Here is a 144,179-nt window from a genome sequence, read left to right on the forward strand (position 1 = left end):
CAGAATCTAAATCTCAGCCTGGTAATATGGCCCTGGGGAAATTTACAGCTGACCATGACAGCAAGCAGAGATCTTAAAAGCATCAAGGAATCTAATCCAAATGGTATAACCTTACATCATCCATAGCATAAACTGAAATAAAAAAATAGTATAATACATCTCCCAAGTTTAATGGTTTATAATGAGTTTTAAAAATTTTAAACAATCCACTAGACCTTTGCATGATAATAGAATTTGTAACAGTTCAATGTTAATAGTAATACATTGTTTTATGCATATAACATACAGCTGATCATGTTCACATCTCGGTTAGGTCTTCAGTTATTTCAAGCCAAAACTAGCAGCGGTCAGACAGGTACAAGTCTTTCCCTTCTACCTCATCACTGTTAGTAGTTGCACCTGCTCTGTGGCTTCTGCCTCACCTGGTTTTGGCTTACAATAACTGAAGACCAGTGTGAACTGCTATTATGTCATTTTTATAGGTATACAAAAAAAATGAATAGCATTTTTGAGTTATAAAGCAGATTTTAGGATGTACAGCCTGTGACTTTACATAGGACTGCAGGTTAGTCTACTGAATCATCTTAATGCACAAATAACACAAGAGTAAGAGAAGGCATTGAGGACAGGGTGATGTTACCTGAGTTGTGCGCTGCCCCTCTGCTCCTCTGTCCCTCATCATCACTGGCAGAGCACACACTGACCAGCAGCACAAGGAGGAGGTTACTCTTCAGCTTCATTCTCCACTCTGACAGCTCAGACCCTTCTAGCTGGAGGGTCAGATGTGCCACATTTTATACACATCACATATCTGCCCCATACATCAGCAGCCAATCCGCACTCTCACTCCAGCCACCAATCCCAGCACAAACCCATTCATTAAAAAATATTTGAAACCCCCACCCCAAATTTTCCAGGAAATCACAACCACCTGATTGAGCAAGGTACCTTCCTGGCATACTGGGAGCAGGGGTCTATGTTATATTTCCCTACTAGTCAGTGATACTACTTTAAGGGCACCTGGTTTATACGAAATCTAACATCATAATCCAGGGTGATGCCACACATGGCGTTTATGGTCCGTTTTTAAACATACATTTTCATTCCGTTTAAAAATGCATCCGTTTATGTCAGTTTTTGTCATTTTTTCCCAATAATCCTAATAGATACACAGGTTGTAAGTATCCAAACGCATGGTAAACGGTCAAAAAAGGATGCGTTTATAAAACTCATGCATTTTTAAACGGACTGAAAACGCACGCTTAAAAACTGACCAAAAACGCCATGCGTGACATCACCCTTACTCATAGATCCAGGCACCGTGACTGTGGTAATCTTCTTATATTTGTTATCCATAGCTCTCTTCCTTCTAATATCAACTTTTAAAATTATTCTTATGAACCAGATGGGCTCTAGGGGGCATTACCTGAGCCCCACTATCCATGGTGGATAAAGATCACCATGTGCCCTGGACTACATGAAAATCTGTCTAATGGATTAACTTTTGCTTTTGCAAAAGCAAGCTTCTTGGAAACATAGGGGATCCCTTCTGTCCGCTTTCAGATCCACAGTTAAAGGACCTTTATATTGTTGTTTTATAGTTGCTAGTTTGGAAATTGTTGAGAAGCTTCTGTAATGTAAAGCTCTGCCTGGTTTGGATGATATAGGCCGCGGTCGCACATACCGCTAGGCCTCCATTCATAATGCTACGCTAGCGCGCAGGGGGTGGTCCTCGGCCCGAACGCACATGTGTTTCCACGCATGTGATTGGCTTATCAATCGCATGTGTTTCCCTGGAAACGCATGTGCGTTTGGGCCGAGGACCTCCCCCTGTGCGCTAGCGTCGCGTTATGAATGGAGGCCTAGCGATACGTGTGACCGCGGCCATATGCAGTCCTATACCATAAGGGGTAGATAGCAAATTTCCATATCACAAACTACTACTGTCCAATGACCCAATCTTTATTCATTCCAACCCAGGATAACAACCCAATCTTGCAGCTGACACCTGACTTTGTGGTTGTTTCTGGACACTTCTTCATCCTGCCCTGAGGACAATTTCCTACAAATAGTCCATGTAGTATTTTACACTTCCTTTTTAATGGAGCGGAACCTGTGGGAATTTAACACACATGAACTCTGTGGCTCCTTCCCCTTCGTCAGTGATGTTGATAAGTGACACTTTTAATCCAACGTTCTTATTACGTTCTTATTACGAGGAGGTAATATCAACATTCCACTACTGGCTTGTTTCCTTCCCTCCATGCTGGTATCTCACATACTTTATCATTTCTAATGACTCTCTGGACATATCTGCATCAATTCCCTGTAACACATTCAACTGTAGGACCCTAGAAACTTATATTCCCTTATATCCAGGAGAAGACCATTGGAGTCATTGTGGTCCCCATAACATTCTGACTTTTGGTACATTAAGAAATGCCACTGGGCTTATGTAATAAAGTCATCAACCAATGGTCCAAAGATCTATTAGATATTCAGTGGTCTGTATCGTTGAACTAGGGTAGCTTTTGTCACAGCTGATAATCTTGAGAGTCCACCCTCCATCCGTAATAGTCTTGGGCATCCTCAGTTAGAACATGTATCCATCACCAAGATCTAGCTATCCATAATATTTGTTAATGATCCTGAAGTAGACCCTAGTATAAGGAAGACGTTTCTCCAATGACATCCATATGGATTTGGCTTCTGGATCATGTTGGTTTATTACAATGTGTAAGACAATTGGCTACCCAGGGAATCCTCTGGTTGGCCAGTTCAACCCTGATTGTCTGGTTCCCTTCTAATGGTATCTCAGTGCCCACTGTGCTAGATATGCCCCTGCTCCACAAATAAGGGTTTAGACATCAAGGCTTTAGATGTAGACAATCAGATATTTATTATTTTGAGTTATTTTTTACATGAAAAAGTCCCTCAAGACATAGCACTACTAAAGTTTTCCATTTAAAGGTCATATTTATTTCCCTGAAACCCAGGCTGATCCTCTGATGTGACAACTACAAATATTTTGTCAGGACTCGGGGTCAATGGACCCTCTGGACCACCGCGGGAGATGCCGCAACAATGTGCAATGTCCCTGCCAATGCGCATGGCAGAGGAGTAGTTGCGAATAAGCTCTTTTACTACCCAATACATATAGAGGTAATTGAGCAGCGGTAGATTCTGCCTGGATAGTCAAGGGTTAAAGGAATGTTAATGTTATCATCCAATAATGTTCCACTATTATAACTGGAGTGTGATTGGAGGAGGAGACCACCGACTAGGGAGGAACTAAACCCTTAGTCAGGGGAGGAGTTGGGGAGAGTTTCCAAAAACTTCAGAGAGAGCAGATCTCTCAGGCCCAGCTCTCACCACAGGAGAAGCTACTAGGCCTCAGCTCTCACTACAGAGCTACAGGGTGTCAGTCCACCTTCAGGGCTGATACTGAATATGCTCAGGATTAAAGCTGCAGCTTCCAGGATTGGACACAGCTACATCCCAGCCTGCCCCTGCAACCAGGCTGGTGACACAACTCCTGAGGTTCCTCTCCAAGATCACTCCAGTACTGCACTTGTACAGAATTGTTTGGCGTGTTGTTACCGTTGGTTCGAATAAAGAAGTGTAAGTTACTTTTATGCACAACATTGCCTCCGTCTGGTCCCTGCTACGGCTGTATCACCATGAAGGGCGCCCCATCTATCTACCAGGGACACACACTACAGACTCTAAGGGCTGCCCCAGGGAGAACTAGTACTACAGCCTCTCCCTCTACATCATTTCTTGCCAACACCACCTTCTGGAGACCTGCCAGGCTGTAGGACAGACCTCCCTTCCCCATACCAAGCACTGTGACACTAGCGTGCCTAGGCCGCAACCGCCAGCCACTCCGGTATTCTGGGCCCCGGCTGCCTCCAGGCCGCAAAAAGTGTCTAGGCCCCGGTGGGGGATGTTGCAGATGTCACAGGTCAGGTCCGAGATCACAACAGGAGATCAACGCAAAACAGGAACGGGAACACAGCAAGGAACACCGGGAAGCTTTCTCAATGGCAATAAGAGCAAAGTTCCAGGAAAACTCGGAAGTGGCCAGCGCCAATCAGCGGTGCCCTGGCCCTTTAAATCTCCAAGTGCCGGTGAGTGCGTGGCCTAGCTGAGACGGGAGTGGGATCGTGGAGAGGTAAGCGAGGGCTGTGGGGCACCCGTGACATATTTCAGCAGAATATTGGATGGATACATATGATATGGATTATTTATTCCCAAAGAGCAGGAGGAGCAAAGGATCATGAAATCTCTAATTAACATATTTCATAACATATTTCATAACATATTGCATAATCACCACAATCACATAGATTGTAATAATATAGAATAAATAATAATAAAGAATATAATAAGTCACAGACATTAGTGGTTTTGGTGCTTTACCTCTCTTGTAAGATCTATAAGTGATGAATCTGCTATATTTTACTTCTCATACAAGAACATGAATCAAGCCAAAGTTGTCAGCAGATTATTCGAGCGGAACCTAGTACTAAGCGAGGACGATTAATAACATCCAGGTAGATCACATACTTACAGCAGGTATTGGAAGTGTTTGCTCCTTCTGTAAGCAGTGACTCACCCAGATGACAAACTGGATTTACAGGGTGCTATAGGGGTTCAATTTCCTGAAACACTTTGTCAAATATCTGCCTCATGCCCTCAGGAGAAAGGAGGGGGGTGCCTGTGCCAGGAATCCCCCACCCCTTAATGCACTGGGTCTATTGGTTTTCCTGGCAGCTCCTTGGATGAAAATATACAGCCTAGCCATGATCTTTCAATGGATGAACATGTTGGATACATTAACCTGGTCCACTCAGTTCTACTGCTCATTTATGGTGGTCTAGTGGAGGATTGCCACTTTGGGTTTTCCGCTTTTACTATGCTCTTTTAGAAGTGGAACACCTAGACATATTACAGTATTCCAGCTTTATAAGCATTACAACCTGTCCCACCACATTATATTTTATTCCTATTTCACCTGTGCACTTAGAGGACAGACAATCTGAACAAGCAGAGCTGCTGTTTACAGCATGGCCAGTGGTGACAGGGAGGTGGATTTCAGACTAGCTTTATCTATGCTTCAATTAGAAAACATATTCATTGGCTGCGGTTACCCAATCCATTTAAAGGACATCTACCACCAGGATGAAGGATTGTAAACCAAGCACACTGACATACTGGAGTGTGCCCCATTTGTCAGGTTCTGCTCTTTTTTTTAGCTTCTTGGGACATTGTTTTACGAAAAAAAGGTTTTACAACTATGCAAATGAACCTGAGGGGCTACAGGCTCCATAGATGTCAACGGAGCCTGGAGCCCCTCAGGCTCATTTGCACAATTTTTAAAACCTTTATTTCTTAAAAACCAGGGCATAAGAAGCTAAAAGAAGAACAGATCCTGCCAGAGGGGGCCCACACCGGTATGTCAGTGTGCTTGATTTACAATCCTTCATCCTGGTGGCAGATGTCCTTTAACTTTGGGCCAGGAAAAGTATATGATTAAAGGGGTTTTCCAGGTGGAAGATGTTAATGATAGGCCATTAATATCAGATTGGGGTGGGGACCTAACATCCAGCACCCCCACGATTGTTACTGGCACTAGAATTAATACAAGGTATAGAGCTAGAAGTACATTGAGCTGCAGTTACCCAGCTCAACCATTTCACAGATAATGGAGCTATACTTCTGTCTCAGTTCTATATTTTACTTCCGGCACCAGAAGCAGCTTCTATCGGACACCAACCAATTTGATATCTTAAAGGGGTGTTCCCATTTCAGCAAGTAATTGATATTGTTTGAATAATGAAAAGTTATACAAATTTCTAATTTAAATTCTGTATCAATTCCCCACGGTTTTCTAGATCTCTGCTTGCTGTCCTGCTATAGGAAGCTTCATTGTTTACTACCAGAGGACAGAAATCTGACAATGGTCACACAGGTGCACGGCTCGTTATATCACACAGCTCTGATTCCCCTCTATTATACTAACGAGCCGCGCACCTGTGTGACCAGGGTCAGATTTCTATCCACTGGAAGTAAGCAATAAAGCTTCATTTAGAATGACAGCAAGCAGAGATCTAGAAAACCACAAGGCATTGATACAGAAAGTATATGGGTAAATTGTTTTTATCATATAACCAGTAACCCTAATTTGTCGAAGTGGTAATACCCCTTTAAGTTAGAAAATAGGTCTAGTTCCAGGCTCTTACAACTCAGGCCAAGCTGCTGTATCTTCATATAAAGCTTTGGTATCACACATTTCTCCTGTAGCAGTCATCTCTGTATACCAAGAGACCGCAAAGAATATCCTCCTCATAAACCTTTTAGGGTAAGTCATATTTCCTCTCTACATAGTGACCCGAGTGACCTGGACTTAGTGGTTTTAATATCCAAGTGTCCTTAATGAATACATGTGAATCCTTCCCAGGCCTGGACCGCACATACACAGGGATGACATGACACGGACACTTAGAGGACCCCATGTAGACGGAGGGCTTAGGTAGACTGTAGGACACTTGTTAGGAGGCACGGTGATGTTATTATGTGGGGGGTGGTAATTACATGTTTTTAATGAAATGAAATATAGCCCCCCATTAGTGGCTACGCTACACCCCATGACTCACATCTGGAGAATCCCTGCTCACACTGACCCATGTTATGCCCTTCCTGCAGCCCCCTGGCTACACCTGGTTTGTCCTACAGCCAGAATGTGTGTGTGCCACACACAGGGGAGGCCGTCTGTCTCGCGTCATGGCTGCGGGCCCTCCGTTATAAAGGATGTGGTGTGAGCCTCCGGGCGCAGCTAGTAGTGAATCAGAGGCCTTTCCCGTCACTGGAAGCTCACTAATCTTTATGACATGATGGTGACATACGTACAGATCCAGCAAAACCTCATTCACAGTGGCTTGAAAACATTTTTCTTAGGAGGGGATGATAAAAAAATAAAACCAAAGAACTTACCATATATACTTGAGTGTAAGCCGACCCGATTATAAACCAAGGCTCCTAATTACACCACAAAAAACCTAAGAAAACCTATTGACTTGAGTATAAGCTTACGGTGGGAAATGCATTTGCACAGCCTACCCCAGTATATATCTAGCCCCCCCCTGCCCCCCCCCCCCTTGGTATATAAATTGCCAGTCCCCTGCCTCTCAGTATATAGCCTGCCAGCCCCTGCCCCCTAGTATATAGCCTGCCAGCCCATGCCTCCTAGTATATAGCTAGCCAGCCCCTGCCCCCCATAGTATATAGATTGCTAGTCCCCTGCCCCTCAGTATATAGCCTGCCAGCCCCTGCCCCCAAGTATATAGCTAGTATATAGCCTGGCATCTCCCTACAGTATATATCCAGTCCCCTGCCCCCAGTATGTGACCAGCGGCCCCTGCCCCCCAGTAAATAGCCTGCCATCTCCTGACCCCAGTATATATCCTGCCATCTCCCTACAGTATATAGCCATCTTCCTTCCCAGAGTATATAGCCTGCCATCTCCCTACAGTATATAGCCAGCCACCTGCCCCGAGTATATAGCCTGCCATCTCCCTACAGTATATAGCCAGCCCCTTTCCCCAAGTATATAGCCTGCCATCTCCCTACAGTATTTAGCCAGCCCCCTTCCCCGAGTACATAGCCTTCCATCTCCCTACAGTACATAGCCAGCCCCCTGCCCCTCAGTATATAGCCTGCCAGCCCCTGCCCCCTAGTATATAGCATGCCCTCTCTCTACAGTATATAGTCAGTACCCTGCCCCGAGTATATATAGCCTGGCATCTCCCTACAGTATATATCCAGTCCCCTGCCCCTAGTATGTGGCCAGTGGCCCCTGCCCCCAGTAAATAGCCTGCCATCTCCTGACCCCAGTATATATCCTGCCATCTTCCTACAGTATATAGCCATCCCCCTTCCCCGAGTATATAGCCTGCCATCTCCCTACAGTATATAGCCAGCCCCCTGGCCCGAGTATATAGCCTTTCATCTCCCTACAGTATATAGCCAGCCCCCTGCCCCGAGTATATAGCCTTTCATCTTCCTACAGTATATAGCCAGCCCCCTGCCCCGAGTATATAGCCTGTCATCTCCCTACAGTATATAGCCAGCCCCCTGCCCCGAGTATATAGCCTGCCATCTCCCTACAGTATATAGCCAGTCCCCTTCCCTGAGTATATAGCCTGCCATCTCCCTACAGTATACAGCCAGCCCCCTGCCCAGTATGTAGCCAACATTCCTTGCCCCCAGTATATAGCCACTCCCTGCCCCTAATATATAGCTTTCCTGTCTCCAGTATGGTCAGCACATAAAAAAATAAACTAATTACTTACCTTACCAATGCCCCCCCCCCCCCCCACAGGTCCTCTCATGATACTGCATTGATACCGTATACCTGCTACAACCTAATACTCAGCCAAATGCCACCAACTGTATGTGACATCAATATAAGGCGCAGCAGGTTTTGCAGCCTCTGTATACCACTACATAGTGATAAGAGGTGCCACAATGGAGGCACTGACGGAACTACCGCCATAACAGAAGTGGAAAGGGGAGCATCGGGGGGTTGGATACAGCAAAGTTAAACGTTAGTGGGGTAGCAACTCAAATGAAGGGGAGAGAACTATAGAAAAAGAGGTTTCACAAAAGGAGGCATTAGTTTTGTGTGCTATAAAGATAGATATAATGTGGGGTCTATAGACATTTGGGCTTTATGTGTTTGGGGGCTACATAAAGGCATTTTAAGTGGTAGCCAAAGCAAATGGGGCATTATACTATGTGGATTGCTTGTTTTTTATTTAACATTTACAAAAGTGGAGGGTCTCTTTGCATGTTTCGATGTCATTTGTGACATTTTTGCACCTTGTGAGGATATCTAGATATTATTATGGGATATTCCTGCAGCATTATCACCTCTCTGTGTCAATTCTGATCAGAGATCCGGAGTGAGCAGCAATGCAGAGCTGACAATATTCAGTCTTCCTTATCGGTGTACTCACCAGCATGAGGTCTCATGGCTTGTATCACCGAGAAAATGACAAGAAATTGGCGACTGATTGGATTAAGTGACAACAAGATGTCCCCAGTACAGAGTCACTTACGAGTGCACCTTATATATTAGTGAACGTGAGTTGTGAGCATGGAGAGTGGAGGCGGAAAGAGAAATACAAGGTAAGTGGCCCCACTGGCATATTAGAGGTGGTGAGGCTTCTGTGTGCTAGGCCTCATTAAAGAGGTTTTCTAGGTAGCTAATGCGTAGAATAGGTCATCAATATTGGATTGGCGGGGGGTCCGAAACGTGGGTCTGATTCCACCTGCCTTAGGGCGGGGTCGTCATCTAATATGGCATATGGATACTGTATAGAGCATTGCATATTAGAGATGCCCCTCACTGAGCCACAATGATAAACCAATCTTTAAAATGTCCCGTTCTAGAGGACTTGAGCTGGATTTGAGTGACTGATGCATAAAACATAGACCGAACCTCAATATTAGTTATGTTAGACTATCATGCGTTCAACCAATAGATGGGCCAATTACAAAGGGACGCAACAATTTTCAGTGATTCACTAAAATCTGTATGGAAACTTGGCAGCCATTGTTTAGTTTCCCTTCAGCGCCAAAAAAAAGAACAACATAGGGGCACATTTACTTACCCGGTTCTGTCACGATCCCCGAGGTGCGCTGTCCGACGAGAATGAAGTCTGGTGCGATTCACCAAGATCATGTGCCCGATATCCTGCATGTGTCGCTTCCCCGCTCAGGTCCGCCGGAGTTCACCTTCTTCTTCCCGGTGTATGTTTAGAGCATTGTCTTGCCACACAATTTGAATATTAATTCCCGCGCTTAGTCCGAATCAGTCGAGTTGCCTGACGGCCACGCCCATGATTTGTTTTGCATGAAAGTCGGCGCGATTGCGACAAAATAAGATCATGAGCGCCAATGGTTTTTGGTCACTTGCGTCAATGGTGTTTCTGAAGGACATGGATAACTTTAAAAGGGATTTTCACATTGGTTAAGCGATCTCTCTCGAATTGGGTCTATCAACTCAAATTTGCTGGGGTCATGGATAGAAAGAAAGAACATAGAGGGGCTTATTTACTAAGGGTCCGCGGATCTCACTTTTGTCGTATTTTCCGACGTTTTCGGGATTTGCGCTGCTGGGACAAGTATTTAACTGGGGATTGTATCGCATGCGATTGAATTTTGGTGCAGTGGCGCTGGCTTTCATGTGACAGAAATCGGGGGGTCGGCCTGTTGGACGCTCCGACTGATTCGGACTGAGGGCAGGATTTAAGATTCAAATTGTGTCGCAAGCCCAAGCACTTACATGCACTGGGAAGAAGAAGATGAACTCTGTCGGTCCTGAGTGGGGAAGCGACACATGCAGGATATCGAGCGCACGATCTTAGTGAATCGCGGCATTATCGTCAGAACAATGCACTTTGGATGAACTCCTTGTACAGGTAAGTACTCCTCTGGCTCCTGAACTGATTCTGTAATACCATTTTGAGGGCCTTGGATTTTGAGTCATCCAATGACTCGGCTCCTCAGACCATGAGTCGTCACTTAAGTTTTCCACGAGCCTTCACTTCCTGTGTTGTACCCTGGTTTGAGGAAGCCATTAATTGGATAAAGCAGGTCCCATGACCCCTTGGAACTTCAGGTTGGATGCAGGGCTGGAAATCGGATGTAACAGAGTAACGTGGGAGAAGTAGGTGTTCTTTTTGTTATTTACCTTGGCACCCTGGGGGCTTTCTATATTCATATAAAATTGTTTAAGGGTCACACATGCAACCAAATACAGGTGGTCCCCAATTTAAGAAACCCGACTTACAGACAACCCCTAGTTATAAACAGACCTCTGGATGTTGGTAATTTACTGTACTTTAGCCTTAGGCTACAATGAACAGCTGTAACAGTTATCACAGGTGTCTGTAATTAAGCTTTATTGTTAATCCTGGTTCTCATGACAACCCAACATTTTTAAACTCCAATTGACCCAAAAAAATGTTTTGCTGGGGTTACAATAATAAAAATATACAGTTCTGACTTGCATACAAATTCATGTAGCACAAGAGTCCCCCTTTTCCCTGATCGATATGACCCTAGCAATTAGACCCCCACAATCAGAGAGCTTTCTCTTATCCTATGGATACCTTTAAATAACAAGAATACCCCTTGAAGCAATGGAGAAACATAGGATGTGTAGTAAATAATAAGATTTGTTGTGAATGATATAACAGGGGGTCTGGTGTCCTGCCCTCGCTTCACCCTCATAAATCTCATGATGAAGCATGGACCGCTAATCGACCATTTACTACAGATCCATCACACATGCCCCGGGGCCGAGATGTGTCATATAATTATGGGACATGTGTGAATCACACCCGCGCATGTCACCAGCGGGCTCTGACAATCCTCATGCATTAGCTGATAGGATAGTTATCTACTCAGCTCTGGCTTTTATAATCAAGGGGACATTTTTAAACAGGTACAAATTGTCCATAGTATATTATATTACTGCACAGCCAAAAGCAACTTAAGGCGACCTCTATACACTACGTCCAGGGGTGAACCTAAACTCTCTGCCGCCTGAGGCCAGCAATAGAATAGCGCCCCTTTGCCTCATCCAGGTGTAATATATAAAATTATGACTCCTCCTCAGGAGATTATTCACTTTCAATGTCACAAGTAGCAGAAGGTTGGTAAATAGTCAAATAACTGTGGCTATAGAGAAATTTGCAGCTTAAAGGGTATCAGTATTCTCCTTATACTTCATTTGAACTACATTCAGAGAAGGATGTAAGCGGCGTAATCACTTCTTACTGTTTCGGCAATCAATATTAAAATCCTGGACAATCTATTTTAAAATATCAACATCTTGGAGCAACCATAGACATGAACTGGAAGAGCAGTGAACGTGCAATCACTTATTCACACACTGCAGTCATGAGTTGGCGGATCTCTAGGATGTGGCAGACATTTATATCCATAAGGAATCAATGCCTAAAATGCAATAAGCCCTTAAAATTAATTAACATGGATTTGGGTTTATAGCAGTGAATACCCAAGGTTACCTGGAGCAATCTAAGTCACTAAATATTTTTTTTATTACACGTACATTACAGCAATTAAAAAAGTTGTAAAAGTGCACATAGTCATTAACTCCATCCAAAACGATCAGTCCTGTGGAGTTGTATTCATTGCATTACTCTATCATACACATCTTTCATATACCAGGTTTCAGTACCTTGGGGACAGTAAATCTTTTATTATCTCATTCATTCAGAGCTGATAAAATAGATTGAGTTATAATGTGAAGTGCTGCCCTTGGGCTTCATCAGCAGAATGGAGCTGTTCTGTCAGGGTCGTAATCGACAATTAACCGGTCCAGTCAGTCACCTCCAAATTAGATAGAGCAAGTGTGCACATTTTCAAGATAAAATCTGAGATAAGATTATTCAGGTTTTAATCTTAAGCAAGCTCTTCACTCTAGCTTTCATGACAGCAAGATTGACTTTATTTCCGTGTTTGTAGCTTTTATACAGAAGAGAGAAAGGTGTGGTTATGTGTCATGCAGCATCATAGTGGGCAAGGGTTAAGCAAATGTGTCTAGCATCCGATGTGCCCTGGTTGGTCAGTTCCAGTATCTGGGCAGATAATGTCCTGGGCGTTGAGTTTCGATATGAGGGATGAAGCCTTCTTGGAATCGGGAATGTTGTTCTTTTCCTGGATATAAGGTGTTGGCTGTGTGGATGCCGGCGCCATCTTAAGTAACATATCTGAGCATATTGCTGAGGAGGAAAAACTTTAGTATTTGCCAGCTATATAAAAGTATAAAAATATAAAACTATAAAGCTCTTGTACAGATATTCCCCTTCACAATCCCCCCTAAATACTAAATTTTTCCTCTAACGTACCTTCGAGGTTGTCCATGAGTGGGGATAGGTCGGGGTGGGGTTGCTTCACAAACTTCGGGCAAGGCCTGCCCTTTCAGCAAAACCTCACCTCCTGTTTGCACTACGCTAACTTACACTCATGGAGCCCTCCCATCTTTCCCTAAATTAGCTCCATGGATGGGGGATTGGGCGATCGTGGTTTATTTTGGGGCATATTAACCCATAATGTGGTTAATCCTGAACCAATGTGGCACGAGCTAAAGAACATCATGTATACAGAAAGGATATGTTTCCTCATGGTGAAGCCGGGTCTCTTCTGCAGTGGAAGGCGTGTGTCCAGGTGGTTTCCCCTTCAAGTTTAACTGCAGTGGGGGTGACAAGAATCACAGTGTATGGACCGTCAAACCTCGGGCTAGACAGTTCTTCCGGATGTACTTCTTTACATACACCTTGTCACCCGGTTGGAAGTCGTGGACCGTGTCACCTGTGGATTCAGGGATAGAAGCAGAGACTGCAGAGTGTGTGTTAGACAGTTCTTTTAGACAGACGGACAACAAACTTAACAACTTTATCCATCCCCTCAGCTAACTGTTGCTTCCTAACTTCTTACAACTCAGGGGGTGACCCAAACAGAATCTCATAGGGAGTAAGACCGTGTTTGGCTTGAGGGGTATGTCTGACATGGTACATGGGCAAGAGTTCTGGCTATTACTTAGGGTTTTCTTGTGTCATCTTGAGCAGTTTGTTCTTCAAAGTCCCATTCATCCTTTCAACTTTCCCGAAGCTTTGAGGATGATACGGCGTGTGGAGTCCTATATTGGCTCCTAGCATCTGCCATAGTTCTGTGTAGATTTGTCCGGTGAAGGCTGGTCCTTGGTCACTTTCTATTACCTGAGGTACTCCAAATCTACAGGCAATTTCAGTAATCAGTTTCTTGGCTGTGAGCTCAGCAGTAATGTTGACAACTGGGTAAGCTTCTGGCCATCCTGAGAACATGTCCACAGCTACTAAGGCATAATCATATCTTCCTGACTTGGGAAGCTGAATGTGGTCAACTTGGATCCTTTGGAAAGGGTAGTCTGGCTTGGCCAGGTGCTGGTAGGGCACTTTGGTCGTGGGAGCTGGGTTGCAGGTAGCACAAATGGAACAGGCCTTCATGTAGGCATTCACAGCTGTAGATAATCCTGGAGCAAAATACATCTTCTTGGCATAGCCTAGTGCTTGGTTCTTTCCTCTGTGCGTTACCCCATGAGCCCAGGCAGCAATGGCGGGGTACAGCTTTCTAGGGAGACAGACAAGTCCTTGCATTGTCCAGAGTCCATTCTTATAAGCAGCACCCCATGTTTTCCATGCTTTATGCTCTTCTTCTGGGGCCATCTTTTGTTCCTCTTGTAGCTGAGCAAGGGTATGAGAAATAATCTCCTCTTCTTCTTCTTTCTTCTTCTTCTGGGCTCTAGTGGCCACCATACAGGGGTAGGTCATCTCTTGTTTGTCCTTCGGGATCCTTTCCAGCCACTCGAATGACACATTCCCCATGGCAGCTTCTTTGGCTATGCAGTCAGCCAGGTAGTTTCCTCTGGCTGCTTTAGAGTTCACTTTTCCGTGAGCTTTTACCTTGATCACTGCCACCTTGGTAGGCAGTTGTAGAGCTTCCATCAGGCTCTTGATGAGGTCTGCATGCTTCACTGGGGTACCTGCGGCTGTGATGAAGCCTCTGTTCTTCCAGATTATTCCAAAATCATGGGCAATGCCATGGGCATACCTTGAGTCAGTCCTGATGTTCAGTCTTCCCTTTGGCCAAAGTACAGGCTTCCTTGAGGGCTATCAGTTCGGCTTCTTGAGCTGACATGGAGGCTGGTATGGCTTCCGCTTTCACCACCTGTGTTTCAGTGGTTACCGCATAATCTGTATGGTACCTTCCAGACTGGTCTGCAAACCTGGAGCCGTCTGTCCAAAGTTCAAGGTCAGGATGGGGTAATTCCTGGGTAGTTACCCCTGGAAGCATTGAACTTGTAAGCAGTCATGAGGATCTTCAACTTCTGGAGCAACTCCTGGGTCAGCTTCTTCCCCCCTGGAATGTGGAAGGAGAGTGGCTGGATTGATCACTGAACAACGTTTGAAGGTGATATGGGAAGGCAGAAGTAAAGAACCCTGAAGTCTGAGGTGTCTCTGGTGGGCCAGATGTCTGGGTTGGGTCTGAGAAAGGACTGCCGCCAGATCATGAGAAGCTTGAATGATGAGGTCATGTCCCAGGACGATGTCAGCAGTCTTCGGCATGAACTGCTTTCAAACAAGTAGGAGATGTTCTGGCCACAGGGTCCAGACGGCAAGAGTATTAACCAATAGGACGTTGTCTCCCAGCATGCTGTTGCGCCAGGACACTAGTTGCATGTCCTTCACTTTCAGAAACAAACAGGTTGAAGGGCTGGGTATAGTCTGTAAGTCCCAGAGCAGGCGCTCTGGAAATGGCCATCTTCAGTTGGTGGTGACAGTCTTGTAGATGTGGGAGGACCAGAGGTGAAGCACCTTGTGGTCCTCCTGACTTTAAACACTCATACAAGGGTTGCATAAGCCTGGATGCATCCGGAATCCATTGTCTGCAGTAGGTGTGAGTCCCAAGAAAGACTGGAGTTGGTTAATGGTGGAAGGAAATGGTAACTTGGCAATGGCCGATTTCCTGTCTTCTGTTAGGTGTCTGGCCCCTTGAGAGACACAATGTCCAAGGAAAATGACCTTTGCATGACACCATTGAACTTTATCCTTGGAAACTTTGCAGTTGGCTGTAGAGGTACAGTAGGAGAGACAATGACTCTTGTTCCAGCAGTTGTTTGGAGTCAGCACAAAGGAGAAGATCATCCACATACTGTAGGAGAGTAACTTGAGAATGCTCAGCAATCCAGGGAGACAAGACAGTCTTCATAGCCTGAGTAAATTGGTTAGAGCTGTTCTGGGCACCCCGTGGGCACCTTGTCCAAGTGAGTTGGCTTCCACAGGAGGTAAAGGCAAACAGATAGCGGCACTTCAGGTGTAAGGGTACACTGAAGAAGGCATTAGCAAGATCGATGACCGTGAAAACCTTCGCAGAGGGTGGAATGCTGGCCAGCAAAGTGTTGGGGTTGGGTACCACCGGAGTTTCCAATACGGTAGCTGCATTGATTGCTCTGAGGTCCTGGACTAACCTGTACTTGGGTGGTGACCCCTTGGGGGTCTTCTTCTGGACAGGAAATAATGGGGTGTTGCAGGAAGAGGTACAGTAGACCAAAACACCTTGCTTGACAAGGGCCTGAATCTGGGTGGAGAGGCCTTGTTCTTGAGCCATTTTCAGAGGATACTGAGGTATTCTCGGGGGCTGAGCCCCCTCTTTTAGATATACCATCACCGGAGGGACCGGTAGAAGTCCTACGTCATCAGGCCCAGTTGACCAGAGTGAGGAGGGGAGTTGGGCTGGGACCCGGTCCGGGACTCCATAGAGGGGATCAGGTTGATGAATTTGCTGAAGCATCAGAGGGAGAGCTCTAAGTACACATCTGTCCATAGTTCCCTCTTCTGACCTGGGGTCATGTAATTCAAGCTGAAGACCTTGGAGAGTATAATTGATAGAAGCTCTAAGACGTTGAAGAAGGTCTGCCCCTAGAAGGTTGATGGGGCAGGTATCTGACACCAGGAAGCGAGCCATGACATCAGGGAAAGGTCCAACGGGGACAGGAATAGTGAGGGGAGACTCAGCAGTGGTGCCGGTAATGCCAATACAATCCTGTGGTCTTGGTTCTTGATATCTTTGGTCCTGGTACCTGGGTTCATCATGTGATCCTTTATAGTCATCAGGTCTGGGTCTATTCTGGGACCCTCTATAGTCATCAGATCTAGGTCCACTTTGGCGCGGTCTGTAGTCATCTCGGGGGCGTTGACTGGGTCTGGACCTGCAGTCTCTTTTGGCATGGCCTTGTCTTCCATAAATCCAGCAGGTAGGGCGAGGTCTCTGGTTGTTGAATCCAAAGGGTCCTTGCAGTTGTGGTGTCTGCCACGGATGAGATGCATGGGGTACTGGTGGCTGAGGGTAGTAGTTGACAGGCATAGGTGGTCCTGTAGGGGCTTGCTGTACCATGACAGGAGCAGGCACCGGTTCTTCATCTGAATCACTGTCCATTGAAGTGGTGGTCATCAGCATCACTTCCTTTTTTCTTCTTGTCTCTCTCCTTATGTTGAGCTTTCTGGAATCCTTTGATTATGGTTACAGCATCCTTGAATCCTGCGGATAGGATTTCTGGACTAGTGGCAAGAACTTTGTCTTTAAGTTCATCTTGGAGGCCCTCCACTAGGGCCTTTACAAGCATGTGGGCTTGGATCTTATTATGGAGGGTGAATCCGAGATCCTCAAATTGTTGAGACAGTCTGGAGGAGTACCTGTCCACAGGTTCATCCTTTTCCTGCTGGACGTCCTGGATAGAACCTGCCTGGTCGGTGAGGCATTCCTGTGCCCAAGTCTTCATCTGGGAACAGAAGTCCAACCCCGACTGGTAACTGTCCTGGTCCGGTACTGCCAAGGCATCCAGGTACTTCAGGATGACCTAGTAGGTTCACTGGTGAGGGTCTTGCTCTTCAGGGGAGCTTCTGCTGTGACAGTAGTCATGTTTAGGTCAGGGAGTGTAGGAACACTGGGTGTGACTGTGGTTTTCTTCATCTGGGACTGCAGGGTCTCCACTGTTCGGTAGTTTGCTGTCCACACTGTTCCTCTTTCCCCCTCTGGGGTGCCTGTGGGGTAAGCAGTGGAGGCTGCGGTCCCTTGGTGTGTGAAAGTCTGGTAGAGAGCCGGGCCCTGGACTTGGGAGGGTCAGTTTTCCACTCATCTCCGCTGTCTGCTATAGCGGCATGTCTATCTTGCAAGCGACTGTAGAGTGGGGACCCTTGCAAAATTTCAGGGGTTATTTGGACTTGAGGGGCCGGCTGATCCTGATCACGCTTTTTGTGAGCACGGGTGTCATACTGGATTGGTAACAGGCCTAGCGCCTGTGAGGGGTGAGATGAACTTTCTTCCGAAACGCTTGGGCCTTGGTAGTAGGCCCCGGAAGAAGTGAGGATACAGTGGCTGCACCCGGGTCTCTGCAGGAGTACCAAGATGGCCACTGCCGGAAGAGGGGCATATTCTGGATTGCCAGCTTTCTTTCCTCTGCCAGATATTTGCCTGTGGCTGAGAAGCAGTGGCCTAGGAAGACCACCTTCTCCTGGCAGTACCGGAGTTTGTCTCAGGAAACTTTGCAACCCTTCTGGAACAGAAAACACATAAGGTCAATACATGCATCCTGGCAAACAACAACAGTAGGTCCTCCGCATACTGAAAAGGAGAACATCCAGTAAGGGGCTAGTCTGCCAGTCTACTCCCTGTAGGGCCGTGGGGTATTGGCTGGGTGAGTTTTACCCCCCTTGTGGGAGTCTACATCAGGTATACTGGAATACTGAACTGGTAAAGGCAAATAGGTACTGGCAATCCTCATGTAGGGGCACAGAGAGGAAAACATTTGCCAAATCAATAACAGTGAATAATATGTCACTCTCAGGGACTGCTGCCAGTTTGGGCTAGGGACCACTGGGCTTCAGTACACTCATTGGCAGCTTGGAGGTCATGGACCATGCTACATGTATCCAGCTGTTCTTTCCGGGCCTTTTCCTTGACCGGGAATGGGTTAAAATCATCATCGGGCTAGCAGGGGAGAGTTTTACAATGAAAAGCACTAACTCTATTTGGAAGAGGGGGACTGTTCTCGCTGACATCCTTGCCCGTAATCACCCCCTTGTCCTGCCCTGTTGGGGCCGTCTCCGCCACTCACTATAGTAATGTCTCCTCCCCACAGTCGAAACACGCCCACTTGGGTCGGTCGGTTGAGACTTCCGGAAACGTTGTCAATCTGACTTTGCCGTGGTCTGTGAAACTGGTCTCTGTTTCCCTCTGGCTTTCAGTCCCTGTATACATAAGTCTGGTAGAAATGTCTCCAGTCGTTAACACCTTTGGTAACAATCCATTACAAAACAGATGTACACTACACTGTCAGGTCATCAAATCTTCCATTACCGTGTGCGTCTTGCTTTATCTCATCCAGACATATAGGATTCTCTTAACTATCTATAAACTTCTGGCCAGACTCCAACATCTCAACAAAATCCAGGTACACTTAAGTTGGTTTTTAATCAAAAAGGAACAAAAGTCAGTCATAGGCTCTGTAATACAGTCAGTCATAGGCTCTGTAATACAGTCAGTCCTAGGCTCTGTAATACAGTCAGTCATAGGCTCTGTAATACAGTCAGTCCTAGGCTCTGTAATACAGTCAGTCATAGGCTCTGTAATACAGTCAGTCCTAGGCTCTGTAATACAGTCAGTCCTAGGCTCTGTAATACAGTCGGGGGGCTCGTTCTTGCTTAGTCTGTTATGCTGTAAGCGTCAAGGTCAGAACAGAACACACATTGATAACACAGCTCAGGCAGAACCGTAGATTTTTGGAGAACTTCAGCATCAAGGTCATTTACATGTCTTCAGAAAACAAAACGCAGCTACACAGCCCCCGAGATCTCCCTCTCGTTAACCTCTTAAACGCCAGAAAGCAGGTACCAGACACATTGCAACACTTTTTTATAGTAATTTTTCTGCAGTTGTCGGGAACAAATAAATTTTTAACTATCAGAGATGACCATACCCAAACAGACAGCGTTGCACATCCAAGAATAATCTGAACAGAGAACTGAAATAAGATGAAATCATCTCAGCCGGCGTTCTGAGCCCTGTTCAGGCCCTTCAATGGTGCTTCACTGCTACCCACAACCAGCGTTTATGGCTGCCAATAGTAGGGTCATAGGTAATTATCTTTCAGGGACTTGAAGGGAATATAACTTAAAATGGCCGCCACCGAAAAAATAAACTGTCTTAAAATGGCCGCTACCATGCCCCACTTCCGGTGGATTTGGGGCTGTGCCTAAATGGGGCGTGGAGCACCACACTGACGACAAGTCTCCACCCCATCCGGGTTCTGAATTCCACATACGTCACATGTCCACCCCTCCGGACTTGAACCTGCGCCATTATAGGGCGGTGGTGCACCAGAAGAAACGGCGGCCATTTTAGATACATCTTTTTCATTACAATTTTTAACACTTTGTGATTCACATTTTACATATCCGTAAGTCATTTCTGCCCCTTCACTGCCACCTTCTCCTTTCTTGTGCTGACTCTAACAGCCCCTTGTTCTCCAAGGACCCTTTACTACCATCTAAGATGGTCTTCCACAGTGTGGGCTGTAATCTCCCTGACCTTGGCTGTTCTACAAACTTGTACAAGTCTTTTGCATATTTCACATATTTCTTTCCTTCTCTCCGCTCCACTATCTGGGTTGCCGTCTGTGCTCCCGGGGGGAGGCTGTGTTCCTTTCTCATGAGACGTAACATTCGGTCTAACTAAATAGAGTACTATGTTGGCGTGGCCACTCGCTCAACACAGCGATCCCCGTTAAATCAAAATCCTTTCCACACGTGCGCCACGGTGTTACTCTGTCCTAACCAATATACAGGCTAACACGGTGGTCTGGTCCCCAACCAGAATAACGGTATCCACTACGGTACTCTATGCAGGTAACTCTCCTAGTGAGAAGTTCCTACTGGGTTATACTCCCCAGCTCGCCTTATTTTAGGCCTAGACACCCGTCATGGCGTATTTCTCTACTCTGACGGCCGATGTCACTAGACATTACTTAGTTACGTCTCTAAATATTCTTTTCCTGATCACAATACAACTTTAAATAACCAGACGGCAACACACAAATTTACTTCCACTGTCCAGGCAGAAATTATCAGTGACTGATGGAGCGGGGGTGGTGTTTGAAAACGAAACTAAATCGTCTTCCTTGCTGTGTCGCGGTTCTGAGCGTAGCGCTGAGACAAAGAGGAGCCCACCACTCAGACAGTCACCCCGCAGACCCGTAGAGTCCGGAGACTACTACCTCACGCCCTCGGATACACAGATAAGTACTATATATATATTATATACATAGACATACCGTGTTCCTGTGAGATTGATCAGATCTCCTCCGGGAGCGTCAGGGGTCATCCACCGGGTGTTAGTGCGGGTCCCCGGGGGCTCAGAGGCTCAGGCCACGCCCCCACAGTTGAGCGCCAAATTGTCAGGGTCGTAATCGACAATTAACCGGTCCAGTCAGTCACCTCCAAATTAGATAGAGCAAGTGTGCACATTTTCAAGATAAAATCTGAGATAAGATTATTCAGGTTTTAATCTTAAGCAAGCTCTTCACTCTAGCTTTCATGACAGCAAGATTGACTTTATTTCCGTGTTTGTAGCTTTTATACAGAAGAGAGAAAGGTGTGGTTATGTGTCATGCAGCATCATAGTGGGCAAGGGTTAAGCAAATGTGTCTAGCATCCGATGTGCCCTGGTTGGTCAGTTCCAGTATCTGGGCAGATAATGTCCTGGGCGTTGAGTTTCGATATGAGGGATGAAGCCTTCTTGGAATCGGGAATGTTGTTCTTTTCCTGGATATAAGGTGTTGGCTGTGTGGATGCCGGCGCCATCTTAAGTAACATATCTGAGCATATTGCTGAGGAGGAAAAACTTTAGTATTTGCCAGCTATATAAAAGTATAAAAATATAAAACTATAAAGCTCTTGTACAGATATTCCCCTTCACAGTTCCATGTTTATCAGTATGAGCGTACACGTACACCTAACCCCAAGCAGCCAGGACATGTTCCATCAAAGCCATATCAAAGGGACATTGTTTGTAGGATAGATAACTACAGTATGTAAGGGTCCAAAAGGAGTTGCATACAGTCTGATGTAAGACTAAGGCCTTGTGCACACAAATGCATCCGGCCGTAGCCGGGTAGGCATACATTGGCTCGCGGGAGAGGAGGAGGTGGGTGAGCGTGCCAATGTGCTCACCGTACAAAGCACAGGCACCATAGCCGTCTATGGGGGGCGTATATACGGCCCAAGACAGTCGTGTGCATGAGGCCTAAGGTGTAATAGCTGCTCATACTTCTTGGATATATAGTATAGGGACTGTGAAGGGTTACGGCTCAGGGATTGGGACGCACCATGTGTTTATAATAAGATGTCTGTATGGGTAGAATTTTCAGAAAATGTCTGTGTAAAATAAAAACCAGGGAGACCTAATTTTATACATTCTGGTCACGTTCTGGCTGCAGATTCTGTATTTGAGGTAACTGTACTGAATGATTGTGGATTAGAGATGGCTGGTGCACTCCCCCATAGTCACCTCCAGATGTAATTCATTACAATAAAGGTCAGTTATGGGGTGCAGTGCTTTTTAGTATGTATCCACATTCTTCATATCAGCCTTTAGACAGCGCTGCTTGACCTTTTACGTTTCCGGTTTCCATAGGAAATGTGGCAAATGCACCTCTAACATGGTTCAGTCTCAAAGTGAATAATATTATCACATTTCCGCTATTGCCCCACTTTTGCTATACATAAGAGAAGAGTTGATATAGACCATTATGGATAAGGGGAAGCCTAATCTTGTAATTTTTCATCTTGGACATATTGGGGCCCATTTACTAAGGGTCCGTCGGACGCATTTCCGTCGGGTTTCCAGAATTTTTCCATTTTGTGCTGAATCGCACATGGGTTTTTGCCCCAAGCAATTGGATTGTGGCGTATCGTCCCCCCGAGGGTTGTGTGAATGAGCCCTTAGGCCTCATGCACACGGCCGTATGGTCTTTTCTGTTCTGTATAGACAGTCATATTGCAACCGTATTGCACTGTATCCATACAATATCCAAGGAACCTAGGTTCCTCCCACAGGCCCAGGTCTCCATGAAAACTGAACTCATATACGGCAGCATATGGTGCGCAACCGTATGAAGTACGTATATAGGCTACATTCACACACATGTATGGGGGACGTATATACGGCCGATATACGTCCCCCATACACTTCTATGGGCTCACAGCATCGTACGGGAGTGGTACGGTGCCGCACACGTGCGGCACCGTACCGCTCCGTAGCCCGGGAAAAGATAGGACATGTCCTATCTTTTCCTGTATTACGGCGCAGTGGCCCATAGGTTCCTATGGAGAGGGGCGGGGGTGAGCGGCGCTCACCTCCTCCTCCTCTCCCGCGCTGCCATGTGCCCGCCGTGCTACAGCGTGCAACGGCAGTGTGCATGTAGCCTTAGTCTGTATTTTATACGTTCCCAATGACTTCTATGGGCCATACGGAACAGAAATACGGTGGAAAATAGGACATGCTCTATTTTTTTTTATGTCCCGCTCAATGTACAGTATGGTGGACAATATAGCCATGTACATGGTTGGCTGTGTTGCCCATTGGAATGCATGGGGCCGTAAGCCGGCCGTATACACGGATGTTGTAATACATTCTCTACCAGTTTGTGTGCATCATTGATCTGCAATACGGATTTCTATGTAATACAGGATTATCAGTGTCCATGACTGACTATAGCGGGGACTGACCGGTTTAGTGAGTTCTGATGCTCCTCCCATAGACTTCTAATAAGAGTGAATGGACACAGGAGTAGCTGAGCGCTCATCATCCAACCTGCAGTCACTCCAGTATCTAGTATTACCTGGTAAATTCCTTCCACTGGCGGGGCAGGGGAAGGGTACGGTTTCTGTGTCCTACCAGCAGGGAATCATGTGGGTTTGAGGAGAGTTTCTCTTGATCATACACAAACACATATAAATATCAATAGTATTTCTCTATTCATTGAACTTTGTAGACATCTTTCTAGAATGCAAACTCAGCACGTCTTACTTTATTTTACATCAAGGGTTAACTTGCATTAACCCATAGGGGCAGATTTATCATGTGTCTGAAAGTCAGAATATTTCCAATTGCCCATGGCAACCAATCACAGCTCCCCTTTAAAATATTCATGAGCACAGGTGAAATGAAAGCTGAGCTGTGATTGGTTGCCATGGGCAATTGGAAATATTCTGACTTTCAGACTGCTTGATAAATCTGCCCCATAGTGTTTTGTTATATACATTCTGGGGGTCATTTACTAAGGGCCCGATTCGCGTTTTCCCGACGTGTTACCCGAATATTTCCGATTTGCGCCGATTGTACCTGAATTGCCCCGGGATTGTGGCGCACGCGATCGGATTGTGGCGCATCGGCGCCGGCATGCGCGCGACGGAAATCGGGGGGCGTGGCCGAACGAAAACCCGACGTATTCGGAAAAACCGCCGCATTTAAAAAAAAAATTGTGTCGCGAAAATTACACTCACCTTCATCCTGGATAGGCCGGTGTATTTCGAGGCATTCCAGCGGACTTCAGCGCAGCAGCGCCACCTGGTGGACGTCGGAGGAACTGCTTTGATGAATCCCGGCCGGACCCGAATCCAGCGCAGAGAACGCGCCGCTGGATCGCAAACGGACCGGGTAAGTAAATCTGCCCCTCTGTTTATTATTACTGTATCTGTATAGACTAGTAGAAAGGGTTAATGAACTTTGAGAGACATTTCTGACTTTGTATCTCCTATCTTTGAGGTCAGTAATTTTTCACAGACTGGAATACTCTGCCTGTGCTCCTAGGCTTGTGCTCCTAGCCTGTGACCAAGGTACCAATCTTATGAGAATAAGAGGGACAACTCCTCAGAATTAACCCTTTTTCTGCCAGGGAGGAGATTGGAGACGTTAGCCCTTTGATTTGCTTGTATTGCTTTGCACCTAAGTTTCTACAGTAAGGAAGGTAACTGTTCACTGCAGATCCCGACTCTCTGGATATATTTCCCATTGGGGTGCACCCCTAACCCGGGCACTGCATATAGAAACAATTGTAAACCCATTCTTATAACAAGGGATTGTTGTGTTTTTCAACTTTTTGTAACAAAAATAACTTATTGGTTCTTTATTTGACAAGACTTCTTCTACAAGTAAGAAGTAAACAAGTATAAGTAATCTCCGGGCCCGGATGGGTCACTATATGCAGAGATAAGGCAATCCTAATTTTTCTGTTGGTTGTATAAAACAATCACTATGGGGCACATTTACTTACCCATCCCACCGTGATCCCCGCCGTGTGCTGTCCCACAAGGATTCGCGTCTGCCGCGATTCACTATGATCGTGCATCCAATTTCCTGCATGTGTCGCTTCCCCTGCTCAGGTTCGCCGGAGTTCACCTTCTTCTTCCTGGTGCATGTGAGTGCTGATCTTGCGACACAATTTGCTTTTTAAATTCCGCAGTTTGTCCGAATCAGTCGGGTTGTTAGCTGTCCACGCCCCCCCCCCCCCCCCCCCCGATTTGTGTTGCATGCAAACCGGCGCAGGCAATACGATCGTGTGCACCAAAAACCCGGGGCAATTCAGGGTAAAACAGAAAAAAAACTTGAAACCCGACGAAAATGCGGCGTTTGGACCCTTAGTAAATGTGCCCCTATTTCTTCACCGGATGATTTGACCGTGGCTACTAGTTTAATTGAACAGTGCTGTAGTTTATTGGCAACTAGAAGCCAAAATTGCAGCATCCTTGGGGGTGCACTGACTCCACTCCCTTTCATTAGCAAAGGGGCCACTTGCCAACATAATCTCCGGCGACATAAGAGGATTTGGTGTTGCTGGCTGTATCCCCTTGAGCAGTGGACAATCTATTCACTGTCTATGGGAAAAGTGCACATCCTCATTTCATTCAATGGAAGTGGGTGGTGTCATTGGCTGTTCTTGTGATTGGCGAAGTTTCCAAACCTTGGCATGTTATCTCCTGTCCTGTAGCATGTTATTCTTCCCTATCCTGTCATCAATGCATTCCCTATCCTGTAGCATCTTTTTCCCTATCCTGTAAAATGTTCTTCCCTAATTTGTACCATTTTATTTCCTGTCCTGTCATCAACTCATTCCCTATACTGTAACATGTTGTTCCCTATTCTGTAGCATGTTATTCCCTATCCTGTAGCACATTTCCTATCTTATAGCATGTTATCCCTATCCTGTAGCACGTTGCTCCCTATCCTATAGCATGTTGTTCCCTACCCTGTAAGCATTTCATTCCCTATCCTGTAGCATATTATCCCTATCCTGTAGCACATTGCTCCCTATCCTGAAGCATGTTATCCCTACCCGGTAGCATGTTGCTCCTTATCCTGTAGCATGTTATTCCCTATCATGTAGCACGTTCCCTACCCTGTAGCATTTCACTCCCTATCCTGTAGCACGTTGCTCCCTATCCTGAAGCATGTTATCCCTATCCGGTAGCATGTTGCTCCCTATCCTGTAGCACATTGCTCCCTATCCTGTAGCACATTGTTCCCTATTCTGTAACACGTTGCTCCCTATCCTGTAGCACGTTGTTCCCTATCCTGTAGCACGTTCCCTATCCTGTAGCACGTTGTTCCCTATCCTGTAGCACGTTGCTCCCTATCCTGTAGCACATTGTTCCCTATCCTGTAACACGTTGCTCCCTATCCTGTAGCACGTTGTTCCCTATCCTGTAGCACGTTGTTCCCTATCCTGTAGAATGTTGTTCCCTATCCTGTAACACGTTGTTCCCTATCCTGAAGAATGTTGTTCCCTATCCTGTAACACGTTGTTCCCTATCCTGAAGAATGTTGTTCCCTATCCTGTAACACGTTGCTCCCTATCCTGTAGCACGTTGTTCCCTATCCTGTAGAATGTTGTTCCCTATCCTGTAGCACGTTGTTCCCTATCCTGTAGAATGTTGTTCCCTATACTGTAGAATGTTGTTCCCTATCCTGTAACACGTTGCTCCCTATCCTGTAGCACGTTGTTCCGTATCCTGTAGAATGTTGTTCCGTATCCTGTAACACGTTGTTCCCTATCCTGTAGAATGTTGTTCCCTATCCTATAACACGTTGTTCCCTATCCTTTGGCATATCATTCCCTATTCTGTAGCATGTTATTTCCCTTTCCAAACTTCCCCTAATGGACACGTTTTACATTTTTTTGTACCGATCAGGTCTCATGTCGGCTTCAGAGCATTTTAAAATATTAAATCTTTGCTCTTGTTGGTTGTTCAGTAGAAGATCAGTATTAATAATGTTTCAGTGGCCCAGAGCAACCATTCAAAAAAACTTTTTTCATTCCAAACTTTTAGACTGAGGGCTGCGGTTTGTTTGGTTGCGATAGATTTTGGCTATAGAAAGAATGTACTTATTTTGGGACTACAAGTCCTATAAAGTCACTGGCTGCTATGTAGCCGTCCTACTACCATAACAGATAGTTGTGTCTGTACACACAGACAGGTAGCTGCGGCCACTCCTGGATTCCTGCGCCCCTCCTCTCCCACGTCGGTTCCTCTGTCACCCTCCCCTCCCTCTGCAGCCGGCAGCCTGCCCTCCTCCAGCTCTCCTGTGCCTGGGCATGGAGCTGGCACTGCCCCTTTCCTGCTCTCTGTGGCTCTGCAGTCTGGGTGAGTTTGTCTTCCTGTATATTACACGTCCTCCTCCATGTTCTCATACTTCTTCTGATCCTGACTTATTGTAGATATCTTCTCCTTCTCCAGTCCCCTCCTTTACCCTTCCCCCTTCCTCAGAGTGTAAGCTCTTGGGACCAGCAGCTCCTCCAACTCACTTCCTGGCTTGCAGAGTAACTATTCAGAGAGTTGTGATGTGTTCACACGCACAGGTTTCGCTCAGGTTTTTGGAAAGTATTAAGCAATATAATACATCCGAAAACCTGGATGAAACCTAAACGTGTGAATATAACCTTACCAGATATATAGAACATGAATAATCTCATGATAAATATTCACCAAACAACTGGATCACAGGGTTTACGAGATAAAGGGCTCAATAAAATGGATGCAATGCTGATCGGATCTGGGGCACATGTCCCTGTCATGTCTTTACCCATCTGAAGTCTGGGGTGCTCTTAAAGGGGTAATTGTGACTTATCCATAGACATTACAACTTTACAAAAGCGGAAAGATAAACAGAGGTGCCGAAAAGTTTGAGGCCCTATGTCACACCTCCAACCCTGCCCCGCGCCGGACCCCTTACTGTGCCCACATAGTATAATACACCTCATTATTTACTACCATATAGTGTAACACCCTGTGGTCCCCATATAATGCAATGCCCACACTTATCAATATCCCCCTATGGTGTCCCCTCCCCAATTATAATACCTTCCAAAGTGCCCCATCAAGTAATAATGCCCCCCTTAGAAGCTCCCTAATTTAAGTATATAGTTTATCTATATGCACCCCCACTTATAAACCTCCCCTTCATGTTGCCTCCTCACTGGACATATCTTTGTGACCTCATGGCCCTGAAGTATACCAGTAGGGTGTCATGTTGGCCTTATGGACACCATATAAGTTGAAGGTAAACATCCTTATCTGTCCCACAGACTTAGGGTTTATGCTTGACCTTTTCCCCCTTGAACCTCCTCCTATCTGTGGTGGTCCTGCTGCTAGGAGTGGAGAGGGCTGTTGTAATCAGTCCTATGTTGGACCCTACATGTCAAGCAATTCTCATCTCATGACATGGTGGTCTTTCCTTCTTAGTGCTGGGTGCAGTCTCTGGACTTCGTAGCTCCTTAGCGACTCTTGAAAATGAGACGTTGGTGGAGAATGAAGGAACGTGTCAAGGAATGGTCGTACTCTTCATCAATGGGACCGCCAACCTGGTACAGTAATCTGTTACATGATGTGGTTTCTATGGCCTAATGGCGAGTCATGAATGAGACAGACTCCTCATCATCCTCTTTAGCTCAGCCAAGGGTGCATGTGTGCTCAGTAAGGAGAACAAAGAATTCTGCCAACATACCCGTCCCTTCTTTCTCCCGATAATGGAGGTGATTGGTTTATCCCAATGAATTTTTTTCATCATTCCTTGTCATTGAAAAATCTGTAAGCGAGCAAATTCATCAGTCATAGTAAGAGGGGCAGGTCCGTAAGCAACCGAAAGCAACTGCAGGCTCTAGGTGTATGGTTCCTACATGCATATATACATCTCTCTATGTTGTAGACAGAACAGGTGAATTCCAATTACTTTATCCCCAACATGATGATAATAGACAGTCTATGCCTACAGAGTTGACCACGAATTGTCATCATCGATGAATGTCCATAAATGTGCACACCTACCCATTGTCCCGTGATTCATGGACACGTCCACTTCTTGTTTATCCTGCTCTGATAACCTGAAATTCCCCTAATAAGAAGCAGATTTAGGGCAGACCTTGGTTTTAGGCTCCTATGTGATAAACAAGAGAGTGATAGACGATTCATGGGGTGAGAGGAGGAACGTTCCTTGTGAGATATTGAAAGCTTCTTAGGACCGGTATAATCTTCTGGACTTGCCAGTGTTTGCTTTACTTCATGTCTTATTTGGTGAACACTTCTATATTAGGGGTCAGAGAGCTGTGTGCCTATGTTACCTAAATTTCTGTAGGACAGACATATCTGGGTGCAGTGGTAGACTATAAGGCTTTCTGTACACCATTCCTGGTCCATTATTTGCATCCTTTGTGTCCTCAGCATATGATGTCCACTTAAGCTCCAATGACAATAGAAAACTTCTACCTGGGCTGTAAATTCGGGCCGGAATAGGACCTGCTCTGAGTTTTGTGGTTTGGACAGTTGGGTCATACTAGGGGCCATGTAAACCATATATGAGCCCAGAGAAATACATGGGGCTGTGTGCTAACTGTTGAAACACAGCATGAGGCCTAAGGCTAGGGCTGGCTCCAGGTTTAAGTAGCCCCTGGGTGACAAAGCCTTAATGGGCCCCTTTTCAGTAAACTCATGTCCCGATCCACACTGTCTCCTCCCCAGTAGCCACATTGCCTCCCCTACTCCAGTAGCCACACTATTCTCCTCCCCAGTAGCCACAGTATCCTAACCCCCCTCTCCCCAGTGGCCAAAGTGTCCTCATCCCCCCTACCCCCACCTCATATAGGTTTAGATACACCAGCCGAGTAAACAGCATTATATAGGCTTAGATACACCAGCTAAGTAGACAGCATCATATAGGCTTAGATATACCAGCTGAGTAGATGCAATCATATAGGCTTAGGTACACCAGCTTAGCAGGTAACAACATATAGGCTTAGATACACCAGCACAGAAGACAGTATCATATAGGCTTAGATACACCAGCTCAAGACGGATTCATAGGCTAAAGATGGAATCATATGGGCTCATCCAATTCCCTCCCCCCCGGTAGCCACACTGCCTTCATAAGCCCCCCATAAGCCACAGTGTCCCCCTCTTCCCCTCTGGGAAAAAAACCCCATTTACTCTCCTTTCCTCACCAGCAGCCACCTTCTTTCTTTGGCATGCACCTGCAGCTGATATGATGATGTGAGTTCAGCGGGAGCACAGCTTCGGGGTAGCGGGGAAAATTGAGTTTTGGATTCTGTCTCTATGCTGAGCACCCGAGGAGCGCAGCCTAGAGGCAGAAAACAACAAGAGCCACAAGGTAATCATTTGTACCTGTGTCTTTAAGCGACAATGGTACAAATGATCGGGCAGATTTACTTACCCGGTCCTGTCGCGATCCCGCAATGCGTTGTTCGACGAGGATTCGGGTCTGCCACGATTCACTAAGATCGTATGCCCGAGTTCCTGCATCCGTTACTTCTGCCTCGAGGTCCACCAGAGTTCACCTTCTTCCCGGTGCTTGTAAGTGCTTGATCTTGCGACACAATTCAAAATGTTAAATGTCCGACGGACCGGCCCCCAATTTCTGTCGCGCGCAATGCCCCAAAATCCAATTGTGTGCGCCAAAATCCTGGGGCAATTCGGCGCAAAACGGAAATCGTCGGGAAACCCGACGACAATGCGCTCCACGGACCCTTGGTAAATGAGCCCCATTATGTCTTTCTCACTATCGAGAATATAAAAACAGATAAACATTTCCAGTTTTAGGTAAATTAATATTACCAAAATTATTTATATTTACCAAATGCCAGAATAATGAGAAAGGGAATCTTTTAAGGCACAAAAGGTCACATACGTTTCATTAGTATTTGGTACCATTACCCCTACACTGTGTGAAACGTTTTGGATATCCTTCCCCAAGCTTCTCACAATAGTTGGTATGAATTTGGGTCCTTCCTCCTGACAGAATTGGTATAACTGTATACCGCCTTGCTCGTTCCGGCCTTTTCTGCTTTGCCCATACATTTTCAATTTGATTGAGATCAGGCCTTTGTGATGGCCACTCCAAAACATTGACTTTGTTATCCATAAACCACTTTGTAACCAGTTTAGCAGTAGCTTTAGGTCATTGTCCCTTTGGGAGATCCATTTTGCCCAAGCATTAACTTCCTGGCTGAAGTCTTGAGATATTGCTTCAGTATTACCACATAATGCTATTACCTCATGATGCATCTGCAACATCCCCCACCAAGTCTTAGACTTTACTTGTGGGCCTAGAGGCAGGCCAAGCCCGGAATACCGGAGTGACTGGCTATTGTGGCCTAGGGCGCGCTGTGGTCATAGTGCTTGGTATGGGGATTGGGGGGCTGACCTACAGCTAATGTACTTGTTTCTCCCTGGGGCAACCCCTGGGTGTCTGTAGGATGAGTCCCTGGGTGATGGATGGGGATGCCCACGGTGTATCCAGGGATCAGATGGACGCAACATTGTGCAAAATAACTTACAGTTCTTTATTGAACAGCAGGCAATGGCCAAACACGATAACACAGCAGATTCTCGGATGTTGGAGTGGTCATGAAGAGTTGGTCTGCAATAAAGGTGTACACAGCCTGATAGTAGATGTAGGCTGTGTTAGTTCAGGTGGAGCTGCGTCCAAGTGGTGGAAGGGCTACCAAGTCTCCAGACTTGGCCTGTTTGAGGCAGTAGGACTTGAGGCACTAGTAGTTCCTGGGATTGATGGCTGTGGCAGCAATGAAGGTGTACTGCTCACTCTGGCTCCTCACCGAGACTGGAGACTGACAGACCATAAAATCTGGCTCTCTGCTCTGACCAAAGACTAGACTGAACCATGTGCTCTCACCCAGCAGAGGTTTTTATACTCCCTCTGGTCAGGTGGTAGCACCTGTCCAATCACACTCCAGGTTTCATAACAAACAGATCATTGGCTAATTACATACAACAGTATACTGCTCTCCAGGCAGTATCTACAGCTGCAATTATACAATACCGACATTCCAGAACCTTCCTAGAGGGTTCACGACTCCCCCTAACCGTTCCTGACCTGGAGAGGGCGCTATTCGCAACTACCAGCCTGCCTATGCATTGGCAGGGGTGTTGCACATGTATTTTGTAGAGTGCACCAGTCTCTCCTCAGCATGATGCTGCTCCTGCGTCTCACAGTTGGGATGTTGTTCTCAGGCTTCCAAGCTTCTCCCTTTATCCTTTAAATGTAAAACATTATGGCCAAATGTCAGGGCTCGGGGCCTTCAAATACATCCACCAATAAAATACCATCTACCAATAAATCAGAAGCTTCCAAAGAAATGACATCATCACATGGGCTTTTCCAAAGTCACAGTAATCTTAGTATATGAAAACTTTTGACTTTGCGAAAAGTAATAAATATGTCTTAAAAAAATTCTCTGACGTTTGGCATATTTAAATCATTCTGGTAATCCTAATTGCCCTAAAACGGGAAAGGCTTATTCTGATGTCATGTCACAAAAACATCATATGTGTCTTTTTATACAGTGTATGGAAACTTCTGGTTTCATCTGTATCTTCTTCCTATACACAGGCGCCCAAAAAGACCCAAAATGTTTATGTGACGTCTGACTAGTGAGATTATATTTGTTTTGTGCATTCATGTTTTTTTTAATGCATCTTGAAATTGTAATGGGCTTAGCAGCAGCTACCTGGCATTGGTCATCAATTTAATTTACTGTTCATGAAAACCCCCAAGTCTCTTTCATATTTTATATATTTGTTCGCTTGGCCAAAGCACTTGACCTAAGTTCAACCTACATGGAAGTTACATAACCTATATTCTCCTGTCTCTGCCAAGGTCCCTAATCCCCCCAATCCCTCTGTAATATGTTATTATCCACAATTCTGCCCATTAGGTGAAGTTCAGCTGATATTATTAACCACCCCAATAATGCGGATGTCATTGGTGACTACTTACACATGTACGCACACACACATAGACACAGTTTACATGTAAATAGCTTTTTTCCATCCTGGTTCTCACGTCTAACAGTTTCCTCATTCTCCTCCATTTCCTCCAGATCTTATCACATTACGGCTATTATATGAGGTGCTATTTTGGGATCTATTATTTCTGTTTTTAGCAGTGCCCATGGTTGGTAATAAGTAGCACACCCATTCAGATAGGTTATGTATTCTGGGCTGTGTGGACCCATGCCATGCGAGTCTCTGTGGTCCGTGTCCTACATGTTGCTCCTGCAGTTTGCAGACACATGGCCTGTTATGTGAATATGCCGTCTCCTAATTCAGCTCTATATTAAGGGAAACTGCACTGTATCGCCTGCTGATTCCGATTCTGATGGAGAATTCATGTAGAGATGTGTAGAGATTATAAGTCATAATTAAAAGAAATCTGTATATTCTTGGGTCATATATACACTAAAGGGGTTGGCCACTTTACCTCATGTTTTTTGTAATGTGTTTAACGGAGCGTTCACACGTGGCTCTAGTGGTCTAAATGCAGGACAATGGGTGCTGGTTACCGTTTGCATGCGTTTCACTGAAAACACATATGCGATCGGGCCGAGGGCCGGCCGTGGTGTGAACATGCCCTAAGTGTGGGCGGCAGGATATTAGGTAATTTACAAAGTTCTGCTCTGCTATCTTGAAATGTAAAGTGAAACCTCCTGTCTTTTACCTCATCAGCCAGAGATTCCTGTCCATAAAATGGCCACAGATGGAGTCATGGGATCTTATCTCTACTAGAAGAATTGCCCTGCCAGAGCCTTGATCTTATATTCAAAAATAATATCATAAGGTCCTGGCGGGGCGTTTGCTCATGGACAGATCAGATCACATGACCCTGTATCTGCGGCCATTTTATGGACAGGAATGTCTGGCTGATGAGGTAAATTACACAGGAGGATTCACTTTACATATCAGGAAAGTGGAGCAGAACTATTAGCATACTGTATATTGGTAAATTACCTAATATCCTGCCTCCCTCACTTACACACACATTACAAAAAACATGAAGTGACCAATCCCTTTGACATATGGCTATGTGCCTTACATCAACAAGCCTCAAGATACTCAAATCCAGAATAAAGCAAAATTATTGATTCTTATATGCGAATGAGCCTTTCGGTGCACCATGGGCATGGCCAGGAGATCTGATGCACCAGCTCTTACCAAGTTTGCACATGAGGGAACTGGGCAGTGTCAATTACAACATAATAGAGGGGGTTGCTAGGTGGTAAAACTGGGTACGAGAAAGTGCACCTGGTCTCACAACCCCAACCATGGTCCATGGTGCACAAAATATAAATTGAATTCAGATTTTCTCAAGCAAAACAGTTGTCAGACCTAGGAGAGAGGGTTAAGAAGCTGCCCAACGCACAAGTGACTGCCACAGTAACAAGAGCCTGCGCCGTGTATCACAGACACACACCTGGTAATTGTGCTTTCCCGAAATAGTAAAGCATTGATCGGCCACCGGGGAGCACATCTCTGGAGCCTAATGTTAGAAACCTGGGCTTCAGCAGGGTGCCTGCATTATCCTGACACCGAGGATGTACTTGCTCTTCCATCAGTTATATAACGCCCAAGAATTACAGATAAGGGGGGTAAAATAGGACCTACTACCTACATCTCATCAATTATATTCATCATTTATTATTGAGGTTTGTGTTCTGCCCTAACCATAGAATATTCTCCCAATGAACTGACAAGTGGGAAGGAATCGGTAGTTAAAAATATCTGAAATATATTTACTGAGCACTGAGGTTTTCCAAAAAAAAGAAAGAGATAAGTAACCAAATGACACTAGTGCCAAATATACAGTATATTGTGTATAACTATATAGTGAGTGCAGAGGTTGCATTGTTCCTACTGTCTGAAGATCCCCTAAACACAGAAGAGGGAAACCACTTTGACATTGGGAAGAGATTGGGGCAGATTTACTTACCATTAGCGATCCAGCGGCGCGTTCTCTGTGGTGGAATCGGGTCCGGCCAGGATTCACTAAGGCAGTTCCTCCGACGTCCACCAGGTGTCGCTGCTGCGCTGAAGACCATCGGAATGCACTGAAGTTCACCGAGCCATCGTGGGTGAAGGTAAGTGTGTGTCAAGCGACACTTTTTTTGTTTTTAAATGCGGCGGTTTTTCCAAATCCGGCGGGTTTTTATACAGCCACGCCCTCCGATTTCCGTCGCGTGCATGCCGGCGCCGATGCGCCACAATCCGATCGCGTGCGCCGAAATTCCTGGGCAATACAGGGAAAATCGGCGCAAAACTGAAAAATTTGGTTAACCCGTCGCAAAAACGTGAATCGGGCCCTTAGTAAATGACCCCCATTTACCAGGAACTGTAGTGGTCCCGGTTAACAAAGCGGGCAGGGAAGGCTTTAAAATATTCTCCAGTTGTTCGCCGTTGCTACCAGTATGTTCCAGTCTTTGTGGCCAGGAATGATAACATTCAGATAGCAAACAGTTAACCAAAAGACAACATCCACTATACAGGTATGGAATGTTGGTCCTTCAAATATGGCGCCTGCACAGCTCCTGCGCACAGCGGGCCTGGCAGAAGGGTCCATTCTTGAAGATTCTCTAATCACTAACCAGGAACCCTCTGGATACCGTGGTCAGATGTCACCACTGAATAGTAAGGGTGATTTTCACTTTTCTGTAACTGACACTAACAAAACAGCTGTTCCCGGTCAGTTGTTTTGTTACTACGGAAGCTAGGAGGCTCCTGAAGACTCTCAGCCCAACAGCTTGAAGGCTCTTGAAGGCTCCCAGGCCTGCAGCTAGGAGGTTCTTAATACTCCTCAAAGTTCCCAGGCCTGCAGCTAGGAGACTCCTGAAGACTACAAGGCCTGCAGCTAGGAGGCTCGTAAAGACTCCCTTGCCTGCAGTTAGGAGGCTCCTAAAGCCCTCTGGGCCTATTAATCGTATATATTGCTACTGGTTGGTCAGCAATTTTAGATGGCTAGGCTCTGCATCTCTGTATTCCTGCCCAGCTGTATGTGCAACATTAACCCACAGGGGACTGACTGCAGTGTGGCTGGCTGTAGTTGTGGCCTAGTACCAGAATATGTCACAATGGCTTGGTCCATGAGAACAGGCTATGTCCATGTCCATCAGGGCCAGTTGAGAAGCAGCAGTATATAGGAGGGATCACCCTGGGGCACTCCCGGTTTGTGTATGTATGGTAACCAATGCCTGGGCAGATGGTGAACGGGAGGCCCATGATGTTAGGAGCAGGCCATGGTTTAAACTTGGAGATCTTGAACAATAACTCACAGGGGCACATTTATTCACCCGGCCGACAGAGTGCACCCAAAGTGCATTTTCCGACTCAATGCACTGTGCCGAAATTCACAAAGATTGTGCACCCGATTTCCTGCATCTGTCGCTTCCCCGCTCAGGTCCGCCGGAGTTCACCATCTCCTTCCCTGTGTATGCAAGTGCATTGGTTGCAACACAATTTGAATATTAAATCCCATACTCAGTCCGAATCAGTCGGGTTGTCCGACGCCCCCTCCCCGCATGAAAGCACATGAAAGCCGACGCTGATGCGCCAAAATCCAATCGCATGAGACAAAATTCCATTCTAAATAGCTGTCACAGCTGCGCAAATCCCGAAAATTTCCAAAATCCGACTAAAGTGCGTTCCGCAGACCCTTAGTACATAAGCCCCACAGTCTTTTAATGGCACACGGTCCAAGACAGCAGCCAGTAACAAGCTGTAAACATTCCTTCCTGCAGGCACACGCAAAGCAGTGGATTGGTTGGCTGTGGATCCCGAACTTAGTCAAAAAACTCAGCCCTAGTCTAGGGGTTGGGAGGCTAATGGCTTTTCTGCTTGGGGAGACGGTGGCAGTCTCCATGGTATTAGCAAATGGAAACGCAAAGCATACTGACTTAACCCGGTCTCCAGAAAAAGACTTAGCAGAAAGACCTAGAAATACAGGCAGAGAGAGGATTTATAAACTCTTCGTTCTGGGTATTTCCTTGGCACCAAACAATGACCAGCCTGACTTCTGCAGAAAAGATAACACTAATTGCAACATTTCACAAACATTACAAGTTAACCCTCACAATGATAGGCACATTATACTGCAGGTGTCATCACTACATTCTGGCAATCAGTGGCAGCAAAGGATAACTATCAGGGCAACTCCAGAAGAGGTAGCAGGCCTAAAGGAAGCTTGGGAGAGCTGATCAGACTCCCTCCAGCTGACTAACTGGAGCTAAGTTGAGCAATGATCCTACCAGCAGGACATTACATATGCAGAAACTATGAGTGAAATGGGATTTGTAGACCAGACTGCCCCTTTCTTAGTAGATATAAGCTGACCGTTTTGTATTTGTGTGCAGGTGTGTGACAGTCATTGGAGTCTGCAGTCCCCTCTCGCAAGGGTGGTGTGCAAGGAAGCCGGATGTGGAGCCCCAAATTCTACATGGACCCTAGCGTTTTCTACAAATCACACTAATAGGACCGTGGAAGACATAAAGTGTAGAGGTTTGTGTGACATTCTGTGTGACATTTGTGGGACGTTTTCTCATTCAATCTGCATATCAACCTCAGTTGTTCAACTACCACTGACACCGATCACATTGTATTGGTGGAAATAGGAGCACAATGTAGATATATAATTGCATGTGTTTTTAACTATGGATACAGGAAACGAGTCGACTGTGAACGAGTGTAAGATTGAAGGAGACGTGGCGCAAGTCTGTGGTGACCTAAGTGTTATCGGGGTCTCCTGTTATCAGAACGTCACAGGTAAGAGGCACTGGTCATGTCTAGGAGGGTTCTCAGGGCTTTCTGATCCCAGAGAGACATTGTTATAGGACTATTAGTCTCTCTGGGGGTGCATGTTACTCAATGGGTGATGAAATGGTGATCATTCATTGCTTATCTCTCTGGATAAAAAAATTATTGTGAATGTTTAAATCCAACATGTCCAATCCTTCTTTACTGTCAGAGGAGTTATGACATTACATTGTTAGTCCTGGATTCTTTCCCAAACTTATCAATGGGAAATCCTGTCTGTTCAGGGGATCCAGAGGCTGTCCTGCCATATGAGTATTAAGAATTGGAAATAATAGTTTGAAGATTTTGCACTAGGATCAGGAGCTTCAAGCTACACCTCTATGTCTAGTTGTATTCATATGTTCCCTTCTCAGACAAATGATATGACGCCTATTTTCTTTTCGGCATCTTCCTCATGTTACAATAATATAAGTGGCAGTTATATGATATGTGCAGTGTCTGGAGGACAGAGCTCATTCATCCATGACCCACATAATAGAGATCATGTGCCCTATTATATGACTTATTATATTACTGGAATATGAATCATATATATAAACGTCACCCCAGTAAGTCATCGGGGAGTATAAATTGTCTTCCTTTGGTCAGAAACCATTTTATGACTTTGCGAATACAATAAAGCCTATAGATTCCCCAGAAACATTAATCTATGAGATAATTTTTCAGATATTGGGATAAAGCAGAGCAGGACATCAGGGCCTTAATTCTGTTTTATCCTTTACACTATGAGCTACTACAATCAGGATACACATACAGTATTCGCAACCCCTTGAAATGTTTTGGCTTTTGCCACATTTCAGGCTTCAAACATAAATATACAAAATTTATGGAAATTTTAAACTTTTGTAAAAAATAATAAACTTAAAAGTGGGATGTGCAATATTATTCAGCCCCTTTATTTTAAGTGCAGGAAACTCCCCCCAGGAGTTCAGTCTCTGATCTCTGAATGATCCAATGTCGTCCTAAATGACTGATGATGAGAAACATAATCCACCCGTGTGTAATCCAGTCTCCGTATAAATACAGCTGCTCTGTGATAGTCTCAGGGTTTTTTAAGACCAAGGAACAGACCAGGAAGGTCCGTGATACTGTTGTGGAGAAGTTTAAAGCCTTAAAGAGGACCTGCCACCCATAAATCGGGCACTAGGAGCTGCTTACTGAAGTAAGCAGCTCCTAGTGCTTAAACAAACGCCGCGGTGTTAGAAGGATAACGTTACCGGAAACTTTGGTTACGCTATCTAACACTGCGGCAGAGTACAATGTAATCGTCGTCGGTGCTGCCTCTTCCCTGGTCCGATGATTACATTGTACTTCACCGCAGTGTTAGATAGCGTTACCGGAGGTTTCCCCTTCTAACACCACGGCGTTTGTTCAAGCACTAGGAGCTGCTTACTTTAGTAAGCTTTAGTAATTGTGTTCCACGTGTGGTTGATTCTTCACCCAAAAATTACAATTTTATATCTTGATGTTTGAAGCCTGAAATGTGGCAAAAGGTAGAAAACTTCAAGGGGGGAGGGGGGGGGGGCGAATACTTTCATAAGACACCGTAGCAATATCTGTGCTGTGTGACTTGTAGTCTTCCTTGCCCAGCAACTCTCATTTTGCAGCCTTTTCAGTTTGTTTTCAGTGCTGGAAGGAAACCTAGCTGCTGTCACTCACATCTCCCACTCCCTTCTCCATAGGCTATAATACACTTTTTTCTGGCTTGCTAGCAAGAAAGAATTCAGCAGAGTGAAAATTACATTATAAAGGAAGAAGGGAGGGTGATATGTGCCAAAGTAAATGGAGGAAGAAGCTCTTTCCCACTAGTGTTAAAAGTGAATGAGACAAAAAAAATTGAAATAATTCATGTTATATAGAAATTAATAATATAATAGTATATCCTTAAAGGGGTTTTCCCATCTTATACTTACATGACATATCCAACAGACCTCCCATAATGTGAATCTAGAGACCTGTACATGTTCTATCACCTCTCCAATCACAACACCACAGGATGTCTTAGGTCTGAGCACCGGAGATTGGCCACAAGTCTATAATACAATTGGGTAATAAAGCCAAAGGTTGGATAACAATCCCATATATTCATGTGGTGCCTGCAGAAACAACCCAAATTTTGCCAATGGTGCTGAATATATTCTGATAGTGAATCCACTATAAAGTCACTATATAGACATAGTAGACAGAGTCTTACGTTTCTTACTAATATTAATGGCATTAGATAAGTGATCTCTTATCGGTTTGGTCCATCACTACTGGTATCATTCCTATTTGATCTTTTTTATTTCATCAGCAGATGTTTACTCATGGAGATTATCCCGGGGCCGCACGTCTTGTGATGGACATGTAGAGGTATTTACCGGTGATACGTGGAGTCCTATGTGTTTCAACAGCATCAGGAAGACAGATGCTCCTCTACTGTGTGAGCAGGTAAATCATGACTGGAAAACCATGGGGATCCATATGAGACCCCACCAAATTTCTATAATGGCCTGGATTGGTGGAAGGACACGGATTCGTCATTTTAATTTCTGTAGTCAATAACATACAACTACAGTGCACTGTGTGCTAAATCATACCTGGTACATCACCCTTGAAGAGATTATATTATCACTTATATTAATCCCCTATCCCGTAGATAAATGTCTGATCATCAGGAGACCCACTGCCAGGACCCCCTGTAATAGAGATGGGGCAGTAAGTGCCTGAGTTGGGGTAGCCACAAGGAAAACACCTCGGTCACAGGAGCCCAGGGTCTATGGCACTCAGCTTCTTCTTCTGGTTGCTCAGGCAGACTGGCAGGGACTCTGTACCTTAACTGGAAGACACTAGGGACTGGGACTGTTCTCGTTATATACTTTCTACTAGAGGAGGAGTGATTAGATTTCAGCACAAAAACAATGACAAAGCTTTCTCCCATAGACTTACAATAAGTCCCCATAATATTCTATGGCAGCAAGTTTCTAAAGTGTAAACAACTTTCCAAACAGCAACTGTCATTTTTAAGGTCAGGCTGTCTGCTTTTCTTCTGCAAAACAATCTGTACTATAGCTATGGAAAATGACAAGTTTTTCTTAGAGATAGAGATACACAGTTAGAAATGTCTCTCAATGTTCATTAACCCTTTCTAGTAGTTTATACAGATACAGTAATAATAAACAGAATGTAAATAACAAAACACTATGGGGGTCATTTATTAAGGGCCCGAATTGCTATTTTTCGTTGGGGTTCCCGAATATTACCAATTTGTGCCGTTTTTCCCTGAATTGCCCCGTGTTTTTGGCACACGCGATCGGATTGTGGCGCATCGGCGCCGGCATGCACGCGACGGAAATCAGGAGGCGTGGCCGTCATAAACCCGCCAGATTCGGAAAAAACGCGGTATTTTAAAAAAAAGTGTCGCTTGACATGAGCTTATCTGCACCCAGGATAGGCGGACTTCAGCGCAGCAGCGACACCTGGTGGACATCGGGCGCACTAATTTAGTGAATCGCCGGAAGACCCGAATCCTCGACAGAGAACGCGCCGCTGGATCGCGCAGGACCAGGTAAGTAAATTTGCCCCTATAGGTTAATGTAAGGTAACCCTTATTGTAAAATAAAGTAAATAAATGCTGAGTTCGCATAGGGAAAATATTCAAATGTCCACAAATGTCCAAAGTTCAATGCTCCTGCGATCTAGGGGACTACACAAGTCCTGCTTAGCTGATTTGAATTTCAGATGACTTCCAGGACTGCCTTATCCCGTAAGCTATCAGCAAACAACGTCTTGTCTTCCTTTTATTCAACAAGAATCTTCAATGTTTACTTCCTGTTCATAAAAAAAGTCCATGGTGATGTCCCACAAGTGCACGGCTTGTTAAATGCCTGGTCATGTGATGTCACACAGGTGCACAGCTCGTTATATCCCTGGTCATGTGATGTCACACAGGTGCACGGCTCGTAATATATCCCTGGTCATGTGATTTCACAAAGGTGCGCGGCTTGTTATATGCCTGGTCATGTGATGTCACACAGGTGAATGGCTAGTTGTTCAACTTGTCATGTGATGTCACACAGGTGCACGGCTCACTATATCCCTGGTTATGTGATGTCACACTGGTGTGCTGCTCTTTATATCCTTGATCATGTGATGTTACACAGGTGCACAGCTTAATTATTTTCCTGGTCATGTGATGTCACACAGGTGCACGGCTCGTTATATCCCTGGTCATGTGATATCACACAGGTGAATGTCTCGTTATTACACAACTTTGATTTCTCTGTGCTATTTACGAGCCGTGCATCTGTTTGACATCACATGACCAGAGGCCGTTATACACAGGAAGTAAACAATGAAGCTTCCCGTTGAATGACAGCAAGCAGAGATCTAGAAAACTGTGAGGAATTGATAATAAAAGTACAATAGAAAATATTACTAACTTTTCCCTACACAAAAATATCAATTATTTGCTGAAGTGGACAACCCCTAAGCTAACATCCTAAATTTATTCTGTAGGTCAGTTCCACGACAGTGATACCAAATATATATAATCAATATGTATTGTTTTATTTTTTTTACTTTTTACTACTTTTGCTAAGTGAAGCATCCTTTATTTAGAGACACATATTAATATTTTTAGAGCAATAACTTAAACAATAGTTGTATTATGGCTTATGATTATGTGCTGTCCTCTGCTCACTAGATGGGGTGCACACCACAGTCTCCTGTTTTCTCACCGCTTAACAAGGTCAAGTCATCTGTGGAGTCTGTGACTGTACAGTGTCTGGGGAACCAGAGCTCTCTCTGGGAATGTGACAACTACGTGGTGCAGACGTGTGTGTCTGGCCTGACAACCTACCTGCAGTGTAATCGCTCTCGGTAAGGTATTTGCTTCATATACGATGCCTCTTTACATTGATTTTTAAAAAAATATCTTTTATATCGTTTAAAATCTGGGAAACTGGGACAAGAAAAATGTGAAGGGTCAAATAAATTCCATTTTTTAAAATGTTCAGAGCAAACACCAGGAAATCTCCCAGCATGCACTCTGAACGTGTCCATAGACTTATACTGGCAGACTGAGGTATGTGTTTTGCCTCTGTCTGCTCAGTATATGTCGCATCCAGCAGAAAAAAAACTTTGGGGCATATTTATTAAGGGTCCATCAGACGCATTTTTGTCGGGTTTACCGAATTTTTCCGTTTTGCGCTGAATTGCCCCAAGTTTTTGGCACACGCAATCAGATTGTGGTGCATCGGTGCCGGCTTTCATGCGACACAAATCTGGGCCCGTGGACGTCGGACTACCCGACTGATTTGGACAAAGTGCGGAAGAAGATGCACCAGGAAGAAGAAGGTGAACTCCGGCAGACCTGAGCAGGGAAGCGACACATGCAGGATAACGGGCGCACGATCTTAGTGAATCGCGGCAGCTCCGAATCCTCGTCGGACATTCCGGATCAGCGGCGTCAACGGGATGGGTAAGTAAATGTGGCCCATGGTGTGCATAGGAGCTGTAGGTAAAAAAAGAGTAAGAAATTGATTATTTTGACCTGTTGTAAAGATGCTATATTTTATATGCAGTGATAAAATAAAATGTATTTGTCTGTGGTGTTTAAGAGGGTCTACCAGTAGTTTGACCTTACAAAGTCTTCACTTCGCTATCACTGGAAATAAAGGTTGTGTAAAAGGGATGAAGATATAGTAGTTACCACCAGGCCGCCAGAGCATGATCTTGTCATATGTAGAGGTTCCTTACTCTGACTGTAACATCTCTTCTTGTCCCCAGAATGGAGGAGTCCTGGCTCGTGTGGCTCACCATATGCCTCGCAGTCATCATGATCCTCATTTTCTGTTGGTTTCGGGTGTTCAAGTCCTGGAAGTGTTGTACTCAGTGTCTACACAAAAACTACCTCTACCTTTTCTGTAGAAAAGCCCGTCCCCAAAATGAGACTCATTCTCGGAGGAACATATATCACAGGGAACCCCCAAACCTTAATGTGCAGGAAACCAACAGCCCCCCATCTTCTCCAGGAATCCTGCAGGATCCAGGGGGTAAGGATAATGTAAAAAAAATGATGGATTATTGAAAACAGATCATATACATTCTATATTTTTACATGTGTTTTCTTCTGCTCTTCTTTTCTTGATAGAGATGAACGCTTTGCTGGCTCCTCATGGTTTCCGTCTGAATAATACGATCACCCCTCCCCCCAGCTACATGCATGCTCTGCGCGTTTTGTCCCGACCCCTGGAGAACACACAGACTCCGCCCCCGAGCTACCTGGAAGCGCTGAAAATTCTGTCCCGTCCCGTTTTGGTCCATGTGAATCCAGAGTGTCTCGATGAGAAAGAGGATATGGACGTTCTTTCTAAAGACAAGGGAGAGGGGTCTTAGTGTCAGTCAGGAAATTGTTTTTGTATTCTGTCGTATTTATAGCCTTGAACTGGACATTTTTATAAAGATATTATTAGTAAATTATTACCTCATCATCTCTCCATTTTTTTCATCTAAATTTGATTAGCAACTAATATCCATCCCAAAATAATTTCTATTTATGGAGTAAAAAGACACCGGTAAGTGTGCTGTGTGCAGTGTAGCTGTTACTATTATAGCGCCGGAGCTGTGAATGTATATTTATCCCTCAATAGTTCCTTGTTGCATAATTTTATTAGGGAGATTTTCTTGCTTTCATTCTTGTGACAACCACTAGGGGGAGCTAAGGAGCAGACTTAGACAGGAGATGGCATGACATTGAATTGGACACGTAATAAAGTAAACTTCCCCTATTTATGCTGCAGGCAGTCAGAAGTGATTCATATTGAAAAAGGTAAAATTTTATATTAAAAAGGGTTATAATGGAAAAAAAGCGAAACAAATAATACCGTGATGATAAAAACAAAACAAGAGAAGTAAAAATCACATATAGGGTCAGATGTATCACTTGTTTTTTCTGTTGTTTTTGAGCCTTTTCATACTTTTGCACTGATTTTGCGCAGTTTTGCGACTAAACACCAAACTAACCGTGCAGCAAAAATAACCATGTTTCCCTCATTTATCCAGATGTTTTGCTGCGCCTAATAATCATTCATCATTAGCAACTTGTTCATTTAGGCGCAATTTAGGCGCAAAAAACTCTCTAGTCTGAAGGTGGCGTAAACTGAGAAGCAACACTGAGCTCTTGTGCAGAGCAGTTTATCCCCAGCAGCAGAACTCAGCAGACACTACAGACACAACGTGCAGCTTCTGTTTACAGTTCATGACCTTCTACTTACAAAACAATTTGCAAAAGCCTCAGCTCAGAGCAGGAGAGAAGAGAAGTTTGTAGGATTTTGCAGATACTACAGACAAGTGTCTGTAGTAGGATGACCACACTGGTGTCTGAGGAGGATGCTGGCCAGAATTACAGGGGTGCAGCAGAAGACCAGCACTGGGGGATCCCCTCCAGGAGAAGCCGCTGCTGAGGAGATCACTGGGTTCAGGGTATCACACATCTGGGCTCTGTGCTGTGAGGGTCACTCTCATGCTGGGGTGCGGGAGAGAAGCAGAGAGGAGCTTGTAGGAGGATCACATGTAAGTCTGAATCTAACATTGTGCCTTTATTGTGCCTAAACTGCACCTAAAGTAAAGTGATTAATAAGAGGCAGGAATTCAACTCATCACAGACAGTCGTAGCTCGTGATAATTCTGACGCCAGAATTAACCTGCAACAACTACACTTAAGCGCAGAACAGTGATACCTCTGGCCCATAGTTTTATATGTATCTTAATATGATATATAGTGGTTCTTATGGTCGATAACTGATAAAACCTAAAATAACCTCTCTGATTCTAAAATCTTGGAGAACAATGAATGAACTGCAGTTTATACAGTTTCCACTGGAGGGCACTATACTCCTGTACCCATAACAAACCCGAAACATCTGATGATTTCATAGTAACTGGCATAAAGAAATATTTTCCCATACAGCAAAGGACAACGTACATCCCAAGGAATGAAAAATCTGTCATATATACTAAACTTCCCGCATTTGCAAAAGTTTAATAGTTATACGTAGGTCAACCTACTACTGGATAGAAACTTAAAGGGACACTAACCCTACTAATGAAAGAGCAGGCAAAACATATACAGCGGTGGACAAAAGTATTGGCACCCCTGCAATTCTGTCAGATAATAATAATAGTTTTTTTCCAAAAAATTATTGCAATTAAAAATTCTTTGGTATTATTATCTTCATTTAATTTGTCTTCCTTGGAAAACCACAAAAAGAATTGTCAAAAAACCAAATTGGATATTATTCCACACCATACATAATAAAGGGGGTGGACAAAAGTATTGGCACTGTTGGAAAAATCATGTGATGTGGCCAGCAATGAGTCCAGACCTAAATCCCATAGAACGCCTGTGGAGTCATCACTGTGTGTAAGGCTACAGAATTTTTGTCATAATTTTGTTTTTTTAAACTCAAGGTGGAGACATAGAGGGTTATTTATCATCATGTTGACTCCTTTGGTCAGGTCTATGGGGGGAATTATCATTGCTTGTACACCTAGAAGCTGGGATTTAGTTTCAATTCCTGGTGCAGGGAGAAGGCCATGTCAGGCCATGGTAAATCCTGGCAGCCGCCACTAGGACAATTCTATGGGAAGTCCGACCTGATGTAGAAATGCACGATAGCTTGCTCCTGAACAGGCAATGGGCTGGCATGGGGCATTGCTGCCCTCGCCAAATGATAGATATATAGACAGGAGATAGATGATAAACAACTTTACCCGGGCATTTAACCAGGTGGTTCTAAAGAAGCAATACATCATCTGTCCCCAAATGTCCACATGCAGATGGGCCCTTCAGGACAGGGGACCTTAGGCAAATGTCCAGTTTGCCGCCCCCTAAGGCCGGCCCTGATCACAGCCTTGATCCAGGGTGCCCCAATCCCAATAGCCATGGCACATTACTAAAGGTTTGTGTGCTGGCCTCTAAATCTATGGCAGGTCTGACCTGGTTTAGATTCCAGCTACAGCCCGTGCCGGTATTCATGTTACCCCTGGATGTAATCAACAATTCTACCAATGTCTACTGTCTCCAAAAATATCTCAGTAAACAAGCAAGCAGGGTTACTATGAACTCATTATCAATTTCTAGAATGTTATATGCGCATCAACGCACATAAGACTCCCAGGAGCAATTGTCTCCTGGGCCATACCAGAAGAGGAGCTGCGGAGAGATTAGCGTCATGGGTCTTCTTCAGCTTTCCGAGCCCTACAAGCCCTACAAGTAGGGGAACTCAGTTTTGTTTTATACATCTCCTGAAGAAGACTGTCAAACCCCATTTTGATGTTGGTTAATATGAGGAACTATTGAATCTATTCTTTGACCATCCTCTCATGAGAATCATCACATTTGAGAGATTTTTATTATCTTGCGGATTTCCTAAAGACAAATCAATGTTGCACAATACATTTAGAAGAACATTTGCCGCGGGGGGGACTGTGTATATTTACATGACTTTTGTTCCCATTGAGTCTCAACTTTTCTCTGGGAAACATTTGGATCATATCATTGTTACACTTGGACAAATAATGCGTAGGTCTTCTATCTGTAGGTACATGATGTGCTCCAAGACCTGGAGGACAGTGTCCAAACACAATACAAAAGCCGTAGAATTGCATCAGCAACTAGTAATAGTCATCTGAAAATATATCAAAAACTCTAATTTCAAATGGTTTTAGAGATTAAAAATGGATGGATGAGAGGTGCGGTCAATTTAAGACCCAACATTCTATACTGTTTAAGAAGAACACAAACACTGCCCCTATGTCCCATGTATAATCCTGTGTGCTCATCTTCATCTTCTGATCTGATAATTGGGGAAAGTATCTTCCTAGCCAAGGATAAATACCCACCAAGGAAGTGACAGTACTTCTGTAGGAGTTTTCTATTCAACAGTCAAAGATAACATCTGCATAGAAAACACCATCATTCCTTTCACTACTAACAACAGATGATGTCACAGCTTATCTCCTCCCTCTCCCTGTACAGTGACTTCTATATAGATAACACTGACCCATCATTACATCACTACTGACAATAGATGATGTCACAGCATATCTCCTCCCCCTCCTGTACAATGACCTCTATATAGATATTACTGACCCATCATTACATCACTACTGACAATAGATGATGTCACAGCTTATCTCCCCCCCCCCTGTACAATGACCTCTATATAGATAACACTGACCCGTCATTACATCACTACTGACAAAAGATGTCACAGCTTATCTCCTCCCCCTCCCTGTACAATGACCACTATATAGATAACAGTGACCCATCATTACATCACTACTGACAATAGATGATGTCACAGCTTATATCCTCCCCCTCCCTGTACAATGACCTCTATATAGATAACACTGACCCGTCATTACATCACTACTGACAATAGATGATGTCACAGTTTATCTCCTCCCCCACCCTGTACAATGACCTCTATATAGATAACAGTGACCCATCATTACATCACTACTGACAAAAGATGATGTCACAGCTTATCTCCTCCCCCTCCCTGTACAATGACCTCTATATAGATATTACTGACCCATCATTACATCACTACTGACAATAGATGATGCCACAGCTTATCTCCTCCTCCTCCCTGTACAATGACCTCTATATAGATATTACTGACCCATCATTACATCACTACTGGCAATAGATGATGTCACAGCTTATCTCCTCCGCCTCCCTGTACAATGACCTCTATATAGATAACACTGACCCATCATTACATCACTACTGACAATAGATGATGTCACGGCTTATCTCCTCCTCTTCCCTGTACAATGACCTCTATATAGATAACACTGACCCATCATTACATCACTACTGACAATAGATAATGTCACAGCTTATCTCCTCCCCTACCCTGTACAATGACCTCTATATAGATTACACTGACCCATCATTACATCACTACTGACAATAGATGATGTCACAGGTTATCTACTCCACCCGTACAATGACGTCTATACAGATAACACTGACCCATCATTACCTCACTACTGACAATAGATGATGTCACAGCTTATCTCCTCCCCCTCCCTGTACAATGACCTCTATATAGATAACACTGACCCATCATTACATCACTACTGACAATAGATGATGTCACAGCTTATCTCCTCCCCCTGTACAATTACCTCTATATTAATAACACTGACCCATTATTACATCACTACTGACAATAGATGATGTCACAGCTTATCTCCTCCCCCACCCTGTACAATGACCTCTATATAGATAATACTGACCCATCATTACATCACTACTGGAGGGGACATCTTATGGACGGCTTTGTAGGTTATGGTTAGTATTTTAAATAGAATTTGCCGTATAATGTGTAATCAGTGGAGAGACTGGCAGAGAGGAGAGGCAGAGGAGCAGTGAGGAGACAGATGGATTAGCCGGGCAGCAGAGTTTAGGATGGATTGGAGGGGCATTAGGCAGTTAGCTGGGAGACCACAGAGAAGAATGTTGCAGTAGTCTAAGATAGAGATGATGAGGGCATGGACTAGTAATTTTGTAGACTCTGGATTAAGGACAACCTTATAACCCAGCGTCAGCATGGGTTTATGAGAGATCGGTCCTGTCAGACTAATCTGATTGGTTTCTACGAGGAGGTAAGTTCAAGACTGGATCTGGGGGACGCTGTGGATGTTGTATATCTGGACTTCTCAAAGGCATTTGACACCGTGCCACATAAAAGGTTGGTATATAAAATGAGACTGCTGGGAATAGGAGAAAATCTGTGTATTTGGGTAAGTAATTGGCTTAGTGATAGAAAACAGAGGGTCGTCATTAATGGCACATTCTCAGATTGGGTTGATGTTACCAGTGGAGTGCCACAGAGGTCAGTATTGGGGCCACTTCTTTTTAATATTTTTATTAATGACCTTGTAGTGGGTTTACACAGTCAAGTTTCAATATTTGCAGATGATACTAAGATGTGTAAAGTAATAAATACTGAGGTCAATAGTTTAGCATTAGAGAGGGATTTGTGGAAGCTTGAGGGATGGGCAGAGAAATGGTTGATGAGGTTTAATGTAGATAAATGTAAAGTTATGCACTTGGGCCATGGAAACAAAAAGTATAATTATGTTCTAAACGGTCAATTACTTAGTAAAACTGAAGCTGAAAAGGACTTTGAGGTATTGGTGGATGGTAAACTTAATTTTAGTGTCCAGAGCCAGGCAGCTGCTGCTAAAGCAAATAAAATAATGGGATGTATCAAGAGAGGAATAGATTCTCATGATAAAGACATAGTTCTGCCCTTATACAAATCCCTGGTCAGACCACACATGGAATATTGTGTACAGTTTTGGGCACCAGTGTATAAAAAGGATATAGTAGAGCTGGAACGGGTGCAGAGGAGAGCAACCAGGATTATTAGGGGAATGGGGGATCTAGAATACACTGACAGATTTAAAAAATTGGGATTATTCAGTTTAGAAAAAAGACGACTGAGGGGAGACCTCATTACAATGTACAAATACCTGAACGGACAGTACAAGGATCTCTCCAAAGATCTTTTTATACCTAGGCCTGTGACCAGGACAAGGGGGCATCCTCTATGCCTAGAGGAGAGGCGATTCTACCATCAACATAGACAAAGGTTCTTTACTGTAAGAGAGGCCTGGATGACTTTCTGGAGAGCAAAAATATCACGGGTTATGGGGATAAAACATTTATTTAATTCTTAAAGGTTGGACTTGATGGACTTGCGTCTCCTTCCACCCTTATATACTATGATACTATGATACTATGAAGGGTCGGATGTGAGAGATGTTCTTGAGACGGAGGAGGCAGGTTGTAGTAAGGGATGTGAGGCTTAAAGGATAAGGCTCTAAGATGGCACCAAGGGAATGGATTTTATGGATCGGGGAGAGTGTGAAGCCGTGAATTATGACGGTTAGGTTTGGTGGGAGAAATGTGTTAGGTGGATGAAAGATTATGGGGCAGATTTACTTACCCGGCCCATTCGCGATCCAGTGGCGCGTTCTCTGCGCTGGATTCGGGTCCGGCCGGGATTCACTAAGGTAGTTCCTCCGCCGTCCACCAGGTGGGGCTGCTGCGCTGAGGAGCATCGGAACGCACTGGTATACACCGAGCCGGGCTGAGTGAAGGTAAGTGCAATTTTCGCAACACATTTTTTTTTAAAAATGCGGCGGTTTTTCCGAATCCTTCGGGTTTTCGTTCGGTCATCGCAAATCGGAAATATTCGGGTAACACGTCGGGAAAACGCAAATCGGGCCCTTAGTAAATGACCAACTTTTTAGGCGTAAAATAAAGATAGATGCAAACATCTGCAGTACACCCATTCACTATGACAGATAAGGTGCAGAGACTCAAAACCACTAATGATGAATTTTAGCTTGCACCCAAAAAAGGCACAAATTAGAGGCAAATCTATTAACTGCGCAATTGCCAAGAATGACCCAAAAAATTATGATAGATGTCACCCTGATGTTGCTTGAACAGAAGTGACTGAAATTCAGTAGCATCTTGTAGTCTTGTCCTCCATAGATACAGACGGTGCTCCTACACCCGTGCCAGCACCCATTGTTACTCCCAGGTAAACACTGCTTGGTACATTGCTTGGGGGCACACACAGCTTGACATCACCTATTGTTCAGATTTATGGGTTATTTGGTGCATATCGGTATAAATTACACGCACGCTACCTATAAGTTCTCATAGTAACCAACCCTATTAGTTGCCTGTCCCCACCATGCTGAGATCCGTGCTGATACTACTGACGCTTCTGAGCTGCCAGGTTCTCGGTAAGGTGTTGCCTTCTCCAGATTATATCAGTATTTCTTATTTCCCATATTTTCTGCGTTATGTCTTTTATATACTTTTTGTGTTTTCTTATTACATTTGAGAATCCCCTGCACTGTCCAGTGGTAAGGAATATGAAGTGGTGTTCCCTCAAGTGATCCATTCTGAGTACAAGGAGCAGGGCAAGGTAAAAACCGAATATCTAGATATTGTAACGTCACAGCATTAGGGAGTTATACAGCCTGGAAAGTTAACTTTCCGCATACTGATAGAATCTTTGTGATGGAGTGCCCCTATAAAGAGTGTAACTCATGGTACCAAACAAAAGTAATGAAATATAGCCAACCTCCAGCGCTGACACACCATCACGGAAACTTCCCCATAAGATGAGGCTGACTTATGTCACGGATCAGGATGCTGGACTAGCATCTCAAGATAACATGGATAACATTTACTTACTTACTCAACATTCCTTTGACGTCGCCGATCCGGAATGTCCGACTAGGATTCGTAGCTGCTGCGGTTCACTAAGATCGTGCGTCCAATTTCCTGCATGTGTCGCTTCCCCGCTCAGGTCCACCGGAGTTCACCATCTTCTTCCCGGTGCATATGAGTGCATGGCTTGCGACACAATTTTGAAAGTTAAATCCTGCGGTTTGTCCGAATCAGTCGTATTGTCCTACAGCCACGCCCCAGATTTGTGTCGCATGAAAGCCGGTGCCGATGCGGCAAAATCCGATCGCTTGTGACACAATCCCCGGTGTGATCCTCCAAAAGTCGGAAAACCTGACAAAAATGCGTCCGCCGGACCCTTAGTAAATAAGCCCCAATGAGCGATTCGGCATAGGGCAAATAGCTCTAGAACCTGAAGTTTATTCAGTCAGGTAAAAACATCAAACAGAAGAAAAACTTGTTGACCCCTTTTTAGACTCTGAGGACCCTTAATCATAAAAGGATTAAAGAGAACCTGTCACCAGGTTTTACCCCACTAAATTTTTTTTTTCTAGAGTTCCCTCTTTTATGTGAAATCTCACCTGTTAATCTATAAAAAATCTCTACCAAAGGCAGGCAAATGTGACTCTTCTCATCCCATTTTCACATGAGATGAGTCAAGTTTAGAGGTTGCAGGGGTAGTGTCAGAAGCTCCTATCTTCTGTTGTATGGTACCTAGAAACATGCTTTTTGTATCATATGAACAATGGTTCTGTGAGCTAGAGGCAATAAAAAAATAGGTGAGAACTGGATCTTTGTCTGCAGCTTCTATTTCCAACTATGAGGGAGATATGTCACAAGTGTATAACAGCAAAACTTTACTAGTTGTTCATGGTGACCAATCAGAGGTCAGCTTTCATTTTATAAACTGCTGAGGGAAAATAAAAGCTGAGCTCTAATTGATTTCCATGAGCAAATACAACAGTTTTGCTCTCAGACACTTCTGACAAATCTCCCCCTATGTCTCTAGCTACTTATATCTCTGGTTTTGTAGCTCACAAAGCTATAAGCCTGATGTTATCTGAAAGATGCACTGCTTCTATTTAATATGACACAAAAAGCTTTGTGTCATATTATGTTGTCATATAAATGTTGAACCTGCAACCTCTAAACATGACTCTTATGATGGGAATTTGAGATGAGAAGAGTCATATTTGTCTGACTTTGGGGGAGATTTTTTATAGGTAACAGGTAAGATCTCAGATAAAAGAAGGGATTTTTTAGAAAAGACATTTCATACTCTACACCCTTTACCCGAGGGGCTGGTAGTTTAATAGGGTAAAAGCTGGTGATAGGTTCCCTTTAAGAACACAGAGTCGGAAACATGTCAGAAATTATTTCTTCTGTTTGATGTTTTTACCGGACTGAATAAAATTCATGTAATCTGAGGAATCGAGGAATCTGCCCAATGCTGGATCACTCATTGGCCCACATTCAGTGGAGTAACTAGAAGCTGATGGACCCCAGTGCCAAGTGTTTGCCAGGCCCCCGACTATAATGTATTGTTTATACTACTAGTCTTCTCATATGGTAAAGTGAGACCTTATGGGTCCCCTTAGCCTCTTGGGCCCAGTTGCCACTGCATTCTCTGCACCCTCTCAAGTTACGCCCCTGCCCACTTTCATCAAAACTAGTGCAGTCCGCACTATGTGCAGCTTGCCTGTTTAGTGCCCGTTTTTCAGTAATCTAGCGCCCCCTGCACTGCTCAGGAAGGGTGCACCAATTTTTTGGGTGAACTTATTTCATGCTGCAGAATTGTTGCACACGTCAGTAAAAAATGTGATGCATGGTCACATGTTAATCAGTAACAGCCCCTTTAGGTGCACATTTTATTCTGTCTTGTCTCCATATACAGTACAACCTCAGGTGCCCCAAATTACAGTCCCCAAAATTACCCTTACTAACAATGGTAGGAAAAGAATGCAGAGTACCTCTTGGTATAGTCAGAAAAAGAGTTTTTCCAACTACTGAGGATTTCCCCCATACGAGGTGTAAACCAGAAAGCCAGACAGAACAGACAATACCTTCTAGAAATAATAATAATATACAGTATAATGTTCAATATAAATCCCTAGGACAAATATCCACATTCGGTGCAGTATGAACTAGAACTGATGGGAAAACCATTGGAGATCCACCTGGAAAAAACGGAGTAAGTAACATTTAACCTTCAATTAAAGGCAAATTATAGATCCTGTACAGACAGTCCCCTACTTAAGAACACCCGACTTACATACGACCCCTAGGTACACACGGATCTGCAGTACCGATCTTGTACATAACCCGGGAACCGCCTGTATATGCTTTCACTTAGGATCCCTCCAATACCACCTTGAGATCATGGATGTAGCTTTACAGAATTTAACCCTTCATTATCAGTAACCCTTCCCTATTGGTGCATCCTTACTAGTTCATCTCTGTCTTTGTTAGGAATCTATTATCAGATAATTATATCGAGACACGTTACCTTCAGGATGACACCCCAGTAATGACCTCCTCTGCGGACCCTATACAGGTAAGATGGTTACATCCCTTTAAAGGTTTAGGTGCCTACATGGGTTGTTCCACATTCCTAATGTATCAGCTATCCATTATAGTTGATAAATGCCTGGTGGCACCAAGTGTAAAAACTGGGGTGCTGTGTCCGTGACAGTGGAGTGAAAAGCCCTATGTGCTACTCTGCCCCCTTACTCATGGACAAGGAATTGCACTAATGATCACTTTTGCTGGGGAAGCTCTCTTAAAATGGGTAAAAGAAAATCAGTTCACCCCTATTCGTGAAGGTGCCACCATCTGTGTCACGAGTGTCCATCAAAGTTTTTTTAGAATAGAGTTGATGAATATCACACCACCTTTAGAACCAAGTATCTCCATTGCTCATTGTGTCTATGTTCTTGCAGGATCACTGTCATTATCAGGGCTATGTGATGGGTGATGAAGGCTCATCGGTCAGTATTAGCACCTGCTTAGGGGTGAGGTAAGTTGCTTTTCCAATATATCCGTCCATACAGTATCATCCAAACTTATTTTGTCAACTCCCTTTTCACAGACTACAGCTTTGCAAGACCGGGTCAGATCAGATTTTAGGTGAAGGTTAGCTGGGACTTTGCAGCTTTCCAGGGGCCTTTGAGCTTCTAGCAGGTTCCTTTTATTTTATTTTAAAGACCTGCACCCTAAATCCTGTGTTGGACAGAGTTTAAATTATTCTGGGTCTCCACCCTTCATAACCCCTAGGAAATAGACCCTAGTAGCTCCCACTTTAGGATGTCTTCTGCTGCATCTCTGGCGTTTACGTAGTATTAGGTTAGAACCTGAGCCCACCGGGGGATCCTTTGATTCTCCAGTGGGCCAGTCTGATACTCCCCTCAGCAACGGACTTCAGGAGATTATTTGATGTTGCTACTACTTGTGATCGTGGAGAGAGTGAACTATTGCTCAAAACACCATCAGCCTTAGTAGTCAGTCAACTTGTTCTAGTAATTTACCACCATGTAAAAGTTGTAGTTTCGACTGCATCTCCAAGGGCCCTATTGGCCAAAGTCAGACACTATAACAGGGAGCCTATCAGGGAACTATAACCATCATTTTTTAATTTTCATAGCTACTTTTCATCTTGCAGTGGGTTGCTATAGTGTGCAGTTATTATACTACTAGGACTAGGATCTTGCTAAGGACATCCCCGTATTCAAAGTTTTTATTTGCATTATTCAGAATTTCCTTGAATGTAAGTGGAATGGACATCATTGCTATCCTGGATAACAAGACTGCGGCTATCTGTGGCCAAAACTCCTTTTGACAGGTTCCCTTACATCTCAGAACAAATGAATCTTCTTGTTTTTCAGTGGGATCATCTTGACACATGGTCACAAGTTTTTGATTGAGCCTCTTAATCCAGAACACAATGGAGAACATGCATTATATGAAGCGAAGGAGGATACTCCTAAAACCTATGGAGTGATGACTCCAGAAGATCCCCTCAAGAATATGTCGCTTGAGATAAAAACTCAGGTAAGACTTATGTTTGCAGCATTAGCTTAGATTGGCATGGGTATCAGGTTGTTTTGTGGGTGGTAAGGAGTGTGGTGATGCCAAGCAGAAGTTTCAGTCGCTTGGCATATGAGGAACAGTAAAATGCTTGTAAATCCTACAGGACTCCTAAGTGAGACAGTGAGAGTCCTGATGAAGACACACCCACACTCCACTGTGTGTTGGTGTCAATCACTGTGTGTGGGTGGAGTAATCAGGACTCTCACTATCAATCACTGTGTGTGGGAGGGTTAATCAGGACTCTTTGTTTGTGGGCGGGGTAATCAGGACTCTCACTGTCAATCGCTGTGTGTGGGTGGAGTAATCAGGACTCTCACTGTCAATCACTGTGTAGGGGCGGGGTAATCAGGACTCTAACCGTCAATCGCTGTGTGTGGGTGGGGTAATCAGGACTCTCGCTGCCAATCTCTGTGTGTGGGAGGGTTAATCAGGACTTTCTGTTTGTGGGCGGGGTAATCAGGACTCTCACTGTCAATGACTGTGTGTGGGTGGAGTAATCAGGACTCTCACTGTCAATCACTGTGTAGGGGCGGGGTAATCAGGACTCTAACCATCAATCGCTGTGTGTGGGTGGGGTAATCAGGACTCTCGCTGCCAATCACTGTTTGTGGGCGGGGTAATCAGGACTCTCACTGTCAATCACTGTGTGTGGGTGGAGTAATCAGGACTCTCACTGTCAATCACTGTGTAGGGGCAGGGTAATCAGGAATCTAACCGTCAATCGCTGTGTGTGGGTGGGGTAATCAGGACTCTCGCTGCCAATCACTGTGTGTGGGAGGGTTAATCAGGACTCTCTGTGTGTGGGCGGGGTCCTGTCAGGATATACTCATAAATCCTACTGCAAAGAATATAAACCTGTTAAAGAGCTCAACTTCTGTCCCTCTATAAAATCCACCTTTGGGTGCAGCAGAAATAACCAGACACCATCCCTTTAAGTAGTAATAATAATAATTCTTACATAATAATAACTTATAATCTTATTTTAGAAAGAAGATGAGGAAATGTTGAATTCTCAGAAATATATAGAGCTATACATAGTAGCTGATAACTCTATGGTAAGACTGTGTGTGTGTCCTGTATGTGCTACATTCATAGTTATATTGGGCAATGGCATGTGCACATACATTGATGTTCTTACTACAGCTGCTCATCACTGGGAATATTTTTAAGAGTTTATTATCAAAATGTATTTTCTGCAAAATCTGATTATTACTGCCGGTTGCCATTACATTGCAGTAACATTCAGGACAGTATATGACAGTATTCAGCCACTAATCATGGTCCGTATCATGGCTGACTAATGTAGCTGAGACTGTGGCTGTGTATATATAATAATCTCATGACAATCTGTACCACACATCTACACCATTTCATTAGATCACTCACAAGCCTTTAAGTACTTATTAATAAAAAGATGGTAAAGATGTAAAAAGCTATGTTCAATAAATGACGGATAAACAGTCCTTTATGTATTTTAGTTCCAGGCATATAATCGCAACGTATCCCAGGTCAAAAAAAAAATATGTGAAATTGTTAATTACGTCAATATGGTGAGTATAGAGAGAGATCTATCATATCTATCTATCTATCTATCTATCTATCTATCTATCTATCTATCTATCTATCCCATATCTATCTATCTATCTATCTATCTATCTATCTATCTATCTATCTATCTATCTATCTATCTATCTCATATCTATCTATCTATCTATCTATCTATCTATCTATCTATCTATCTATCTATCTATCTATCTATCTCATATCTATCTATCTATCTATTCAAGGAAGGCAGCAGCACTCCAGTAGGTGAATTAAATCAGGGTGATCTTTATTTCAGATGCGACGTTTCGGTGTATCCACCTTTTTCAAGCATGAAAAAGGTGGATACACCGAAACGTCGCATCTGAAATAAAGATCACCCTGATTTAATTCACCTACTGGAGTGCTGCTGCCTTCCTTGAATATATTACTGGATCCTTGCCACGGATATACAGATCCTGCACCCAGACAAACAGGTTGTGCTGCCTTGGACTTCTCCTTTTCTATCTATCTATCTCCTATCTATCTATCTCCTATCTATCTATCTATCTATCTATCTATCTATCTATCTATCTATCTATCTATCTTATCTATCTATCTCCTATCTATCTATCTCCTATCTATCTATCTATCTATCTATCTATTTATCTATCATCTATATCTATCTATTTATTTATCTATCATCTATCTATCTATCTATCTATCTATCTATCTATCTATCTATCTATCTATCTATCTCATATCTATCCTATATCTATCTATCCACAGTGGGCCACATTTATCACTTGTTTTTTCTGTTGTTTTTGCGCCTTTTCGTTTAGGCGCACCGTTTTTGCGCCATTTTTGCGATTAAACGTCAAATTAGCCGCGCAGCAAAAATAACCACCTTTCCCTCATCTATCGTTCAATTCCAGATGTTTTGCTGCGCCTAATGATATTCATCACGTGCGACTTTTGCATTTAGGCGCAAAAACGGGCGCAAAAACACTCCAACCTGAAGGTGGCGTTATATGAGAAGAAAGCACTGAGCCCCTTTGCAGAAGAGCTCATTTCTAGCAGCAGAGCTCAGCCAGACACTGGAACATATAATAGATACAATTAGATACATTAGATACATTGCAGACAGGAGCTGCAGACTATTTACAGTTCATCACCTTCTATTTACAAAATATTCTGCAAAACCTGAGCTCAAAGCAAGAGAGAAGAGAAGTTTGCAGAAGCTTGCAGATACTACAAACAAGTGTCCCCCATGTAATTCTGCACAGTATCACCAGTGTGTCTGAGGGGGATACTGTGCAGAATTACAGGGGTGCAGCAGGAGACCAGCACTGGGGGATCCCCTCCAGGAGAAGCCCCTGCTGAGGAGGTCACTGGGTGCAGGGTGTCACACACCTGGGTGCTGCTGTGAGTGTTATCTTCATTCTGGGCTGTGGGAGAAGCAGAGAGGAGCTTGTAGCAGGATCACATGTAAGTGCCCGAATCTAACATTGCACCTAAATTGCGCCTAAACTGTGTTAAAGTAAAGTGATTAATAAGAGGCAGAAAATATACTTATCACAGATGGTTGTAGCTTGTGATAATTCTGGCAAAACAGTGCGCCCAAATTTAGGCGCAACTACTACACTTAGGCGCACAAAAGTGATACATGTGGCCCAGTATCTATCTGTCTATCTATCTATCTATCTATCTATCTATCTATCTATCTATCATCTATCTATCTCATATCTATCTATCTATCTATCCACAGTATCTATCTATATCTATCTATCTATCTATCTATCTATCTATCTATCTATCTATCTATCTATCTATCTATCTATTTATATCTATCTATCTATCTATCTATCTATCTATCTATCTATCTATCTATCTATCTATCTATCTATGGTATCTATCTATCTGTCTGTCATGTGTATCTTTTATCTATCTATCTATCTATCTATCTATCTATCTATCTATCTATCCACAGTATCTATCTATATCTATCTATCTATCTATCTATCTATCTATCTATTTATATCTATCTATCTATCTATCTATCTATCTATCTATCTATCTATCTATCTATCTATCTATCTATCTATGGTATCTATCTATCTGTCTGTCATGTGTATCTTTTATCTATCTATCTATCTATCTATCTATCTATCTATCTATCTATCTATCTATCCACAGTATCTATCTATATCTATCTATCTATCTATCTATCTATCTATCTATCTATCTATCTATTTATATCTATCTATCTATCTATCTATCTATCTATCTATCTATCTATCTATGGTATCTATCTATCTGTCTGTCATGTGTATCTTTTATCTATCTATCTATCTATCTATCTATCTATCTATCTATCTATCTATCTATCTATCTAAGTAGTTGATAAGCGGTGCCCTGGCCAGCTCTGCTGCACCTCTACACCCGGATCCTGACTATGTCTACCATCTTATGCCTGTCATTCTGTTTGTGGAGATAACTTCTTTCCATCACACAGGTGTATAAGAGCGTAAACATCTTTGTAGCTCTCACTGGTATTGAAATTTGGGATACTAAAAACCAGATTACAGTCAACACCTCAATCGAAGGGAATTTAAAGCGTTTTTCTCAATGGAGGCAACAAAGTCTCCTGCCGAGGATAGAGAATGATAACGCCCAGCTCATCTCGTAAGTCCTGCCCTATATACTGCTATTTTCATACTATTTATGATATATCATATCTTATCTTCTTGAATCAGAGAAACAATTAGCATTTTAGAAGATTACAGCCTATGAGGATAAAGGGGGTGACACAAGGGCTTACAGTCTATGAGGATGAGGGGGTGACACAATAGCTTACAGTCTATGAGGATGGGGGGGTGACACAAGGGCTTACAGTCTATGAGGATGAGGGGGTGACACAAGAGCTTAGTCTATGAGGATGAGGGGTGACACAAGGGCTTACAGTCTATGAGGATGAGGGGGTGACACAAGAGCTTACAGTCTATGAGGATGAGGGGGGTGACACATGAGCTTACAGTCTATGAGGATGAGGGGGTGACACAAGAGCTTACAGTCTATGAGGATGAGGGGGTGACACAAGAGCTTACAGTCTATGAGGATGAGGAGGTGACACAAGAGCTTAGTCTATGAGGATGAGGGGTGACACAAGGGCTTACAGTCTATGAGGATGAGGGGGTGACACAAGAGCTTACAGTCTATGAGGATGAAGGGGTGACACAAGAGCTTACAGTCTATGAGGATGAGGGGGTGACACAAGAGCTTACAGTCTATGAGGATGAGGGGGTGACACAAGAGCTTACAGTCTATGAGGATGAGAGGGTGACACAAGAGTTTACAGTCTATGAGGATGAGGAGGTGACACAAGAGCTTACAGTCTATGAGGATGAGGGGGTGACACAATAGCTTACAGTCTATGAGGATGAGGGGGTGACACAAGAGCTTACAGTCTATGAGGAAGAGGGGGTGACACAAGAGCTTACAGTCTATGAGGATGAGAGGGTAACACCAGAGCTTACAGTCTATGAGGATGAGGGGGTGACACAAGAGATTACAGTGTATGAGGATGAGAGGGTGACACAAGAGTTTACAGTCTATGAGGATGAGAGGGTGACACAAGAGCTTACAGTCTATGAGGATGAGGGGGTAACACAAGAGCTTACAGTCTATGAGGATGAGGGGGTGACACAAGAGCTTACTGACTATGAGGATGAGGGGGTGACACAAGAGCTTACAGTCTATGAGGATGAGGGGGTGACACAAGAGCTTACAGTCTATTAGGAGGAGGGGTGACACAAGAGCTTACAGTCTATGAGGATGAGGGGGTGACACAAGAGCTTACAGTCTATGAGGAAGAGGGGGTAACACAAGAGCTTACAGTCTATGAAGATGAGGGGGGACACAAGAGCTTACAGTCTATGAGGATGAGGGGGTGACACAAGAGCTTACAGTCTATGAGGATGAGGAATGACACAAGAGCTTACAGTCTATGAGGATGAGGGGGTGACACAAGAGCTTACAGTGTATGAGGATGAGAGGGTGACACAAGAGCTTACAGTCTATGAGGATGAGAGGGTGACACAAGAGCTTACAGTCTATGAGGATAAGGGGGTGACACAAGAGCTTACAGTCTATGAGGATGAGGAATGACACAAGAGCTTACAGTCTATGAGGATGAGGGGGTGACACAAGAGCTTACAGTCTATGAGGATGAGGGGGTGACACAAGAGCTGACAGTCTATGAGGATGAGGGGGTGACACAAGAGCTCACAGTCTATGAGGATGAGGGGGTGACACAAGAGCTTACAGTCTATGAGGATGAGGGGGTGACACAATAGCTTACAGTCTATGAGGATGGGGGGGTGACACAAGAGCTTACAGTCTATGAGGATGAGGGGGTGACACAATAGCTTACAGTCTATGAGGATGAGGGGGTGACACAAGAGCTTACATTCTATGAGGAAGAGGGGGTGACACAAGAGCTTACAGTCTATGAGGATGAGGGGGTGACACAAGAGCTTACAGTCTATGAGGATGAGAGGGTGACACAAGAGCTTACAGTCTATGAGGATGAGAGGGTGACACAAGAGCTTACAGTCTATGAGGATGAGGGGGTGACACAAGAGCTTACAGTCTATGAGGATGAGGAATGACACAAGAGCTTACAGTGTATGAGGATGAGGGGGTGACACAAGAGCTTACAGTCTATGAGGATGAGGGGGTAACACAAGAGCTGACAGTCTATGAGGATGAGGGGGTGACACAATAGCTTACAGTCTATGAGGATGAGGGGGTGACACAAGAGCTTACAGTCTATGAGGAGGAGGGGTGACACAAGAGCTTACAGTCTATGAGGATGAGGGGGTGACACAAGAGCTTACAGTCTATGAGGGCGTGACACAAGAGCTTACTGACTATGAGGATGAGGGGGTGACACAAGAGCTTACAGTCTATGAGGATGAGGGGGTGACACAAGAGCTTACAGTCTATGAGGATGAGGGGGTGACACAATAGCTTACAGTCTATGAGGATGAGGGGGTGACACAAGAGCTTACAGTCTATGAGGAGGAGGGGTGACACAAGAGCTTACAGTCTATGAGGATGAGGGGGTGACACAAGAGCTTACAGTCTATGAGGAAGAGGGGGTGACACAAGAGCTTACAGTGTATGAGGATGAGAGGGTGACACAAGAGCTTACAGTCTATGAGGATGAGAGGGTGACACAAGAGCTTACAGTGTATGAGGATGAGGGGGTGACACAAGAGCTTACAGTCTATGAGGATGAGGAATGACACAAGAGCTTACAGTCTATGAGGATGAGGGGGTGACACAAGAGCTTACAGTCTATGAGGATGAGGGGGTGACACAAGAGCTGACAGTCTATGAGGATGAGGGGGTGACACAAGAGCTTACAGTCTATGAGGATGAGGGGGTGACACAAGAGCTTACAGTCTATGAGGGTGAGAGGGTGACACAAGAGCTTACAGTCTATGAGGATGAGGGGGTGACACAAGAGCTTACAGTCCATGAGGATGAGGGGGTGACACAAGAGCTGACAGTCTATGAGGATGAGGGGTGACACAAGAGCTTACAGTCTATGAGGATGAGGGGGTGACACAAGAGCTTACAGTCTATGAGGATGAGGGGGTAACACAAGAGGTAAAAAGCTTATTTAATGGTCCAGCCATTCTTCATAAGGGAATAGCACAAAATATAATATAATAAATAGAAGTGCTGTTGCTTGAACCAGTCATCAGCCATCATCTTATATACAAAGTCCAGGGTGAGTGGGACTGCAGAGAAGTCTGGTGCCTGTTGGTTGCTGGATAACAGATGGGAGGAGGACACAGGACGGGTTAGTAAAAAAGAGTTAAAACTTCATGCAGTTAATGAGTGTTATAGGCTTGCCTAAAGAGATGGGTGTTTAGAGCACGTTTGAAACTTTGGAGGTTAGGTGTTAGTCTGATAGTCCGGGGCAGAGCATTCCATAGAATGGGTGCCGCTCTAGAGAAGTCTTGGAGACGCGAGTGGGAGGTCCGCATTAGGGTAGAGGTTAATCTAAGATCACTGGCGGATCTAAGAGCATGAGTTGGGCAATAGACTGAGATAAGAGAGGAGAGAGAGGGAGGTGCAGCATTATGCAGAGCTTTGTGGATGAGGGTTATTATTTTAACCTGTATTCAAAAGGAGACTGGCAGCCAGTGCAGCGACTGGAATGAACTGGAGGCATCAGTGAAGCGTTTGGTCTGATAGACGAGCCTGGCTGCTGCATTAAGAATAGATTGGAGAGGAGAGAGTTTAGCGAGTGGAAGACAGATTAGTAGGGAGTTACAGGAGTCTAGACGAGAGTGAATAAGTGCAACAATTAACATTCTAGAAGTTTCAAATGTGAGAAATGGGCGGATTCTGGAGATGTTTCCATATTATTTTTGTAAACAATGGGGCTCATTTACTTAGGGTCGGGCTGCTCATGGGCGGATATGTCAATGTGCCCCCGTGTCTAGTTTTTGTCCTTCAGTGCAAATCACCAAATTTATCACTAATTTATAGATCGATTCTGTATGTACGGTAAGTCATAACACACATAGGTATTTTTATTTCTTATAATATATTTGTGGTTTTCTTCCAGACACATAGATTTTGATGGTCCTATATTAGGGCTGGCCTTTACGGGTGTAATGTGTAACACAGCCTACTCTGCTGGGGTCATCCAGGTAAGTGGCATATAGTAATTTTTACAGTCCGGATACATGATATGATCAGTGAATATGTCAACAGTTGTAGGCGGCTTCCCAGTATCATTCTCAGGTTCATCAAGTCCAACCTATGATTCTACAGTGTGGACCCATAGAGAGTCAAAAAACAGTCAAAAGGGTGATGTCAATTGGTCTAATATGGCAGTCAGAATAATTCCCAAGCATCTAGTTTCCATAATTCATCTAGCTCCTCTTGAACCTGTCATGTGTCTCAACCACGACATCACAACCACCTGTAGAGAGTTCCATAGTATCGGTGCTTTTACAGTAAAGACTCCCTGCATGCTGTCTGCCTCAACTCCAGACTGACTGACTACCCACTAACCCCTTGGTAGCACATACCGGTGTCTCTGTGCCCGCTGGGCCAGCTGCTATCCATACTGGGACCAACACAAGAGGTAGCGGCCTTGCAATCTCTGTGCATTGCAGCCCAGATCCCTGTATAGGGGTGAAAGGGTGAATATTGGAGAGGTCCCGGGACAAAGCCCTTAGTGTGTGGCCCTAAGTCAAACAGTTAGATAGCACAGAGGGTTCACAACCCACCACAGTCATTAGATTACCCCTCGGCCATATTTTTCCAAACTTACGAACCCACAGTTTGATAATCTGTCCTTGTACTCTAATTCACACATGGGCAGTGGGTGAATTAGAGTACAAGGAGAGATTGTGTAATTACATTCATTGTCTCCTCTAGTTCAGCCAGGTGCCCAAAACAGTACACAAAGGGGGAAAATAGAAGGTGGATTACAGGGTCTAACATGCTTTACAATTTTAGACATTTTTATGACTTTAGGGACATGACTTTGTACAAAAGGGTTGTGACTCTGACAGGCTATACGCAGTGCACAGACGCAGGACAGCAATGCACCACGCCTGCCCACTGCATGGACCAGCACTTCCCCCTTCAAGTTCAACCATTGTAGAGGGCGAAAAAGCCACAATTCCTGGCTCTGCACCAGGGAATTGTGAATAAATCATGTCTTATACGCCTGTTTTCAGTCTCTTGATATATCTGGTGCAGGGCAAGGGTCGGGCCAACATAAAGCTGCCTAATGTGACATATCTTGCCACCCTGTCCCCATATGCATATAATGCAGCAACATTTTTGTGCAATTGGGATCCAGATATGGAGCCACAGGTACCAATTTCAACAACACAGCTGCTCCCATTCACTAAAATGAGAGCTGAGTGTTCAGTTTGGACATGGACCATGGCGTCTGCTTCCCGCTCCATGCACTGTATGGCCATAGCATTTTACCTATTTATGTCTTCTCTATATCTTCAGGATTATAGTAGATTTTCTGGTGCTGTTGGTTCCATATTAGCACATGAGATGGGTCACAACCTTGGAATGGGCCATGACAATATAAACTGCTCATGTACAGAGGCGGTCTGCATCATGACACCAGTGGCTAGGTATGATATCTAATATTATAATGCATATACAGACCCTGATGTATATCTAAATTTGGAAGGAAATCTGAGATGGGTTCACATTAGATATTCATGGTCATATGTGTATGATTGTGATGCGGCTTCTAGAGACAATATCACCATATTACCATGGAGCTATACTCAAAGGGGTTTTCTCATCTGGGCATGTACATTTAATTTAATTCATCTGCCATATAAATACATTTTACAACTGAATGTTATTTAAAAAAAATGTAGCTCTTTGAAGATCATTTCCCACAAATGTGTACCACATGGTTCCTTAGAAACAGAGTACAGCTGTCCTTGGATACGACCATCACTGCTGGAGTGATGGTTCAAAGAAACAAATTATTTTTGCATATGAAATGGCCGGTAGTAACTGCATATCTCACAGTTATCCTGTGGTAATGAATGCTGAATCCAGGTGAGCATGTCGGGGCATTGCTGGAACAGTGCAGTGGTGGTTGTATCCAAGGACGACTATCATATTTAAAACCCCAATCCGGTGTGTCACAGATGGGTCAACTTTACTTGGCCAGATTTTAAAAATGATGCCCCGCTGATTACAGTACCTCATCTCCATGCAGTGCAAAATTTCCCGACCACTTCAGCAACTGCAGCCAGGGCCAACTCCGGACGTTTATGCTGAAAAACCACCCAAAATGTTTGCTGAACAAACCCAATAATAAGAACGTTGTAGCTCCAGCCGTCTGCGGAAACAATTTCACTGAGCTGGGAGAAGAGTGTGACTGCGGGACAGTGCAGGTAAGTAGGAGAAGACTGCGCCAGTGTCCAGGAAAGTAGAGTAGTTATCATAGTAATCATTTATACACTGTGTTGTATCCATTATATATGTGCATATATATAACACTTATGACTATGAAAACACTGAACTCATAACTATTAATACAGCAATCTCATACGTAAAATATAAATATACTGGACTCATAACTTTAAATTCACCAGACCTGTAACTACAGTAAGAATATAATGAACTTATAAGAAAGCAGACAGCGGAAATATACAATACTTTTACCTAAGAATACAATCAACTATATTTGTATAAAAAGAATAGACATTTAACTATGAATACACTATAGCAGTGATGGCGAACCTATGGCACAGGTGCCAGAGGTGGCACTCAGAGCCCTCTCTATGGGCACCTGCACCATCACCCCAACGCAGAGTTCGCCAGACATGACTCAAGGTCTCTTGCAGTCCCAGGCAGCCCAGGACACTAGAAAGAAGCTACAATGATAATTCAAACTTCTACTCCTTCTTTCTACTGTATTGGAGTCCTCGGGTGCCTATACAATTTAAACATGTGACAGCGCAGGGAGTAATAAGTTACTGCTTAAATTGTCGCATCGGCACTTTGGGAAAAATATGTGGGTTTTGGTTGTAGTTTGGGCACTCGGTGTCTAAAAGGTTTGCCATCACTGCACTATAGTATGAATTCACGATGCCCATAACTATGAATACATCAGACTCATTACTGTGAATACACTGGACTCATAGAAGGACAACAGACTCATTACTTTATATACACTGGAATCATAACTTTGAATACACCAGACTCATTACTACTATATCACTACACTGGACTCTAACTTTGTATATAAGGGATTCATACCTATAAATCTGTTGGATACATCATTATGAATACACTAGACTGTTAACTGTTAATACACTGGATATATTTTATAGAAAACCAAGAAAATGCCTTGCTCAATTATATTAAAATACTGAACTCAAAACTATAAGTACCAAACATAAGGATAAATGCATCAGGATCACTAACTGCCTTATTATGGTGAATACACTAAACTCATAACTATATTTACAGCAGTCTCTTAACTCCAGAATGAATAAATATTACTGTCAAAACACTGAAACATAACTACTCTATGAATACACCAGACTCATAATTATGAATATACTTGACTTCTATCTGTGAATACACTGGACTCATTACCATAATTTCAACAGTTTTATAACTTGATTATGAATACTTTGGACATCAGAGTACTTACTACAAATACACTGGACTCATAACTATGAGTACACAGGATTCATTACTATAAATACACTAGACTCATAGACTCATACACTAGACTTTAAACAAACCAGTCTCATAAATACAGTATGAATAAACTGGACTCATAAACTAAGAATACACTGAACTTTTTACTGTGTTTTTTCTTTTCCTTTTTCTCCTTTTCCTTTTTGCGTTGTGTTATAGGAATGCAAAAATCCTTGCTGTAATGCTGCTACATGTAAACTGAAAGTTGAGGCTAAGTGTGCAGAAGGGGCCTGTTGTCAGCAGTGCCAGGTGGGTACATTACTGGACCTTTAAAAGCTAAAACTAAGAGTTCCAATACTCTATGCTATGCTGGTTTTAAAAATGCCTTTGTCAGCATCCTGAATCATTTCAGTAGTTTATAAAACTTTATTTCACATTCCCTACCAGCAGTATGTAGTGTGTCCTGGGGGAAGGGGGGGCAGCTGTGTCACACACCTCTCCTTCTCATTCATCCAGCTCCCTCCCCACTTCCTCTCCTGTGCATTGAGCAGGCAAGGGGAGATGGTGAGGAGGAGAAGAAACACAAGCACAAACAGGCTGCTGCAGCTGCTACGCCCTACCCGGGACTCACCACACACTGCTAGTAGGGAGCCAGGTTTGCTTTAAAGAGGATCTGTCAGGTCAATCATACACTCTAGCTGCACATACTAAAGGAAGCAGCTCCCTAGCCCTCCCCTTGTTATCGCACTGTTCATTTTCTAGAGTTATCAGAACATACCGAAAAGCTATGAAACACTACGGTAGGTAGCAGTACAATCGCCAGACCTCTCTCCTGACGTCCCGGTGTATTTATGAGTGGGACGTCTGAAGCACTTGCAGCATCCAACGTGTACTGGGGCACAGCTTTGCTTTTGCTGCATAACTGTTCAGCCATAAGGATAAGATGTACTTCCAGCTGCCCTGGCCATGGGTACACCGCTCACTATCGCTGCTTTTAATGATGTGCATCTGTTTCTCTTCAAAGATCGAGAAAGCTGGAACTGTGTGCCAAGCGAGCAGCAGGGAAGATTGCGTCCTCCCTGCTAAATGTGACGGACAGTCAAGTGTCTGCCCTAGTAATAGACTAAAAGATGATGGAACGCCTTGCAATGATGGCCAGGGGTACTGCTATAATGGGCAGTGTCCCTCCCTGAAGAACCAATGCATCAATCTCTGGGGAGCAGGTGACCGAAATCTTGTCTCAACTGCGTCATGTTCTTCTCACGCTCCTATAAACTAACCCTTAAATGGCTATATTATACATACAGTGGGGGGGATCTATCAGCTTCCATGTTGTGGGGCAATCCTATCCTACCTAAGTACGCTCCACACTGACCCATTCCGCTGCCAGGCATGCCCCCTCCATGCCCCTTCATGCACATTTAGCCACTGATTTCAAGGCTTGTCCACCAGAGAACTGTTGTGATAAATAACCCTAGTGTGTTTCTGTCCTTCAACAAAAATCTAACATTTTCTGTAATCTGTAGAGGGATACATAGATGAGTATATAAGCTCTGATAAATCTCCCCCACTGAGTGGTGGAGGAAAAAGCAATAGCACGAGTGGGTGCAGACCTAATATCCAGAGGGTCCAGTTGTAGCCCTTTTTCGTTTTGGCAGATAGCTATGGATAGAGCTCATTTATCACAGCTTGTATGCCTGAATTCTCCACGCAGAGCTGGAAATTGGGACTCAGCCCTCTACGCCATTTGGGCAGAGGGGGCATTGCTGTACCACTCCTGTGCTCTGCCTATAGATTATTCAGGTGCATGCTACGGCGCAATTCTACACCAGGCCAGACCTCCTGATAGATCAGACGTGTGCCGGGGGGCAGGGGTGCCATTATACACTGGTGCACTGTGAGCTGTATAAGTCTGGGTGCAATGTCATAGAAGTCCTGGCTTGAATCCAGTGGAAAATGGAAAAGGTAGCGCTCCAAAAAAGATGAGATGAAGTTTTATTCCACGTGCATTTGAAATGTTTCACAGATAAATAGATCTTCTCTGGGCAGCTCCATGTGTATGACTGACCTCTTCACTTTCTTATTTCAGATGCTGTAGTCGGTAAAGAAATTTGTTACAACATGAACACAAAAGGCACAAACTACGGGCACTGCACGAAGTCCAACAATACCTATGTGCCATGTAATCCAGTGTGAGTATATGTACATAGGACTGTTCACCCCAGACATCTTCCAGTAGGGTGACATTTTGGTAAATTCAATATTTAGTCCTGTAGGTTAGACCATCAGCTCAACAACCCCAAAACCTTCACCGACACCATCCCCATGTGAAAACTGCACCACTAAGGTTCAGTCCAATATTAGATCTAACTATGTATCATATAAGAACAGAGAAAACAATTAATAAGTTAATTAAGTTTAGGAAATTAGGAAGTCATATTTGTACCTCTATATTGCGTACCTATGGGAATGCATATATAATATAGTGTGCTATGTTTTCTTTCATCCAGGGATATGATGTGCGGAGTTCTGTTCTGTTCCGCTGGTGAAAAAATCCCTACAGTCGGGTCTGGTGTTGCCTCCTTCATGGGATGTAAAGCTGCCTTGGATCCTACTGTGATGGTGAAAAACGGAACTAAGTGTGGGAATAAGATGGTAAGTACAACCTGCATCTACATACCCTATATGTCCTTCACAATATATCACATAATATAGGATCACTCATACACTGTACTGGGTCCAGGTTCGACGGCATCTCATCAAGGTGTGACCCATGATTGTCCATTGGAAGTTGTTATGGGTCAGAAAAAAGGATGCAGTTTAGTTTCTGGATGGTTAATGTTACTCTTCTCTCGTTCCAGGTCTGTAACAATGGCAAGTGCTTATCCACGAGTAAAGTGTTTCAAACGCCAAACTAATACGTAACATTTGGTGAGATGAACCTGTGATGTGAACATAAGGAACCCAGGACACTTGTAACTTATTTTTGGGTATTTTGTGGCAATTTATTCTCATCATGTGATTACCCCTCTACAGGGAACAAGTCATGTTCTTTATCTGACCTTGAAGGACATTTTTGTCTTAATGAAAAATTCCAATAAACCTATCCAAAATAAAGCGTCATGTTCTCCTCTGATCTTATAGTCAGTGGCCTTGATTTCTTCATAAAAACTGCTCAAGCTCCTGTGTCCTGTGACTCTATGATATCCCTGTTTATTGGTAAAATGATAGGAGGGTCTGAGTATGTTTCCCTTCATAACTATCATTATTTTATGTTACTTTCTGGGAAATTTGAGTGACAACCTACATCATACCTGCCAACCGTCCCAATCTGGAGGGACATTCCCGGATTTTGGGCTCTCTCCTGCTGTCCTAGCTGGCAGGAGGTATGTCCTGGGTCATCAACTCTATTGGTGTTCTCCAGACACCAACAGAGTTGAATACAGAGGTAATGCAATGAGCCGTCAGCTCTCTGCACTATTATGGTGCCTCTGCTGCTGCTGTGGGTAACAGAGCCGACAGACATGATGTGATCATGTCATCCTGCCCGCCGCCTTCAGTACTATAAACAGCAGAAGGAGAGGAGAGAGGAGGAGAGCGTCTGTGGGGGATCGTGGAGAGGTAAGTACCTGGTGTTCATTATTTACTTAGCAGCAACAAGTAGGAGCTGGGGTCACAATACGAGTGGGAGCTGCATGAGGTGTATTATGATGTGGAGTAACAATCTTGAACACATTGAACAACATTTTATTCTAAATATAAGTGCAGTTCACAATGACAATGAGAAAATATTTTACATATACATTTTACATATTTGAAATATATTAATGTTGTACTACCCTGTATGGTGACATATACAGACCCTACGGAACTGTAGGCATTCAGTGTGGCACCATAAGATGTGAGGTGTAGGAATCTCCTTTCAGGATGCTACAGTATATGCACCTACTGTTTGTGAGCACCATATTACCGATACATGGCACACAGATCCATAATACCCTAATCTGCAATGGGATGTATTGTGAATAGGGAACGTGTCATTGCACAATTGGAATTTTTTAAATTACACAATAAATTACATTAAATATATATTTATTTTATGAATATTCCACTTATATTTTCTGGGTGTAAATGAGTAGTGGGATATGTACATGAATTCCCATGGATATATTTACCCATAGAGCAACCGGGAAATATCTGGCCATTATTATTCCAGGCAGTGTGTACACGTATGTGATTGGCCTTTGTTTTCAATGGGTGGAGAGGGAAGGAGGTATTTTAGATCCTTTACCCTAATCAGAAACAAGAGGGTTAAGTAGTGAAAATTATGAGAACTCCAACCTAATGGCCTTTTTTGCAGTCTCTATGTATGGGTGCCATTACTCCCATCATCCCCTGCTCCGGAACAACCACAAAGGAAAGTAAAAATAGTAATATATATATGTATAAAATGCATAACTAAGTCTGACAATATGAAATGAACCCTATAATACAGATCTATAAACATAATAAGGTGCACATTATTTTCATAGATTTAAGCTGAGGGCAGCGGATAATCTAGAAGTCATCTCCAGTAGTAGAATCTTCCATCGAGCTGCGATCATGTTATCTTCTGTAGTTGGGTTTAATGGCCTGAAATAGGATCAGTAAAGTGTCATGTCATTGTATAAAACCAGATCTGTAATGTAAACACCTTATATAGGGATTAGGTGAAAGTCACAGAGCTATGGCTCCATTCATCCATCTATCCTTCCATCTTTCTCTGTTGTACACATAAGATACAGCAGGTGAAATAAGTAATGGACACGTCAACAATTTTCTACCTCTAAGGCAAAGACAACAAGCCATAGATGTCCATAAATGAAGTTAGGAGTAATAATGAGATGTGATGCAGGAAAAATATCTGGAACACATTTGCTGAAATGTATGTGATACTTTGTAGAAAACTCTTTGTTGCTGATGAAGCTTGAAGACGCCTCCTTTATGGAGAATCAAGTGTCCTCGTTGCTCAGGGGGGATTGTGGTCAATTCTTCCATTCCAAACATTGTCACATTCTGAAGGTTCTGTGGGATCCTTCTATGAACTCTAAGCATCTGTTTCTTCCATAGATTATTGGATACAAGTCCGGGACATACCAGCAGTTCTATTTCTGTGAAACCACCTGAGAGTTTCCTTGGATGCCATCATTGTCTTGTCGACCTTAGTTTCATCTTCATCATTCTTGTAGATGGCAGCAAATTTTTATTCAGAATTTCATAGTTTCATAGTTTCATAGTTTATACGGTTGAAAAAAGACACTTGTCCATCAAGTTCAACCAAGGAAGGGAAGGGATTGGATGAGGAAGGGATTTAGGGGAAATGATTCTATATAACATAACCATCAATGTTATTTAGCTGTAAAAAGGCATCTAGACCCTTCTTGAAGCTCTCTGCTGTCCCTGCTGTGACCAGCGCCTGAGGCAGGCTATTCCACAGATTGACAGTTCTCATAGTAAAAAAGCCCTGTCGCCTCCGGTGATTAAACCTTGTTTTCTCCAGACAGAGACAGTGCCCCTTCGTCTTTTGATTTGATTTAATCTGAAACAACTTACCACCATATTTTTTGTATGGACCATTCATATATTTAAATAAATTATTCATGTCCCCTCGTAGTCGTCTCTTTTCCAGACTAAATAAATCAAGTTGTTTTAATCTTTCCTCATAACTAAGACCCCTCATACCCCTTATCATTTATGTGGCTCTACTTTGAACCCTCTCCAGCTCCAGGGCATCCTTTTTATGGACCGGTGCCCAGAACTGGACAGCATATTCCAGGTGAGGCCGAACCAATGCCTTGCATAGTGGTAATATTACATCCCTATCACGAGAGTCCATACCACTTTTGATACATGACAAGATCCTACTGGCTTTAGAGGCAGCTGCTTGACATTGCATACTGTTACTCAATTTATGATCTACTAGAACTCCCAGGTCCTTCTCAACAAGGGACTCTTCCAGATGTACTCCCCCAAGGACATATTTTGCCTTTGGATTATTGGCCCCTAGGTGAATAACCTTACATTTATCCACATTAAACCTCATTTGCCAAGTGGATGACCAAACATTCAGTTTGTCCAAGTCCCCCTGCAGCCTATGAACATCCTCCATAGACTGTACTACACTACACAGCTTGTACTACTCCCCCCATCCTCCATAGACTGTATTACACTACACAGCTTGTACTACTCCCCTCATCCTCTATAGACTGTATTACACTACACAGCTTGTACTACTCCCCTCATCCTCCATAGACTGTATTACACTACACAGTTTGGTGTCATCTGCAAAAATAGGCACAGTGCTATTAATTCCTACCTCTATATCATCTCTCAGTACATTTCTCCATTCATACTTCCTTCAATTAAATGAAGTTTACCAGTGCCGTATGCTGAAAAACAGCCAAACACCATAATGTTCCTACCTCCAAACTCCACTCCTAGTACTGTACAGTGATTTTGGGGTTATATATTTTGCATTTTGGTCTCTAAACATGGTGTGTATTATGTATCCAAAGAGTTCTTGTTTGGTCTCATCTGATATTCTCCCAATGTTTCCTGTCACCGGGAATGTGATTTTTTAGCGCTGGTGACAGGTTCCAAAAGCCTGTTGTATGCTGATTTTAAAAAATGCCTTTGTCAGCATTCGGAATCATTTCAGTAGTTTATATAAGTTTATTTCACATTTCTTGGCTCCCTGCCATCAGCGTGTGGTGAGTCCCCAGGAAGGAAAAGCTACATCTTGTGTGTGCTTGTGTCAGTCTTCTCTTCTCCACACTCCAAGGGGATTGGACAGAGGAGAGGAAGAATACATTAAGAGACACAGGTACACACAGGTTGAAGCTGACTTTTCCTATGGGACTCACCTCATTCTGTTGGCGGGGAGACAGGTAATGTGAGTTAAACTTGTATAATCTACTGAAATGATTCAGAATGCTTTCAAAAGCATTTTTTATATCAGCATAGACCATTGGAACCTGTCACCACCTAAAAATGACATTAGTTGCGACAGGTTCCCTTTAAAACTTGCTTAAAGGACACCTGTCATCAGGTCTCTGCCACTTGTCCTGTCACTACTACCTGTTGGAGCAGCTCACAAGGATCCCATCCCAGCCTTTATCTAGTTATTTCATACATTAATCATTGTAAAATCATCTATTCTTTATCATGTAAATGAGGCTGGTCACATGGTCAGAGGCAGTGATGTCACCCCTGTTACCCCTCCCCTCTCCTCCCCCTGCTCATGTCTGTGTGTAATGTATAGTAAAGCATGGCTAGTGTGTGTGTATGTCATCTGCTGACACGCTGCATCCTCCTAATATACAGGTGAGAGACACAGACATCAGCTACACATGAATGTGACATGTTCTGCTGTAACATGGCTGCCTGGAGCTGCTGTATCTCTCCTAAACACACACACAGGCTGCAGGGGGCGTGGCCACCAGCACCAGGAAGCTCATCATTATACAGCCTCACATCATTATACAGGTTGTCAGTCATGCACTGGGGGTGTGGCTGTGCCTCCCACTCATGAATAGAGTGGACAGCTTGAATATGCTAATGCTTCATTGGACATTTCACAGGTCATTTGCATACAGCTTTAGGACCTCATTGCTTAGGTTTACAGGCATGTAGAGGGACAATGAAGGGATAGAGGCAATGCTCTCTAATGGCAGTTTATGAAAATATATTTAGTTTAGGGGGGTTATTTTGCATGACGGGTTCTCTTTAAACCTCATTTTTGTTGAGCACTGGAATTTTGCATGGCGACAGAGGTGGTATTAAGGTAACGAGACGCCTTTTTACAGGTAATCATTTGAAGCAGATGATTTTGGTCATGACTTTCCATGGCTTGTTGATCCTCTTTTTCTTCATTTGTTCAATACTTTTGTCATTTCTTATTAAAAAAAAATTAATTTAATGTAATTTATGGATATCTATGGCTTGATTTCTTTGCATTGCCTTGGATGGGTAGATGCCCACCTGTGGTGGAAAATTCATGTCAATAGAACCTTTAGAAAACAAGACTTATTCAATACTTGGTTGTCAGTAAAATACTAGTTCAAAAAACAGATATAAAACCTTGTGTAATTGTACCTGAGGTGGCACCGGGGGATACATTGGGCGCTGAGGATGGGTAGCAGTTGGCTGCTGGAACTGTAAAATGAAGTTAAAAGAAATGAAAAAAAAAACACTATAACACCATCAACATCACATGCATTGTTATATCCATTCATCTATCTGATCATGTACCTCTTATCTATCTACTATCTATCTACCTTCTATATAACTATCTATCTCTTATCTATGATCTATCTATCTCTTATCTATCTATCATACCTAATATTTAACTCATTCATGATAAATAGCTATTAATATCTGTACTAGCAGTAAAAGTGATAAATATATGTTACGGTATATCTTTACCATACCTGTGGTCGGACCTGAGGATACAATGGTCGTGGAGGAGGGGCAGCAGCTGGATGCTGAAATGCCTAAAATGAATTACAAAACACACTAAAGTAGAAGGTAGGGGCTCAGCTGCTAGATTTCTCATGTTGCCCAGCCAAATCTATTAAAGACATTCATTGTTTTGTGTATTCCAAAACAATGCGCTTCTCTTTGGCACTGATGGAGATAGTCAAGCTCTGTAATTAGCAATCTTAGGCTGCATTCACACTAACGCAAGGGGGGGCGTATATACGGCCGATATACGTCCCCCATAGAAGGCAATGGGCGCGCGGCACCCTACTGGAGCGGTACGTTGCTGCACACGTGCGGCACCGTACCACTCCGTACCCCGTGAAAAAATAGGACATGTCCTATTTTTTCACGGCATACGGCGCCGTGCGCCATGTATCCCTATGGAGAGGGGCGGGAGTGAGCAGCGCTCTCCCCCTCCTCCACTCCCCCAGCGCTGTCGTGTGCCTGCCGTGCTACGGTATGGCGGGCAACGTTAGTGTGAATGCAGCCTAAGTCAGCACCATAGAGATGAATAGACCAGCTGGTGCGACCGGCCGCTCTCTTGATCTAGAACGCAACAGGGGTAAAACGGACCCCCGTTCTTCAAAATCCGTGGGGGACCCATCACTGAGACCCCCACCGATCAGCAAGTTAGGCCCTATACTTCTTTTACTGGAGAACCCCTTTAAGAGGCTACTGGCGCCTTCACTTTGTGTGTTCCTCCTACAAACGTTGACCCTAATACTTTATTTTTTTTTTGTATTGCATCCTTTGTATAGATACGGATAGCTCACAAAACCTCCATCAGTAGTTTACAATTGTAATACCAGTCACATTGATTAGTTCTAGAACCTTCATAGAGATTACACCTGCTTCCATAACATCTACAGTATTTTTCGGACTATAAGGCGCACCGGAGTATAAGGCGCACCATCAATAAATGCCTGATAAAATGTCTAGGTTCATATTTAAGGCGCACTGGACTATAAGGCGCACCTGATTATAAGGATGAATGACCAGCAGGTGGCAGACCTGTGCACAGTTCAAGGCAGCTGTTGTCTGTAAGTACGGTTCATATATAAGGCGCACTGGACTATTTCTGAGAAAATCAAAGGATTTTTGTGCGCCTTATAGTCCGAAAAATACGGTACTATGAATACCTGTCATCAGTCTCTATACTTAATAAGTTCCTTTTTTGATTCAGCCGTCTTCTAAAAAGTGTAAGCTCCTTTGTGCACGATTTCCTGCCCTATGGTTATATGTGGCACTGAGGTTTCTAAGCCTGGAGAGGCTGTGATACATTTACTGTATATATTGGATCTGTGCCCGGTTGTTAGCAATGAATTTCCTGTACGGTGTAAAAAAAACACTTTTGGTACCATCGCCACTGACATAATCAAAGACCAGTCAGATAATAATGCCACCTGAAAATGGGATATAGTGACTAAATAAATAACATTGATAAATATAGGGGCACATTTACCAGGGCTTGTGCACCAGAATGTATGGAACATGGACCCTCAAGAGGGTTCCTCATGGGATAATAGGCATCTGAGGTGATTTTGGCGGGAAAAGAATTTCCCGCCTTTTGCAGGCTTAGGTCTGTCCGGCTGGGAACTACATGATTTGTAGGCTTGGGGGGGTCAATGATTTCCTGTCACCGGGGAGTTTCTGCTTCTGCCCCCTGGTGACAGGAGATAATTGATTACCCATATTTTGGTCACATGTCCGGGGTATACTTTAAATACTGTCACTCCCCGATGAGAGGAGCCATTTTCCATTCAGAAACGCTGGACATTTGGACCGTTTCTTGTCACGGCCTTTGTTTTGCGTAGCAGGTTGAAATTCCCCTTTTAAAAGTCAGTTTAGGTTTATAGCTAAAGTTATCTTTTTGCTTGTTTGTTATGAACAAAGTTTAAAAAAATGAAATAGTTTGATACAGAGTTTGGTTATTTATGGTGAGGTAGTAAATAGGTGGTGGCCAATATATTTGTCCACTTAATCTGTGTCAGTGTTATTTATTGTAAGTATGTGTAGCTGGTAGTATGTTAGTATGCCTTTATAATCCCACTCTGGTGTACAAGCTCTGAAATAGGAGAAATGGCAGGAATTGCACTTATTTCCCCCCTAGAAAAAAAGCAAATATTCCGGCACAGTCTTCGGTGGGTAAAAACATCATGATCATGACTAAAGCCGGTTAGGCTGAAATGCGTTGAACGTTAGTGTGACAGGGGAGCCTATGCTGTATACTGTTGGATATATTTTTGCCAAATTATTTAATAAAGAAGGATTGATGTTTTTACCCCCCGAAGACTGTACTGGAATACTTGCTTTTTTTCTGTGGAGTCTTGGGATCGTCCGTGCACAACAGGTGGAGAGCGGAAACTATTGTTTTTTATTTACCCCCTACGCCACCTCCATGCCAAATGGGCATAGAGAAGGTGGGCAAGGCTGTCATTGTGGTGGCCCACCACAGAGCCAGAATGCCATTTCAGGCACAGGCTAGTGCGCAACTTTGAACCAGTTTAGAAGAACCTGGCATAGAAGTGCCCTGACGGGGCAGTGCAATGCAAATGCCTGCCGGGTGCCAGGGGGGAGGAGACACCACTTAGCGTTAATGATCCATCTAAACAGTGTCATACAGCGTCCAGTAACACAGTGTCACTCAGTATCCTACAGTTTCCACATTAATATTGTCATACAGTGTCCATATAAAGAGTTTCATATCTTTTCCAGGTGAACAATGTCACATTATCCAGATAAAAAGTGTCATACAGCACCCAGATAAATAGTGCCGTACAGCATCCATAACATTTGATACATAGATATTTTCTAAAACTGAAAGGTAAGAGGAGCAACAATGATACCTGAGGCTTGTGAGACTGCGCTGGTGGCTGAGGGGGATACATAGGTCTTCCAGGTGGTTGCTGCAAGTGTAAGAAAGATAATTGACATCTCATTATACAAGAACAACTACAAGAAAAAAGTGATCAATGGAAACCAGAAAGCCGGGGTGGACTGGGAGTGATCTCCTCATCTCATCTGACACTAGTCTACAACTAGTTCAGGACAATAAATTGCATTTGAGGACCATTCATGATGAAGCTTTTAGGTCGTGCTATCAGACTTGCGATTTGCAAGACAGTCTGTATCTTATACTGCAGGCTGGGTCCACTTACACCTGTATCATTAGAAACAACCAAAAGCCAGGTGCGCCTCTTGCACTTTACCCTGCAGTGTTCATCGTTGTTCTATCCTCACTGTTGTAATTCCCTGTACTATGTTCCCCATTCATAGATCACCATCTAAATGTAAGGAGTACAACAATGTTACCTGAGGATTGTGAGACTGGGCTGGTGGCTGTGGGGGATACATAGGTCTTCCAGGAGGATACTGCAAGGGTGAAAAACATAAGTAATGTTTAATTATACAAGAACTTGTAGAGGAAAGAGCTAAGAGACTATTAATTCTGAAAATGGAAACCAGAATTCACAGAATTTACAGAAGGGATAAGATTTGGACCCCTGAGATAGTAATGCTCCAGGGTCCTCTACTACAAGTTGCATTACACTTGCTATGGGACTGTATTTGAGGAACGCTTATATCATACACATTACTTTAGGACCTACAATGTGTTAGAACAGACAAAGTAAACATGAACCCTTGGGTAATGTACAGTGGGCATTTGGCATTTGCTGCTGAGATTCACTTTGGTTACGGTAATAGAAATCATGAGAATGTGATCCACTCACCTGGGGATTGTAGGGTTGCTGAGGAGGGTGTTTTTGGATGTTGAAGGTGGGGTTGGTCACACCTTTACCACCTCGAGACAATCTATGAGACAAAAGAAGAATGACTTTTCATTCGATAATACAGAACATTCCATGACTGTCGCTGATGGGCCTGATCTAGGTTGGTCTCTAGATCCTCTTGGTGTCAATGGCCACAGGACTGTATATCCTCTGGTTTTCTCCTCTCTCCCCTTGCTGGTCATACCTCCGCTTCCTCCACTTCAAGAGCACGAAAGCCACAGCAACCACCATGAGCACCACAATAATGATGACGACAACCAATACAATGTAGCTGGAGTTACCTATTAAGAAAATAGAGATGAAGAACTTTTCTCTGATGCTCCAAAAATATTGACACGTGACTGGGCCCATTGCAACCTTAAAAGTGTCTGGTCACTCCCTACAGTGTCTTATATTTAGCAAAAAACATAGTTTTTGATTACATTTTTCATGAGCTAAACTCTAAGGTCTAAGACTTTTTCTATGTCCAAAAGAGGACATTTTGCTCACAAATTTTCTTTACATTTATTTAAGACATCGGGGCACTTTTTTCGGATTGTGCTCTATCTTTAATGGGAAAATGGCTTGCATAGGTATTTAGCGGTAGTAGCAGGTGCAAGACCCTTTTTTTGGCACAGCTGTTCTGGCTTCCATGCGACACAATTTAGGGGGCGTGCCATCGGACAATCCGGCTGATTGGGACTGAGTGCGGGATTTAACTTTCAAATTGTGTCGCAAGCCCAAGCACTTACATGCACCAGGAAGAAGAAGGTGAACACCGGGGACGGGATAAGTTAATGTGCCCAATTGTTTCAATTGATTACCATGTATGCAATGCCTTTAATTCATACACTCTGACGGGATGATGTCATATGTCGTTGGCTGCATCTGTGGGGGCAGTGCTATGAAATTGGCTACAGTGGGGCCCCAGTGATCGTATTGGCTATTGTGGGAGTACTATTACTATATTGGCTACTGTGGTAGCACACTGCTACATTGGCTACTGTTGGAGCACTGTTGCTATATTGGCTACTAAATATCTAAAAGAAAAAAGGGCTAGCACTCCAAAAAAGTGCTTCTTTATTAATATAGGGCCACCAGATGAGAGGCAACAGCCATTTTGTGCACTTAGTCCTTCCACCAACGATAAAGTACATTGGCTATGGTGGGGGAACTGTTACTATATTGGCTACTGTAGTAGCACACTGCTATATTGGCTGCTGGGGGAGCACAGTTGCTATATTGGCTACCGTGGGGCCCCAGTGACTTTATTGGCCACTGTGGACTATAATGACTACTAAGTATCCAAAAGGAGCAAAGTGCTAGCACTTGAAAAAAATGCTTCTTTATTATATGAAAAACTTGGTTACTTGGACACAAGTCAAGTTAAACTGATGTAATGTGGGGCCACCAGACGAGGGTGACAGACGTATTGCACACTTTTATTATATTAGCTATAGTGGGAGAACTGTTACTATATTGGCTGGTGTGGGAGCACTGTTAATTTATTTTCTTTTGTGGGGGACTGTGACTATATTGGCGTGTGGCTACTGTGGACCCTCTGTGACGTTAGGATACTTTGGAAACAATTGTTACTATATTGGCTACAGTGGGGGAACTGTTACCTTATTGGCTACTGTAGGTGGCATAATTGTAATTGACTAGGTAGGAGGTGAAGGAAATGATGATAAAGTCTGGTACCCAAAATCTTTGTGTTTACTAAATCTGCAAAGATAAGTCATGGCTGGTAGAAGCTGAAAGCTAGAGGAAGAAAATGAAAGAGAAATCTGTCATGTGTGTGTCTCCAGATTAACAATAAGAGCTGGTCTTACCCATGAGCTCACAAATTGTTATTATCCTATGAGTGCTACCTATATGGAAACCGTCTTATTCTACATCAGATTTATCATACAGCATGACACACTAGGGCACATTTACTAAGAATGTAGGAAACTGCACTAGAAGTGTATAATGCTTGATTCATTAAGAACATGCGCCAGAAATCATGAATCTAGCACTTCCCAGCACTGGCCCGATAGAGTTCTCAAACCTTTTTGTTGTGCACCTTTAACATAGGGCGTGTGACAGACTTTGCATGTTAAATCTGGACTTTTTTTCTGCCCAAAATCCACCCCCACCCGGACCCCTTTAATACAATAAAACAGCACATAGAAAAAGTCTTCAATTTTTAAAGGACCACCAGGATGAATGATTTATGCAAATGAGGCTAATTTGCATACAGCCCTTCATCCTGGTGGTAGATGTCCTTTAAGTTCATGAAAAGTGTGAGAAAAAAACTAAAGTGTTGCAATATATTTCTGTTGAGTAAAGATTCCCTATGCTTTCTATATGTCCACCATTGTACACATATGTGTTTTCGTATATAGTCATTATTATGTACTCACTTTTAACCCCGGCCCTGGTGTCACAGTTGGGTGGTGCCCAGCCTTCATCGCACTGACACTCCAGCTTATCGTTACAAACCTGGAAGAAATATGTATATTTTATCATTGTAATCCCAGACAGAACTTTGTATATAGTTCGTTCAATTCCATGTACACACGAGGGATACAGAGAAACAGAATCAGGAATATTTCTTTTCACTGCACAACCAGTTAAAGAAGAGATAAAGCACAGGACAGGTGTACACCACCAGGCCTCACCGAATGTTCTGGACACTTAGAACTGCAGCCAGCCGCTTGGTTGCTGGTTGGGGTTTTGGTGCATCTTCCATTTTCACATATCTAGAAAATGCCAATAAGTTCTGAGTTACAAGAAATTCACATTCAGTATAATATTGTTTACATGTTTTTATGTGTATGTTTCTGTTACAAAACTGAGAAGGTCATAAAAGACCCCACTGGGAAATTTCTATTTTTTATTTTAATGTTTTCCACACTTTTTTATTTTACTTTTCAATTTTCCACTGTAACGGAGGCAACTATAAGAGAGGTGGAAACAACACCGCGTGGGAGCAGGAGGGACCAACAGAGCTCTACTGGGTTTGGTAAGACCAGCGTCTCTCTGCTCAACCTAGAAACACTTGGCAATCACATGATCAAAGGGTCCAATGGAACCAGCAGCGTAGCCCTTATGCCGATTTGTTGCATAGAATTTTGCAACTGGAATCAGTTTCATGCATCTGTTTTGTTTCTGCAGCATCTGCATGGATTTTTGTTACAAATCTGAATATACCATATACATAAAAAAAAAAAATACTAAACCTTTATCTCAATTAATGAAATATTCCATTTCCAATTCATTATTCATTACATAGTAGAATGCATTGAGAACAATAAAACATCAAAATGATCAATGAAAATCAAAACTAAGATTGGAGGTCTGGTTTTGAAATGATACTCAACATCAATTCAATAAATCTAATTTAAGGATTATCCAACTTCAGTGGAAATACCTCAAGACAAGAAATGGGGTTCAGCTGTTTATGTGCTCCTGATGAGGCTCAGTTGTGTGTGTTGTCTCCACGTGCCTGTATGGCCTCCCTACAATGCCCGAGCATGCTCCTCATGAGGCTCAATTATGTGTGTGGTCTCCACGTGCCTGTATGGCCTCCCTCAAGTGCCTGAGCATACTCCTGACGAGGCTCAGTTGTGTGTGTGGTCTCCACATGCCTGTATGGCCTCACTACAATGCCTGAGCATGCTCCTGATGAGGCTCCGTTGTGTGTGTGTGATTTCCACGTGCCTGTATGGCCTCCCTTCAGTGCCTGAGCATACTCCTGACGAGGCTCAGTTGTGTGTGTGGTCTCCACGTGCCTGTATGGCCTCACTACAATGCCTGAGCATGCTCCTGATGAGGCTCAGTTGTGTGTGTGGCCTTCATGTGCCTGTATGGCCTCCCTACAATGCCTGGCATGCTCCTGATGAGGCTTAGTTGAGTGTGTGGCCCCCACATGCCAGTATGACCTACCAAAAATACCTGGGCATGCTCCTGATGAGGCTGATTTGTGTGTGTGTGTGGCCTCCCATACCTGTATGACCTCCCAAAAATGCCTGGGCATGCTCCTGATGAGGCTGATTTGTGTGTGTGTGTGGCCTCCCATACCTGTATGACCTCCCAAAAATGCCTGGGCATGCTCCTGATGAGGCTGATTTGTGTGTGTGTGTGGCCTCCCATACCTGTATGACCTCCCAAAAATGCCTGGGCATGCTCCTGAGCTTGAAATGATTCAAGTCTGGGAAACATGCAAGGAGGATCAAGAGAAACAGTGCCAGAGCCTGCACAATGACCTCCAGCAGTCACTAATATTCAAGTGTCTGGTAAGACTGACAGAAGCAGACTCCATGAGGGTGGATGAGCTGCGCTACCTGAGCTACTTCTGTGGGTTGAGCTACTTCTGTAGGTTGTAAACACTGCCTCATGTCACCTCTAGGGGTGAGAGCAATGACAAAACAAAAAACCAACAACAGCAAAAAAGGATTAGAATGGAGAAATGGTCTGTGGTCACCACCAAAGAACCTCTCCGGTTGTCTTGCTAATTGCCTATTATTTATACCTGTTGTTTATTCCATTCAAACAATAGTACAAGAAATGTATTTACAATCAATATTGGTTCATAACTGGACAGGATGATTTTAGTCTTATTGACTTGAAGTTACATTGTGTTGTTTAAGTGTTCCCTTTATTTTTTAAGCAGTGTTAGGTCGTATAAAGATGCAGGTCTATTTGTTTTTTTTTTTCATCTCTGTGATCTATAGAAACATGCACCTATAGCAATCATAGGAATCAATTTCATGGTTTTGCTACTTTTTTCAATAGTTATTAATCAGATTTTATACTTTTTTGGATCATATAGACTTACCAAAAGAAACATGGACTTACTCTAAACCCTAAAGCATGAGGCAGTAGTAATAAAACTGGCAGTAGGAATTTCACATCAAAGATTAAGGATTCAATGATAATTCTCTATATTCCTCTGTCTATATCTAGTGAGTACTCAAGAGCTTAATACATTGAAATCAGTAAAAAACAGACCTTAGCCCCCCTAGTGGTGATAAGAAGTAAGCAGAGATATCACATACAGGCAGTCCCCGGGTTACATACAGGATAGGTTCTGTAGGTTTGTTCTTAAGTTGAATATGTATGTAAGTCGGAACTGTATATTTTATAAACGTAACCCCTGCCAACATTTCTTTGGCCTTTGTGACAATTGGATTTCAAAATTTTTGGATTGTTATGAGAACCAGGATTAACAATAAAGCTTCATTACAGACACCTGTGATAACTGTTATAGCAGTTTATTGTAGCCTCGGGCTAAAGTACAGTAAATTACCAATAACCAGAGGTCCGTTTGTAACTAGGGGTCGTCTGTAAGTCGGGTGTTCTTAGATAGCGGACCGCCTGTATATGTCTCAGTGTATATGGTATAGTAATGTGTATGAGAGAAAAAGATTCCAATGCTGGCCCTGTCCTCATACTACATATGTAATATGGAAAACTTACCCCTTCATCTGCACATTTTGTTCCACTTTCCACCAATACTTCTGATCCAAGGGCTTTACATTCTCCCCATGTACAGTAACCTACTCCATTAATAACGGGTGAACTCCTGCCTCCAGAACAGTACAAAGTTGTGCATTGACCATATCTGAAAATATAAAAATTGAGTAAAAATTATTTTACAATAAGGCACAGTGTGAGGTATCATGTCCTTGTAAGTCACGAGCAATACTTACCTAGTCTGGGGACAATTACGACGGTTACTTTGATAGCAGTAATTGTCTGCTAGAACAGACCCTATAAGACAAGACCAAAGGGTAAATTTATACAAGCAATATCAACTTCTGAAAAAGGACACACACACCCTATGTGGCGCTACAGATATTCTCTAAATATGGGATTTAAAAATAGATATTAGGGGGGGGGGGGGGGGCTGCATATAGTGTAGCAATGGTCTATGTCCAGACCCAACTTGCAAATCTCAGGAAACCTAATGAAGGCCTTGTCCTCAGCAACTAAGCTCCAACCTGCAACATCTTTATCCAAGTTTTCATATGTACATTCTCTACAATGCCTGGGTTAGACCCTAGTAAGGATGAGGTTGTGGTGGTTTACCTGCTCCCCAGTAGGCTTCACACTGGCTCCTAAAGGTGGGACATTTTCCTTTATAGCAGTAACCCTCTCCATTGCTGCAGGGAGATCCATCCATCCGGAAGCGATCAGAGGGACAGGTGGCGGATCGCCCATCACACATTTCTGATAAATCACATTCCCCTCTGGAAGATCTACACATAGAACCCGCTGGCTTTATCTGAAGGTATAAAATAAACTCAATCAATATTATAATATTCACACAAGAATTATGGTGATGTTATACAGTAATATAGGAGCTTACTCCATACTTCAAGGACATCTACCACCAGGATGAAGGATTGTAAACCAAGCACACTGACTTAAACTGGTGGTAGATGTCCTTTACTGTAATATATAGCTTTCAACACCATGTCACTTTATGGTTGAATATTCTGTAGTGTTCCATTTATGAATCTACCTTTATAGTCAGAGATCTTAATTTCACAGACAATTTCAGACTCAGCAGTAAGATTCCTTCAATAAAGCAAAAGCCGTAAAGTATAACTTACCCGGCAGTCTGAGCAGCACTCCTCCTCTGAGCACTGGGCACCTTCTTTCAGTTTGCAGGTGGCCGCATCACAGCACTTGTCAGTACATTCCTGTAAAGTTGGGGGATAGATAGTTACGGTACCAAAAATACCCTAAATATTTCTGGAATATGGGCACTACAACTACGAGGTGATCATGACCTCCAATGATCACAGAGATAACTATGGACATATGTTGACCATTACAACTTCTCCAAAAAAAATTTTTGCATATTTGAAATTTTTGGAAAGACTTCACCACCTGTATATACACAATTTATCTAATCTTTTTTGTAATTATGGCAATTTCTTATTACATGTAATCCTATACTATTAGCTGGCATTGCTGCTGAACAATAACGATCGTCTGTAATGAGCTAGATATGGTCTGTGTAACTTATCCCTGCTTTGGTTAAAGATGTAGGTGCTTCCATATATTGCTCCAGAATTTCTTAGTAAGGGTTTTCCAATGATATGATCTTCTGACCATAACAAATTATTAAATCAAACACTGATCAGGGATCAGGGAGCTAGAATTGTATTTCACAGAAGGGAAGACTTTGTATTATTATCCAGTTTGCTATTTCAGACCTACAGAAACTAATCACTTAACCAATTAGTGAATTAGTTTCTAAGAATTAGAGAAGCCAGCAATCCTGAGATCCAGCAATCCTGAGATCCAACAATCCTGAGATGAGGATGTAGTTACCTCCACACTGCCGCAGTCACAGTCTTCCCCTTTTTCCCGGAATTTATTCCCACACACAGGAGTGGACACAATTTCCTCCTTGGATGGTTTGTCCCTCATACATAGAGGCATACGTTCCAGGATGAAGTTCTGATAGTCCTGGTGACTACAGGAGCTGAAGGTTCTTGGGGTGATATGACTATGTCGGGGGAGAGAGGCAGAAGTGAGATATGTATATTTACTTATGTGGAGCCCTCACCCCTCCCCAAAGGGCATGGACAAGGTAGAACAATGGTAGATGGCAAAATAAACCTTAATCTTTGTGGTGACTGAAGACACATCACAAGGTGAATAAATTACTTGCAAATTAACTCAGTTGGAAATAGATCCAAGGGGCATAAACCTGCTCCAAAGTCTGTTTCTAATAAGGTTGTCCTCTGCTGTGCTGTTTCGGTCTTGCAGAATTAGAAACTTACAGACCATTATGTAGACATTTGGGGGGTTGGTCCACCAAAGTATCTACATGTAACACCACATACAATCATCATTGTCCTCAATCTAAATACCTTCTCACACCGTTGTATCTAGGACTTCCTTCACTTTTCTGTGGAATTTTCATTTCCATGCAATACACCGGATCTCAACTCTCCATAGGTTCAGAAGGAACATGTAAATCTGCAACCTCTTCTGACCTCTACCCAATGTATATACTCAGTAGTTGTTTCTATTACAAAGGGGTGTGTTTTATGTGTTTGCATTCACTCACCTTAATATTGGAGCCATGATACAAGATGAGGCCTCACATCGGCAGTTCTCATCGTGATTCATTCCCAAGTTGTGTCCCATTTCATGAGCAAGAGTTGCCCCAACAGCAATATAATCTGGGCTATGATCCTACAAAATGGTAGATTAAAATTCGATCTGACATGTTTTGAAACAGTAATTTGTGATAATAACAATAGAATGAGGATATTATATGATTGAGTAATGACAATGTCATCTCTCGACCTAATAATCTATGGAATTTTTTCTCCTTCTTTTTAGCTCTGGACATTAGAAACTTTTCCTTTCTAATGGATATTAAAACGCTAACCTTCCAACACCATTGGACACCAATGAACATAACCTTGACTCCTGCTAGACACCAGGGAACATTATTAGTAGTAGTATTCATTTATTAATGAGGCAGAGTTAATTCTACTGACATACTTTACATTAAGACAAGAACAAACTAAAGTACCAAAGACAAAAAACTACATTGAAGTCAAAGGAGGACCCTGCCTATGAGGGCTCACAATCCATATGGTGAGGAAGCATAGGAATAGGGTCATTTGGTGTTGTAGGAAATTCTAAACAGGTGGGTTTTCCGGTTATTTTTGTAGATTTGGAAGACTGCAGACAGTCTGACACATTTTTGTAGATAGTTTCAGATGTACAGGAGAAGCCTTGGAGATGGTTGTGAGAAGATCGGATGGTAATAGAGTGAAGAGTGAAGCAGATGGTCTTGGGAGGAATGGATATTATGGGGGATATTCATCAGGGCTTCTGCGCCATGCCAAGCAGATGAACTCTTCACAGGCCCCCCAGATACATCAAGAAGCCGTAGCCTCTTGATGCATCCAACTGCGATGTATGCACAGCAGGCCTATCATACGCTGCACGAACGCCAGCGTACGATAAATAACCCTCTATATGTGAGAGAGTATTGGCTTATTAGGTCTGAGATATACACAAGAGGTGTAGTTGGAGAAGAGTAGGAGACAGAAGCTTATAAGAGGGTAAGAGATGAAGTATGCGTGAAAGACACTGGGGCTCATTTACTAAGGGGCCGAATCGCCGGCTTTCCGGAATATTACCGATTTGCGTTGTTTTTCCCTGGATTGCCCCGGGTTTTTGGCGCATGTGATCGGATTGTGTTGCATCGGCGCTGGCTTTCATGCGACGGAAATCAGGGGGCGAGGCCGTCAGAAAACCCGACGGATTCGGAAAAACCGCGGTATTTAAAAAATAATTTGTGTGACGCTTGACACGCACTCACATGTACCGAAGAGAAGAAGGTGAACTCCGGCGGACCTCAGCACAGCAGCGACACCTGGTGGACATCGGGCGCATGACCTTAGTGAATCCCGGCAGAACCCGAATCCTCGTCGGAGAATGCACCGCTGGATCGCGACTGGACCGGGTAAGTAAATGAGCCCCACTGAACGTTAACTTCACTCAACTGGATAGCAGAGATAATGAACATGAGATAAGTTTTTAATTAAAATTATAATATATTTATACAGATTTGTTGGAAACATGTGGGATCCACACACAAAAAAAACTCCTGTGTCCTAGGATTTAGAATTTTGTGCAGTGGATTAACAGGGATTACATGGCTCTAAGAAGGAGGTGTAACCTCCAAACTGCGGCACTAGAACTTCAGGAATTACCGATGTATACTCTACGCCTTTGGAAGGCACATATAAATTAGACGACTACTTAAGACCCTCATCTTACTTCCCTAAGTGAGAACCCTATAAACATGTTTAGACTTGAACAAGCTGGAGTTTGTTGTATATCTATATAATATATTATCACTTTTTGTGATCTGTATTACCTGTACAACACCTGAAGAATGGGTATTAGAACATAGTGTGCCGATCCATGCCAGTCCCACAGTACTGCCATCAAAATCTATGTTCCTGGGAAACAAAGTGGACAGAGGTCAGATACTTATAATGTGCAGATATTGTACAGGCAGTCCCCAGGTTACATAGAAGATAGGTTCTGTAGGTTTGTTCTTAAGTTGAGTTTGTATGTAAGTCGGAACTGTATACTTTATAATTGTATCTCCAGACGATATTTCTTTTTTGTCTCTGTGACAATTGGATTTTAAAAATGTTGGGTCGTCATCAGAATCAGGATTAACAGTAAATTTTAATTGCAGACACCATTGATAACTGTTATAGCTGTTTATTGTATCCTGGGACCAAAGTAAAGCAAATTTAAAAAAATCCAGAGGTCCGTTTGTAACTAGGGGTCGTCTGTAAGTCAGGTGTTCTTAAGTAGGGGACCGCCTGTATATCAATGACTCCAATTACAATGTACAGAAATATATGCCAAAAGCAGACTATTTGTTGGGTTTATACAGAGCCTTGCAAAAGTATTCGACCCCCCCTTAAACTTTTGCCACATTTCAGGATGCAAACATAAAGATATTAAATTGTATTAAAAGCTGAAAACTGCTGTTCACAACCCCCCCTGAGCTCCAGCTGTTCTCCAAGGAAGAAGGAGCAAGAATTTCAGTCTCTCGAAGTGCAAAACTGATAGAGACCAGATACCCCAAGTGACCGGCAGCTGCAATCACAGCAAAAGGGGGCGCTACATTAACTTAAGGGGCCAAATAAATATTGCCCTCCCCACTTTTCAGTTTATAATCTTTTACAAAAGTTTAAAATATCCATTAAATTTCGTCCCACTTCATCATTGTGTCCCACTTGTTGATTCTTTGCCAAAAATGTACAATTTTTTATCTTTATGTTTGAAGCCTGAAATGTGGCAAAAGGTATAAAAGTTCAATGGGGCCGAATACTTTTGCAAGGCACTGACCTTCTGTCTCATATTGGTGACTTATTCCTGGGGAAGCTCATTAATAAGTGATCACTTGAGAAATCCTCTAATTAATGCCAAAGAGCAGTGCATTGGAGTTAAAAGATGTTCTCCCCAAAATACAATTGTTGGTGTTTCCTCACAAAAAAAAAATGCAATAGGTCATATTCAACTAAATATACCCAACTCATAAACATAACTGGAAATTTGTCACAAGAATGAACTTACTATGTAGATTAGAGATTTACCAGAGTGACTTACGTCAATAACTGAGCGTTGTCATGAGGTTTCCGCCTTAGCAACACTTTTTCCCTCCATTCAGAAAAGCGATTCAGATTGGTATTAGCGGAGGTGACCACTTCAAACTGGTTTCCATTGCTCCATATTTCCAGTCCAGTTAGAGCCACAAAAAGTTTTAAGGGCTTATACACCTAAGGAGGAGGTTACATGTAATGACGTATCACTGCCACAGGGGAGATGTAGGGGGACATGTCATTCAATCAAATAAAGGGCTGGCCTCTGCAGGAGTTACTTTTAGCAGGAGCTTTGACTCGTAAGTGGGCAGAACCAAACCCCTACCCCAATTCTCAAATGAAATATTATGATTTGCAAATTTGCTTTGGCAATTGAAGAATCGATAAGATCTGATGTCAGGGCTCTAAGTCAGCTCTATGATAATAAGCATGTTGATGGTTTAGTTGCCCTACCATCTACATCTCCAGCTTTTGGTGTATGACTCCGTGTCAAGAAGACAACATTTTCTCTCCAGGAATAAAGTAGACACGTGGATGACATTTCAGAGACATGTTTACACACTAAAGGCCATGCACCAGATTTAACTCAGACTTTGCACGTTCTTTTTAGATGCAAACTGCTTGCACAGGTATTTAAGAAGTGTCCGCGCCACATATGTGACCATTTTGTTGCGCGGCTGCACTAGGCATCATACAACACAAATTAGGGGGCGTTCCGGTGCTCAGTCGGACCATGCGCCAGATTTATCATGTAGACTCCTACAGTATTGTGTAGCACGGCCTATGTTAAAGGTGCACCAAAAAAGTGGTGCACACTGTGGGAGCAGTGCAGGGAGCGCCAAATTCATTGTTCATCATGAATTTGGCGCCCCCTACACACTACACAGGCAACTGCACATAGTACAGTATTGTTAGTAAATGTACCCTAATCTGTACATATCTGCATCGTATTCATTCATACTCACCTGATTGACAAAATTCACAATGCCAAATATTCTTTGCCTAATTTCATCTTCTCTGCGGTTAAATCTATTGTACTGGAAGAAAGGAGATTATTAATAACAGGACTGAAAGCAAGTAAGACGTATAATACTATATACATATATATATATATGTATATATATATATATATATATATATATATATATATACACACTCACCGGCCACTTTATTAGGTACACCATGCTAGTAACGGGTTGGACCCCCTTTTGCCTTCAGAACTGCCTCAATTCTTCGTGGCATAGATACAACAAGGTGCTGGAAGCTCCTCAGAGATTTTGGTCCATATTGACATGATGGCATCACACAGTTGCCGCAGATTTGTCGGCTGCACATCCATGATGCGAATCTCCCGTTCCAACACATCCCAGAGATGCTCTATTGGATTGAGATCTGGTGACTGTGGAGGCCATTTGAGTACAGTGACCTCATTGTCATGTTCAAGAAACCAGTCTGAGATGATTCCAGCTTTATGACATGGCGCATTATCCTGCTGAAAGTAGCCATCAGATGTTACAGGGTACATTGTGCTCATAAAGGGATGGACATGGTCAGCAACAATACTCAGGTAGGCTGTGGCGTTGCAACGATGCTCAATTGGTACCAAGGGGCCCAAAGAGTGCCAAGAAAATATTCCCCACACCATGACACCACCACCACAGCCTGAACGGTTGATACAAGGCAGGATGGATCCATGCTTTCATGTTGTTGACGCCAAATTATGACCCTACCATCCGAATGTTGCGCCAGAAATCGAGACTCATCAGACCAGGCAATGTTTTTCCAATCTTCTACTGTCCAATTTCGATGAGCTTGTGCAAGTTGTAGCCTCAGTTTCCTGTTCTTAGCTGAAAGGAGTGGCACCAGGTGTGGTCTTCTGCTGCTGTAGCCCATCTGCCTCAAAGTTCGACGTACTGTGCGTTCAGAGATGCTCTTCTGCCTACCTTGGTTGTAACGGGTGGCGATTTGAGTCACTGTTGCCTTTCTATCAGCTCGAACCAGTCTACCCATTCTCCTCTGACCTCTGGCATCAACAAGGCATTTCCGCCCACAGAACTGACGCTCACTGGATGTTTTTTCTTTTTCGGACCATTCTCTGTAAACCCTAGAGATGGTTGTGCGTGAAAATCCCAGTAGATCAGCAGTTTCTGAAATACTCAGACCAGCCCTTCTGGCACCAACAACCATGCCACGTTCAAAGGCACTCAAATCACCTTTCTTCCCCATACTGATGCTCGGTTTGAACTGCAGGAGATTGTCTTGACCATGTCTACATGCCTAAATGCACTGAGTTGCCGCCATGTGATTGGCTGATTAGAAATTAAGTGTTAACGAGCAGTTGGACAGGTGAACCTAATAAAGTGGCCGGTGAGTGTATATATAAACTATGTTAAATGTGTAGAATACTATCACCATGGATTGTTTATACTCTTACCATGGAGTTATCCGCAACAATATAGAGTTCAATATATTTTCGTGACTGCAGGAAAGCTTGTTTCTGTGAAGATAAATCAAAGAACATTAATATTTTATTATAGATAGCAATGTATTATACCCAGTATCTGGCTCTCCCGGTGTTCGATTTCCTAGTCCTATATCAATAAGTCAATGGGGCACATGTATCATAGTTTCAGCTAGCCAAATTGCCTAATTTTACCGACTTTTGCCGTTTTTGCGCCATTTTTGTGACTTTTAACTCTGTTCTTTTTCAAGTACGCCTTGGTCTGCACCTTGTGCGGTGTGCCTCATGTATCTTAACTTTCAAGATGTTCTGCACAACATTTTGCAGTTTTTGCACAATTTTTGCGCCAATTTTGGCGCAATTCTGCACCTGGTCCAGGGCAGCAGCTCTGGTAACAACCCCTGGGCCCCTTCAGGCTCATTAGCATATTTTGAAAAGTTGATTTTACAAGGAAGGTGGCCATGGATAACAAATATGAGAAGATTACCACAGTCCCGCTGCTTGGGTATATGAGTAATGTCCCTGGTTAACCATGATAGATTTTGATGGTAGATTTACTTTAACATATTTATTCACCATGTGTCGGCAATGTTTCAGCTTCATATCAGAGCCTTTTTTCAAGCTTGAATTAAGTTTTGAAAAAGGCTCCAGTGGGAAGGAGCTAAAACGTTGCTGACACTTGGTGAATAATGGATCATAAGATTTTTTTTACTGAAACCCTTGGAGGGCTGCTATCTTCATTGGTCTGTACATGGATATCAGATTAACAAATGATAGATAGATGTTTCTCTCACCTCCTGACTACTACTTGAGAAGTCAATCTTGGTCATGATTGTCTCATTCATACTTGTATCATCTACACCACAGGTTTTTGGTGCCTCCTGGGCTTGATACTGGTAAACAGCATGTGCTCCAGTCTCTGACATCTTCAGCGGCTGAATCAGGAATTTATTTTCTTGTGTCGTAATGATGCCACTAAAAGGAATTTTACATTATCTTTGGGTCAATTATACTTGTTCATAAATCAAGAGTCCAGCTCATCGTCATTCATGTACAGCAGATTTTCACTCTTCGACACAACAAGAACTTGCCGTAGTGTCCGTCATTAGCTATAGCTTTGGGTTCAGGGCATTAACCTCTTAGATGTTGTTGTCAAATGTGACCATAGTATCTGAGAGGTTACTTTCACAGTGAATTTTGTCAACAGCAGGATCACAGAGACACTTGAATAGGAGCAGCAGGTTCCTAGCACCGCCTCTATAATGAGGATGGAGCCTTCAGCTCTAGCCATTACATTGTCCAAGATAAGTCCAAGGTCCTAGTTTTAGACCCTAAACAGATCTATCCCAAAATTTCTTTAACTGTAAGTCACATGCAATTTTTGTATAATCCACCTAGTTTTGATATTTTATCTTTTGTAGTTAGCAAGATACCAAAATAGGGGTTGTAGTTACTCACAACTATTGTGGTCAACCAAGATCTTAGTCAGAGACAAAACAGCTTAAAAACCTTTTTTGGGATGACGTGCGACACTGCATCACAGAATTGTATAGTGTGTATTTAGAGGGATTTATATATTTAATTGTATATTTTGTTAGTTTCAATATGACTCAGAGGAAACCCAGGAAAATACCCTTCTACACCTTCCTTAAAGTGAGGCCAGTTATACATGTGATCCTTCCAAGTCTTTGAAATTTTGTGTTTTTTAGAATTCCTGGAACATAACGCTAAACATCAAGGTGTAACAAACAGATCTAAATTATGGTTTTGTACGTGGCAGATCAGCTGGCATTATGTTTCTGCTGAAGATCTATGCTTCAGTCACGTACGTTAAATTTAAAGGGCTCTTTAAAGGACACCTGTCATCAGGTCTCTGCCACTAGTCCTGTCACCTCTACCTGTTGGAGCAGCTCACAAGGATCCCATCCCAGCCTTTATCTAGTTATTTCATACATTATTCATTGTAAAATCATCTATTCTTTATCATGTAAATGAGGCTGGTCACATGGTCAGAGGCAGTGATGTCACCCCTGTTACCCCTCCCCTCTCTTCCCCCTGCTCATGTCTGTGTGTAATGTATAGTAAAGCATGGCTAGTGTGAGTGCTGCATCTGCTGACATGCTGCATCCTCCTAATATACAGGTGAGAGACACAGACATCAGCTACACATGAATCTGACATGTTCTGCTATAACATGGCTGCCTGGAGCTGCTGTATCTCTCCTATACACACACATGCACACACAGGCTGCAGGGGGCGCCAGCACCAGGAAGCACATCATTATACAGCCTCACATCATTATACAGGCTGTCAGTCATGCACTGGGGGTGTGGCTGTGCCTCCCACTCATGAATAGAGTGGACAGCTTGAATATGCTAATGCTTCATTGGACATTTCACAGGTCATTTGCATACAGCTTTAGGACCTCATTGCTTAGGTTTACAGGCCTGTAGAGGGACAATGAAGGGACAGAGGCAATGCTCTCTAATGGCAGTTTATGAAAATATATTTAGTTTAGGGGGTTATTTTGCATGACGGGTTCTCTTTAAAGAATTCCTACTTCTTTATAGTAAGCAATTCACAATCTTTCCCCTTGCTGAGTTTCCTATGGACCAGCTTGGGCATACAGTAATTTCTGTGCGTGCGAAATGAAGAATTACTCAGTGGCTATTCACATCATTGGACCGCATGTGTAATGCTCCTGTATAGCTCCTAGTATAATCTCACCTTAATCCATTACATGTACTCAGGGTGACCTGGGAGCCGCTGTCATTCTTCACATATCCTTGATACAGGCAGTGATCCTACAAGATAAATCAAGAAATAGTAATAATATTAATGTTAAAATGGAAGCTGGAAAACACACAAAAATAGGCCTAAAGCCTCTTATACGTCCTATATAATGTACATTTATAAGGCCCTGCAAATAAGTTGTGAGCCTTTATGGAATTGGTGTGTTCTCTAACTTTCTGCAGGTTCTTCAGTGATCATAGGATACATGTGTGTGCCTCATATTGAGTTAGACAATATTTGACCCCTTCCCTTAGTGTTAGACCTTACCTTGATGTCAGGGCTGGTGGTAACCGGGGAGCCATCTTTCAGGTAATGGGTCTCTGTGTAATTCTCAGATATTAAGTCTCTGTAAGAAGATTAAGAACAATTTTATATTAAATCACAATACAATTTGGCCAGTTCTGAGGTCGTGGGCTGAAGGGTCATCTTCTATCTGTCATTTAATAGTTATATATTCTCACTAATTTCTCTAATTTTATGTCTTGCTTTCAGGGTGGGGAAAAATGGGAAGTATACAATACATGAAGCTGCTAAATCTTTGACCTTCCCATACACTTACACCTCCCATTTGGCATTTATAACACTGGTATCTTATATCTGTTGGACCCCCTGAAATACCTGGAGGGACAATACAGAATATTGTAAATGTACTGAAGTTTTACATCTGTTTAAGTGGCACTGATCCACATATACACAGGAACTGAGTATGTGCATGCCTCACCAGTATGGGCAGGTCCTTAAAAGTTATGTGGTCTATTCAAGAGACCCTCAGGGACACTCTGAAGACAGAGTCCCTCAACAATCAGACACTTATACCCCATCCTTGGATACAGAACTATAGTTATTCGAAAGACAAGGATTGGCAATAGTCAGAAAAGTCAGAATATTAAGAGAAAATATTAAGAATATTAAGAGAAAATGTTTACAATGATGATATTTTGGCCAAAAACGAATAGTCCATGGACACACTGGGGACACTCACTCAGTTTTTTCTAGATGAAGAATGACAGGTTTCCCGTCCACTTCTAACCCGTATTGTACCAGGTCTGGATATAAACTCTGCAAATAGAAGAGTCACAGTCAGAAATCACTACTAAGACACAATATTGGGTCACATTTATGGAGCAGTCTTAATGAAAATCTATATATTTGTTTACTTTCATTTTTGGGAACACTAAAATAAATTAAAGCTGCGTAATAATTTGTTGCCATTGAAGCTACTCTTAGCTTCAATATATTTAAGATATTGTTTGCTTTCAAAATCCACATCTAGATGAATAATCAGCCATTATATAGTAAGACGACACAGCAAATTTCTGTCCGAATATGGACATTGAACTGCCCCTTTATACTGAATGATCTCCTGTGAGAAAAACACCCTTTTTATATTGTTTTTCAAAAACTTGGATTTGCCTCCCCACACTGTCTCACCACCACATTCGTCAGTGATTTGTGGGGATTGCAGTAGTCAAGTACAGACGGTCCCCTACTTAACAACACCCGACTTACAGACGACCCCGAGTTACAAATGGACCTCTGGATATTGGTAATTTACTGTACTTTAGCCTTAGGCTACAACAAACAGCTATAACAGTTATCACAGGTGTCTGTAATGAAGCTTTATTGTTAATCCTGGTTCTTATGACAACCCAACATTTTTAAAATGCAATTGTCACAGAGACCAATAAAATTTGACTGGAGCTACAATTATAAAATATACAATTCCGACTTACATCCAAATTCATCTTAAGAACAAGCCTACAGAACCTAACTCACTGTTTACCTCAGTCCATCAACTTTTATGTTATCTTTTTAATGGAGACTATGGGGGATATTTATCAGGACCCCTGCGCACCGCCAGTGGCGCAGAGGCCCTGAAATAATCGCAAATGCTAGCTTATTGCTAGCTTTTGCGATTATTTGTCCCGATCCGCCACCTTCACGCCAGTGGGGCGTGAAGGGGGGGGCGCGGCCAGACGGGAGTGGGCCGGCGTGGTGGGACGTTACTGTCCCCGCGCCTGTGCACTTGCTGCTGCCGGTGACTTTTCATACGTAAATACCCCCCTATGGCTGCTTTGTTCTGTGATTAACATGAACAGGACAAAGCAAGGCCTGAGGTAAACATTGCAAAGGCCACAGCATTTGCACCCTAAAACAGCTAGTCAGTAGGGGTGCTGAAAGTTGGACCCCACTGATGTGATATTAATGGCTGGTAATACGTGTCTTGCTCCCAGAGAGTTTTTTTTATATACACCATGGGGGGAGATTTATCATCAAGTTTCTGAGGTAAAACTGTTCTAGTTGCCCATGGAAACCAATGACAGCTCAGCTTTAATTTTACAAACAGCAGTGGGAAAATGAAAGGTGAGCTTGGATTGGTTGCCATGGGTAACTAGAAAAGTTCTGCTCTAAGAGACTGATGATAAATCTCCCCTCATGTGTAATACTTCAGCCATTTTGGTACCACAAATGAGGGAGCTCATTTACCTTGATTTATTATCAAAGTAAAGAGCACAAAGCGGAAGCCATTTATACATTACCAGGAAAAGGATGTACATGTCCCAGTAACCACACAGCAATAACTGAGCGCAGAATAAACCACAATTACAGACATATCCAGAGCAGTGGTGATGTGCAAAACATGACTAACCTGTCACTGCACCTCACTACAGCCAAAGGTCAGTCTAGAGATAAACTACATATAGATATACAGTGTAAATAGAAATGGATGGATATAAACGTAGATGAGATAGATATGATACAGGCCTTATGCACACAACGGTATATGGCGACAGTGAGCTTCACGCACCAAATTGCGACTAGCTCACTGCCGCAAATGACTTCTATTATGCAGGGTCATGGTGCATTGAGGCTGCTGTGTCTCACGGCAACGCGAAAGGACCAGGGGACTTTTCTGCAAATTATAGGGCAGGTCCTATTCATGCCCCATACCCCTATGGAGATGCAAAGAGTAAACAGCGCTCAGCCCTCCCATGTTTGTGGCCTGTTTCAGCACATGGTTGACTGGATGAGGCCATGGATAGATGATAGCTATCAGGGTCCTAACTTCAACGGTAGCAACCATAGCAGCTGTTATGGGGCCCGCAGTGTCAGGGGGCCCTGGTATCCGACCTGCCCCACTAAAGAATTGAGGATGTTCACCATTATATACATGTTATGCTTTACATTATAGTGCATAATACATACAGTATTTTTCGGACTATAAGGCGCACCGGACTATAAGGCGCACCTGATTATAAGGATGAATGACCAGCAGGTGGCAGGCCTGTGCACAGTTCAAGGCAGCTGTTTTCTGTAAGTGCAGTTCGTATATAAGGCGCACTGGACTAGACTATTAGGCGCATCTTTGATTTCTGAGAAAATCAAAGGATTTTTAGTGCACCTTATAGTCCGAAAAATACGGTAATATAGCAGTGCACATCTTTCCCAGCAGGCATCGGCAGTTCAGATAAGGAGAGTCAGGGGAGAAGGAGGGGGCTGCAGAATGACAGAACTAGGGATCTCTCATCTCTTATTCCTGCCATGTACTTCCCCCATGTGATCAGCATCTACTGGGACAGATCTGTGTGTATAAATGTATACATCAAGGCATAAGTGTGTACGAGCAGGCTCGGTCTGGCCCGCATGGGGGCCGGGTAATTCCCCGGTGGGCCCCGACTCCGGTCATTATGGCAGGGGCCTCCGTTCGTATCCATCGGAGGCCCCTGCCAGTGGATGCAATAGTACTCGTTGCGGCTGAAACGGCCGCACGAGTACTATTCCTGCAGTCAAAGCTGTCAGTTTGACGCGGCCGGCTGCTTTTCGGCGCACGTCACACTGTAACTTAGATGCGCGAGCCGCGTCGTGACGTCATTGCGCGGCCGCGTCGTGACGTAACGACGCGGGCGCGCATCTCTCCCCCGTCCCACGGCAGCAGCAGAGACAGGACGCAGGATGAGGTGAGTACATTTTTTTTTCTATTGACAAAACAGATGGAGGTGGGGGTTAATGTGTATGGGGGGCCTAACTTTTATATTAAGGGGGGTTAATGTGTATGGGGGGGCTAACTATTATATGAAGGGGGGGTTAATGTGTTTGGGGGGCCTAACTTTTATATGAAGGGGGGTTAATGTGTATGGGGGGGGGGGGCTAACTATTATATGAAGGGGGGGTTAATGTGTTTGGGGGGCCTAACTTTTATATGAAGGAGGGTTAATGTGTATGGGGGGGCTAACTATTATATGAAGGGGGGGTTAATGTGTTTGGGGGGCCTAACTATTATATGAAGGGGGGTTAATGTGTATGGGGGGCCTAACTATTATATGAAGGGGGGTTAATGTGCATGGGGGGCCTAACTATTATATGCAGGGGAGGTTAATGTGTATGGGGGGCCTAACTATTATATGAAGGGGGGGTTAATGTGTTTGGGGGGCCTAACTTTTATATGAAGGGGGGTTAATGTGTATGGGGGGGCCTAACTATTATATGAAGGGGGGGTTAATGTGTTTGGGGGGCCTAACTATTATATGAAGGGGGGTTTAATGTGTATGGGGGGCCTAACTATTATATGAAGGGGGGTTAATGTGTATGGGCGGCCTAATTATTATATGAAGGGGGGTTAATGTGTTTGGGGGGCCTAACTATTATATGCAGGGGAGGTTAGTGTGTTTGGGGGGCCTAACTATTGTATGAAGAGGGGTTAATGTGTATGGGGGGCCTAACTTTTATATTAAGGGGGGTTAATGTGTATGGGGGGGGCTAACTATTATATGAAGGGGGGGTTAATGTGTTTGGGGGGCCTAACTATTATATGAAGGGGGGTTTAATGTGTATGGGGGGCCTAACTATTATATGAAGGGGGGTTAATGTGTATGGGGGGCCTAATTATTATATGAAGGGGGGTTAATGTGTTTGGGGGGCCTAACTATTATATGCAGGGGAGGTTAGTGTGTTTGGGGGGCCTAACTATTGTATGAAGAGGGGTTAATGTGTATGGGGGGCCTAACTTTTATATTAAGGGGGGTTAATGTGTATGGGGGGGTTAACTATTATATGAAGGGGGGGTTAATGTGTTTGGGGGGCCTAACTATTATATGAAGGGGGGTTAATGTGTATGGGGGGCCCAACTATTATATGAAGGGGGGTTAATGTGCATGGGGGGCCTAACTATTATATGAAGGGGGGGTTAATGTGTTTGGGGGGCCTAACTTTTATATGAAGGGGGGTTAATGTGTATGGGGGGGCCTAACTATTATATGAAGGGGGGGTTAATGTGTTTGGGGGGCCTAACTTTTATATGAAGAGGGGTTAATGTGTATGGGGGGGGCTAACTATTATATGAAGGGGGGGTTAATGTGTTTGGGGGGCCTAACTATTATATGAAGGGGGGTTTAATGTGTATGGGGGGCCTAACTATCATATGAAGGGGGGGTTAATGTGTATGGGGGGCCTAACTATTATATGAAGGAGGGTTAATGTGTATGGGGGGGGCTAACTTTTATATGAAGGGGGGGTTAATGTGTTTGGGGGGCCTAACTTTTATATGAAGGGGGGTTAATGTGTATGGGGGGGTAACTATTATATGAAGGGGGGGGTTAATGTGTTTGGGGGGCCTAACTTTTATATGAAGAGGGGTTAATGTGTATGGGGGGGGCTAACTATTATATGAAGGGGGGGTTAATGTGTTTGGGGGGCCTAACTATTATATGAAGGGGGTTTAATGTGTATGGGGGGCCTAACTATCATATGAAGGGGGGGTTAATGTGTATGGGGGGCCTAACTTTTATATGAAGGGGGGTTAATGTGTATGGGGGGGGCTAACTATTATATGAAGGGGGGGTTAATGTGTTTGGGGGGGCTAACTATTATATGAAGGGGGGGGTTAATGTGTTTGGGGGGCCTAACTATTATATGAAGGGGGTTAATGTGTATGGGGGGGGGCCTAACTATTATATGAAGGGGGATTAATGTGTATGGGGGGCCTAACTATTATATGAAGGGGGGTTAATGTGTATGGGGGGCTAACTATTATATGAATGGGGGTTAATGTGTATTGGGGGGCCTAACTTTTATATGAAGGGGGGTTAATGTGTATGGGGGGCTAACTATTATATGAAGGGGGGGTTTATGTGTTTGGGGAGCCTAACTTTTATATGAAGAGGGGTTAATGTGTATGGGGGGGGGGTAACTATTATATGAAGGGGGGGTTAATGTGTTTGGGGGGCCTAACTATTATATGAAGGGGGTTTAATGTGTATGGGGGGCCTAACTATCATATGAAGGGGGGGTTAATGTGTTTGGGGGGCCTAACTTTTATATGAAGGGGGGTTAATGTGTATGGGGGGGGGCTAACTATTATATGAAGGGGGGGTTAATGTGTTTGGGGGGGCTAACTATTATATGAAGGGGGGTTTAATGTGCATGGGGGGCCTACCTATTATATGCAGGGGGGTTAATGTGTATGGGGGACCTAACTATTATATGAAGGGGGGTTAATGTGTATGGGGGGCCTAACTAATATATGAAGGGGGTTTAATGTGCATGGGGGGCCTAACTATTATATGCAGGGGAGGTTAATGTGTATGGGGGACCTAACTATTATATGAAGGGGGGTTAATGTGTATGGGGGGCCTAACTATTATATGAAGGGGGGGTTAATGTGTATGGGGGGCCTATCTTTTATATGAAGGGGGCTTAATGTGTATGGGGGGGGCTAACTATTATATCAAGGGGGGGTTAATGTGTTTGGGGGACCTAACTTTTATATGAAGGGGGGTTAATGTGTATGGGGGGGGGCCTAACTATTATATGAAGGGGGGTTTAATGTGCATGGGGGGCCTAACTATTATATGCAGGGGGGTTAATGTGTATGGGGGACCTAACTATTATATGAAGGGGGGTTAATGTGTATGGGGGGGCCTAACTATTATATGAAGGGGGGTTAATGTGCATGGGGGGGCCTAACTATTATATGCAGGGGAGGTTAATGTGTATGGGGGACCTAACTATTATATGAAGGGGGGTTAATGTGCATGGGGGGCCTAACTATTATATGCAGGGGAGGTTAATGTGTATGGGGGACCTAACTATTATATGAAGGGGGGTTAATGTGTATGGGCGGCCTAATTATTATATGAAGGGGGGTTAATGTGTTTGGGGGGCCTAACTATTATATGCAGGGGAGGTTAGTGTGTTTGGGGGGCCTAACTATTATATGAAGAGGGGTTAATGTGTATGGGGGGCCTAACTTTTATATGAAGGGGGGTTAATGTGTATGTGGGGGGGGCTAACTATTATATGAAGGGGGGGTTAATGTGTATGGGGGGCCTACTATTATATGAAGGGGGGTAATGTGTATGGGGGGCCTAACTATTATATGAAGGGGGGTTAATGTGTATGGGGGGCCTAACTATTATATGAAGGGGGATTAATGTGTATGGGGGGCCTAACTATTATATGAAGGGGGATTAATGTGCATGGGGGGCCTAACTATTATATGAAGGGGGGTTAATGTGTATGGGGGGGGCCTAACTATTATATGAAGGGGGGTTAATGTGTATGGGGGGGCCTAACTATTATATGAAGGGGGATTAATGTGTATGGGGGGCCTAACTATTATATGAAGGGGGGTTAATGTGTATGGGGGGCTAACTATTATATGAATGGGGGTTAATGTGTATGGGGGGGCTAACTATTATATGAAGGGGGTTAATGTGTATGGGGGGCTAACTATTATATGAAGGGGGGTTAATGTGTATGGGGGGGCCTAACTATTATATGAAGGGGGGTTAATGTGTATGGGGGGCTAACTATTATATGAAGGGGGGTTAATGTGTATGGGGGGCTAACTATTATATGAAGGGGGGTTAATGTGTATGGGGGGGCTAACTATTCTATGAAGGGGGTTAATGTGTATGGGGGGGCTAACTATTATATGAAGGGGGTTAATGTGTATGGGGGGCCTAACTATTATATGAAGAGGGGTTAATGTGTATAAGGGGGGGTAACTATAATATGAAGGGGGGTTTAATGTGTATGGAGGGGCCTAACTATATTATGAAGGGGGGTTTAATGTGTATGGGGGGGGCCTAATTATAATATGAAGGGGGGGTTAATGTGTATGGGGGCCTAACTATAATATGAAGCTGGGTTTAATGTGTATGGGGGGGTAACATGTATGGGGGGGTCTTACTAGAATCTGGAGGGTGGATGGCAATGTGTATGGGGGGTCTTACTAGAATCTGGAGGGGGCAGTGTGTATGGAGGGTACCTATTTAAAATCTGGAGGGGGACAAATGTTAAATTCTTGGAGGTGGTGTATAATAAGGGGGACAGTGTGTATGGAGGTGGAGGGGGGATGTATAATAAGGGGGGAAGTGTGTATGGAGGTGGAGGGGGGATGTATAATAAGGAGGACAGTGTGTATGGAGGTGGAGGGGGGATGTATAATAAGGGGGACAGTGTGTATGGAGATGGAGGGGGGATGTATAATAAGGGGGGAAGTGTGTATGGAGGTGGAGGGGGGATGTATAATAAGGAGGACAGTGTGTATGGAGGTGGAGGGGGGATGTATAATAAGGGGGGCAGTGTGTATGGAGGTGGAGAGGGGATGTATAATAAGGGGGACAGTGTGTATGGAGGTGGAGGGGGGATGTATAATAAGGGGGGCAGTGTGTATGGAGGTGGAGGGGGGATGTATAATAAGGGGGACAGTGTGTATGGAGGTGGAGGGGGGATGTATAATAAGGGGGGCAGTGTGTATGGAGGTGGAGGGGGGATGTATAATAAGGGGGGCAGTGTGTATGGAGGTGGAGAGGGGATGTATAATAAGGGGGACAGTGTGTATGGAGGTGGAGGGGGGATGTATAATAAGGGGAGCACTGTATATATACAATATACAGAAATAAAACTATTTATATGTAGAGGGAACGTGTCAGCAGGGAGTTTCCCAGTAACCAGCCCCCTGTGCAGCAAGTCATTCACTTTATATTATAATACAATTAAATAATGTGCAGATACTATGTGTAAATGAATAAATAGGAGGCAAGCTGTAGAAATGTATAACTGAAGCGATGCTATATGCTCATTAATAATTTGGAGGGGATTATATGTATAATAATAATTAGGACATGGTATAAAAACGTATTAGTAGATTTTGTATAAAAATAATAAGTAGATTGTTATATAACACATTTTTTAGTAGGGGAAAAATTAGAAGGGACATTAAATAGATAAATTAATTCATTAAAATAATTCACAGGGGAACCAAATATTATGTAATTAATGGGGGGAACCATACTTTTTAAAGGCACAGTATTATTTATTCACAGACTGTAATGTAGTAATATATTTGGGGGTAACAATGTAATTTTTGATATGCTGGGGGCACGGAGGGGTTTCTTATGTAGATTCTTTATACGTACAGTGTGGGACATTGTTTTATCCAGGTGACATTATACTGTAAGTAACTGTGGTATTTTTAGGGGCGCAGTGATGGGGATCTGCTTCCCAGAGCTGAACACATCTGCCAGAAAATTCTGCAACCAGATTTTACGATGATTCTGGTTGTGAAGGAGAAGACAAGTCACCTGTGAGGTACAAGATCCTACTTCTGCCTGTGTCAGATCAGTATTGTAGTCACTAACTAACCTTCTAGTGTTAGACAGGTCTCAGAGTATGTACGGTTACATCTATAGGGTCAGAGAGCCAGGTGTGACTTGTCTATGTGGTGCGGGATGCCAGAGTAGGGTAGCATTTCCTTATTGAAAGGACGGTGTGCAGTGCGAACACTTACATCCCTAACCATAGTCCGGCCGCCAGCAGAAAGCCCTGGAAACCAGGGGTAATTCTTATACCATTCCTAACATTATTGCCCTGAGATAACGTCACCCCTGCAGCCCCTGTACACAAACCAAGAGCTGAGCACTAGCAGAGAGGGAGGGTGAAAGGGATTAGCTTACCCTTTACTTCACTGCCCCTGCTAGTGCGTATAAATTCCCTTATTCCAGAATATTTCTATGTAGTAGTAGGTGGGCCCCCAAAATCAATTTCACTGGTGGGCCCCAGGTACCCCTGTCCGACCCTGTGTGCGAGTATACAAATATGTATATTTTCTGAGGGGGTAGGGATATGTAAATATAGAGTATAAAAGATAGATAGACCGTGGTACTGTACCTGTGTGTCTCTCTTGTGATGTACATGAAGTTTTCGGGGGAAGACCACATTATATTTCTGCCCCTCTGGTATGTGACTAAAGCCTACACAGGGACATAATTAATAACATATCATTAGAATATATAGATGTTAGAGTAATACTATCACAGTATAGTAGAAAGTTCTGCAGTAATTCATCACCATTTTCATGATCTCTGCATGTTGTCAGGGCATAAAAATAATATAATAATAAAAATAATCATATAAAATAATAAAATAATAATAATAAATCTGATTCAGACAAGAGAATCTCCTTAAGTTTGACAAACACTTGAAAAATATATTAAGGATGCTTCATTTTTGAAAGGACAAGTTATGTATCGTCTTGTCACCATCAAGGGAACTCAAGCTGTGGACACCAAAAGCGACAGACCCCCCACCACGAAATCCAGGACTTTTGTTCTCACAAATTTTGGTTTACATTTTAGTGCTGGTTTCAAACTTCTCAACGAAAGAGGTAAAATACACTACTAAGCAGTACAAGAGAATAGACATAGGTATTTTAACATCCCCACACTATTTTATTTTCCATGTGGAGAAAATTCACCCAGTGACCGCGAGATTAGATACGACTACTAGCTCTATACAGGCAGTCCCCGGATTACGTACAAGATAGGGTCCGGAGGTTTGTTCCTAAGTTGAATTTGTATGTAAGTCGAAACTGTATATTTTATAATTGTAGTTCTAGACATTTTTTTTTGTCCCAGTGACAATTGGAGTTTCAAAATTTTTGCTGTAATGGGACCAAGGATCCTCAATAAAGCTTCATTACAGACACCTTACAGCTGATTATTGCAGCCTGGGACTATAGTAACATCCAGAGAGCTTCACCAGAGGTCACAGTGGGCAGAGGGGTCCGTCTGTAACTAGGGGTTGTCTGTAAGGCAGGTGTCCTTAAGTAGGGGACCGCCTGTAGTTGTATATATATACTAGCTGTAGCTCCTGGCGTTGCACGGGATAGTAAATATTTGCTCTTAGCTATAACTAAATAGAATGGGTTAGCAAAAAATATTTTATTTGTATCTATCTCTCTCTCTCTGACTGTATCTGACTGCTTCTGTCTCTGAGTGTCTCTGACTGTCTGTGTCTATCTGTCTCTGTCTTTGACTGTCTTTGTCTCCGACTATCTCTGTCTCTGACTGTCTCTGGCACTGACCATCTCTGTCACTGGCTGTCTCTGACCCTCTCTGTCTCTGACTGTCTGACCTTCTCCATCTCTGACATTTTCGGACTGTCTCTGACTGTCTCTATCTCTGTCTCTGACTTTATCAGAGTGTCTCTGATTGTCTCTAACTTTATCAGACTGTCTCTGATAGTTTCTGACTTTCTCAGACTGCCTCTGTCTGACTCTGACTGTCTCTGGATCTCTCCAACTGTTTCTGACATTCTCCAATTGTCTGTCTGTCTCTGACCGTCTCTGAATTCCTCCAACTGTCTCTGACTTTCTTCTGTGACTGTATCTGACCTTCTCTGTATTTGTCTCTGACTGTCACTTTGTCTTTTGGGGGACTTATCAGAAATGTCTGAGAGCGGAACTGCTCTAGTTCCCCATGGCAACCAATCAGAGCTCAAGTTTCATTTCCCCACAGCTGTTTATAAAATTACAGCTGATCTCTGATTATTTTCCATGGGCAACTAGAAAAGTTTTACCTCAGACGTTTCTGATAAATCTCCCCCAATCCCTATGTATCCCTATCCAGCTTACCTCACACATAAACGTCTTATACTCACTGCCTATAGTAACCAATCACAGCTCATATTAATGACCTGTGGCAGAATAGCAACCAATCACGGCTCAGCTTCCAACTGCCACAGCAGCAGCAGACAATGGCTGTTAATAAGTGGATTTTGGAAAGTGCTGGGTTAAAATTTAGGATCAAAACCTGGTCTATGATGAGTCACAGAGAACGACTGTGCAAAATTTGGTGATTGTAAATGCGACACACATACATACATACACACACACACACATACACTCAGGTTTATATTAGATTGACTATTGTGCCACATACATTTGTATAATAAATATACAGTAAGAGCTGAGTTAAATTATAATTGAAAAAAAAAAATCACATATTTGATTGGTATTCTGATTTCTATTTAGACACTGCAATCAAAAGCCAGATGCAGTGAAAGGGGAAGTGGTGAGGGGAACGAAGTATTTACAGGATATTATTATTTCACCATAGAAAGTTGACACAGTTAAAAAATGAAATTTACAGTAACTTTTAATCAAAAATTTGTTAGAAAATGTTGCGCTTACAGTTTTTAAAAAATAATGGGTGAGTATATATTAAAGAATGAAGAGGCAACAGATAGAACCATGGGGAGCAGTCTGTGAGAATGCGGGTGGAATATGGGAAACAGTTTGTGTGAATAGGGAGGGAATATGGGGAGCAGTCTGTGAGAATGGGGGTGGAATATGGGGGGCAGTCTGTGAGAATAGGGGAGGAATATGGGGAGCAGTCTGTGAGAATGGGGGTGGAATATGGGAAACAGTTTGTGTGAATAGGGAGGGAATATGGGGAGCAGTCTGTGAGAATGGGGGTGGAATATGGGGGGCAGTCTGTGAGAATAGGGGAGGAATATGGGGAGCAGTCTGTGAGAATGGGGGTGGAATATGGGAAACAGTTTGTGTGAATAGGGAGGGAATATGGGGAGCAGTCTGTGAGAATGGGGGTGGAATATGGGGGGCAGTCTGTGAGAATAGGGGAGGAATATGGGGAGCAGTCTGTGAGAATGGGGGTGGAATATGGGAAACAGTTTGTGTGAATAGGGAGGGAATATGGGGAGCAGTCTGTGAGAATGGGGGTGGAATATGGGGAGCAGTCTGTGAGAATAGGGGAGGAATATGGGGTGCAGTCTGTGAGAATAGGGGAGGAATATGGGGAGCAGTCTGTGAGAATGGGGGCGGAATATGGGAAGCAGTCGGTGAGAATGGGGGTGGAATATGGGGTGCAGTCTGTGAGAATAGGGGAGGAATATGGGGAGCAGTCTATGAGAATAGGGGCGAAATATGGGGGGCAGTCTGTGAGAATGGGGCGGAATATGGGGAGCAGTCTGTGAGAATGGGGGCGGAATATGGGAAACAGTTTGTGTGAATAGGGAGGGAATATGGGGGGCAGTCTGTGAGAATGCGGGCGGAATATGGGGAACAGTCTGTGAGAATAGGGGAGGAATATGGGGAGCAGTCTGTGAGAATGGGGGTGGAATATGGGGAGCAGTCTTTGAGAATAGGGGAGGAATATGGGGAGCAGTCTGTGAGAATAGGGGAGGAATATGGGGAGCAGTCTGTGACAATGGGGGAAGAATATGGGGATCAGTCTGTGTGTGATGACTGTATTCTTAGTCTCATCCTTCCAGCTACGGAGACTAAACTAAAAAGGGGCTATAGAGATTGGCTATGCAACGTACACCACTAATACCACCAGGATTTGCTCTCATTAACCCAGTTGCTTCCCTAGTTTACCAGGAATAATAATATCAACCATTTAATGTCCTAGACTAACAGAGATATTGTCATTTATTTGCTGTATGTCTAAATAAGTAACTCTATAAATCTACTATAACTGATCCAAACTGCACATGGTGACTCAAACATTTGGTGCAGGCACTGCATATCAACTAATGTGGGTGCTGGCACTGCATATGATTTGTAAATGACTATGAAATTTTCTGGGGCGCAGTGTGGAGCAGTGTGCTGCAAGGAGCTGAAAACACCAGGGCCGCAGTTCTGGAGCAATAAGTCAAAGCTTGGATAAGTCTCATAATAATTCTATACCTCATGTAAAGGAATCCTCACCTATGTGGAGAGCACAGGTATGAATACCAGGAAAGAGCAGGCTGGCCCAGAGAGAAGTGGCAGCAGTTGATTTAAACAATAAATCAATATTTGCCTCATGGCAAGTTATGTGCAGTATATTCACTGCTGGTATATATTTATGAGTTTGGTTTATTCATTCCAGGTATATGTTTTTTCGTGTGTGTATTATTGATTTATAGTATATATTTATGTGTGTGGTAAAGACGTTGCTGGTATATTTGTATTATATTCGCTACAGGTACATAATTAATATATGTGTGTGTCAAGCATATATATGACATATTTGTGTATATGCCTGTGTATATATGTTATTTGTGTATTCTCAAGTATATTACGTGGGATGGGGACAGCAGTGAGGGTTTAGGAATGAGGCCCCAATCCAAAGTAATCCAACCTACTGTATTAGAATCTAGAACCATTGGAAAAACACCAGATTCATTTCTAATAACAAATGGAATAGAAAGTTCTAACTAACCCAAAAATTAATATACGGCATGTTAGGTCTGTTTGACTTCTGGAGGTGAAAGGTTAAGCGAGGCATTATATAGATATTTGGTTTTAGTTACCACTCATGGACCTGCACAAAAAGACCAAGTCTCGGCTTGTCACTTTTACCGACATATCAAAATTGTAGTCATAATAAGGGTGAAGTAAAAAGAGGAAGATGTCTGAGCAGTCAATCTTTTAACACCACGAAATTATAATAGACACTTTTTCGGAAAACCCCCCCACAAAAACACAACTGAGAACCCAAAGAACAAACATATCAAACCTTATAGGAAACTTTTATTATTGTAAGATCCTACCTTGAATGTGGTCGCTCAGCAGCAGGAGGAAGAGCAGAGCAGCCCTCAGCATTGTTACTGTTCTGCTCTGTCCTGTGTCTCCAATGAAGAAGTGGTGGAGGAAGTGAGCGCAGGACATAAAGAAATGTGCATGTGCTGCTGGATTTCTCAATAATTCTGTATATATTTGTGACATAGACATACAAATTCCATATTAGGAAACAAAGAAGCAACACGACTGCTTGTTGTGGTCTGTAGTTGTTATTCCTCATCACCTACAAATAAGTTTAGTAGATGTAGAAGGGTAAATTATAATCCCAAACCCTCTATATTGTTATAGTTTTATATTGCTCCTCCCCCATCATAAAAAAACACAGTGAATTACCCCTTAAGATGTAGCCGGTTTTCGGTCTTCAGATCCAAGCACATCATTATTTTTAATTGATCAATTCCAGGAGTAATACAATGTTACATTTTTTTATAAAGTTTTATGATGACTTGTTTTTTGCAAGACAAGTTGCAATTTTCACTGTCACCACATAATTGATTGACTGACTTTCATAATATTCTTTTGAGGAGATAGATGTAAAAACATCTACATGCTGTGGCCCAAAAGAAAAAAAAACAATGGGGCACATTTACTTACCTGTCCACGTCACGATCCCCGATCAAGAATGTCTGCCGAACATGGATTGTGCTGCAATTCACTACGAGGGCTCGCCCGATATCTTGCATGTGTCGCTTCCCACTCAGGTCCGCTGGAGTTCACCTTCTTCTTCCTAGGGCATGTAAGCGCTTGGCTTGCAACAAGTTAAATCCCACTGCTCGTCCGAATCCGTCGGATCGTCCGATTTGTGTCGCATGAAAGCCGGCGCAATTGCGACAAAATCTGATTGCGTACGACACAATGCCCTTCTAAATCCCTGTAGCAGCACCACAATCCCCGAAAAGTCAGAAAACCCGACGGAAATGCGGCCGCGGGACCCTTAGTAAATAAGCCCCAATGTTATCATAGTGTCCAAAATAATTCTTAAGAATATGTCCACATTGTCCTGGGGATTCCAAAAAACAATGTCCCCAGAACCCCTAACCTCAGAATAAATATATACTGTACCCTGTGCCTTGACTCCTTTACCACAAATAATAATGGGACATCTTAAAGGACATCTACCACCCAGATGAAGAATTGTGAACCAAGCACACTTACATGCTGGTGTGCGCCCCCTGTAGCTTCTTATGCCCTTGTTTTTACAAAGAAAGGTTTTAAAAGTCATGCAAATGTTCATGTTATATTAACAGCTGTGGAGCCAAGGGGTTCCTCAGGCACATTTGCATAATTTTTAAAGCCTTTCTTTAAAAAAGACAATACACACAGTGATGTCACAGTACAAGGCTAATAGATCCAGCGATGTGACAGCATAGGGATAATATGCACAGTGATGTCACAGTACAGGGATAATACACACAGTGATGTCACAGTACAGGGATAATACACACAGTGATGTCAGTGTACATGGATAATACACACAGTGATGTCACAGTACAGAGATAATACACACAGTGATGTCACAGTACAGGGATAATACACACAGTGATGTCACAGTACAGGGATAATACACACAGTGATGTCACAGTACAGGGATAATACACACAATGATGTCCCAGTACAGGGATAATACACACAGTGATGTCACAGTACAGGGATAATACACACAGTGATGTCACAGTGCAGGGATAATACACACAGTGATGTCACAGTACAGAGATAATACACACAGGGATATCACATTACAGGGATAATACACACAGTGATGTCACAGTACAGGGATAATACACACAGGGATATCACAGTACAGGGATAATACACACATTGATATCACAGTACAGGGATAATACACACAGTGATGTCACAGTACAGGGATAATACACACAGGGATATCACAGTACAGGGATAATACACACATTGATATCACAGTACAGGGATAATACACACAGTGATGTCACAGTACAGGGTTAATACACACAGGGATATCACAGTACAGGGATAATACACACATTGATATCACAGTACAGGGATAATACACACAGTGATGTCACAGTACAGGGATAATACACACATTGATATCACAGTACAGGGATAATACACACAGTGATGTCACAGTACAAGGCTTATAGATCCAGTGATGTGACAGCACAGGGATAATACACACAGTGATGTGACAGCACAGGGATAATACACACAGTGATGTCACAGTACACGGATAATATACACAGTGATGTCACAGCACAGGGATAATACACACAGTGATGTCACAGTACAGGTATAATACACACAGTGATGTCACAGTACATGGATAATACACACAGTGATGTCACAGTACAGGGATAATACACACAGTGATGTCACAGTACAGGGATAATACACACAGTGATGTCACAGTACAGGGATAATGCACACAGTGATGTCACAGCACAGGGATAATACACACAGTGATGTCACAGCACAGGGATAACATGTGCAGTGATGTCACAGAAAGGAATACACACAATGTAACCCTTTAAGGACCTCGTCCTTTTTTTTTTTCATTTTTATTTTTCACTCCCCACAATCAAAATTTTTTTTCTCATGAAGAGCTGTGTGAGGGTTTGTTTTCTGCGTAACAAATTGCACTTCATAATGATAGTATTTAATATTCCATGGCGTGTACTGGGAAGCGGAAAAAAAATTCAAAATGCAGTGAAATTGGTGAAAAACCATTTGCGGCATTTTCTTATGGGCTTGGAATTTACAGCTTTCACTGTGCGCCCCAAATGACAGGTGTACTTTATTCTTTTGGTCGGTGCGGTCACAGGGATAACAAATTTGTATAGGTTTTATAATGTTTTCATACATTTACAAAAATTAAACTTGTGTAGAATTTTTTTTTCTATTTTGCCATCTTCTGGCGCCAATAACTTTTTTATACTTCATTGTACGGAGCTGTGGGTGGTGTTTTTTTTGTGACTTTTGATGAAGTTTTCAATGCTATCATTATAAGGACTGTACGACCTTTTGATCACTTTTTTACATTTTTTTTTACATTTTTCAAAATGGCAAAAAAGTGCCATTTTCGAGTTAGGGTGCCATTTTCCATTACAGGGTTAAACACAGTGATAGATCGGGCTTTTTCGGACGCGGTGATACTTTATGGGGCAGATTTATCAAGCAGTCTGAAAGTTCCAGTTGCCCATGGCAACCAATCACAGCTCAGCTTTCATTTCACCAGTGCTCATGAATATTTTAAAGGGGAGCTGTGATTGGTTGCCATGGGCAATTGGAAATATTCTGACTTTCAGACTGCTTGATAAATCTGCCCCTATGTGTTTGTGATTTTTACTGTTTATTTATATTTATATCAGTTCTAGGGAAAGGGGGGTGATTTGAATTTTTAGGGTTTTTTATTATAATTTCTTTTTTTTAACTTTTTTTGATTTTACTTTTCCCATTTTTCAGACTCGCTAGGGTACTTTAACCCTAGGCTGTCTGATCCTATCATATACTACAGTATGGCAGTATATGGGGATTTTCATCCTCATACATTACAATGTGCAATTAGCAGATAGTAATAAATAGGTCTTCGGAAGACCCGAGGCTGTCATGGCAACTGATCGCCGCTCCCCGATAAGGTCAAAGGGAGCGACGATCTCCAACAAGATGGCAGTGCTTGCGCGCCAGCTAGCACCGATTGCAGGTGTTACCAGTAAGTCTTTGCTGCGATATGCAGCAAAGACTTACCGGCTATGGAGAGGGCTCATGTATGTATTCAGTCCGAACAGGGAGGTCACATAAGCCCTATTCAACATCCTGGTGCCAAGTACACCCTAAAGTGAGACCTGGAAGTTGTACAAACTCTATCCCGGTGCTCATGGAGCACTGTAACACCTTTAAGGCCCGGTCTTGCCTCTAAGTCCTGGAATCAGCCCATCAACTCTCAGCATGGATTTGGCAAGTGAATTGAGACAAGCTTGTGGCTCCATTGCGAGATTTGGAGGTCGTGGAAGCCTAGTCTGCCCTCCTGCCTGGCAATAGCAGAATTTCAGCCAAGACTGGGAGGCTCTCAGAAAGTAGCACATTGTCTGGAGCTCTGACGCGGCCTGGGGGGACCGGATCACTACCAGATTTCCAGGAAAAGCACCACCTGATAGACAATCTCTCTCTCGTTGCTCTCTCGTTCTCCACCACCAAGAGAACCCTGTCACTCAAGGCTAGGTCAGTGCTCGAGGAGAGTGGCTATTTTTTGAGAGCCTCTCAGCCTTGGCATAAGTTTGGAACAAAGTTTTAGGTCAATTACAGAAAGGGCTTCAGCAGGTCGTTCACAGCTTCCGCAACCTCCTAGTTGGTACCATGAATCACCAGGAAATTTGGATTCGTACTGAATCTGATTTTTCATGAATTTTTTCCAATACGATTTTCTTATGTCTAATAGTGATGTGGGAAAGTTTGCACTGTAGACATCGGGGGATGCGTATCAATAATTTTTGTCAACTTTTTGAGGTCAAAAAGTCTCAAACGCATTAAACAACTTAAAAATAGAAAGACTCACCACATTTATTACAGTTTTTATGTTTACGTGGTGTAATGCACTGTGCAACTTTTTGACATCAAAAATTCACAAACACAAAATGTGACTTTTTGAAAAAGCAATGATGAATGTCCCTCAATGACTTCACAGCAAATATGGACTTGGTTATCTTAAGAGAGTTTATAGAGTCTTTGGGTAGGTAGAGGCAAAAATTATCACTCAACACACAAAAAAAGAATGGTGAAAGTTTAATCAAGGAGCCTGTGGGGAATATTTATCACGAGCGCCAGCGTATGATAGCCCCGCCGCTACATATTCGCAGCCCGATACATGAAGAGGCTTCTGCCTCTTGATGTATCGGGCTGCCAGTTGCGCAGCGTTTATCCTACGCCATGAAAAGTCGCCAGCAGCAGCAAGTGCGCAGGCGCGGGGACAGTAACGCCCCGCGTCGGTCCACTCCCGTCCGGCCGCGCCCCACTGGCGTGAAGGTGGCGGATTGGCGGTGCGCAGAGGTCCTGATAAATATCCCCCTGTGTCTCCATTATTATAAGACAACCATGAATTTTGTAACTAATAGCTGTGAGCTACCTGTCACTAGTGGAAGCGGTGTTGGGAACTCACATTAAGGCTGGATTGACACGACCACAAGGGGGACGTATATACGGCCGACGTATATCCGGTCGATATACGACCCCCATAGATGGCAATGGGCGCACGGCACCGTACCGCCCCGTACCCCATGAAAAAATAGGACATGTCCTATTTTTTCAGGGCATACGGTGCCGGGCGCCATGTATCCCTATGGAGAGGGGCGGGGGTGAGCAGCGCTCTCCCCCTCCTCCTCTCCCCGCGCGCTGCCGTGTGCCCGCCGTACTACGGTACGGCGGGCACCGGTCGTGTGAATCCAGCCTAAGGGAGTAGAGAGAACCCCTGGAACTGTATGGTCCTCTGGGTATTAAATTTACATGATTCATTAGTATCCTAAACAAAAACATCAAAATAATGTTGGGCAAGATACCGCAAGAGATATCGTAATTTGTTACATGAAATATAAGAAGGATGATGAAACATCCTCATATATGTGCTGATGTACACAGGCACTGTCATCAGTTTTAGGCTACATGTACACTGCCGTTGTCCGCCATACCGTAGCACGGCGGGCGCACGGCTGTGCCGGGGGAGAGCGCCGCTCACCCCGCCCCTCTTTATGGGAATATTTGGCGCCATATTTTGGAAAAAGATAGGACATGTCCTATCTTTCTACAGGGTACAGAGCGGTACGGTGACGCAGGTGTCTGGCACCGTTGGGTGCCGTGAGTCCATAGCAAAGTATAGGGGACGTATATATTGGCCATATATATGTCGGCCATATATATGCCCCCCATACGTTCGTGTGAATATGGCCTTAAGGTAATAACAAAAGTCCCATAGAATTAAATAGTGTCCATTCAAGTATGGGGTGAGGGTAGGACAAAGAACCCTAAATGTATAAAACATTGAACTGTATCCAAAAAATATAATATATATATCAAGAAACTATTAAACTATATCAGGAGAATAGCTGAACAGTCCAGTAGTGTAGTCTGGACCACCCCTTTATAACAGCAGTCTGGTGGTATAGTCTGGACCTCGTCTTTATAATAGCCCCCTGGTTGTGTAGTCTGGACCTCGTCTTTATAACAGCAGTCAGGTGGTGTAGTCTGGACCTCCTCTTTATAACAGCAGTCAGGTGGTATAGTCTGGACCTCCTCTTTATAACAGCAGTCAGGTGGTGTAGTCTGGACCTCCTCTTTATAACAGCAGTCAGGTGGTGTAGTCTGGACCTCCTCTTTATAACAGCAGTCAGGTGGTGTAGTCTGGACCTCCTCTTTATAACAGCAGTCAGGTGGTGTAGTCTGGACCTCCTCTTTATAACAGCAGTCAGGTGGTGTAGTCTGGACCTCCTCTTTATAACAGCAGTCAGGTGGTGTAGTCTGGACCTCCTCTTTATAACAGCAGTCAGGTGGTGTAGTCTGGACCTCGTCTTTATAATAGCCCCCTGGTTGTGTAGTCTGGACCTCGTCTTTATAACAGCAGACAGGTGGTGTAGTCTGGACCTCCTCTTTATAACAGCAGTCAGGTGGTATAGTCTGGACCTCCTCTTTATAACAGCAGTCAGGTGGTGTAGTCTGGACCTCCTCTTTATAACAGCAGTCAGGTGGTGTAGTCTGGACCTCCTCTTTATAACAACAGTCAGGTGGTGTAGTCTGGACCTCCTCTTTATAACAGCAGTCAGGTGGTGTAGTCTGGACCTCCTCTTTATAACAGCAGTCAGGTGGTGTAGTCTGGACCTCCTCTTTATAACAGCAGTCAGGTGGTGTAGTCTGGACCTCCTCTTTATAACAGCAGTCAGGTGGTGTAGTCTGGACCTCCTCTTTATAACAGCAGTCAGGTGGTGTAGTCTGGACCTCCTCTTTATAACAGCAGTCAGGTGGTGTAGTCTGGACCTCCTCTTTATAACAGCAGTCAGGTGGTGTAGTCTGGACTGGCCCTTTATAACAACAGTCTAGCAGTTTAGTGTGGACCTCCTCTTTATAACAGCGGTCTGGTGATGTTGTCTGAGCCTCCTCTTTATAACAGCGGTGTGGTGGTGATGTAGTCCGGATCTCCCCATTTGCTGTAGTCTGGACCTCCTCTAAAAAATCCATCTCATGGTGTAGACTGGACCTCCCCTTTATAAAAAAAAAGATTGGTGGTGTAGACTGACCGTATTAACGTTCAACCCAACAAAAATGTACCCCACTCCCCCTTTCCCAGAAACTCTTAAGCGCGGAGCAGTCAAAGAGGCTGGCTAGCTCCGCGCTCAAGAATAAATATCCTGGCCCGATGCCCCCCAGTGGCCAGCGGAACTCACTGGCCACCAATGAAAATTAAAACAGAGGAGGAAAGGGGAGGGGGAGAGCAGGACTGACCGTGCCCCTTAAAGGAGAAGAGCACGGCCAGTCCTGCAGCCCCCCAGCTTATACAGCCTGCGGGCTGAGCAGTCTGGGCCTTTCCTTTATTAAAGCATTGTGGTGGTATAGTGTAGATGTCTCTTTTATAACAGCAGTGTGGTTGGGTATTCTAGACCTCCTCTTTATTACAGTAGTGGTGGTGTAGTCAGCGATCTGTGAACTGTGCCTTAGAGCGAACAAATACGAAGAGGAGGCTCATGATGTACAAATGATGTGTGAATTGTGCCTAAGTAAATATACACTAAGAGGAAGTAGGGATTTTATTCATAGGACATATGTGTTATATTCATCAAATACCTATATAATTTTATTAGAATGAAATAGGATATTCTATCTGATAAATATATTTGTATCTTTCCATTTGTATTTTTATTGGTTAAGAAGAATTTTGTAATAAGATGGGGATGGAATTCCTCTTCATATGCAGACCACTGATTACGGATACCTGTATGACCCAGAAAAAGCCATCTATACACTTTATCAAAATTTTATCTTGTGAGTATAATAAAATCTGGTGGAGATATTTTGAGTTTAGACTCTGCTACACTATGTTGCGACTTTTTTTTCTTGAATGAGTGTAATAGTGTACCACAATTAGAGGATCTGGAACTAAAGAACATTCTGCTGGAACCCTGGGGAGACCTTATCTGGTGGAACCAGACAGATCCTGTTTGTCCATCTTTCTAAAGGAGCACACAGGGCCATATTTGTCACTTGGTACTGGGGACAGCCAGGCAGAAGGATATTTCATTCAATGAAAAAAAAAATGGTGGGTCTAGAATTGGAGGGCTGTGTCCGTTCCTTCTCCAGCACCTCGAAGCACTGCTCCATCCACCATCCTAAAATAAAATGCCCCATTTCCATCAAACCTGCCACCATATCCAACAGGTTCCCGACACTCTGCCGGAGGGAAGTATATTGGATATATAAATTGAATACACTAACACCAAATGGCCTAAATGAGATCAATAAAACCATCCTGTGAGAAAGATCTAGTTCACCCGCCGCAGACGATAAGGAGTCTGTTTTCAGAGTCACTATAGAAACCATGGTTTGACCTCCTGAGGCACCTGTAGATGTAGTCTAGATACCACACAGACACATGGGAATAAGAGTCTTTACACAGCAAGGTGTATATATATATAAAATACCTCAATTTTGATGATACTTTTGTAATATTGGTATATAACATTTTTATGTCCTTGATGCATTTTATGGTTATTTGTTTATATATTGTCATGTAAAAACTCACATACTCCGTAAGTTAAGAAAAAAATGGGAGATGGTTCTTCACTTCCGACTCCGATCACCAAGATCATCTGTTTATGAACCAGAGGAAGCGCTTAGCCCAAGCGCGAAAAAACGCGTTGTTCTATTTTAATTTTTTTACTTTATTTTACGTTCAATGAAATAAATCATTTTTACGGGACCAACCAGCGCCATTCTTTCAGCGTTCAAGAAAAAACCCACTCCAATCTTGGAGAAAAAGATTCTCCTGAGGAAGGGGGGCTGAGAGTCTGGTATCCATGGAAAAGGTGCTGGATGGGCAGGACAGTGCTAAACTAGTGTCGGTGAAGGTTGAAATGAGGGCCAGAGGAGGCAGCTGGCGGCTTAGAAGGGGGTGTGCTGGGCTTTAGACTGGACAAATGTGTAGTCTGGACCTCCCCTTTATAACAGCAGTCTGGTGGTATAGTCTGGACCTTCTATTTATAATAAAAGTAGTCTGTATCCTGGACGGAGGTGTAATCTTGACCTCCCGTTTATAATAAAAAACTGTCTGGTGCGGTAGCCTGGACCTCTTCTTTATAACAAAATTATGGAGATGTAGTCTGGACCTCCCCTTTATAACAAAAGTATTATGTAGCCTGGACGGAAGTGTAGTCTTTATAACAGCAGTCTGGTGGTGTAGTCTTGACCTCCCCTTTATAACAGCAGTCTGGTGGTGTAGTCTGGACCTCCCCTTTATAACAGCAGTCTGGTGGTATAGTCTGGACCTTCTATTTATAATAAAAGTAGTCTGTAGCCTGGACGGAGGTGTAATCTTGACCTCCCGTTTATAAAAAAAACTGTCTGGTGCGGTAGCCTGGACCTCTTCTTTATAACAAAATTATGGAGATGTAGTCTGGACCTCCCCTTTATAACAAAAGTATTATGTAGCCTGGACGGAAGTGTAGTCTTTATAACAGCAGTCTGGTGGTGTAGTCTTGACCTCCCCTTTATAACAGCAGTCTGGTGGTGTAGTCTTGGCCTCCCCTTTATAACAGCAGTCTGGTGGTGTAGTCTTGACCTCCCCTTTATAACAGCAGTCTGGTGCTGTAGTCTTGACCTCCCCTTTATAACAGCAGTCTGGTGCTGTAGCCTGGACCTCCTCTTTATAACAAAATTCTGGAGATGTAGTCTGGACCTCCTCTTTATTTCAGCGGTGCAGTGGTGTCTGGACCTTCAATGTTTAACAGCGGAATGGTGGTGCGCACAGCATTAGCCTGTGTTTACCGGAGCACCTCTGAAGTTTATTCAGGTATAGTTCATCTTATGCTTATAGCCCAGTAAATTAGTTAAAATATTTAATTAGAATTTATAAAGTAGTTCATCTTTCCTTCCAGAATACTGTATATGGCTTTGATGTATCCGTCATTTCTATTTCTCGCGTTATTTCTGTATATTGAGGTTTCCTGTTGAAGAAGGAAATCTATGAAGTCACTCATATACAGGACATCCTGTTACTAAAGATTCCTAACCGCAACCAAATGTCCTCACAGCAAGAGGTGGAGGGCGCACAAACAGGCAATGGGGTTCTAGGCGGACGGAAGTTATTGGTGCAGAGATGCCCAAACAGAAGCACGGAACCAAGGGATGGCGGCGCCAAATACGGGAGCGCCAGAAAAGGTAAATAGAGGTTTATTTTTTTCACAGCCTCTAGCACTTCCTCTTTGCCCATGAATAATAATAATAAAACAATTTTCAGGATGCTTTTCAAAAAAATCTCCTAAAAGGAAAAATTCTCAATCAATACCCAATAGAGATTTCAGCCAAGTTTACCAATAAAGCTAGAGTTTTAAAAAGCACTGGACCCTTAGTGCTATAAATTCTAAATAAATAAGTAAACCACAAAACTCCGCTATCATATAAAATCCATATCTATACACCAAGGCACCAATACAGGTAACACAAAACTTGAATATATAGTTTAACTAAGAAAAGCTCTTTACTTCCACACCAAACTACTGTTGGATGGTTTAACATCCTGCCCGACTCAAGTTTCGCGTCCTGGGGCACTGCAGACGAAGCCAAGTCGTACTTTTAACTTCTTAGTATGTATATATGGAACACACTATCATTCTGATGCGATCGTTTTGTGTCAGAATCGTGACGGCATTCACGCTACACAATTTGGGGGGATTCGGACTGAGTGCGGGATTTAACATTAAATTTGTGTTGCAAGCCAAGGACTTACATGCACCAGGAAGAAGAAGGTGAACTCCGCGGACCTGATCGGGGAAGCGACAGATGCAGGATATCGGGCACAAGATCTTCATGAATCACGGCAGAGTTCATCCTCGTCGGACAGTCCAGATCGGGGATCGCGCAGGGACTGGGTAAGTAAATGTGCCTATATGTGTTTGGGACACTCCTTTATAACCTAGAACTTACAGCTGATACATTGAAATTCTCCCATTTTGGAGGACCACGGTGGCCTATTGAATTCTATGAAAACAGTGTAATACTTTGTTTCTACATCGGTAGTGCTGCAGGGAAAATCAATGGCCCACATTTGCTAATAGTACAGTACTATCGTGCAGAAGGTCACACATTCAGGAAGACTATAGCCCGAAGTGCAGGAACTGTATGCACCAGATTTTTTCTGGTGCACTCAGTTCAAGGGGCATTTGTGTCAGGCCTGCCAACAGAAATGTGGCGGCCGGTGCGAGCACGCACGGAAACACCCTTTTCTGTGCACCGGATTGTGTTACGGCATACATAGTGCAGCCGTGACACAATACTAGCGCAGACACTTTAAATAATACACGTGCAACCATGTGTATTTATGTACGCCAGAATTATGGCGCTTACTGCTTAGTAAATGTGCCCCAATATTTACAGCCAGGTCTTACCACAAGTAATTTCTGTGGATGACACTGTACAGGAACTTCTAACATTTTACTAACACGGGACACTTCTATACCAGGTCTGTCCTGTAGGCTTTAGGCAGTGCGTAGGATGACCTGTTTGGACTCCATCATTATGTGATTTTCTTCTATCATTTCTCCTATCATTTTTATTGAATGATTTTATCTTTGATTGTTGAGTTCGTTAAGATGCTTTTTTTTTATTTTACTGTTTGCACATCAGTAGAGACACTTATTTCAGCTGGTCTTTGGTTAGGATAATAAAATATCCCACTTCACTGAGTGTTTTTAACAACTTAGGAGAAGACATTTAAAAATACACTCAGCTGTTAGGATGCTTCTCTGACGGATTTCTCAGCAAATTCTGTTTTTTTTAAGAAACTACTAGGAAATGAGTTTACTCTAAATTAGATTCACTTCTGTCATTTTAAAAACTTCCCCCGGTCTTGCACAAACCAAATACACCTATTTATGACACCTATGAAGAATATGGTAAGATAACCTTGCGTCCATATTCCACTGATTTTAGGTAGCTTTAACACGAACGGATGTTTCGCCCCGGGCTGGGAATTGGCTGGGGCATACATTCGGCTGGAGGGGAGGAGGGTTAAGCACTACTCACCCGTACCCTCATGATGTGCTGACGGGTCGTTCTTATGGCAAAGGATACAGCACTCTTTATCTTTACGATCTTCACGATATCTATACACACGTTTGTGCTCACCATATCTTGCCATGCACAATGCACTTTTATGGTGGCGGATTACCAGCTGCCATCTGTACAAGGGGCTGGTCAATCTGTGGGATGTGGGATCTGTGGGATGTGCTCCAAGTGGGTCAATTTAATATATATTCCAGAATTACTCCCATTGTCACATGTCACTGCACCATAGGGTCCCATCAGGACACAGGCAAGGGGAGTAAAAGTAACCCAAGCACTCCCCATCACCATCCCCTGCCCTACAGGTAAGTGTACCTTTATTATATAAACTCAGGTTGATGTAATAGCTTCAGAAGACGTGTCAATGATTGACACACCGGACGAGATAAATGATTGCTGGAAGTGTGGAAATTGTGTAATATGTAGTGATGAAGAGACGGAACGTGCTGTAACTAATTGCATAATATTGTTAAATTGTGAAGGAAAACCAAAATTTCTTAACTAAGCTACTACGCATTTACAGCATGAGACAAGTATATCCATATTGTGTTAGTACAGAACGCTCCTAGGTCTAGTACAAACTCTGTGCCAGGACCCCTGTCTTCTACACTGTAGGGAACATCTTGGTCATCTATACCCTTTCATAATGAGCAATGCGAGGAACCATTGTAAATAACAGAAGCATGACTGAACGTCACTTATGCCTATGTCTGACAAATAAATGTTATGTCATGTGGAAGTTGAGTATGGAAAAACTAAAATAAAATAAAAAAATGTATTGTCTGGAAAGTACAAAGCTCTTCCTCCTGGAGGTGTTAAAGAGGATCTTTCACCACCTCCACCAACTCCAACTCCAAATAACTTTTGTTACGTACAAAATTATCCGCCCACAGAAGGGTTAAAATATTTGCTGTGGTCATTTAGACACCTCAAGGTCTTGCTCATTAAAGGGTTAATCTGCAGCCAATGTCCACAGCCGCCACAAGATGCTGTAACTTCTTCTTTTCTATTACTGCTAAATTTCTCTATAAGGATATCCTGAATGTATCCGATCATCCTCACCAAGGGCGTGGGGCTGTGATAGGGGTATTGAGGTATCATCACTAATGGTACCAAAGAGTATTATAGATCACTGGGGGAAATAATACAATTTTTTAAGAATATATATATATTATACCTATATACCTAGTTTAGTGGATAACTTAAAAAAATAAATCAAAATTGAAAAAAGTATTAATATATTAATACATTTTTTTTAAAGTTATCCACTTAAACTAGGACAGTGATGGGCAACCTTTTGAGCTTGGTGTGTCAAAATTCGCCAAAAAACCGAGCATAACTCGGGTGGTGTGTCACCTTGACAAAAAAACATATTTTTGTGATATTTATAGTTTAAATAACAAATATGTATACTATTTAACGTCTAGGGTACTTTAACCGTGGATTGTCTGATTGATCCTACCATGTACTACCATACAATCAGACAGGTGTGAAATTGCTTAGTAACCTGCAAACTTTCAGTCATGAAAGTTCACAGGTTATAGCGAGGGCGCAGGCGCCGCTGTCCGCATTTCCTTCATACCCTCTTGGCATGGAGAAGGTGTGCGGAGCAAAATAATTGCAATGTCTGGCGATTTACAAGGCGTTGCGATTATTTCAGGGCTTGTACGTCACAAAACTGACACACAAGCCCTGATGACTGTCTTCTATCATACAGTGCACTGACCTTACTCACTGTATGATGGGAGTGGTTGTCCTCCCTCATCCCTGCTCTGGAGCTGGTCAGTGTAGAGGTGGCAGCTGCTGGGACATCACACAAGGCAGCAGCAATGTGGCCTCTGACTGTGCTGCCATCCTACCCCCACCACAACTATCAGGAGCTGCAGAGGAGCCTCCTGGGTGTATGGCCGGGTCACCTCTCCTGCTGTGCCCTGTGCTGATACCTGTGCTGACTGGAGACACTAGGCACAGCTCACACATGGGGAGGGGCCGGCCCAGGGGAGGGGGAGGAGGGGGGAGTGCTGGAAGCTCAGTGCAATCTCTCAGCCTCCCGGCTACTGCACCTGATCATGTAGGATGAAACTTAACTCTCAGGCAGCCGCGTGTCAGTGAAAATGGCACTGACACACGTGTCATAGGTTAGCCATCACTGAACTAGGACATGTTTGGGACGGGTTCCCAATTTCAGGATCCAAAAGCCCTTTTTCATCTGACCTGGATCTGCTAAGCGGTACCAGGGGGTGGGGCACCACTCATTTTTGAATCATTGAATTTGGAGGCCATTTTGAATTTTTTTTTTTGATGCAAAGACCCTATTTTGCAATGTATTACTTTAAATTTAATGTTGATCTTACACAAAATTAGTTGTCATATGCTCTACATGCGGCGAGAATCCTGCTTACAGAAAAGAAATGGGTGTACAGTCATATTATATGTCCTCTGTACAAAGGTCGCATAGCAGAAGACCAACACTTCCACATTAACACGACTTCAAAGCAAAGAATCCGTAAATCCATGTATCCTACATTTCAGTTACAAATGATAAAGGAAAGGTGAGCAAAACGCTCTAAAAATCATCCTCACCATCATTTCGGAATTGGTTTCCTTCCACACTCCAAAACATACTGGTAGGGTGATTAAATTGTGAGCCCCAATGGGGACAGGGACTGATGTGTCAAGCTCTGTGCAGCGCTGCGTAATCTGTGTGCGCTATATAGGTAAAGGATTTTTTTTTTTTAGGATTGTCCCAATCCTAAAAAATTCTGCTGATCCTGAAGAAAGTGATGGCCCTTTCAGACGGATTGGTGCAGTCCTAATGGCGAGGACCTTAAAACCCTGATTTTGTCACTGGAAAGTATGAGAAACCTGTGTTTCTCATTCCTTCTATCTCATAGCAGACGCTGAAGTCTATGTCCATCCCTGGCCTTACTTACTACCATGTGTAATGAGTAATTGCTGTATTTTTGCCCAGTAAGCTTGATGAACCATCAGAGCCGGATTATAGGCGGGGCTCCCGGGGCTCAAGCCCCGGGGCCCCCACCATCTTGCTCCCACAGGGGCCCCCACAAGGTGACAAAGCCTGACACTGTCAGTCAGATATTGGTATACTTTAAGCGCGCCGTGCGCTGTTAGTGATATGGGAGAGTGGGGCGGTGCCGCAGCACATCGTTCTGAGGGCGTAGGGAGGGGCTTGCGTGAGCTCCCTGTGTGCTCAGCGCTGGCCGCTCTGCTGAAAGCCCTATACAGATACAGTCAGCTGTAAGCTGACTCTCTGTGGCTGGAGCAATGGTCAGCAGCGCTGCTGCAGGGCATTGCTCCACCTCAGAGAGTCAGCGGAAAGGCAACACACGGGACACAGATGTCTCCTCCGGTAACTTTATCCTCCCTCCTCCGGGGTCTGAAGTGTAGAGCATGTGATCACGTGATGTCACGGGAGGGGGCGGAGCCTCGCGCGAAAAGCAGGAAGTAGCAGGAACAAGCTGCCATGTGTGACTACAGGAGAAGAGAAACTTCTAATGAACTGTGTTATCCATGTGTATGGAGGTGAGGGCCTGACAGGACAGGAACAAGACTTGTATGTCTATAGCTGGTGAAGACTGTGGTGTATAGGACTGTGTGTCTGGGGGTGAGTGAAGTGTATATTACATGGGACTGCGTGTCTGGGGGTGAATGAGGTGTATATTGCATGGGACTGCGTGTCTGGGGGTGAATTAGGTTTATATTGCATGGGACTGTGTGTCTGGGGGTGAATGAGGTATATTACATGGGACTGCATGTCTGGGGGTGAATGCGGTGTATGTTACATGGGGCTGTGTGTCTGGGGGTAAATGAGGTGTATATTGCATGGGACTGCGTGTCTGGGGGTGAATTAGGTTTATATTGCATGGGACTGTGTGTCTGGGGGTGAATGAGGTATATTACATGGGACTGCATGTCTGGGGGTGAATGCGGTGTATGTTACATGGGGCTGTGTGTCTGGGGGTGAATGAGGTGTATGTTACATGGGGCTGTGTGTCTGGGGGTAAATGAGGTGTATGTTACATGGGGCTGTGCGTCTGGGGGTGAGTGAGGTGTATATTACATGGGGCTGTGCGTCTGGGGGTGAGTGAGGTGTATATTACATGGGATTGCGTGTCTGGGGGTGAATGAGGTGTATATTGCATGGGACTGCGTGTCTGGGGGTGAATGAGGTGTATATTACATGGGACAGCCTGTCTGAGGGTGAGTGAGGTGTATGTTACATGGGACTGTGGGGGTGAGTGAGGTGTATGTTACATGGGACTGTGGGGGTGAATGAGGTGTATATTACATGGGACTGCGTGTCTGGGGGTGAATGTGGTGTATGTTACATGGGGCTGCGTGTATGGGGGTGAATGAGGTGTATGTTACATGGGGCTGCGTGTATGGGGGTGAATGAGGTGTATGTTACATGGGGCTGCGTGTATGGGGGTGAGTGAGGTGTATGTTACATGGGGGTGAGTGAGGTGTATGTTACATGGGGGTGAGTGAGGTGTATGTTACATGGGGGTGAGTGAGGTGTATGTTACATGGGGGTGAGTGAGGTGTATGTTACATGGGGGTGAGTGAGGTGTATGTTACATGGGGGTGAGTGAGGTGTATGTTACATGGGGGTGAGTGAGGTGTATGTTACATGGGGCTGCGTGTCTGGGGGTGAATGAGGTGTATGTTACATGGGGCTGCGTGTCTGGGGGTGAATGAGGTGTATGTTACATGGGGCTGCGTGTCTGGGGGTGAATGAGGTGTATGTTACATGGGGCTGCGTGTCTGGGGGTGAATGAGGTGTATGTTACATGGGGCTGCGTGTCTGGGGGTGAATGAGGTGTATGTTACATGGGGCTGCGTGTCTGGGGGTGAATGAGGTGTATGTTACATGGGGCTGCGTGTCTGGGGGTGAATGAGGTGTATGTTACATGGGGCTGCGTGTCTGGGGGTGAATGAGGTGTATGTTACATGGGGCTGCGTGTCTGGGGGTGAATGAGGTGTATGTTACATGGGGCTGCGTGTCTGGGGGTGAATGAGGTGTATGTTACATGGGGCTGCGTGTCTGGGGGTGAATGAGGTGTATGTTACATGGGGCTGCGTGTCTGGGGGTGAATGTGGTGTATGTTACATGGGGCTGCGTGTCTGGGGGTGAATGAGGTGTATGTTACATGGGGCTGCGTGTCTGGGGGTGAATGAGGTGTATGTTACATGGGGCTGCGTGTCTGGGGGTGAATGAGGTGTATGTTACATGGGGCTGCGTGTCTGGGGGTGAATGAGGTGTATGTTACATGGGGCTGCGTGTTTTGAGCGGACTGAAGTGTATGGAGATGTGGTACTGGGGGGCTCGGCGGCTGTATGTGGATATGGCACTGGGGATAGTCAATAATGAGCAAGAGGATGTGTATGTTACATTAAGTGGGGGTCTCCACCAGACTTTGCGCCCAGGGGCCCCCACCAATCTTAATCCGGCCCTGTGAACCATTATTTCATACATTTCAAACTTTATGATAATGGGTTCAAATTATGACCTTGGACTCTCCATACTTAGGCCCCTTCCACACTCGCGTTGCATTTCACGTCAGAGTTTGATCAGGGTGCGATCAGGGTTCGCATTTTTCATCAGAGTGCAATCAGTTTTCAGTCAGAGTTTGTTCAGTGTCTCAGTTTTTCAGGCGCGTTTTCAATGCAATTTCAATGTGTTTTTCACGTGCAGGTAATGCGCGTGAAATGGACTCAGGACTGAGCTCTATCTTTTTTATGCCAATTGATGCGTGATAAACGCATTGCACTTGCATGTGTCTCAGAGTGCGATGCGTTTTTGATGCGTCTCCATAGACTTGCATGGTGCGTTTTTCACGCACGTGACTTGCAAAAATAGAGCATGCTGAGATTTAAACGTGCGTTAAAAAAAACGCGTGTGTGTGCGTGAAAAAAAATGCAAGTCTGAAAAGACCCATTGATTACAATGGGTCAGAGTGCAATGCAAGTCCTGCGCGTCAAAAGCACGCGCAGAAAACGTGCATGAAAAACGCAAGTGTGAAAGGGGCCTTAGTCAGGAAAATATGCAAAAACATTTTCCAGTATGGGATAAAGGAAACATTGCCTGTTAGCTACTTTGTAAGGCACCCCTCTTACCAGGCATGAGGTAGGTACGTTACAAGGAAGAAATGTTTTCCTTATCCAATACTGGAAAATATATTTGCATTTTTTCACAAAATTACCCAGTGTAGCATCAATGGCTGTAAGTCTGCACATTCCTGTAAGGTGGCCGTAATTGGCAAAGTTTCTGTAAGGAGATATCTTACTTCCCTAACCTACAGTTTTTGTTGTAGCATACGGGAGCTGGTCTTTGTCCCATATATCAATATCTAGGTGATACCTGAGCCCCCACATTGATTATATTACACCCATTGCTTGCTTGTTTTTAACACTTACCCATCCAACCCCCTCCATCCTGTTATATATTACTTCTGCTTTTCCTATCTTCTCTATTTCTCACAGAGCACAAAAATGCTAAGCAAGCAATATGAGAGAATGAGGATCAAGAACATGAAAATTATAGTGAGTGTAAGGCCCCTTCCACACTAGCGAGTGTGATGCGATGAACTCGCATCACACTCGCAACGCAAGCTGCCGGGAACGCACGGCCCGAACGCTGCACCGCGGGAGTGAACTCAGCATGTCAGTTCACTCCCGCGGTGCAGGGTTCGGGCCGTGCGTTCCCGGCAGCTTGCGTTGCGAGTGTGATGCGAGTTCATCGCATCACACTCGCTAGTGTGGAAGGGGCCTAAGGGAGAAATCATCTGCAGGGGCCCATAAAGGAAATGTCCCAGGCCCTGAACATTGTGTGCTCATTGGGGGTCATTTACTAAGGACCTGAATCGCGTTTTTTCGTCAGGTTAGTAAATAAATGGGAGAACACAATTCCTGTTTCCTCCCTGTGAAGGAAGTGCGGATGTGTAATATGTGCTTCATTCACCTCTATAGGGCTGCGTATGACCATATATTTTGGAGCCCCATAGAAGTTAATGGAACTCTGGTTACACATGTGCATCAGGGCCTCTCCCACATGAGGGATGTTTGGTCCAGGTTGTGGCTGGTGATCCCATTGGTTGGACTCCATCCTAATGTCAACTAACTCCCCTCGACCCCTTCCAATGTTTCTGGGGTCCACAATCCCCAGGGGGATATCATTTCTTTCCTTTCTTTTAAAATAACAGACATTGCCAATTGCAGAGAAAGACTTTAAAATAACTATTAAAACATATGAGAAGTTACTGAAGCATAAATACATTTCATACAAGTGTTAAAACCACATATTAAAAAACACAAAGTAATGTCAGTAGGTGGAGCCACCTATAGTGGTATAAATATAAGGACTGCGGTTACACCCTGCACGGGTCTTCAGGATCCGGAGGTCTTCCTGCAATAGGAGAAGAATAGGATGAATAATGACACATGGTGGGGGGTGACTTTCAAAATGTCTGCAGGGTTAGATGACACACTAAAGTGACTTGACCACATTGTCCAATAAGAATGCAGCACTGCTGGCCAATCACTGCTGTCACTTCACCGGAAGAATCGGGAAGCACATTTTCCAATTGTATCATCATCAGAAGTTTATGTATGAAAGTAACTAATTTGTAATAATAAGCAAAAATAACTAACCATAATAGGTAAAAGGCGTAGAAAACCTGTGACATCCCCCCCTAGTGGTGGCCGCAGGCAGACAGAATTTAATTTTATGATTGTTTCTACTCATTATTTCTACTTCATTAGGAAACAGAGCTCTAACCTCAATACAGAAAAGCACAAAAAAAATATGTGGATGTCTTTACCTGATTTCGTGCATCAATTATTTCCCAGTGTTACCAGTAGAATAATAACAATTTGGAGAACTGTCCACCTCCATGACCACAAACAAGCCAGGGAGCTGCCATCTGCAACACAAAGACACAAGAGACATCATCATGAAACTGGGTGCTGTGGTTTCATGGTTTGAACTGTGCACAGGTCTGCTGGTCATTCATCCTTATAATCAGGTGCGCCTTATAATCCGGTGCGCCTTATATATGAACCATACTTACAGACAACAGCTGCCTTGAACTGTGCACAGGTCTGCCACCTGCTGGTCATTCATCCTTATAATCAGGTGCGCCTTATAATCCGGTGCGCCTTATATATGAACCTAGACGTTTTAGCAGGCATTTATTGATGGTGCGCCTTATAATCCGGTGCGCCTTATAGTCCGAAAAAAAACCCGGTAATAATAAAATTATATTTATTAATGGTTATCTGGGAGCTGGGCACCTGAATGAGTTATGGGATTCATGAATCACTAGTGTTGATGGAGAATCCAGTTCTTTAAAAGTAACCACTGTAAGTAAACATATCTTTGAAAACTGCTATTGTACATCAGTACAACTTTCCCTATATTGGTATTCCTCTTTCCTGAAAAATTCCACAGTGTGTTTGTAAAGTTATCTATTAATTTCCAGCTCAGCTGCTCCGCCAGCTTCCTCATTGAGAAGGAGCCTGCTTTCTCTTCAGCTGAGGGAGGAGTGATTGAGGGGGTTGACAGAGAGCGAGATACTGGCTGTATGTGATTGGCTAAAGGCAATTGCTCCGAGAGATGGTGAATGAGGGGGTTGTGAGACAGCCTATGATTTCCTGAAAATAAATCAGCTACCCCTCCCTCAGGAATTCTCTTCTTAATAGGAATTGATTAGATGAGAAGGAAGGACATGGGTATGCTGGACACAGCTCAGAGAAAAGACAATGAGCATAGTTACATGGAGTCACAGATGGTCACCTTTATAAACGGACTGTGGAGCTTTTCAGGCATGAAGAATAACAATATAGGGATAGCTGTACTGCCGTATAATAGAAGATTTCAAAGTTATGCTAAGTTAGCATGGGTTACTTTAAGTGACAGGCAATGGGCCACATATGAAGCAATCTGTACTTGTAACTCTGGTGTAGATTGCACAAAAATACATATGCAAACTCCTTGCACATGTATTTATGAAGTGTTTCCACTAGTACTATCTCGCGGCTGCACTGTGTCTACCATGAGCCCATACAATTTGCCTCACTAATAATAAATGTGGGTCAATAAGTTGTGAATTTTTTTTTCTAAACTTAAAAGAAATCTACCATTAAAATCAAGTATGATAAATGGTGCCCTTTACTCATAGATCTAGGCATTGTGACTGTGGTAATTTGTTATCCATCACCTCCTTCCTTCTAAAATATTTTTTTTTAATTATGCTAATGAGCCATACGAGCTCTGGGGGCATAACCAAGGACCCTCTGTGCTGTAGCTTCAAAAGCTCTTACAAGGTGCAGGAGAACTTTCCCCTCCCCTCAGTACTTCTTCCCTCCCTATGCTTGTCTTAATCTTACACAGTGGCAAAGGGGAAGTGCTCCTGCACAGTGTAACAGCCTGTGAAGCTACAGCACCAAGGGGCTCTAATAACACCCCTCAGAACCCTTCTGATAACAAACACAAGAAGCTTACCACAGTCACGGTGCCTGGATCTATTAGTAAATGCCCCTGGTTTACCCATGCTTGATTTTAATGGTAGATTCCCTTTGATACAAAAAAATCACCCAGTTGACAGCCATTTGAAGCCCACTTTATAAACTTACCATTTGTTCCAATGAAGACTTTACAATCAGGTGGTGCCCAGCCCTCTTCACAATGACACTGCAGATCATGATCACAAACCTGTAGGGAACAAGTATCATTCACTACAGAATATATCCCTTTCCAGTGTGGGACATGTACGGCTGTGGTACATGGGAGGTCTGGGGGCCGCACTCAGACTCACCGCATGTCCTGTGCATTTGGCATCACAGCCTGCTGTCAGGTAGGTCTTCTCTATGCTGGAACAGGCCCCATTGATACAGACCTGTAAGACACATTGGGGAGATCTATTATTCCTCCTCAAACAGAAAATCACCCAATCTCTTCCAGTTTCCATGCTTCTCCACCCCGCACGCCACAAGTTATAAACTAAATGGTGTAGACTAGTGCTCCGAGAAAGGGGGGGGGTCCCATAAATTAAAATATGAGTCTCCCTGAGGCGCTCGGGTGACGTAGCAAACAATGTTACTCGGGAACTTCTTATTGGGACACGTCTACCATCAGAAGAAGTGATGGCGCAGCTTTATATATATATATATATATATATATATATATAGCTATGTGTGTGCCGTATACTCACATTTGTAGCGCTGCACTTGGTCCCTGTAGCCACCATTCCTGCAGGTGCAATGGCTTTACACTGGCCAGAGGTAATCATATTGCCTCTGATGTTCGGAGTCTGTGCACCACCCGTGCAGTAGAGAAGACCACACTTTGCACTGCTGCAATGAAACACATATCAGTGAGTGCTCTAGTATAGTCAGGGCCCATATCCAACCGCCGAGGGAGGAAGACCCACAGAAACATCTCTAATGATAGATCTCTACATCCATTACCTGCAGGGCCGGCGCCAGCACTGGGTATACCTGGGCAAGTGCCGGGGCCCAGAGCTGCTGGGGGGCCCACTTAAGGCCGTACATAAGGAATCCAATCGGGTGAGGGGGCTGTATCTAATGAATCCATAGGATGTGAGGGGGGGGGGGGCTTATATAAAATAACCATGAGGGGGCTGTTTGGGATGATAAACTAGGGAATATTTTAGGACAGGAGACTGTTTTAGTTTTAGAATTTTGAATGCTTTCATCCATAATTCCATCCATTATCTACCTTTTTGCCACATTATTTCCCAGGCCATTTCTCAGTTTTTTTCATCAATCTCTGCTACAAACTATAACTTTTTTTTCTTGCCCTAGATGTCTTGGTCTTGTTTTTTTGGACTAAATAGCACAATTTTGAATTATCAATAGAACACTTTGCTGAATTCCAATTAAAGAAATCCTGCAGTGTATACGCCCTGTGTGAACCCAGCATAAAGCTAGAGATACATTTCTGCACTTGTTCAATGAATCCGGAACGGCGCAATAGCTGGATTTCTAGACTGGACACTGCTTTAGTTTTTGAGTCTGTTTTTTGGTGGGCTTTGGTCCATAGTTGGTGCTTGGAATACCCTCTTTGCTTTTGGTTGCTCAATTTGGGCGCAGCTTTGGAATACCGACACATTTTCAGCTCTTTTAGCTTGCCAACACTATTTTTGTCGCAATGTTTGACGTACAATTAAACTAGCAATAAGCTGGTCTACTAAGTTCTATTTTACCTTCATGGATGTGGAGTTATTTTAGACCCTTTTGGGTTGTGCGCCAATTTATTAAAGGGGTTTTCCCATGAAAAAAAGTTTTCAAATAGAGATCATTTTTTATCCTTTACTTTACAATTTTACTCAGTTTTATTGCTGTTTTAACGCCTATAACCAGAGTGTGGGCTCCCTAAGAAGATATTTCATGATCCCTCTGTGCTATGAGATGCTGTGTGCTGACAATGTACTTAGATTATCAGGATACAGGGTTTATCTACACTTTCATTTAGCTTCTAAACAGTATATTAGTATCTGAAAAACAGAGTCAGCTCTGCTATGTCACCCCTCCCGTGGGATACAGAGCTTCTGTGTCCTCTCCATGCTACTGGCTGAACCAGGAAGTGCCTGTGTCTGTGGTGCTGTCTGCCTCCTACCCCTCCCCCTCCTCCTGCAATGCAAGATAAGCTAGAGGCACATTACCCGTCAAAGGGAGAAGTAAAAGGCAACCGGCGCTTTGATGAACCCACGATAAGCTAGAGGGAATTGTCCGACCATAGTCAGAAGAGTTGTGGTCAGATCCAGGGACAACCAAAATTGTAAACACCAGGACTGATAGGGACAGTTTGGAATTATATCTGTGAAATGCTGTATCTTTTGTCAATAAAATTGAATAAGAGAATATGTTATTTTGTTATCCTAAGTATATTTAAGAATCTTGTCTTAGAGGGAACACCCCTTTAGGCCCTTGCACCACAATCTAACATTTCAGTCTAATGTACCGCAGAATTAGTGCACAAAAAAACTATGGACATGGATGCCCCCATGTGAGTCTCATTCACGCTAATGTGGTGAAATCCAGCCACGATCTGGGATTCACACACCCAATCATATTGCCAATCATATTCACACAAGCTGTAAACACCATCAACATAAATTTGGTGAACTCTCATTTCAGTATACTGGGGCAGATTTACTTACCCGGTCCTGTCGCGATCCAGCGGCGCGTTCTCAGAGGAGGATTCGGGTTCTGCCGGGATTCACTAAGGTAGTTCCTCCGACGTCCACCAGGTGTCGCTGCTGCGCTGAAGTCCGTCGGAGTTCACTGAAGTTCACTATCCTATTCCTGGTGCAGGTAAGCACGTGTCAAGCGACACAGTTTTTAAAAAAAATTCTGTGGTTTTGCCCAATCAGTCGGGTTTTCCAACGGCCACGCCCCCCGATTTCCATTGCGTGAAAGCCGGCGACGATGTGCCACAAACCGATCGCGTGCGCCAAAAACCTGGGGCAATTCAGGGAAAAACGCGGGAAACTGGACAAAAATGCGTGAATCGGACCCTTAGTAAATGACCCCCACTGTGTGTTGTCCTGTGTGACCCAAGCCTCAGTGTGGTTGATTTTCAGGGACCACCCAGCCAAAATGTTTGTACAGAACTACAGAATTTGTGTTGCAGAGCTTTTTACAGTGAATTAGCAGTTTATCTTCAGTGACTCAGATTCAAGTGCTGGGAAGTCATTGTGGAAATCATGACCCTGTGATTAATTACATTACTTTTTACTATACAATAAAACACTTTTCAAACCCCTTTACATTTTTCCCTCTTTGTTTCATAACAGCTAATTGGTAAGATCAAAAAAGTTTTAGCAAAGATATTTTTGCTAAAAATGGAAATATCCCCTGGTGATAAGTATTTGGCCTCTTTGCTCAGTGTTGAGTAGAAGCAGTTTTGGAGCTGGTGCAGCCAGGAGTCTTCTTGGGAAGATGCAACAAGTTTCTCACTCCTGGATTTGGGGATTCCCTGCCTCTTCCTTGCAGATCCTCTCCAGTTCCATCAGGTTGGATGATGAACGTTGGTGGGGGCCATTTTCAGGTCTCCCCAGAGATGCTCAATTGGGTTTAGGTCCGGGCTCTGGCTGGGCCGGTCAGGGATGGTCACAGAGATGTTCTGAAGCCTCTGCTGTGTTATTTTACCTGTATGCTTAAGGTCATTATCTTGTTGGAGGCTGTACCTTCGGCCCAGTCTGAGGTCCAGCGCACTCTGGAAGAGGTTTTCCTCCAGGATATCTCTGTACTTGGCCGGATTGTTCTTTCCTTCTGTTACAACCAGTGGTTCTGTCCCTGCTCCCATAACATGATGCTGCCACCACCACGTGTCACTTTTGGGATTGTATTTGGCAGGTGATGAGAAGCGCCTGGTTTTCTCCGCCGCTGAGAATTAACACCAAAAAGTTCAGTCTTCATTTCATCAGACCAGAGAATCTTATTTCTCATAGTCTGGGAGTCCTTCATGTGTTTTGCACACTGTATTCAGCTTTCATACGTCTTGCACTGAGGAGAGGCTTCCGTCTGCAGACTCTGCCATAAAGCCCTGACTGGTGGAGGCTCCAGTGATAGATGACTTTGTGGAACCTTCTCCCATTCCCCTTCAGCCACAGTTATCTAGTGGTTCTTCTTTACCTCTGTCACCAAGGCTCTTCTCCTAGGATTGTTAGTTTGGCTGAATGGCCAGATTGAGGAAGAATTATGGTCGCCCAAAAGTTCTTCCATTTAAGGTTTATGAAGGTCACTTGAGGAACCTTGAGGGCTGCATTTATTCTTTGGTAACCTTGGCCAGATCTGTGACTTGTCACAATTCTGTCTTTGAGCTCCTTGGGCTTATTTGCTTTGAAATGCACTATGAGCTGTGAGGTCTTATATAGACAGGTGTGTGCCTTTCCTAATCAAGTCCTATCAGTTTAATTAACACAATTGGACTCCAATGAGTAGAGCCATCTCAAGGAGGATCAGAAGGAAATGGACACCATGTGAGATAAATATGAGTGTCGCAGCAAAAGGTCTAAATACTTATGACCATGTGATATTTCAGTTTTTCTTGTTTAATAAGTTGGCAAAAATATACATTTTAGATGTTTTTATGTCAATATGTGGTGCAGAGTGTACATTAATGAGCCAAAAAAAGAATTTTTTTGATCTTACCAGTTGACTGCAATAAAACAAAGAGTGAAAAATTTAAAGGAGTCTGAAAATTTTCCGTACCCACTGTAGGTCTTCTGAGCCTTTGCTCAGCTAATTTTGGCACTCCCATAGACTGGAAAGGAGAGCGACAGCACATGCTTGGCCAACTCTTGATGTGGCATGGGCATGGATCTCATATCTCATATCGTTCACAAGAAAAGTATGGGTCCCACATCTATCAAGTATTTGTAAGAACAGATTTAAACCAAAAAATGAGGTGGCAGCACCCCACACATAGTTAGGGACCTGCTGCATTTTAAAGTAGCAACATGACTTTACAAAGTTTCATCCACATCCTACACCACAAACTGACTTTACCCCACAACATTCACCCTTTCAAGCTCAGCTGCCGTTTCATAGACTTAGAAGTACAAAATAAAAGTGGTCACATAGAGTGTGCAGGAGGCCGCAGTGTGATAAGATACTCACTCTTTGTCACATGGGATGTAGACTTTCCCTTCATTCTTGCAGTAGCCCCTTATGCTGCCTTCTCTATTCAGCCTGAAGCACTCATCAGATCCAGCGACCACTCCTGGAGACGAAGAAGCTAAATAAGTAACCAAGGCTGGGTTCACACCTCATTTTTTACCTTATTTTGGGTGGACACGTCAGGAGGATCATTCCACTCAGCACAGGGATTAACCAAGATATGATCCTGCATCAGTGTAGCTACAGCATTCTCAAGGTATGTTTGCTTCATAATTCATCAAATCCAATGGTAGGTTTTCTTTAAAATCATAACCCTCATCCAAGATGCCACGGGTGGATGGAAACAGTTCTCTCTGGGGCACTCCCTAGGTATATTTATGTGAGGATCCCAGGTAGGTGGTAGAGGGGGGGCCCATGATGTTATGTGGCTTCCAGGGATCACACTGAGACAAGGGATGCGAAACATCAACTCACGGCTTATTTATTCTAGAACACCAACTTGATAGAGGCAAAAGGCCAAGGTAACAGTCTAACTGGTCCCAGGTCACTGATTGGATTGTGTTTGGTAAACACAGCCTGGTTTAGGTATCTTCAGGCTGTGGAGGTTAGAATCTGCTTCTAGCAGTGGTTCTATGCAGGTTCTGTAAGGCAGAGTCCTGCAGCAGGAGCAGGCCGGGCATCTGCAGGCCATGTGTCTGGAGACATCTGATTCTCATGACTGGAACTTAACGCTCCCAAAAGACCTCTCTCTCCCTGTAACTTTCCAGCCACAAGGAGTTTTATGAACACCCTATGGGGGTGGGGGGAGTGTCAAGTTCCATTATCCAACCAGGGATCTTCTTACAATATGGAATTAACATTCATAAACATGACAATCCTATTGGTCACAATTTAAACATTTCCTTCCCAGGCAGGATTATTACAATACCAAATATGGACAGTAGAAAGCAATGTTCCTAAGGAATGAATATATCATGTTGAGAGCAAAGAACATGTTCTTAAAGGGGTTGTCCGAGTTTAAAAAAAAAAAAAATATGTGGCCGGGAGCGGGGTTACTAAAACAATAAAGCTGTACTTACCTCCCGGTGCCCTCCCGTATCCAGCGCTGCTGTCGCTCCGGTCCGGGGGCCATGTAAACAAACATGGCCGCCGGAGCAGCGCTGGACTCAGCTTCCGGCCGGCCGTGGCCAGGTACGCCTATCCGTCCCTATACACAGCATTGTGTATGGGGACCGGAAGGTTGTCGCATCCGGCCGGAAGCTGAATGCAGCGCTGCTCCGGCGGCCATGTTTGTTTACATGGCCCCCGGACCGGAGCGACAGCAGCGCTGGATACAGGAGGGCACCGGGAGGTAAGTACAGCTTTATTGTTTTAGTCAGCCCGCTCCCGGCCACATATATTTTTTTTTTAAACTCGGACAACCCCTTTAAAGGCAACTTCCTATGGAACTACACAGATTGCAGGATTAGCTGGCCATACTTTACCTGCATCTAGAGGGCATTGAAGGCACACAAGGTTTGTAATGTAACCAGTCCGCCGGGCTATTACACAAGTCTGCCAACTTCTAAACTCCTTAAGAACATGGTTTGTCATTTCTGACAATCGCTTGTTCTTCTTACAGTGCACCAAATACAGACAGTCCCTGGGTTACGTACAAGATAGGTTCTTTATGTTTGTTCTTAAGTTGAATACGTATGTAAGTCTGAACTGATATATTTCATAATTGTAACTGCAGACAAATGTTTGTTGCCCCAGTAAAATTGGACTTCCAAAATTTTGTGCTGTCATGAGAACAAGGATTATTTATAAAACTTAATTACAGAAACCTTACAGGTGATCATTGCAGCCTGCAATGACTAAAGTAAAGCAGTATAATCCAAGATGATACAGGTTTACATTCAGTCGATTGAAAAAAATATTATATGCTGCCTGATAAAAGAACACTTAAAATTAAATTCTTTTTTTGGTATTTTGTTTAAAGTGGGCTATACATTAGCCATATTAAATATTAAGTCAGGCTTCCAGAAGTACCTAAAAAAGTTCATATAGATGGTAATGCGGACAAAAGAAATACAGTACAAGTGTCAGAATCACTTGTTCTAATTCGACAAGGCGTATGACATTAACTCTCAGCAAGGTATATCAGACAAAAGGATAACTGCATTAACGTGACAGCTAGTTCCCTTCCCTATTTGTAGCCTGGGTATTGTCTAGGTTTATGCTGAGATAGCTAATGTATTGTGGACATCAAAGTAGTGCTGGTGTCTGAATTCCCATGACTCCACAACTAATGGAAACACACCATTTCAATAACTGAGCATGGACTGTATTGACTACCCTGATTCAGTTATCCTGATAGCACATCAATCTAACGCGTTTCTACATCAGTGGGGCTCATTTACTAAGGGGTCGCACTGCTCACTTTTATCGGAGTGTGCACCTTTTTCGGGGATTACAAGGCTTAGACAAGTGTCGGCGATGGGATTTTGGTGCACGATCCGACTGATTCGGACTGAGCGCTGGATTTAACTTTCAATTGCACTTACAGGCACCACTTAAAAGTTGGTGAACTCTGGAGGACCTGAGCAGGAAAGCGACACATGCAGGTTATTGGGCGTAGGATCTTAGTGAATTGTGGCACAGTGCATTATCGTCAGATAATGCCCTTTCAGGGGAATTCCAGCGGCCGGGTATGTAAATGTGCCCCAGTGCTTCAGAGGTGTTAGTATTACTAGAAGTTTTCATGCAGATGCACCATATCATGTTAAAATTTTATCTAGGTGCATCTGCTGGCGTGTATAAACATCGTTGAGGACATGGTGAATATAGAGTAAGCCCATCCCACAACGGAGAACCAATCCAAGAGGATGGGAGAGTCCCAATCCGGAGGCTCGTCCCGCTGCGTCATATGACACTGTGCCCTGAACGGCAATGTAAATACAATCCGCAATTCGGTCACACCTCTCTGAGGAAGTGCTATCGGACGAGCGCCAATGGAGTCAAAGGGCTCGCAATCAACAGCCAATCAAAATGCCTCAGTTCGGGTGTACAAAAATATGCATACAGCATAATAATTAAAGACAGGGACCGTATTGCGGTATTCATCACTGAATATAGTCACCACCAATATAAACAGGATTACAATGAGCCAAGGAGCCTATGTGCATGAACATGAAAAAATCTGTAACAGTGGGCCTATGTATATGGATATGAAAGAGTCTGTGACACTTCAGACTAAATATGGAGATAACAATAATATCTGGGGTTTAGAATTTCATAGGATAAAAGTCATTTAACCCCCCCAGGTTTTTCTGTGGCCAATATACAAATTCACCTTGCTTCCCGCTGATACAATAACCAATAACTGAAGTTAAGCATCCAGAGAGCTTCACCAGAGGTCACAGTGGTCAGAGAGGTCCGTCTGTCATCAGGGACCACCTGTACATAAAACATCACAGTGCAAATCACTGCTAACATTAGGAAACCGAAAACAGACCTTGCACTACAAATTAATAAATGTGCCCCGTTATGTAGAAATGTTGTTACCTAATGCAGTGAGACTCTACTGATCTACTCACCCGCACCCCAAAAGCCAACACACTGGCTTCTTATGAGTGGGCATTTTCCTCTGTAACAAGCCCCTTCACCTTCCATGCACGGAGAGCCGTTCATTTTATATCTATCCTGTGGACATACCGCAGACTTCCCATCACACATATCAGTAAGGTCACAGTCATCTTTGGCTGGTCTACAAATAGATCCCGCAGGTTTGATCTGTCAGAAAAAGGAATATATAGAGAGCATATAAAGGGAACTAAACTTACAGAAGAAACAAAAGAAAAAAAAAACAAATAAAAAATTCTTAGATAGTAAAGTGCTAGATAAGAAGCAAAATAAGTAATTTTCACGTTTTTTTACAAAATGATTTATGTGTTGCTTGCTGTAGATCCCGGCGTTACCAGAGATAGTAAATAATTGTTCTTAGCTATAACAAAATAGAATCGGTTAACAAAAATATATTTTATATCTATCTATGTATCTATCTCTCCCTGTCTGTCTCTCACTCTCCCTGCCTGTGTCTCTGTCTCTCACTCACTCACTCACTCTCCCTACCTGTCTCTGTCTCTCACGCACTCTCCCTGCATGTCTCTCACTCACTATCCCTGACTGACTGTCTCTATGCCTCTCACTATCCCTGACTGTCTCTCTGTCAGTCACTCACTCTCCCTGCCTGTCTCTCATTCTCCCTGCTTGTCTCTCTGTCTAGCACTCACTCTTCCTTCCTGTCTCACTGTCACTCACTCTCCCTGCCTGTGTTTCACTCACTATCCCTAACTGTCATGGGGTGAAAATGTTGATTCAATACCTAGTGTATGACATTCCCTGATTCACAGGGAGCGACTATGCAAAATTTGGTGATTGTAAATACAACGGTGCAGATTCCTTTAGCGGATATACATACACTCAGCTTTATATATTAGATTGACTTATGTTATGTATGTTGAGAAGTTACTGACCAGTCACACATGTTCATTTTTTTGTGTATTGATTTACCTTACAATCCTGACAACACAGATCATCATCACACTGACACCCTGACCGCAGTCTACACGTTCCGGCGTCACAGCATTTACTTTTACATTCCTAGAAAAGAAACAACAATGTATTTTCTCAATACTTTGTTTCCATGATGTGTTTCCATTTAAAGTATCCAAGGACAATAAGCAATAGATGTCAATACCAGGAAATACCTGGATAAATATGGCCCCTTTCTATATTTTAATTTGAACTGTATTTTTGTGGTGTACTGTGACATCACTGTGTGTATTATCCCTGTACTGTGACATCACTGTGTGTAATATCCCTGTACTGTGATATCCCTGTGTGTATTATTCCTGTACTGGGACATCACTGTGTGTATTCTCCCTGTACTGTGACATCACTGTGTGTATTATCCCTGTACTGTGACATCACTGTGTGTATTATCCCTGTACTGTGATATCCCTGTGTGTATTATCCCTGTACTGTGATATCCCTGTGTGTATTATTCCTGTACTGGGACATCACTGTGTGTATTATCCCTGTACTGTGACATCACTGTGTGTATTATCCCTGTACTGTGATATCCCTGTGTGTATTATTCCTGTACTGGGACATCACTGTGTATTATCTCTGTACTGTGACATCACTGTGTGTATTATCTCTGTTCTGTGACATTGTTGTGTGTATTATCCCGGCAATAATAATAATTCCTTTATTTATATAGCGCACAAAGATTACGCAGTGCTGCATAGAGATTGCCAAATCGGTCCCTGGGGCTCTCAATCTAATCAACCTACCAGTATGTTTTGGAGTGTGGGAGGAAACCGGAGGACCAGGAGGAAACCCATGCAAACACGGAGACAACATACAAACTCTTTGCATATGTTGACCCTGGGACTTGAACCCAGGTCCCCAGCGCTGCAAGGCTGTAATGCTAACCACAAAGCCACCATACTGCCCTAAACTGTGACATCACTGGGTGTATTATATGTAGAAACACAGCAAAGAGAGAGATAAGCAGGCAACTACGTCTCTTTTCACACCAATGGTACACCTGGACAAATGCTAAGTCCGCAAATTCACTTGGTGGTGCACTCCGAAATGACAAAAAGTCCATATAGGTTAAAGACATCCAAATAAAGAAG

At 43.5% G+C, this 144,179-nt stretch overlaps 6 protein-coding genes and 2 long non-coding RNA genes across 12 annotated transcripts in view; 3 read left to right on the top strand and 5 right to left on the bottom strand.

The window, feature by feature from the left end:
- STC1 (stanniocalcin 1) overlaps window positions 1-784 on the bottom strand; it is a 5,323-nt gene extending 4,539 nt beyond the window's left edge. The window contains exon 1 of one of the 2 annotated variants that reach the window (XM_072149094.1): window positions 641-784. In XM_072149094.1, coding sequence (XP_072005195.1) covers window positions 641-740 — 100 coding nt within the window. In that variant the 5' untranslated portion in view covers window positions 741-784. The remainder of the gene's footprint in view (window positions 1-640) is intronic. The other variant, XM_072149095.1, reaches the window with a different exon arrangement.
- An 11,737-nt stretch (window positions 785-12,521) lies between these two features.
- Window positions 12,522-21,602, bottom strand: LOC140127903 (uncharacterized). 2 transcript variants are annotated; one of them, XR_011855076.1, is made up of 2 exons: window positions 20,963-21,602; window positions 12,522-13,407 (listed from the first exon to the last, which is right to left on the bottom strand). It is a non-coding gene; the product is annotated as an uncharacterized lncRNA (long non-coding RNA). The 2 variants fall into 2 exon arrangements; XR_011855077.1 differs by having other exon boundaries at window positions 12,522-13,434.
- LOC140127902 (uncharacterized) lies at window positions 15,373-18,127 on the bottom strand. Its single transcript, XM_072149097.1, has 2 exons — window positions 16,215-18,127; window positions 15,373-16,154 (listed from the first exon to the last, which is right to left on the bottom strand). Exons 1-2 carry the CDS (start codon window positions 17,089-17,091, stop codon window positions 15,679-15,681), a joined length of 1,353 nt encoding a protein of 450 aa, XP_072005198.1. The 5' UTR covers window positions 17,092-18,127; the 3' UTR covers window positions 15,373-15,678.
- A 5,604-nt stretch (window positions 21,603-27,206) lies between the features above and the next one.
- On the top strand, window positions 27,207-44,318 carry LOC140127904 (scavenger receptor cysteine-rich type 1 protein M130-like). Of its 2 annotated transcripts, none has more exons than XM_072149098.1 (8): window positions 27,207-27,332; window positions 28,431-28,552; window positions 37,397-37,541; window positions 37,704-37,805; window positions 40,150-40,286; window positions 42,541-42,716; window positions 43,626-43,891; window positions 43,990-44,318. In XM_072149098.1, exons 1-8 carry the CDS (start codon window positions 27,284-27,286, stop codon window positions 44,232-44,234), a joined length of 1,242 nt encoding a protein of 413 aa, XP_072005199.1. In that variant the 5' UTR covers window positions 27,207-27,283; the 3' UTR covers window positions 44,235-44,318. The 2 variants fall into 2 exon arrangements, with proteins under 2 accessions (XP_072005199.1, XP_072005200.1); XM_072149099.1 differs by having other exon boundaries at window positions 40,153-40,286.
- A 7,458-nt stretch (window positions 44,319-51,776) lies between these two features.
- On the top strand, window positions 51,777-54,683 carry LOC140125736 (uncharacterized). Its single transcript, XR_011854718.1, has 3 exons — window positions 51,777-51,862; window positions 54,243-54,319; window positions 54,598-54,683. It is a non-coding gene; the product is annotated as an uncharacterized lncRNA (long non-coding RNA).
- Window positions 54,684-55,080: 397 nt separating this feature from the next.
- LOC140128511 (zinc metalloproteinase-disintegrin-like ohanin) lies at window positions 55,081-71,062 on the top strand. The gene is made up of 14 exons (XM_072150209.1): window positions 55,081-55,144; window positions 56,010-56,175; window positions 57,201-57,269; window positions 57,693-57,779; window positions 59,137-59,223; window positions 60,251-60,420; window positions 64,382-64,466; window positions 65,794-65,924; window positions 66,530-66,707; window positions 68,185-68,274; window positions 68,990-69,188; window positions 70,055-70,157; window positions 70,476-70,620; window positions 70,827-71,062. Exons 1-14 carry the CDS (start codon window positions 55,095-55,097, stop codon window positions 70,881-70,883), a joined length of 1,617 nt encoding a protein of 538 aa, XP_072006310.1. The 5' UTR covers window positions 55,081-55,094; the 3' UTR covers window positions 70,884-71,062.
- A 634-nt stretch (window positions 71,063-71,696) lies between these two features.
- On the bottom strand, window positions 71,697-111,618 carry LOC140127905 (zinc metalloproteinase-disintegrin-like VLAIP-B). The gene is made up of 25 exons (XM_072149100.1): window positions 111,504-111,618; window positions 106,836-106,918; window positions 97,645-97,721; window positions 96,930-97,008; window positions 96,597-96,673; window positions 94,664-94,844; window positions 93,843-93,905; window positions 92,374-92,445; window positions 91,416-91,585; window positions 90,163-90,247; window positions 88,330-88,457; window positions 87,585-87,762; window positions 86,858-86,947; window positions 86,331-86,526; window positions 85,952-86,012; window positions 85,719-85,863; window positions 82,919-82,999; window positions 82,661-82,739; window positions 80,461-80,557; window positions 80,217-80,298; window positions 79,798-79,857; window positions 79,332-79,391; window positions 76,434-76,496; window positions 76,099-76,158; window positions 71,697-72,597 (listed from the first exon to the last, which is right to left on the bottom strand). The coding sequence occupies exons 1-25, from the start codon at window positions 111,553-111,555 to the stop codon at window positions 72,571-72,573; spliced, it is 2,346 nt and encodes a 781-aa protein (XP_072005201.1). The 5' UTR covers window positions 111,556-111,618; the 3' UTR covers window positions 71,697-72,570.
- A 19,410-nt stretch (window positions 111,619-131,028) lies between these two features.
- The window catches only part of LOC140127906 (zinc metalloproteinase-disintegrin-like VAP1), a 22,121-nt gene continuing 8,970 nt past the window's right edge, over window positions 131,029-144,179 (bottom strand). The window contains exons 12-19 of one of the 2 annotated variants that reach the window (XM_072149102.1): window positions 143,047-143,136; window positions 142,071-142,266; window positions 138,493-138,595; window positions 134,058-134,196; window positions 133,662-133,742; window positions 133,480-133,558; window positions 131,667-131,768; window positions 131,029-131,251 (exon numbers count right to left, since the gene is read on the bottom strand). In XM_072149102.1, coding sequence (XP_072005203.1) covers window positions 131,680-131,768; window positions 133,480-133,558; window positions 133,662-133,742; window positions 134,058-134,196; window positions 138,493-138,595; window positions 142,071-142,266; window positions 143,047-143,136 — 777 coding nt within the window. In that variant the 3' untranslated portion in view covers window positions 131,029-131,251; window positions 131,667-131,679. Of the gene's footprint in view, window positions 131,252-131,666; window positions 131,769-133,479; window positions 133,559-133,661; window positions 133,743-134,057; window positions 134,200-138,492; window positions 138,596-142,070; window positions 142,267-143,046; window positions 143,137-144,179 lie in introns of both variants that reach the window. The other variant, XM_072149101.1, reaches the window with a different exon arrangement.

Source organism: Engystomops pustulosus, chromosome 4 (assembly GCF_040894005.1).
Source record: "Engystomops pustulosus chromosome 4, aEngPut4.maternal, whole genome shotgun sequence".
Classification (NCBI taxonomy): domain Eukaryota; kingdom Metazoa; phylum Chordata; class Amphibia; order Anura; family Leptodactylidae; genus Engystomops; species Engystomops pustulosus.

Coding starts and splice junctions, on each gene's coding strand:
- LOC140127905 (XM_072149100.1), bottom strand. CDS start 111,555: ATGCTGAGGGCTGCTCTGCTCTTCCTCCTGCTGCTGAGCGACCACATT. Junction 106,919..111,503: donor GCTGAGCGACCACATTCAAG/GTAGGATCTTAC, acceptor GTCCCTGTGTAG/GCTTTAGTCACATACCAGAG. Junction 79,392..79,797: donor CCCAGTCTCACAATCCTCAG/GTAACATTGTTG, acceptor TTACACTTGCAG/CAACCACCTGGAAGACCTAT.
- LOC140128511 (XM_072150209.1), top strand. CDS start 55,095: ATGGGTGATGAAGGCTCATCGGTCAGTATTAGCACCTGCTTAGGGGTG. Junction 56,176..57,200: donor CGCTTGAGATAAAAACTCAG/GTAAGACTTATG, acceptor ATCTTATTTTAG/AAAGAAGATGAGGAAATGTT. Junction 70,158..70,475: donor TATGTGCCATGTAATCCAGT/GTGAGTATATGT, acceptor TCTTTCATCCAG/GGATATGATGTGCGGAGTTC.
- LOC140127904 (XM_072149098.1), top strand. CDS start 27,284: ATGGAGCTGGCACTGCCCCTTTCCTGCTCTCTGTGGCTCTGCAGTCTG. Junction 40,287..42,540: donor CTCCTCTACTGTGTGAGCAG/GTAAATCATGAC, acceptor TCTGCTCACTAG/ATGGGGTGCACACCACAGTC. Junction 43,892..43,989: donor AATCCTGCAGGATCCAGGGG/GTAAGGATAATG, acceptor TTTTCTTGATAG/AGATGAACGCTTTGCTGGCT.
- LOC140127902 (XM_072149097.1), bottom strand. CDS start 17,091: ATGCTGATGACCACCACTTCAATGGACAGTGATTCAGATGAAGAACCG. Junction 16,155..16,214: donor AGAACAAGGCCTCTCCACCC/AGATTCAGGCCC, acceptor CCTGCAACACCC/CATTATTTCCTGTCCAGAAG.